The 114,701-nt window shown below is 44.4% G+C and overlaps 3 protein-coding genes across 13 annotated transcripts; 1 reads left to right on the forward strand and 2 right to left on the reverse strand.

Moving 5' to 3' along the window:
• Positions 1-17,101: 17,101 nt before the first annotated feature.
• On the reverse strand, positions 17,102-74,281 carry LOC121544210 (janus kinase and microtubule-interacting protein 1). Of its 10 annotated transcripts, XM_041854134.2 has the most exons (40): positions 73,895-74,281; positions 73,614-73,676; positions 73,338-73,507; positions 73,150-73,230; positions 46,681-46,982; positions 46,179-46,511; positions 45,660-45,821; positions 44,653-44,862; positions 44,297-44,413; positions 43,957-44,103; positions 41,015-41,173; positions 39,579-39,641; positions 37,435-37,563; positions 36,572-36,700; positions 36,247-36,330; positions 35,019-35,081; positions 34,770-34,868; positions 33,690-33,791; positions 33,525-33,578; positions 33,297-33,362; positions 33,115-33,183; positions 32,884-32,961; positions 31,600-31,806; positions 30,155-30,220; positions 29,945-30,014; positions 29,209-29,860; positions 27,888-28,015; positions 24,924-27,566; positions 24,711-24,822; positions 24,260-24,376; positions 24,000-24,120; positions 23,574-23,630; positions 23,103-23,356; positions 22,497-22,727; positions 21,717-22,279; positions 21,536-21,629; positions 20,980-21,033; positions 18,865-18,902; positions 18,511-18,647; positions 17,102-18,316 (listed from the first exon to the last, which is right to left on the reverse strand). In XM_041854134.2, the coding sequence occupies exons 5-25, from the start codon at positions 46,834-46,836 to the stop codon at positions 29,964-29,966; spliced, it is 2,544 nt and encodes an 847-aa protein (XP_041710068.2). In that variant the 5' UTR covers positions 46,837-46,982; positions 73,150-73,230; positions 73,338-73,507; positions 73,614-73,676; positions 73,895-74,281; the 3' UTR covers positions 17,102-18,316; positions 18,511-18,647; positions 18,865-18,902; positions 20,980-21,033; positions 21,536-21,629; positions 21,717-22,279; positions 22,497-22,727; positions 23,103-23,356; positions 23,574-23,630; positions 24,000-24,120; positions 24,260-24,376; positions 24,711-24,822; positions 24,924-27,566; positions 27,888-28,015; positions 29,209-29,860; positions 29,945-29,963. The 10 variants fall into 10 exon arrangements, with proteins under 10 accessions (XP_041710068.2, XP_041710089.2, XP_041710083.2 ...); XM_041854155.2 differs by lacking the exons at positions 73,150-73,230; positions 73,338-73,507; positions 73,614-73,676; positions 73,895-74,281 and adding an exon at positions 56,583-57,080 and having other exon boundaries at positions 24,924-26,805; positions 26,891-27,566; XM_041854149.2 differs by lacking the exons at positions 73,150-73,230; positions 73,338-73,507; positions 73,614-73,676; positions 73,895-74,281 and adding an exon at positions 56,583-57,080 and having other exon boundaries at positions 24,924-25,198; positions 26,695-27,566.
• Positions 74,282-74,513: 232 nt separating this feature from the next.
• LOC121544273 (wolframin) lies at positions 74,514-84,964 on the forward strand. The gene is made up of 10 exons (XM_041854184.2): positions 74,514-74,674; positions 75,538-75,924; positions 78,295-78,371; positions 78,580-78,724; positions 78,971-79,144; positions 79,336-79,416; positions 79,506-79,663; positions 80,798-81,034; positions 81,290-82,165; positions 82,432-84,964. The coding sequence occupies exons 2-10, from the start codon at positions 75,540-75,542 to the stop codon at positions 83,215-83,217; spliced, it is 2,919 nt and encodes a 972-aa protein (XP_041710118.1). The 5' UTR covers positions 74,514-74,674; positions 75,538-75,539; the 3' UTR covers positions 83,218-84,964.
• Positions 84,965-87,007: 2,043 nt separating this feature from the next.
• Positions 87,008-106,256, reverse strand: LOC121544310 (serine/threonine-protein phosphatase 2A 55 kDa regulatory subunit B gamma isoform). Of its 2 annotated transcripts, XM_041854231.2 has the most exons (10): positions 104,947-106,256; positions 102,033-102,193; positions 98,385-98,482; positions 98,036-98,201; positions 97,317-97,429; positions 93,703-93,880; positions 92,753-92,917; positions 89,830-89,999; positions 87,656-87,747; positions 87,008-87,475 (listed from the first exon to the last, which is right to left on the reverse strand). In XM_041854231.2, the coding sequence occupies exons 2-10, from the start codon at positions 102,112-102,114 to the stop codon at positions 87,181-87,183; spliced, it is 1,359 nt and encodes a 452-aa protein (XP_041710165.1). In that variant the 5' UTR covers positions 102,115-102,193; positions 104,947-106,256; the 3' UTR covers positions 87,008-87,180. The 2 variants fall into 2 exon arrangements, with proteins under 2 accessions (XP_041710165.1, XP_041710173.1); XM_041854239.2 differs by lacking the exon at positions 102,033-102,193.
• Between the last annotated feature and the right edge of the window lie 8,445 nt (positions 106,257-114,701).

Consider the following 114,701-nt stretch of genomic DNA (forward strand, 5'->3'; position numbering starts at 1 on the left):
AATAGCATTAACACATGAGAAACTGGGGGAAAGCAGACACACAGGGGCATGAAGGGAAGGAGAAGCGGGTGGAAAGAAAAATAAATACAGAGGAATAGCAAGTTAAAAAGCGAGTGAATATTGAGTGAGAGAAAGAGCTCAGGAGAGTAGAAGCGGTGATGCCGGTGGTGCCGGATAATGTGTCCAATGCGCCATAAACTCCCATAGTTTATACATACTCAGGCTGTGGGGCTCGCCAAGAATACAAGATCGATATCTGCTTATACACAGATCTAGCCCTGAGACTCACCTACACACATAACAAACTAGTTTAGTACCTCTGTGACTGTGACTATCCTGGAAGAGAGGAGAGGAGAGGAGAGGAGAAAGATTAGAAAAGAGAACATTAGGGGGTAGGGAGAGGGAAAGTGTTTGTTTAAGAGGGGTTATGGTCAGACAGATACAACAGAACAAAATAGGAAAGATTGGAACATAAGATGGGGGAGAAAGGAAAGAAAGGAGTGGTGACCATTTAAGGAGAGATCTCAATGTATGAGTTAGAGGAGAGGAGTTGTAGACAAAAAGAGAAAGGTGGGGGAGCAGAAAGTGGATGAGTGGACGAGAATAAATGAGTAGAGTAGAGAAAAGAGGAGAGATTGTTTCCATACAGCTTCTCTGTTTGCGGTTAATAACTGTGGAGATTGTTGAGAGAGGGTGAATTTGCATAAACATGTTATCCTATTAGAGCCTTCATTGTCATACCGCCTTCATTGTTATTCATTAATACGATTAAGGTTATGTTTACACACCGATGCAAGGCTGTAATATGAGCTAATTGCTTGTCTCTTCCCAAATTAGAAGTGTTTTTGTTTTATGTTTGTTTATGCAGAGATTAACTAGTGTTTCCAACTCCTGAGAAAAGAGGAGCTTACCTGATAGGCACCATGCCTAATTAAGATGGAGAAAGAGAGGGAAGAAAGAAATACGGGGATGGAGAGATAAGGGAATGGAAGAGAGATTGGTATTGGTATTGGTATGTATTAGGATCCCCATTAGCCGTTGCAATAGCATCAGCTACTCTTCCTGGGGTCCACATGAACCATGACATAATACAATGTAGAGATAGAGTTTCTTTACTTTTAATGCCAATAAAGCTTCTTGAATTGAATTGAGAGAGAAAGAAAAGAAAGGGGGTGAGGGTGTGGAAGAGAGGGGGGAAATTGGCAAAGGAAGGGGTTGAAGGGGAGGGATAAAAACAAAGGAGAAAATAAAAATGGGGTGGATGGCTAAAATAAAGAGATAGTACATTAAGAGAGAGAGAGAGAGAGAGAGAGAGAGAGAGAGGGGGGGGGGTGAGGAAAGGTGAATAGAGAGGAGGGTGGTGCAAAGGGATAAAGAGAGGAATCGGGTAAGACATATGTGGAGGGAAAGGGGATAGGAGGAAAGAAGGAGAGAGAGGGAGAAGGGATTGCTTTGAATGCAGTTGATCTGTCAGAGCAGAATCACACACACAGCTGTAAGCTCAGATAGCATCCTGCCTCTAAATATAGCTACAGTTAACACCAGAACAAAACAGGGGAGGGGGGGGGGGGAGATGGGGTGGGACAGAGAATACGAAGTTAATGCAAACACATAAACATGCAAAAGAAGCCCATCACCACAGAACAGCTTATTTACGTACTCAGAACACACATAACACACACAGGCATAAGACACAAACACACTGCCCACATAGATATTGGCACTAAAACAAATGATTACTTAAGCAAAATCATCAGAAAACCAATTAGCATTTGATTTTGACCGCCTACATGGAATACAATAACATCAGTAACATGAAACATCATGTTCCTTAATAGTTTCTGTCAGAAAAAGACTCAAAATCCAACTTCCATCCAGTTAGGTGGCCCAGACATGCTGGAGGGGGAAGCCCATTTTGGGAGCTCGATAGTTGGGTGTGAGCCGCGAGTGCCTGGAGGGTTGGAACTGGTGCTCCAGACACCCAGACGCAGGTTGACGTTTATTGTCATGAGTATTGTTCTGGAGGCAGAACTGAGCGATTTCGCCCTTGGATAGGCCAGCTACAAAGTCAAAATTGGCTATATTGTAATGAAAACAAAAATGTGTTTTTTGGTCTTCATTTAAGGTTAGGGTTAGGCATTAGGCATTAGGGTTAGTAGTGTGGGTAAGGTTAGATTTTATGACTTTGTGGCTGTGCCAGCTACTGCCAGCTACCATTCTTCAGAGCTGCCTCCAGAACAAGATTCGTGACGAAAAACACTAACCTGCCACCCAGACACCCAGTCTCCATATCCCCCCTCGGGACGCGTCACTGTGGGTTTGATGGAGTGACAGTGTCCCTGTGGGACATCCACAATTAAAACATCATAGCTAGCATCGCAGCTCTGCCACAAAAATGGAAGAGGCAATTACTCAAAAGAGAAAGGAATTAATTGGTTTGTCTGCCTCAAATGAAAAACCATGCATGTTTAAAATGACTAGTATAAATTGTAAAATGTATACATTTCACCTAAGGTCGAGAGGTTTGACAACTATGCGGCACACAATTCAAGATAGTTGGGAACAGAGTTTTGATGTCCCAATACCATGGAATCGGTTTTATGAACTGATATGCAAAACAACAATTGACGCATCAATCCGTTCTTTTCAATTTAAACTATTATATAAAATTCTTGCCTCAAAAAGAATGCTCAATATATGGGGCATTGAAAAGTCAGCCCTGTGCAGACTCTGCCACGAGGAAACAGAATCAATAAATAATCTACTGTCCTTCGGCGGCTGGCTTTTGAAGTCAGGTCCAGGAGTGGTTGTTAAGTCATAATGTCAGTGTTCAGATGGACGTACAAACAGTACTGTTTGGAGAACTGAAAAACCACGATCAATCAATAAAATATATGATTATACTCTTAGGTAAAGTATTTATTTTTATTGAAGTCTCAGAAGAAATGGTACACATAGAAAAGTTCAAGACCCTCATAAGACATCACAGTAAAATAGAAGGATGTATTGCAAATGGTAATAGTAAAATGGTAGGGAGTCATTGGTTGATTGGGGGGTTGGGCATAATAATAATAATAATAATAATAATAATAATAATAATAATAATAATAATAATAATAATAATAATAATACAATATATGTGTATAGTGCCTTCAGAAAGTATTCATACCCTTTGACTTATTACACATTTTGTTGTGTTACAGCCTGAATTCAAAATGGATTAAAATAATACATAATTATCACCCATCTTCACACAATACCCCATAATGACAAAGTGAAAACATGTTTTTAGAAATGTTTGCAAATGTATTGAAAGTGAAATACAGAAATATCTCATTTACATAAGTATTCACACCCCTGGGTCAATACTTTGTAGAAGCACCTTTGGCAGTGATTACAGCTGTGAGTCTTTCTGGGCAATTCTCTAAGAGCTTTCCACACATGGATTGTGCAACATTTGCCCATTATTTCTTTAGAAATTCTTCAAGTTCTCGGCCTCCCGAGTGATGCAGCGGTCTAAGGAACTGCATTGCAGTGTTTAGGCATCACTACAGCCTGGGGTTCGATCCCAGGCTGTGTCACAACCGGCCGTGACCGGGAGTCCCACAGGCGGCGCACAATTTGCCCAGCGTCGTCCGGGTTAGGGGACGGTTTGGCCGGGGGGGCTTCACTTGGCTCATCACGCTTTAGCGACTCCTTGTGACTCCTTCGGTCGTCAGTTGAACGGTGTTTCCTCCGACACATTGGTGCATCTGGCTTCCGGGTTAAGCGAGCGGGTGTTAAGAAGCAGCGTGGCATGGTGGGTCATGTTTTGGAGGAGGCATTACTCGACCTTCGCCTCTCCCGAACCTGTTGGGGGAGTTGCAGTGATGAGACAAGATCGTAATTGGATATCACAAAATTGGGGAGAAAAAGGGGGTACAATTATAAAAAACTAAAAACATTATTCAAGCTCTGTCAAATTGGTTGTGTATCATTACTAGACAACCATTGTCAGGTCTCGCCATAGATTTTCAAGTAGATTGAAGTCAAAACTTTAACTCAACCACTCATTCACTGTCATCTTGTTGAGTAACTCCAGTGTAGATTTGGCCTTGGGTTTTAGGTTATTGTCCTGCTGAAAGGCAAATTAATCTCCCAGTCTCTGGTGGAAAGCAGACTGATTTTACCTATGCTTAGCTCCATTCAGTTTATTTTTTTATCCGGAAAAACTCCACAGGCCTTAATGTTTACAAGCATACCCATAACATGATGCAACCACCACTATGCTTGAAAATGTGTAGAGTGGTACTCAGTAATGTGTTGTATTGGATTTGCCCCAAACATAACACTTTGTATTCAGGACAAAAAGTTAATTGTTTTGCCACATTTTTTCCAGTGTTACTTTAGTGCCTTGTTGCAAACAAGATGCATGTTTTTGAACATTTTTTCTTCTGTACAGCCTTCCTTCTTTTCACTCTGTCAGTTGGGTTAGTATTGTGGAGTAACTACAATGTTGTTTATCCATCCTCAGTTTTCTCCTATAACAGTCATTAAACTCTGTAACTATTTTAAAGTCACCGTTGGCCTCATGGTGAAATCCCTGAGTGGTTTCCTTCCTCTCCGGCAACTGAGTTAGGAAGGACACCTGTATCTCTGTAGTGACTGGATGTATTGATACACCATCCAAAAAGTGTAATTAATAACTTCAGCATGCTCAAAGGGATATTAAATGTCTGCTTTTTTTATTTTGACACATCTACCAATAGGTGCCCTTCTTTGCGAGGCATTGGAAAACCTCCCTGGTCTTTGTGATTGAATCTGTGTTTGAAATTCACTGCTCGACTGATGGACCTTACAGGTAATTGTATGTGTGGGGTACAGAGATGAGGTAGTCATTCAAAAATCATGTTAAACACTATTATTGCACACAGAGTGAGTCCATGCAACTTATTATGTGACTTGTTAAGCACATTTTTATGCCTAAAATTATTTAGGCTTGCCATAACAAAGGGGTTGAATACTTACAGACTCAAGACATTTCAGCTTTTCATTTTTGATGAATTTGTAAAAATTCCGAAAAACTAATTCAGGCTGTAACAACAAAATGTGGAAAAGTCAATGGGTGTGAATACTTTCTGAAGGCCCTGTATATATATACAATGAGTGAACAAAACAGTAAGAACACCTGCTCTTTCCATGACATAGACTGACCAGGTGAATCCAGGTGAAAGCTATGATCCCTTATTGAAGTCACTTGTTAAATTCACTTCAATCAGTGTAGATGAAGGGGAGGAGACAGGCTAAAGAATCATTTTTAAGCCTTGAGACAATTGAGACATGGAATGTGTATGTGTGCCATTCAGAGGGTGAATGGGCAAAACAAAAGATTCAAGTGCCTTTGAATGGGGTATGGTAGTAGGTGCTGGGTGCACAGGTTTGTATCAAGAACTGCAACACTGCTGGGTGTTTCACGCTCAACAGTTCCCCGTGTGTATCATGGTCCACCACCCAAAGGACATCCAGCCAACTTGATACAACTGTGGGAAGCATTGGCGTGAACATGGGCCTGCATCCCTGTCGAACGCTTTCGGACACCTTGTAGAATCTTATGCCCCAACGAATTACCATACACACACACACACACACACACACACACACTGTTTACTGTAACTGACAAAGATATGCTCTCTCTCATACAAACACACATCCACACGTGCAGATAAACACACAGTGAGGAAAGTTCCAGAGGTGTCTGTCTGCATCATACAGTGTGTTCCAGAATCCGTAGTGGGGCCGGGGCCCAGATGATGCCATCGCAGACAAGTACACATACACACGCGAACACGAACGAACGCACGCACGCGCACACACACATTATTGCTTCAGCGCAAACAACATCAGAAAAACCATTAGCATTTGATTTTGACCCCCTACATGGAAAACAATACATCAATATCATGAAACATCATGTTCATTAACAGGTTCTGTCAGAAAAGACTCAAAATCCAACTTCTCTCCAGCTGGGTGGCCCAGACATGCTGGAGGGGGAAGCCCATTTTTGGAGCTCGACAGTGGGGTGTGAGAAGCGAGCTCTGCCTGAAGGTTTGGAACTGCAACTCTAGACACCCAGTCTCCATATCCCCCCTCGGGACGCGTCACTGTGGGTTTGATGGAGTGACAGTGTCCCTGTGGGACATCCACAATTAGAACACCATAGCTAGCATCGCAGCTCTGCCACAAAAATGGAAGAGGCAATTACTCAAAAGAGAAAGGAATTAATTGGTTTGTCTGACTCCAATAAAAAACCATACATGGCTTCAAATGACTAGTATACAGTAAATTGTAAAATGTATCAGTTTCACTTAAGGTCTAGAGGTCTGAAAACTTTCAGTGCATTCGGAAAGTGTTCAGACCCCTTGACTTTTTCCACATTTTGTTATGTTACAGCCTTATTCTAAAATTGATTCAATCATTTTTTCCCCCTCATCAATCTACACACAATACCCCATAATGACAAAGCAAAAACAGGTTTGTATAAATTTTTTGCAAATGTATTAAAAATAAAAAATTGAAATAATACATTAACATAAGTATTCAGACCCTTTACTCAGTACTTTGTTGAAGCACCTTTGGCAGCGATTACAGCCTAGAGTCTTCTTGGGTATGACGCTACAAGCTTGGCACACCTGTATTTGGAGAGTTTCTCCCATTCTTCCCTGCAGATCCTCACAAGCTCTGTCAGGTTGGATGGGGAGCGTTGCTGCACAGCTATTTTCATGTCTCTCCAGAGATGTTCGATCGGGTTCAAGTCCGGGCTCTGGCTGGGCCACTCAAGGACATTCAGAGACTTGTCCCAAAGCCACTCCTGAGTTGTCTTGGCTGTGTGCTTAGGGTCATTGTCCTGTTGAAAGGTGAACGTTCGCCCCAGTCTGAGGTCCTGAGCGCTCTGGAGCAGGTTTTCATCAATGATCTCTCTGTACTTTGCTCCGTTCATCTTTGCCTCAATCCTGACTAGTCTCCCAGTCCCTGCAGCTGAAAAACATCCCCACAGCATGATGCTGCCACCACCATGCTTCACCGTAGGGATGGTGCCAGGTTTCCTCCAGACGTGACGCTTGGCATTCAGGCCAAAGAGTTCAATCTTGGTTTCATCAGACCAGAGAATCTAGTTTCTCATGGTCTGAGAGTCTTTAGGTGTCTTTTGACAAACTCCAAGCGGGCTGTCATGTGCCTTTTACTGAGGAGTGGCTTCTGTCTGTTGGAGTGCTGCAGAGATGGTTGTCCTTCTGGATGGTTCTCCCATCTCCACAGAGGAACTCTAGAGCGCTGTCAGAGTGACCATCGGGTTCTTGCTCACCTCCCTGACCAAGGCCCTTCTCCCCCGATTGCTCAGTTTGGCCAGGCGGCCAGCTCTAGGAAGATTCTTGGTGGTTCCAAACTTTTTCCATTTAAGAATGATGGAGGCCACTGTGTTCTTGGGGACCTTCAATGCTTCATAACTTTGTTGGTACCCTTCCCCAGATCTGTGCCTCGACACAATCCTGTCTCGGAGCTCTACGGACAAATCCAATCGACCTCATGGCTTGGTGTTTGCTCTGACATGCACTGTCAACTGTGAGACCTCATATAGACAGGTGTGTGCCTTTCCAAATCATGTCCAATCAATTGAATTTACCACAGGTGGACTCTAATCAAGTTGTAGAAACATCTCAAGGATGATCAATGAAAACAGGATGCACCTGAGCTCAATTTCGAGTCTCATAGCAAAGGGTCTGAATACTTGCGTAAATAAGGTACTGTATATCCATTCTTTTTTTATTTTTTTTATTTGCTACAATTTCTAAAAACCTGTTTTCGCTTTGTCATTATGGAGTATTGTGTGTAGATCGGTGAGGATTTGTTTTATTTAATCAATTTTAGAATAAGGCTGCAACATAACAAAATGTGGAAAAAGTCAAGGGGTATGAATACTTTCCGAAGGCACTGTATGCCGCATACAATTCAAGATTCAGATTTTTGATGTCCCAATACCATGGAATCTGTCACGCCTGCTCCCGCTCCCCCTCCCTGGCGCTCGAGGGCGCCAGGCTGCCCATCATCACGCACACCTGTCACCATCGTTACGCACATCAGCGCTCATTGGACTCACCTGGACCCCTTCCCTTTGTTAATTACCTCCCCTATATCTGTCTGTTCCTCTGTTTGATCCCTGTGTCAGCATTAATGTCGTTACGTTTCCCTTGTTCAGACGCTGTCCGTATTATGGTTCATGTCTGTTTACACACTGCCCAAAAAGATAAAGGGAACACTTAAACAACACAATGTACCTCCATGGGTTGATACATTTGTTTTCCATTGATGATTTTTGTGTGATTTTGTTGTCAGCACATTCAACTATGTAAAGAAAAAAGTATTTAATAAGATTGTTTCATTCATTCAGATCTAGGATGTGTTCTTTTAGTGTTCCCTTTATTTTTTTGAGCAGTGTATTAAACGTTCACTCCCTGTACCTGCTTCTCGTCTCCCAGCGTCTGTTGTCACCGAATCGGGTTCATAAACTGATATGTAAAACAACAATTGATGCATCAATCTGTTCTTTTAAATTTTAACTCTTATATACAATTCTCCCCACAAAAAGAATGCTCAATATATGGGGCATTGAACAGTTAGCCATGTGCAGACTCTGCCACGAGGAAACAGAATCAACAGATAATCTCTTTTGTTACTGTCCTTCAGTGGCTCGCTTTTGGAGTGAGGTCCAGGAGTGGTTGTTAAGTCATAATGTCTGTGTTCAGATGGACCTATAAACAGTATTGTTAGAAGATCTGAAAGACCATTATCAATCAATGGGAAATATGATTATACTCAATGGTAAAGTATTTATTTTAAAGGTAATCTCAGTAGAAATTGTAAAAATAGAGAGGTTCAAGACATCACAGAAAAATAGAAGGATGTATTGCAAAGGAAAATGTAAAATGGTAGTGTAGTGGAAAAGATAGGTTAGTCTGTGGACATTGAGGGTTAGAATTAAGATAGAAATGATTGGTTGATTGGCCGATACACTTGAGTCCAGTGCGATTAGGAAAGAAGCTTTATATACAGTATACAGTATTTGTCAATTACATAGTATTAGCTACGATCCCTTATCGATGTCACCTAAATCCACTTCAATCAGTATAGATGAAGGGGATGAGACAGGTTAAATTGAGACATGGATTGTGTAAGTATGCCATTCAGAGGGTGAATGGGCAAGACAAAATATTTAAGTGCCTTTGAACGGGGTATGGTAGTAGGTGCCAGGCGCACCGGTTTGAGTGTGTCAAGAACTGCAATGCTGCTGGGTTTTTCATGCTCAACAGTTTCCCGTGTGTATCAAGAATGGTCTACCACCCAAAGGACATCCAGCCAACTTGACACAACTGTGGAAAGCATTGAAGTCAACATTGGTCAGCATCCCTGTGGAACACTTTAGACACCTTGTAGAGTCCATGCATGACGAATTGAGGCTGTTCTGAGGGCAAAAGGAGGTGCAACTCAATCTTTGGAAGGTGTTCATAATAGTTTGTACACTCCATATATATATTTATTACGACCCTACCCCGTTGTTTTACACCAAGACCTCCAACCAGGGGAGAGTGGGGTATGGGCATAATACAATATATATATATATATATATATATATATATATATATATATATATATATATATATATATATTTAAGGGTTTACAAATTATGCAACTAATGTTATTTGATAAACTCCAATTCTATTCTAATTTCATAGCTGATCTATCCCCTAAAAAAACATAGCTACTCTTCTTCTCTTATACAGTACCTCCCCTCCTCCTCATCCCCCTCTTCTTCCTTCTCCTGCCCTCCTAGGGGCACCCTGCTGACAGCTGTCTGTCTGCACTGCTACACACACACACACACTGTAATTGACAAAGATATGCTCTCTCTCATACAAACACAAATTCGCACATGTGCAGATAAACACACACACACAAACAAACACACACGCTGTGAGGAAAGTTCCAGAGGTGTCTGTCTGCATCATACAGTGTCCCAGAATCCGTAGTGGGGCCGGGGCCCAGATGTTGCCGTCACTGACAAGCAGACACACAGACACACAACGTTTTGCAAGAGTAGCAAAGCATACAATAATCAATTCATCCATATCACCACCAATTTCTCCATTGCAATTTTTCCTCCACATCACATAACTGTCTCTACCTTCCTGTAACTTTATCTCTAGAACAGTCAAGATCAACTGACCTACACGGAGACTGAATAACAAGCATGGCTTCATTAAATCAGCCTAATCTTGATTACAGTAAAAGTGTTTCTTTTAGCAGGACAGGAAAATTGTTAAATTCACGCATTTATCAAGAGAACATCCATGGTCATCCCTACTGCCTCTGATCTGGCGGACTCACTAAACACACATGCTTTGTTTGTAAATAATATCTGAGTGTTGGAGTGTGACTCTGGCTATCTGTAAATACAATTAAAATTAAAACAATGGTGCTGCCTGGTTTGCTTAATGTAAGGAATTTGAAATTATTTATACTTTTACTTTGATACTTAAGTATATTTAAAACCATACTTTTAGACTTTTACTCAAGTATTTTACTGCGCGACTTTCACTTCAATTAAGGTATCTTTACTTTTACTCAAGTATGACAATTTAGTACTTTTTCCACCACTGCTGTCAAACTACTCAAGCTTGCTGATGACACCACCCTGGTCAGCCTCATCTCCAACGGTGATGAGTCCATGTACCGGAGAGAGGTTGACTGGATGATGGCCTGGTACAGTCACAATAGCCTGGGGCTGACTTCAGCAAGCATCCCTGACCACCTCTCCCCCTTGAAATCAATGGCTCAGCTGTAAGAACGACTGAGTCATTCAAATTCCTGGGGACCATCATCTCCCACAACCTCAAGTGGGAGGACAGCATTACAGCAGTAACCAAGAAGACACACTAGCGGATGTATTTCTTGCGCCAGCTGAAGAAATTCAGACTCTCACAGACGATACTGATCCGGTTCCACACAGCCATCATCAAGTCCATCCTCACCTCCTCGATCAAGTCCATCCTCACCTCCTCGATCACTGTTCGGGAATGCGTCTGCATGGTCCAAGGGCAAACTGCAATGGATTGTCCGGTCTGCTGAGAGGATCATCAGCTGTCACCTGCCCTCCATTAAAGTTATGCACGACTCCAGGGCAAGGAAGCGTGCAGGAAAGATCATCGCCTACCCCTTTCACCCCAGTCACCCCCTCTGGCAAACGGTTTATGCCAATCACGACCAAAACCTCCCACCACCTGAACAGCTTTCCCCGCTGTGGACCTTACCAACCGGCCACCAGTTCCAAGATGATCTTCCCACTCATACACGTTGCACTCCGCACTACTCATCCACGGATTATGCACCCTGCATTCTCATCTGCACATTGCTCTTCGCACTGCCTTGCGCTCTGCCACAGACTGACTCCCACATATACCGCATATTTCCTCCATGGCACGTCATCCTGTTAAAGTGTTTCTTTTAAACATGCTTTTATTCATTCATTTCTACCCGTATAGTTATAATGTAGCTTACGGTGTTTATAGTGTAGTCTGTAGTTTTTAGCTTCAGTACCAATTGTATACAGAACATACCAGATGTGGATTGTATAAATTGTCTATCTATATAATTTGTCCGTATTTTCTGTTTGTCTGTCTGTTTATTGTCTGTCTGTAACTCTGTAGCAGCACCATTTCACAGAGTCAAATTCCTGTACATGCAATGTGATTCTGATGTGTCTCCAGGGCCTGTGTTCTCTCTATGGCAAGGGGCAAAGTACGGCCCGCAGGCCGTATCCAGCCCACCGGGCACTTCAATCCGTCCCGCGAGACATTTTTTAAATGTATTAAATATTATTATATTTGTGTTACAATTTATATCAACTTTATACAGGCAAGGGGGCTTAACCATCATCAGTTCATTCAGCTGCTCAATGACACAGAGGCAGAGCACCAGGACTTGTTGTACCATTCAAATGTGCGCCGACTAAGCCTGGAAACATATTTCGCCGTGTGTGGGAACTGAGAGGGGAGATAGGTATGTTCCTTTATAGGATTGGTAAAGCTGACGACTTCTCGGAGTTGAACGACAGACTGTCTGGGCGACTTTGCTTTCGGTGTGGACATGTTGTGGCATCTGAACGATCTAAATGTCAAACTGCAGGGAAATTGTGTTTTTGTGCATGAACTGTATTCCAACGTGAAAGCATCCAAGGCCAAACTTATGTTGTTCCCCAGACAAATGAGCAGCCGGTCTCTCGCTCATTTCCCGACACTGGCCGCACTGAACTGGCCCACATCGCAGTGCTGCACTGAGACATACAGTAGCACTTTGATCGATCTGCATGCTGAGTTTTCCCGCCGCTTCTCAGACTTCACCAAGATTGAGACTGAGCTGGAGCTTGTATCATGCCCCCTTTCTTTCGACAGTGAGAAAGCACCACCAGACACACAATTGGAGCTAATCGACATCCAATGTGACAGTGCTTTGAAGGAGAAGTACAAAACAGCAACAATAGACCAGTTCTATGGCTCACCGAATGAAACAAAGTTTCCAAACATTAAAAAGCACGCCCGTTTTATTCGGGTCCACATATTTGTGTGAACAAATGTTTTCAGTCATGAATTATAACAAATCCTGTCAAATTTAACAAATTACCACTTGTCAGCTGTTCTGAGAATCTCTACATCAAAGATGACACCAGACTTTGATGCCCTTGCCAAGAGAGGTGACCAGACCCATTGTTCACATTAAGACTTGAATAACCGTGACTGTGGTAGGCAAGGATTATGCTTTTTCATGGTGATGGTTATGCAGTGAGAATTATCCAGCAATGCACTTGGATACAAGTAATAACTAATCAGTCAGATTTAGGCTGAGGTGATTGGATAACTGAGAATTGTTCCTTAATATGCTTTCAAAAACAGACCATTCCAAATGAAACGGATGCTCTTACCATATGTTTCACTCAAATTTTAGAATAGTTATTTTTTTACACATCTGCTGTTACATTTTGCATGTCTCCAGTCATATAATTAATATATATATAATTAATATATATATATATATAGTTTGCGTATTGTGACTGTAAGTTTGATTGTAGAAGGATTACTTTTATACTATTCCAGGTATTCCTTAAAGAGGTAGGGTTTCAAGTGTCTCCGGAAGGTGGTCAGTGACTCCGCTGTCCTGGTGTCATGGAGGACAAATTTATATCAATTTTGTGAAAATGTTGTGGAAAATGTGTTCACAAAAAACAAGGGTAGAGATGGTACAAGGGTAGAATTGTTCTGCAGGCATATGTACACCTACAGTACACTTGTAGTTGCGTGTCAATGTGAAAATAAATAAAGGCTTCACATGTTTTGTCACGCATATAGTATGTGGCCCTTCACTTGGTTTCAAAAACTCAGTGTGGCCCTTGAGCCGAAAGGTTTGCCCACCCCTGCTCTATGGGCTGCAGCTCTACAGACAGCTGCACTAGTCTTGAATTAAGCTCATGAGGCATTTATTAGTTATATTCTTCAATAATCAATGGGTATATAGAATACATTTTTAAGTCCAAAAATGTATGTAGCAACCGCAATTTGCCTTGGGCAGGTGCAGCAGGACCTCATATGACTCCTTAGTATGACCAACAAACACCATGACCACATTCACCAAGGTTTCTCTTTTCTATATGTGGTTGTTCGTGCGTGTGTGTGTGTGTGTGTGTGCGACAATGAGGGTACACGTGTTCTTATCTCTTCTCCTCTCTGGTTAGGCACGATTGAGCCCCTCTCCATATCTCCCCCATACACACACGCATACACACACAAGCTCTCTCCCACACACTCACACAAACTCTCTGTCTCTAACACACACACACACACCTTCTTTCTGCTGAGCTGTGTGGTTTTATACTTTCTGAGGAGTTCACACTGCAGCAGACCACAGCAGGTGATTATTAAGCCCCTTTTGCCTCCAATGCTTCTCTCCCTGTGTGTGTGCGTGTGTGTGTGTTCGCTCCTGCACCAGCGTGTTTGTACACACCACACAGTAGCGGTTTTAATTCCAAACACAATGATCTGCATCCCATGCATCTCAACGCCATCTATCACAATAAACCTGCAGTTTATTACACTACTCACTCTGCCCCTACTCAGATGGTAATGGGCCGTCGCAACCTTCGCTCTCTCTCTCCCGCTACTCTCTCCTCTTCCATCCTATCATCTCTTCCCTCTGCTCAATCCTTCTCCCTCCAATGTCCTGATTCTGCCTCCTCAACCCTCCTCTCCTCCCTTTCTGCATCCTTTGACTCTCTATGTCCCCTATCCTCCCGGCCGGCTCGGTCCTCCCCTCCTGCTCCGTGGCTTGACGACTCATTGCGAGCTCACAGAACAGGGCTCCGGGCAGCCGAGCGGAAATGGAGGAAAACTAGACTCCCTGCGGACCTGGCATCTTTTCACTCCCTCCTCTCTACATTTTCTTCATCTGTTTCTGCTGCTAAAGTCAATTTCTACCACTCTAAATTCCAAGCATCTGCCTCTAACCCTAGGAAGCTCTTTGCCACCTTCTCCTCCCTGCTGAATCCTCCTCCCCCCCCCCCTCCCTCTCCCTCTCTGTGGATGACTTCATCAACCATTTTGAAAAGAAGGTTGACGACATGCGATCCTCGTTTGTTAAGTCAAATGACACTGCTGGTCCTGCTCACACTGCCCTACCCTATGCTTTGACTTCTTTCTCCCCTCTCTCTCCAGATGAAATCTTGCGACTTGTGACGGCCGGCTGCCCAACAACCTGCCCACTTGACCCTATCCCCTCCTCTCTTCTCCAGACCATCTCCGGTGACCTTCTCCCTTACCTCACCTCGCTCATCAACTCATCCTTGACCGCTGGCTTTGTCCCTTCCGTCTTCAAGAGAGCGAGAGTTGCACCCCTTCTCAAAAAACCAACACTCGATCCCTCTGATGTCAACAACTACAGACCAGTATCCCTTCTTTCTTTTCTCTCCAAAACTCTTCAGCGTGCCGTCTTTAGCCAACTCTCTTGCTATCTCTCTCAGAATGACCTTCTTGATCCAAACCAGTCAGGTTTCAAGACTGGTCATTCAACTGAGACTGCTCTTCTCTGTGTCACGGAGGCTCTCCGCACTGCTAAAGCTAACTCGCTGTCCTCTGCTCTTGTCCTTCTAGACCCGTCTGCTGCCTTTGATACTGTGAACCATCAGATCCTCCTCTCCACCCTCTCCGAGTTGGGCATCTCCGGCGCGGCTCACTCTTGGATTGCGTCCTACCTGACCGGTCGCTCCTACCAAGTGGTGTGGCGAGAATCTGTCTCCACACCACGTGCTCTCACCACTGGTGTCCCCCAGGGCTCAGTTCTAGGACCTCTCCTATTCTCGCTATACACCAAGTCACTTGGCTCTGTCATATCCTCACATGGCCTCTCCTATCATTGTTACGCAGACGACACACAACTAATCTTCTCCTTTCCCCCTTCTGATAACCAGGTGGCGAATCGCATCTCTGCATGTCTGGCAGACATATCAATGTGGATGACAAATCACCACCTCAAGCTGAACCTCGGCAAGACGGAGCTGCTCTTCCTCCCGGGGAAGGACTGCCCGTTCCATGATCTCGCCATCACGGTTGACAACTCCGTTGTGTCCTCCTCCCAGATTTCGAAGAGCCTTGGCGTGACCCTGGACAACACCCTGTCATTCTCCGGCTAACATCAATGAGGTAACCCGATCCTGTAGGTTCATGCTCTACAACATTCGGAGAGTACGATCCTGCCTTACACAGGAAGCTTTACAGGTCCTAATCCAGGCACTTGTCATCTCCGTCTGGATTACTGCAACTCGCTGTTGGCTGGGCTCCCTGCCTGTGCCATTAAACCCCTACAACTCATCCAGAATGCCGCAGCCCGTCTGGTGTTCAACCTTCCCAAGTTCTCTCACGTCACCCCGCTCCTCCGCACACTCCACTGGCTTCCAGTTGAAGCTTGCATCTGCTACAAGACCATGGTGCTTGCCTACGGAGCTGTGAGGGGAACGGCACCTCCGTACCTTCAGGCTCTGATCAGTCCCTACACCCAAACGAGGGCATTGCGTTCATCCACCTCTGGCCTGCTGGCCCCCCTACCTCTGCGGAAGCACAGTTCCCGCTCAGCCCAGTCAAAACTGTTCGCTGCTCTGGCACCCCAATGGTGGAACAAGCTCCCTCACGACGCCAGGACAGCGGAGTCACTCACCACCTTCCGGAGACTCTTGAAACCCCACCTCTTTAAAGGAATACCTGGGATAGGATAAAGTAATCCTTCTACCCACCCTTACCCCACCCCAAAGAAAGAAAGAAAAAAATACATATTGTAAAGTGGTTATCCCACTGGCTATAAGGTGAATGCACCAATTTGTAAGTCGCTCTGGATAAGAGCGTCTGCTAAATGACGTAAATGTAATGTATATGTTATAATACCTGTCAAAAGCACAGACATAAATAATATCTGGAATTTCTGTGGTGAGTAGTATCCCACTGGGCACACACTGTTTGAGTCAACGTTGTTCCCACGTAATTTCAATGAAATTACATTGAACCAACGTGGAATAGACGTTGAATTGACATCTGTGCGCAGTGGGATGTATTTGTCTATTGAGAGTAACGGGCTGTCAGCGGTGCGATGACTGCCACCTAGTGGTGGAATCAAGGTTGCACATGACAGTAGAATACTCAAAACACAAGACCTACCATTATAAGTGATGTGTCCAATAAACATTTATTCTCTTCATACAGTCTGAATCATTAGGAAATCAAATGACATCATTAACACAGAATGATATAAAAATACATTTCTGGCAGCATGGCCCCAACCATACATCATAATCAGTTAAAGACAAGTATGCAGCAGTCGTGTGTAACACATAATGTGTGTATTTTTCTCCATTTCATTTGAGATGCCTTTAGAGAAGCAGGTCAGAATGTAAAAGTTAACTTCAGTTAGACCTGTAGACAGAGACTGAGGAGATGAAAGGAGATTGATACCCACACAGTCACACATAAAGTACTCAGCATTTGCATACCTCAGGTTATTTAATCATCTCTACAAAATATATCTGTCATAAACTTCTATCCATCTGAATGACATGACTTCATAGATTGAGTCGATTCTACAGTAGAAGAACATCTCAGACAATCAATTTCATGATTTGATTTTGATCCAAAACATTTTTTGTAAATATAACAACGAGGAACAAAAATATCAAAGTCTTTGGAATGGACCTTCTTTTTTTTTATATTTGGCTCGATATCTAAAGATCAAGTAAAATGGCCTTGTGAAAACTACGTTGCTTCATCCTCATGTAACACATTGATATCACCACCATGTTAGAGAGGTTGTCAGACAGACAGGTTGTCACATCATTCAGGCCCACCTTTTTTTTTGACACTTGTCACATACAGAATCATCTCGGAAACCCAGAACTAAAGTCTTGCGTAATTGTGTCAGATGCTCGAGTTCTGCGGGCAGATGTGTTAGAAACAATACTAGAACGAGGAGCGGAAGCAGGCCGGTAGCTCCACTCCCGTTGCAAGTTATGGGAAGTCTATGGTCCAAATGTCCCCTCCTCTTCCGAAATTGAAAAGATGCAAACACCTGCGAAATCATGATTTGTCCAAAATAATCAGTGATGAAAAATCTGTGCACCTGAACAAAGTTCCTCGTTAGTCGTTGCATCCCACAGTCTGCTGACAGAAGCTAGGATACCAGTTATGCTAAGTGCGTCTGTCCACGAGAGATTAGACACAGAACAGTGGGGATTTTGAAGCACAGAGGTGATTTGACATGATCTCAATGAGCAGGATGTAGGCTAAAAGCATCTGTGTATAGAAGCACAATGTCAAACTGGGCTATACACACACACACACACATTTAGGCTAGTGCTTTACTGTAGCCTTCCATTTCAAATGACTTTGGGCAGTGAGCACTTACGAATGTTTGTGTCACGGGCAGGCAGCGTTTGATGATGTCATTAATGTTGGCCACTATAATCTCTCTGTGGGGAAGCATTATTTGATTGGCAGTCACAGTGGCCCATCATCTTGTCCTCTCTCTGATTGGCAGTCACAGTGGCCTATCATCTTGTCTTCTCTCTGATTGGCAGTCACAGTGGCCTATCATCTGTTCCTCTCTCAGGAGGAAATTGGGAAGGGGCGGGGCTTACATGTCTGTCTGGAACAAGAACTTCCTCTACAAAGGCAACAGGAGCCAGACCTCGTCTGCCATTCACCTGAAATACACAGTCACTCAGTACGTTATCTACAGTACACCTGCCCTCACTTGAAACACACAGTTGTAGTCTCAGTTTGATACATGAGACACAGATCCACTCAAAGTATCAACACCTAAAACAGCTGCTGGTCTGATATAAAAAAGGTGCAAGCTACAAGCTGATGCACGGCTGGGTGTGGTTGATTGGCTCACCTCGGCGTCACAGAAGCCGTCGTTGCGGGGGTTGCCTAGCAGCGTGACAGTGTCTCCCTCTCTCAGGGCCAGCTCTCTGCTGGGGTGGAGGTTAGGGCTGTGTCCCTCAGAGGACTGCAGTTGTAGATGGCCACAAACTGAAGGGCACACCATACATACAGTGTACACACACACAAACATGCAAATACCATACACAGAGAGAACACACAGGTCACAAGGAAGCAAGCACAAACACACATTAATACACAAGCCTAGAAGAGACGACTGGTAATGTAGAGAATCACAAATGCATCACATTTCATTATTTCATCATGCAAATTTCAATGAAACACAGTAACTGAAAAAGGCACACACCATTGCCGTTTGAGCTTCTGGACAGTGCGGCTGAAAATCTGCAGTAAAACATTGAAATGGCTGGGTCAGTTTAGGGTTGCTGTACAGAATTACTCCTCCTGGACGTTACAGACATTACAACTTGATTACATGTTGCTTGGTCTCACTCGTTCTAACCCATTCTCACCCTTTCTCTCCACTCATGTGAGAGATCACCAGACCACAGCCCTGGCCAATCGGGTTCTAGCCATGCACCCTCACCCTTGTGCATGCCCTGTGCATGCAGTGCTTCTAGCCTCTGATTGGCCAGCTAGCCCAACCCATGCTCTCACAAGGGTGGTAAAACTGAGTGTATATAACATTAAGTACACCTTCCTAATATTGAGTTGCACCCCTTTTTGCCCTCAGAACAGCCTCAATTCGTTGGGGCATGGACTCTACAAGGTTTCTAAAGCGTTCCACAGGGATACTGGCCCATTCAGATCGTGACACACTCAAACCGGTGCACCTGGCACCTACTATCATACCCAGTTCAATGGCACAAAAATATTTTGTCTTGCACATTCACCCTCCGAATGGCAGATTTGGAAGCGAGGAAGCGGTGGAGCACTATTCTCTCTGACAACACAGTAGCAGCTCCGCCAGCTAAAAGAATGGCATCCATTTCTAGCAGCGTGGAGCCAACAATGACAACATGGGCAAGCCAACAACAAACGATAACATGGAGAAAAAAATTCATTTGTGCACAATAAATGGCAACATTCAGATCAACATTAATAAATAATTGGCGTGTGTTAGTCACTCTAGAAGCGGCGGTAATGCTCGGTTTTTGCATACATTTAATGTAAGCTTGCTAGCTAGCCTGTGGTTATGTTGCATAGCAACCAGTCTAGCAATGACACTTTTGTCAGGACTACTTATTCTGTCGGAATGTATTTAATATGAATCTATTAAGCCACGGGGGTTAGTGGTATATGGCCTATATACCACGGCTAAGGGCTGTATTCAGGCACTCCGCGATGCATAAGAAGAACAACCCATAGCTGTGGTATATAGGCCATATACCACACCCCCTCGGGCATTCATGCTTAATTATACCATGGTATTGTTGAATACTTGTCACTGATTGGCTTGAAGGCCATTCTAGAGTGTGCATTATTTCCCTATACAAGGTATATTTGCACGGTAGAATTCAATGGCTATAGTTCATTTTGACATATTCTATGTTTGAGCTGCTTTTGAAAGCAAAAGTCGAATTGAAAACATTATTGGCATTGTTGAATTCGATTTTCATAATGGCAAGCTAGGACTGATGGTTTGGTTAGCTAAACTAGCAAGTCTGTTTATTTGGTTACCATGGCAATTACCGTCGCTCTATAGAAAACTTGCTAGCTACTCCTGTGGATGCTGAACACATTTCTACCGGCAAATGTGTTAAAATATAGTCATGGTATAAAAGGGATAATCAACTCGAGGCTCTATGAGTTCTCTGGAAAATAATGCAACTCTGTGGAAGGTCAGTTCCACTCCGCTAGCGTCGTGGAACACACCTTCTCATTATTTTACATAGAACGCACAGCCCCTCGTTGATTATCCCTTAAGTAATAGCCTATTATTGACTATACCATACTTTGCTCCTGCTGTTAATGCTATTGCTGTTGTTATTAATTTACTCATAGTATTTCATTTGGTGATACACTTCTCTGCTATTATGTTTATTACACATACAGTCCCAGTCAAAAGTTTGGACACACCTACTCATTCAAGGGTTTTTCTTTATTTTTTTACTAATTTCTACATTGTAGAATAATAGTGAAGACATGCAAAGCTGTCATCAAGGCAAAGGGTGGCTATTTGAAGAATCTCAAATATAAAATATATTTTGATTTGTTTAACACTTTTTTGGTTACTACATGATTCCATGTGTTATTTCATAGTTTTGATGTCTTCACTATTTATTATTCTACAACAGACAGATCCAGATTCAAGAATACACAGAGAGAGGAGAGATACACACTGTCATCCTCAACCATTCAACTCATGATACGTAGAAACTCTGCACAAAGTGATGTTAAGGAAGGAGATAGAAAGAGGAGTAAAGGAGGAACATTTTGTCAAAGTACTGGTTAATTGTACCTTGAGGCATGCAGAGCTCATTACAGACTTGTGGAATTCCCCGTCTACATAGATCTGTGGAGAGAGAGAAAGCGAGAGAGTGTGAGTGAGAGAGAGAGAGAGAAAGGGGGAGGAAGAGAGATAAAGGGGGAGGAAGAGAGAGAGAGAGAGAGAGAGAGAGAGAGAGAGAGAGAGAGAGAGAGAGAGAGAGAGAGAGAGAGAGAGCACGAGAGAGAGAGAGAGAGAGAGAGAGAGAGAGAGAGCACGAGAGAGAGAGAGAGAGAGAGAGAGAGAGAGAGAGAGAGAGAGCACGAGAGAGAGAGAGAGAGAGAGAGAGAGCACAAGAGAGAGAGAGAGAGCGAGAGAGAGAGCACGAGAGAGAGAGAGAGAGAGAGAGAGAGAGAGAGAGAGAGAGAGAGAGAGAGAGAGAGAGAGAGAGAGAGAGAGAGAGAGAGAGAGAGAGAGAGAGAGAGCGCGAGATGAGCACGGCATATGGAGACATTGGAATGTATAGAATGGACAACACCAAAACCCATTTATTTACATTCTACTGTATCCCAGGTGAGAGGCAGCCTACCCTGTATCCATACACAAAGGCTCCCAGCCAATCATGAGGCTGCTCTGTCCCACCATCCTGATGACCTCAACAGAGCCCACCTCAGCTGGAGGTTCTAAAGGGGCAGAACAAAAGACAATCAGACACCCATGCGTTCCATCAAGTGTACAGTAAACAGTGTATGTTGTCTGGGCTACTCTACCCGGCTAAGCTCTGGGTTTGGTTGATTTAGCCTGTTCAGGTTGGCAGTTGAAGACGGGCTTCTTGACACAGTGGTCCTCATCAGGCAGTCGTGGCCTCTCACTGGGGGGCAGAGCAGAGGTGGAGGGGGCAGCTTTAGTGGGGGCTGTAGTTTTAGGGGTAATTGTTGGAGGGGCAGTTTTGGTTTGGGCAGTGTTCAACGAGGCAGTGGTACTTAGTGCTTTAACAGTCTGAGCCATAGCATAGCGGTAGGAGGTGTAGTATTAGAGGTAGCAGCAGTATTAGAACCAGTTTTAGAGAGGGGTTGTTTAGCACGGGTAAGGGCAGTAGTGGTAGTGATGGTGTGGACAGGAGGGTTAGTAGTTGGAGGTTCTCTGTTTAGGGTTTGCTTAGAAGAGGTAGCACCACCACTGGTAGTAGTAGTTGTAGTAGAAGGGGTAGCTGTATGGGGGTATGCTTGGGTCGGTTGGGGGCAGCAAGGTTTGGGTTGGGGTATCCTGGAGAGTTCCCCTGACCTGGAGGGGGACTGGAGTAAACCTGGGGTCTGGTCTTGGAAGGGAGAAGCTGGGGAGAGAAGGGGGAAAAGGGGGTGACATGGTAGTATCTTTAAGTAGACTACATTGGGACTTTGTGAAGAAAAAAATATAAATGTGTGTTTTTACACTGAATGGTACCACAAATGTAGTTTCCCTTGAGAGAAAAATCAAGTTATTCAATATTTCAATAACTCGTGTCCCAGGTAGGTAGCATAGAGGTTGTTCGAGCTGTACTATAGGCCTACCAGGTAGCTGTTGGTCTTCTGCAGCTGCTGGTGAAGGTTGATGATCTTCTCAGGACTGGTAAGCTTCCTACTCAGACTGGCACAGGGGGGAGTCACGATGAGTGGTCTCCCATTCTCCTTTAAGAAGCAGGCAGGAACCAGGGTGTATTCCCCTTTTACCTCTGCTTGGTATAGCCCACGTCTGTCTGGGACTCCAGTAACTTGGACTGATTCACCTGCAAAAAGGGGGAGCTGTAACAGAAATGTGTGGATACTATAAACCTGGTGTATAAGACATGCAACACTAAAGCAACAAGACATCAATTGTTATAATGTTGTTATATGCATCAAAACTAGGCTCTGTGACTGAACACATTATATTTTGAAATCGAAATTAAAGGATGATCCACTGACCGTTGGCAGTAAAGTGTGGGGCATGTTCGGAGAGGGGCAGTAGTCTGCCGTGGCCAGACACAAACCCTTAGTGATGGGCTGGGAAACCCCTTACACAGGTGTGTTATGTTATAAACCCCTTCAGCTGGTGTGAGGTATGTTTTCTGTATTACACTGTACTGAGAGGTGTTAGCAGTTCTGTGCAGTGGTCAGGTGTGTTACTGTGACTCTTACATGTGCTGTGGAGGCTGCAGGAGAGGTATTGGAGCACTCTGTTAGTTCTGTGGGAGAAGGTGGGTGTTCTCCTGCAGAGCAGCGGTGGATACGGGTGTGAAGGTGTAGTCCTGCAGTGCTGTGTCAGTGAGCAGGTCCTCAGCCTCCTGGGTCAGAGTGTAGTCCAGGCAGCCGTACCGACGCAGGGCTCACATCATCTGCACTAGTAGACTGTTCCTCTGCTGGCACTTCACCACCAGAAACGACAGCTTGGTCTACCATTGGACAGATCATCAGTCAATCAAAACCAAATCGTGACAGCGTGGCTTGTCATTGAACAGATCATCAGTCAATCAAAACCAAATCATGACAGCTTGGCCTGTCATTGGACACAACAGCTGTCAGTCAAAACAAGTCCAACAATAAATCCTCTATTAGCTCTAAACAACCATGTATCAAACCAGACACCCACAATTCTCCATTCCCCCTCACCTTTAGAGGAGCTATGTCCAGATCCATCTGGCTCTTCTTTCTCAGAAGAACATTGTACTGGAGAGAAGGAGACAGACAAACAGCCATTAGACTAAATACACTGACTGGAAATAACAAAGACATTAAATAAAAAAATATATTACTGACCACAAATACAGCTCTTTGGAGATTGTAAAAACTCTCTTCTAATAAAAATGTATTCCTCATGTCTTTGAACAAACGTCACTAACACTAAGCAGGGAGCTGTGGTCTTATCAAAGTAGGATGAAGTTGCTCCTTGACATTGGTCAGTTTTGTATTGGTAAGGCTTGGAATTCAGACAGGGTATTAAGCTGATCCTAGATCTGTGCAAAAGGATGACTTCTAACTAAATTGGTAACCTAAAGACACATTTTTAACTATCTTATCTGACAGAGGGTTGTTAACCTTAGATCTGATGTCATCATAGCGCACCCTCAGTGAGGTGAGTGTGTCGCCCCACTCCTCTCTGCTGCCCTGGTCTCTCTTCAGGGAAATGTACTCTGAACTCAGCTCCTTTAGATCAACACTGTAATACACACACACACACACACACACACACACACACACACACACACACACACTAGATCTCAGTGAATGAACAACCACAAATTCAGGTACACAGTACACATATAGAAACACTTAGTTAACACTCTCACAACACACACCTTGGCTTTAAGTTCAGCCTGAAGCAAGTTGAAGTTCTCTTCTATCTGGGTCCTGAGTAAGATGGCATCAGTCTTCTCTCTCTCCAGACCCGCTAGTCTGCTCTTCACCTCTCCCACCTAACAAAAGACACAGCCTGTGGGTTATCATCACATTATATTATTACTGTGGTTAGTGAGAGAGGGATACTTTCTCTATTCGTACATCTGCTCTCAGTGTGTGGTTCTCCCTCTTCGTCTCCTCCACCTCCTTCGTTCCCTCTCTCATCCTCTTCACTTCACTTCGTTGGCTGCCTGTGCTGCCCTCCTCTCACCCTCCTCTCGCCTGACCTCAGACACACCCAGCTCATGGTACCACCTCTGAGCCTGCACACAGATTCTGTCCGGTCATGCCTCTGACCTCTGATCTTTCCTCTGATTGGCCAAGAGGACACAGGAAGTAAACAGAGCTCACCTCTGATTGGGCCTTCTCCAGTTCCTCTTGTGACCTTGTGTTCTGCCCCCAACGACTTGATCTCCTCCATCAGTTCACTCTGCTCCACCTCTGTCACATCTTCCAAGTGTTCCTGGATACAGGGATAAGTTACCATGCTACTACTGACAGAAACTCATCAGTGCCAACATACATAACCGCACAACTCACACAAGTAAAAAGATTCGCTCATACCTGTGCAGACTGCCCCAGACGGATGGTCTTGTATTTGGCGCAGCGACCCTTCTCTCTGTAGCCATGCCCTCTATGTGTGTTGCCATGCCAACGTGGTCTCAGAGTACTGCGGGTTGTGACTCTGCCCCTGTAACAGCAGCTGATTCCGTAAAGCAGCGACGTCCATCTGGTCTCTCTCCGCTGTGAGCTGCTCTCTCTGTTTGCTCAGAACATCCATTTAACTGAACCAACTGCTCTCGATCTTTTTTTAAACTGGTCGACCTGGTCTCTGTCTTCTGTTTGAAAGCAGAGAGATGACAGTTTGTCTCTTTCCTGCTCTAGATGGCTGAGTGTGTGTGTGTTAGCTGGTCTCTCTGTGCCTTTAAACCACACATTGATTGCATCAACTTGTCTCTCTCTTTTTCGAGATCGTGGAGTGACTTGTTTACTTGGTCTCTCATCTTTTTGACTGCAGAGAGACTGCGAGAGCTTGTCTCTCTCCTCCTGGAAACCAGACATTGACTGAACTAGCTTGTCTCTCTCCTCCTGGAAACCAGACATTTACTGAACTAGCTTGTCTCTCTCCTCCTGGAAACCAGACATTGACTGAACTAGCTTGTCTCTCTCCTCCTGGAAACCAGACATTGACTGAACTAGCTTGTCTCTCTCTCCACCTGGAAACCAGACATTTACTGAACTAGCTTGTCTCTCTCCTCCTGGAAACCAGACATTGACTGAACTAGCTTGTCTCTCTCCTCCTGGAAACCAGACATTGACTGAACTAGTTTGTCTCTCTCCTCCTGGAAACCAGACATTGACTGAACTAGCTTGTCTCTCTCTCCTCCTGGAAACCAGACATTGACTGAACTAGCTTGTCTCTCTCCTCCTGGAAACCAGACATTGACTGAACTAGCTGGTCTCTCTCCTCTTTTAAACAACACATTGACCACACCACCTTGTCTCTTTCATCTTTCAGACCACAGAGGAACCTTGTCTAGCTGTTCTTTCTCTTCTTTTAAACCACAGAGTTCCTGATTGACCTGGTCACGTTCTTCTTTCAGAACCCACATGGAGCTGTGTTAGCTGGTGTTTCTCCTCTGTCTGACTGTTGAGTGAGAGGGCAAACTGTTCTCTTTCCTCTTTGAGATCACTGAGAGACCCAATTAACTGATCTCTCTCCTCTCTAAGCTTGCACACTAACTCTGTGGTCAAATGGTCATCCTTTTGACCCCTAACTGACGCGGTCGTGTGGTCACTCTGTAGTTCACCACTATTCATTGACTCTGGCATGTGATCACCTTGTAGACTGGTCACGAACCCTACCGGGGGTTGACCCTGTTGTGCGTACACTGACCCAACCGCATGCTCACCCTTTTGACCGCACTCTGACTCAGAGGTCAAACCATGGTCACCCTGTTGTAGGCCTAGCTGACCGCTCTCAGTCAGTCTCTACTGCGGCTCCATGATAGTGTTGAGGTCATCCTCGGTCTTCCTGGTCAGCTCGGTGATGAGACCTCCCTGCTCCTGGTTCTCCTGCTCCAGCCTGGTACTCTCGCTCTCAAGCATGGAAACCTGCAGCCTGAGATGGACCAGCTTCCTCTCACTATATCCCTCCTGGACCAGCTTCCTCTCACTATCCCCGTCCTCACTATCCCCCTCAGTGCCCAGTTCTCCTGGTTCAAGGCTAGGGCTAGGTCATCCTGGGCTAAGCCATACAGGGATAGGTAATCATTGGGTAATGCTAGGATAGTATCATTCTGGGTTGGAGTTGCGGTGAGCTTTCATCACTCACCGGGTCAGTGTTGTCCACAGGGCAGGGGACTGGTTGAGCCAAGGCAGGGGTGTTGGCAGGGCGGTAGCCAGGCTGGGGCTGGAGTCTGCTGGGCTGGCACCAGAGCTAGTTCTGGCGGTAGAGACAGGGATGGGGCTTGGGTCAGTAGAGCCCGGGCTGTGGTTGATCTGTCTCAGGGTGTGGCTGAGCCTCTTACTCTGTGTCTGGTTCTCCTCCTGCAGCTCCTCCACCTCCTCCGTCAGGGAGCTCTCAGTCAGTTTGAACCTGTCGACCACCGTCCTCATCTACTCCACCTTACACGACAGGAAGTGGCCGTTCTCCTGCGCTTCCTGCAGCTGTTCTATCAGCCCCCTCCGCCAGCCCCCTGAGGTCCTCCTGGAGGCTGAGGATGAAACGTCTCAGTGTGGCCTCACCCCCCGCACTCTCCCCCTCCTCCTCTCTTTCATTCCCTCCCTACTTCTGCTGGAAATGCTGTCCGTAGTGTCTCCACTGTGTATTTTCCTCCTCACCCTCCCCGTCCTCCTCCCCTCCTTCCTCCCTTGGGTGGGCCAGTCTCTCGGACTCTGTCTCTGTCCTCCGTTGGCCTGAGGTTGGTACCGTGACGGGGTTGACATTTGCTGCAGTAACGGAGTTGACGCTAGTTGCGTTGAGAGTGGCTGCAGATCCAGACATCTCCAGAACCTGTCTCTCCAGCTGGTGGACTCTGGCCAGGCCTGCTCCTTGTCTCTGTCCAGGCCTAGCTTGAGCTGCAGCTGGCTCTTAAAGTGCTCAATGTACTAAGACTGGCGACCCATCTCCTCTTCTTTAGCCCTGAGCTGGGCCTGTCAGACCTGTAGCCTCTCCCTCCACACACGATTCCTACGCTCCTGGGACTGGGAAAGACCGGTTAGATAATTCTACTGTTACGATAGAACTATGACACAGTTACACCTCAATTTGAATAATGTCATACACATCTCACATAATGCAACAGAGAGGGAGACTACAGTCACAATAGCACTACAACTGAGAAATGCTAGATTTAAACCACACTTACAATACACTTACAATACACTTACACAATAATTACACATTATTACAACAGGCTTATACTACAATTTACAGTACAGCTTACAGGACTTGGACATTGAAGTACTGCTCACTCTATATGCCTCATTGAAGCTCATGTAAAGCTTAGTACAGTCTCTACTCACCATGGAGCGCATGGAGCCGCTCGTCCAGCCTCTGGCGCTGCTGCATGCTGGGAGAGTGGAGGACTGAGTTGGCTGTGAGGTCCTCCACCTTCTGTAGCAGGCTCTGCTCTGACACCAACTCTCTGATCCTGCACATGATGACGACATGACTCATTAGATCACATGACATTGTCATACCATTACATGATTAGCATAGCATTACACGATTAGCATAGCATTACATGATTAGCATAGCATAGCATTAAACAGAGATGAGACCTTTCAAATTGTTTCTACCAGTCATCTGTCCAAGAGAAAGTAGTAGTGTGCACATATACCTCACCGACAGCAATGTTAGAAATAAACCCCCAACAGTGATATCATGCTAAGAGGTAAGCAACAGTCTGTTACTGTGTCATCATGCTGTCTGGTAAACTGCATGTTAGCACGACAGTGCTGGCCATATGTTGGTGTAGCTGTGTGATACGTGATCCCTGTCTCTCAGTCACCTGCTCCTGTTGTGCAGCAAGCTCTCAGACTCAGTGAAGGAGCTGATGTTGTCTCTCAGGCTGTGCTCTAGAAGCTTTACTCTGTGGGTCAGAACCTGGAGGTCCGGGGTGCCATCGGGACCCGTTACCATGATTACAGACCGGCTCCAGCTTCAATCCCAGCTGTGGTAATCATGTGCCCCTCCATGGTTGTGTTCATGGGTGACCTCCTCTCTAGAACCTGCAAACCAACTGTTTCAGTTCATAAATCTTGCTGATAGTCCCCCCCATTCTCCTTCCCCTCTCTTTCTCAACAACTCCTCCCTCTCTCTAGCACTCTGACCTCCCTCTTCCTCTCCCTTCCCCCTTTTCATCCCTTTTCTGTGGTTTAACACACACAGTCATTTTAGTCATTTAGCAGACGCTCTTATCCAGAGCGACTTACAGGAGCAATTAGGGTTAAGTGCCTTGCTCAAGGGCACAGACAGATTTTTCACCTAGTCGGCTCGGGGATTAGAACCAGCGACCTTTCGGTTACTGGCACAACGCTCTTAACCACTAAGCTACCTGCCGCCCCATTCATGAGACTAGCAGCTCGGCCTTAGACATGCTTCCACCACAACCTCTCCCTAACCACAACAAGCCCCTCCCCCTCATCACCAAGCTCTCCCAGCTAGCCACGTTTTTGCGTAACTCAGATTAACCTAATGAATGAGCACAATGTGGAGCCAATCGATAACTCAGAACTGCACAACAGAGCTGGAAAAGGAAGTATTTGTGTTGGGTTTGTTTTGTTTTGTCAAGGTAACTGAAGTTAGACAAATACAGCGCTGTGATAATATAAAGTAACTTACCTACTGAGGATTTGTTGTTGTGTTCCACAGACCGGTGACTCATTCTGTCCCAGTAGTCCTCTGGTGTCCCCCAACTCCGGAGAAAAGAGCTTTCACTTCTTGCTCGTTGAACTTGGCCATGACAGCCGTTTCCATGGAGACCCTCCTGCACTGAGCTTTCTGGGAATGTCCAGTGCCCAGGACTTGGCTAGTCTGTGTTAGGACATCCTCCAGCTTTCTTCAATCAATTATTTATCCTCCTTCTCCTCCTCTCCGATTGCACTCTTTTGTTGTCTGGCTCTAAATCCATCTGAGGCACTGTCTCCATCTCAGTTTCTCAGTTTCTTCATTGACCTGCTTCAGGTGTTCCAGGCACAATGATCATGCTTTTTAGGACTCACATTAGAGTTTGGCTTCCACATTAATGTTCCACTTCCAGAAATGGTATGGGAGACTACCTTTATAAAAAACACTGATATACCTCTTTACATGTCTCTGATATTTGTTCACTTTTCAAAGTCATGGTTTTGTTTTGCATTCCAGGTAAGGGTCTTCCACAAAAGTGCATGTTTATCAAAAAGGCCATATAAGGTCTGTGAACCATCTAAAAATGCATGAAAAAACAAATATGTTGTGTTTCTCTTCCTCACTCTCCACCTGAGTGCCTTAGCACCTGTGAAAACAGACAAATGGCCATCAAAATCATCATCATGTTATTACACAGTATTATGGCGGTTGTGTAGGTGTGTATCATTACCTGTTGTCAGTCAGTGTCATTAAGGCCAAAGAATAAAAGCTAGAGAGAAAAACAAAAAGAGGAACAAAAACTAAAAAAAGAAAATAATTTTAAAGAATGGTCATAAAAGGAGAGAGGAAGACAAGTGTTAATGTTATCTTTAATAATTCAAACTAAAAAGTCAGACTACATGCTCCCATAACACTCAGAACCTCTACATGACATATATACCTTTTCTTCTATTTCCTTTACTTGTCTCTTTTGCATCTCAATCATGTCTTCCAACTGTCTTATTCTCTGTAACGCAAATAACACAGAACGTATAGTTCAGGAGGTCAACTTCATACTTATGACAGGCAGCATACGATATTTCACATGGGTAATGTGTGGCCTTACTGTCTTTCATTATCCTCAGAGTTGAAGTAGAAAATGAAATGGTTATGGTTGCTAAACAGTTACTAATAAAAGTCTGTTCCCACATATTCCCAAAAAGCTGTGCTACTACCATGTTACCATGGCAGCTGTTGCAGGGTCAAATAAAATCCCACTGCCATGACAACGAGCAAGTGGAACTTTGTTCTGTAAGACCAGGTTCTGATTTGTTGACTGAAAGAAGATTAGAAGTAGAACCTATAACCTTTGGTATTGGCTACACTGGCCCTGCTTCCCTCTGCTCCTTCCCTGTCCTTCAAAGGGGGAATCTGCAGTTTGAACAATAACAGCTGAGGCATGGTGCTGGAGAAATGTAGCCACTCTCAAACTCATGGACAGAGCTATGGATACAGGGACTAAAAGTCTAAAAATTGATGTAGCAACTGCAGATTGCCCCTTTAAACACTACAGGCTAATGAGAAAGAACTGGCATTTGAGACAAACAAACTGTGTGAAATCCGAAACCTTCACTGGAACAATACCAGTCCCAATCCACTGGTAGGTAATCCTGATCATAGAATTAGGAATTAGAATAGTAATTTAATACGATTTCTATGCTCCGGATAGAGTTATGAAACACTGGAACCACACTGATCACATTTGCGTGGCTGACCTGAATGCTAAAAGTGGCTTAGGTCATAACCACAAGACAGCTGAGTCAGCCAGAGAAGAGGCAGGGCCAGGAGAATGCTGTTTTGGGGATGTGATTAGTGTGAGATCCTAAAACTGCACCCAGCATGGCTGGTGGAAGAGACACCACTGAAGAGAACACTCGGAAGACTCACTCAACTGCGGGTCAGTTACAGAGAATGTTTTATTATAATTCATGTCTTTAGTCAACTGTTATGGTGTTATAGATTAGAAAGTTGATGGTTAGTTTCTGAAGCAATGGATCGCATAAGGTTAAGATAAGACGTGTTACGTTGAGGTTATGAGTGGAAGACTTTTAGTTATGAGGTGAGGCATATAAAGACGATTAGAATAAGGATAGGGCTTCTGTGAAATGCTGACGTTTGGAGGGATACACTAAATATAAGGACTCACACACAAAAGCAGGAGGAATACTGCATCTCTATACAAATACACACCGACACTCATACATATACGTAGAGGGAGGGAGGGATACTGCATCTTTATACAAATACACACCGACACTCATACTGACACACATACAGACACGTAGAGAGAGGGAGGGATACTGCATCTTTTCTCTGTGGCGGCTGCAGGTTAAGGCCTTCCCTTACCTGCTGGGCCTGCTGTAGCAGCTCCATGCGCTCCTGTAAGATCTGACTGTCATACTGGCGGCTCTGCCTGAGTATCTGCCTCCGCAGTTTGTCCACGGCTAGCCCCAGCTCCTCCCTCTGCCTGTCCGACAGAGACTCTGCCACCGCGCGCCCACCGGGCTCCTGCTGCAGAGCGTTATACAGCGTAGCCTCCAGCTCCGCGATCCTCTGTCATACAGCCACACACACACACACAGGCATGCCACTGTGATCATGGCAGAGATGGAAAACACTGTTCCACTTTATATCTAGTGTCGCTATAATGATGTTTTGTTCATGGTAATTGCATGGTAACTACAGTGTGGGTACTAAGTACACTTTGTTACATAGTACTAACAGCTATGGCAGTGCTTTTGCTTATCTTCGTGTGCCCTCCACAACCCTAATTGCTCCTGTTCGGGAAGAGCTCTGCTTAATAAAATAAAACGTCTTATTACGCCAGTGTAGTTACCATGTAAATACATGCTTCTATTGACACAGTATAAAGTGGAACTAAAAACACAAATACACACCAAAAAAACACACTGAATACAATGTATAAATGGTAGTGAATGCTACATACTCTTGCTGTTACCCGACTCTCATAATGGTGGCAGTGAGTCTTGAATCAAGTTAGGGATTTGAAGAACATAAAACATATGGGCTGTTTATGCCTTTACTCTGTATTCAGGCATTCACAAATCTATAGCCTACGTTTTTTCCCCCTCGACACACCTTCTCATTAGAATTACACACTCAGGCATTGAGTCTTAAAGTACTAGGGATATGTCTGAACAGTAAAATACAGCCATACTTTTCCAGTCAGTAGGACATGTCTCTTTCTGTCCTGTAGTACCCAGTGCAAACAGGGATTCATTGAGGTAAAAGATGCAGTATCCCGACAACACAAACTCAAACAGGGTTTGGTCTCTGGGTTGGTGATGTTTGATGGGTTTATATCAGCTACAACATGCTTGCACTTTATGAAACTAATGGATTAGAACTGGTGCTTGTTAATAATGACCATTGGGTTTTAATAATATTATAATAATAAATGCCATTCAGCAGATGCTTTTATCCAAAGCGATTTAGTCATGTGTGGATACATTTTTACGTATGGGTGGTCCCAGGAATCGAACCCACAATCCTAACGTAAAAGGCGCCATGTTCTACCAACTGAGCTACAGAGGACAACCACCCATATTCCTATAAGCAGGAGACAGCTCTAGAGTAACCCTGCTGTCCCATCGTGTTGCTGTGTCGTACCATGTAGGCCTGATCCAGGGCCTGCTTCCTGTAGTCCAGCTCCTCCTCCAGGAAGCCCTTCTGCTTACTGAACAGGTCCTGGAACAGCCACAGCACAATAGAGGATATGACATCACAGGATTTGACATCACATGATATCACATCATCATGACAACGGTGTCATGTACTGTATGTGAAAGTTGTAGAAGAACCACTGATGCATGGTCCGATATCTTTGTCTTTTTCGCTCACCTTCTCATTCTCCAGGTCAATCATCTTCTGGGTCAGGGCTGCCTCTGTGCTGTCTATCTGCTTTAACCACTATGGAGAGAGAGAATTAATTCCACAGCAGATAATGGATATGACCAGTAGGTGTCAGTAGAGGCAGGCTGAGTGCTGGTGATGATGATGATGATGATGATGGAGAGACTGACCTTCTCACACATTGAGAGAACCGTCCCCGCCTGGATGACAACAACCTGCTCCTCATTACGCAGGTTCTGGAGAGGAGGAGAGGAAGAGGAGAAAAGAAAGGGATAAAGGATGAGGGAAATAATTAAAGTATTTAAGGTTTTAATTGAGAAGGAAAATCTCAGTGTGAATTTTAGTAAGAGTGTTATATTGAGAGCATTAGGAAGAGTGGAGTGACAATGTAAACTCACTCCATTATCTCCCAAGATATCCAGCTTCTTCATCAGATCTGGAATAACCACGTCCTAAAGAGGGTTTACACATCCAGTTTATATAAGCAGAGAGCGAGAGAGGGGGGAGCGAGACAGACAGAGAGAGAGGGGAAGAGCGAGAGAGGGAGAGAGAAAGAGAGATACCTTAATGCCCTCCTGGTGGCAGTATATCTGCAGAGCACTGTTGGTGTTCTCTGGGAAGGTAGTCATGTGGAAGCCCATGGCTGGAGACCTTCGTTCCCTCTCCTATTGGACAACACAGACAGTTAACCCCGCCCTCACACACACACAATCTACACACAGTCCTCCTCGTCCACTTTATAGACCACAAAGTCAGTCCCCTAAAGAGACAGCACAATCCAACTAACGTTCTGATTGGGTAGGTTGATGAGACGGATAGTGAATGGGTAAGGGTTGGGAACTGAACTGCATGATGTAATGATGTACAGTACTTACATGATGAGGATAGCATGCTCAGAATCTGTCCAAATAAGGTGGGTGGAGAAACATGTTTAAAAAGGTGAAGCAAACCAAAGCAAATGGGTTTTTTAAAACATCAAATGTATGAGTGTTTAAGTGACTGAGGCACTTTGGGTGCATTATGGGTCCACCCATCCTTAGGAGTCTGTGTATTACGAGTTTATTTGATCTCATCTTGAAGTGATAGAGTATATCCTATGATCTCATAATGAAAGACACTGATCCTACATCAGTTGTTGGAGGCAGTGTGATTGAAACAGTAGGTGAAACCTGAAAGGTGGAAAGCTATGCAGTTGATAATCTTCTGTTGTGAGAGAATTTAACAAATCTAGGAAGTGTGACTAACAGTTTGAAAGTCAACTGAAATAAATGTACGTTTTTAATAAAAGTAAATAAAACTTAACTACATGCAGGGAGGAGAGACAAATGAACAAAGATGGGGTGGATGGTGAAATTAAATACATTTTATTCCATACAAATGTATATTCATCTCACTTAAGACAACATTCTTGTACATCTTTCAATTTAAAAAATACAACTTTTCCAGTTCAGTGGGGATGGTAAGGCAGTCACAGAAAGCAAAATGAGAAAATACAGGGTACATACAATGGGTCGAAGCACAGTAGTGTGTGTGTGTGTGTGTGTGTGTGTGTGTGATTCTGGTCACTGTATGTAGGTCCTGCGTCGGGTGTGCAGGCCGGTGTCGCCCCCTGGGGACAGTTTGATGGTGGTACACTCTCTTACTTCCAGCTCTAGGACTCTGAACTCCAGCAGCTCATTCTGGTCCCTCGCATCCTGCACCTCCGCCTGTAGCTTCGACCCAGCCTGCTGTAACACACACATCTACAAACACACACACTTTTGTATTTCCCACCACATTACATCATTTATCTATTAAAGTATACACTCAAATGCGCCATATCCTCATGTCCTTTCCTTCCATATGGCTCACAGGACAGTGTTGAGTGACAGAGGAAGTAGGAGGTGTCTTACCTTGTCGTGGAGTTCCTGATTGGCCCTGATGAGGTACTGCTTCTCCTCCACCCACTTAGAATCCTGGAGAAACATACAGTCACACACATCTCAGAAGAAAACTAAGTATCACAACACAGAATCATAGGGGAGAAAAGAGCACCATGCCACCCATAGGGGATACTGAACATGCATAAGCACCAAAACCCAAACAGATCCAGCCCTACCTGCTCAGTCCTAGCCCAAACTGGCTGGTTTAGAACAGAGTCCCACAAGCCCAAAATAAGTGAAATAATGACTTTGAATAGTGAACAACACACATGCATCCACAAGACAAACACAAAAAGAAACTGGTGTAGCATGGCTTTATTGAACCAAAATTAAACAGAGAGAAAGTCCACCACCAGCATTACAGAGAAAAGTGCTTAGAAGTCTGCATTGGTACAGTGAAAGAGTGAACAACATGCTGAACAGAGAAACAGGTATATTGAGGCCCCAGAGGTGCGAGCAGTGCAACAGAAAGTGCAACAAGGCCACAGTGACACACACAGGTAACATGCAGTAAACCAATGTGATGCATGCAACAGGTAACAGAGAATGATAGAGGTAGCCAGGAGTTCTGACCTTTGTGAAACGCTGCTCGGTCTTAGATCTTTTCAATCTATTGACATCATTCTGAGCCATCAACAATAAGATTGAACAATCTATGTGATCTGCATTTGGTATCCATTGGTTTTGACCTCAAATCCAGATACTCTTCTCTACATTTATTTCACTCTGTACTTTTACAAATGTGATTGCTTAAACATGGAAATAATCAAACTGACATATCTTTACAGAGGAATGTATTTAAGATGATTTCCACATTATGTGATTTAAAAAAAAATCTACCTTGTCTTCAGACTCATGTTTGTAAATGGTATAATTTGGTATGATTGGTGGATTTGTTTGGCATGACGTATCATTCAATCAATTTGATCATGAGTAGATAAATGCTGATTCTCTCTTTTCCAGTAGAAAATAGACTATATAAAAAGGGCTGGAAAAAAATACTGGTAACTACAGTTGGTGGAGCATGCAAACAGGGCAGAGTTGTGACATCAGAGTGACATTACAGGATCCTGTGGCAGATCCGGTCGGCATTGCGCCAGGCCAAAAGCAAAACCCCCAGACAGACAAGCAGCAGGGTCAATGAGAGCGGAGCAGCCAGGGACCTCCCCGTCTTCTCCCCGCCCCTTTTCTCTTTTACCTGCCCCCTCTCGGCCAATGCCTTCTCCAGGTCGGCGATCTTCGCCTGGCAGCCAATCAGATCCGCCTGCAACTGCTCACGGTTCTGCGTGAACAGGAACAGAGGCCAGAGTCAAATTAGTTGAATTGAGTTAGTGCTGGGCTGGAACAAAAGCCTGTACATCCTGCAGCCCTTCAAGACCGAAGGACATTAATCTTGTACTCCTCTTGGCAACCGCTCATGTTTTGAGACAGTGATGGTCACATCAGGAGTTTATGGATGGATTTTAGGGGTAGTTGTGTTAAGGGTTATAAGGGGGTAGGGGTCAAAGGTTAAAGCTACTAACCCTGGCTTCTCTCTCAGCGTCGTGCGACCCCCCAGCCTGTTCCTGTAGGAGGGCGTAGGCCCGCTGGAGAGCCTGGTACTCTCTGGTCAGCTGTCTGAACCTCAGCTCTGCCTCTTCACGAGATACACCCTGGAGAAACAGAGACAGGGTCAAACACACACCTGAACACCTTACACATACACCTGAACACCATTAATTTGCGCAAGCATGTACCCACTTACCGCTGAAAAATGCATTGAAAATAAAGGGAGTGTTACTTTATTCACTTCGAAGGGCCATCACCGTTTACGCACCAATTTTTTTAAACCATTACACCACTACTAAACAGCTAACACACACAGACACCTTTTCTCACTTTTCGCTCCTCCGTGACCTGGAAACCGATAAGTGGATGAGTGGTCAAGGAGTGTCAATTCTTAAGTAGGCTAACGGAAGACGGTCCTCACCTCCTCAATAGCCTCCTTTTCGTGAGGAAGCACGAGTGTATCCTACCAGAGTTTTGAAATCTGCCACACCCCCTTTAAAATCAGCGATTGTTTTCTTGAAGAAGAAAAGCATGCAAACATTTAAAAACGATATGCTACGTATCCTTTTATCTATAAAATGTCTTGCACAACTAGCTAAATTTGTTTATCACTTTATACATTTCTTTTGGGATTCCACCCTGTAAACATTATTTGCCTGATGACGCGCGATTGGAGAGTCTTATTTAATTCAAACGCCTTTCGTCCACTTCCCCTCTCCTCGCCACATCTCTTTGATTCATTTTGATATTTTTCAAAAGGAGGCCAGAGAGGACAGAGGAGAGAGGACGCAGGAGTTGAGCAAATCCAATTGAGTAAAGGCCACAGACACACACTTACGTCCTCCAGGTCCTCCTCGGGCGTAGCGGGGGTGCGGTCTGTGAGGTCGGTGACGTAAGAGGTCAGAGAGGACGTCTCAGAGTCCACAGACTCCTCATCAAATCCAAAATACGTCTCCACAACATGCCTCTGGAGAGATATAGAGCGGGAAGAGAGATAATCTGTAATATATTGATTTGCACACACACAAAAATGTTAGGAGAAAAGACAAAACACACACACAATTTTGTACAGAACACTCACCTACTGCCTAGTGAAAGCCCCTTGCACAGATTTGGCTGCCTTAAAATTAAATCTAAAAAGGGATTACATACTCCATACTTTCAAAGTTAGACATTAAAACAAAAAACTAAATTAAGTTGTATTGATTGCATGTCTTCACACCCAAGAGTTAATATTTGGTGGAAGCACCTTTGGCAGCCATTACAGCTGTGAATAATTTTGAATAAATTATTGGCTTTTCAAGAGGTGTTGAGTGTTCCTGAATGGTCCAATATCAGTCCTGACTTAAATCTCCTGGAACATCAGAGACAAGGTTTGAATATTGCTGTCCATCAATGGTTCCCAACCAAATTTACTGAGCTTGAGCAATTTTGACAAAAATAATTGATATACAGTATGTTTCCCTAAGAGTTGTGTGAGGTTGGTAATTATTCACAGCAGTCAACGGTGCTTCCACCAAATATTAACTCTGGTGTGAAGACATACGCAATCAATAATCTTCATTTTTTATTACATTTGGAAAATGTTCAAAGATTTTTCTTTCACTTTGAAAGTGTGGAGTAGGTTGTGAAGATCAGTAACAAAAAAATGTAAGGCAGCAAAATGTGAACACTGTGCAAGGGGTGTGTAGACTTTCACTAGCGACTGTAGACAGTCCATCAACCTTGGAACAATCACATCAACATTCCTTACCGTCTGATTATGAAACCAAAACTATCCTCACAATATTCTCTAAAAGAAAGGCTAATCTCATCCTTCCCATTGATCTTATAGACTCAACAACATTCTCTAAAAACCACAGTCTCCTTCCCATTGTGTTCAGGTCCAATCCAGTCAGCTCAATGGTTACTATACTACAGTAGAGTCCTTACCATCGTGTTTGTAGGTCATCTCCTGACAACCAGAGAAGTAGAGACAGACCATAGCACAAAGGGCGATAAAGAAGGAGAAGTAGAGGATGAGCTGGAAATACTCGTACATACTGTTAATATACTAGAATATACTAGAACCTCTCAACAAATCTAGTATCCTCCAAGGCAACCTATACTGAACAAGCCAGTCCTCGGGCACTAAGCTCTGACGCACAACTGTGTCTCAGTCACACACTCCGCAGACAAAGATGGAGAGAGAGAGAGAGAGTGAGAGAGTGAGAGGAGTGTTAAATAGCATTCACTCCTCCCCAGGGAAAAAACAGGATATCTTTAAGGCAGTTTCCAGGCCTGCGAGGCAGCAGTAGAACACTTTTCTATTCCAGTCAGACTCTTCCAGTAAGTGTGTTCCGTTCCATTCCCCGTTTGAGTGTGAGAGTTCCAATAAACGTTCCCAGTTTGAGAGTGAGAGTCCCAATTACCGTTTTCAGTTTGAGATTGATAGTCCCAATTACCCTCCCAGCTTGAGTGAGAGTCCCAATTGCCTTTTTCAGTTTGAGATTGGAGAGTTCCAATTGCAGATTTCAGTTTCAGAGTGAGAGTCCCAATAGCCAGCTCCAGTTATAGATGCAGGGAGTCTGTTGAATCTTCCATCTCCTCCTCTCTTAACAACATACATCACTGACTATGCAAACTCTATTGCGAACACAGCCCAACTGCGTTAATCGCGCCTCCTCTCCTCCTCATCAACACCTTATCTACCTATCATTCTGAGCTGAACAACAGGTGTCATTGTTCCCCTATGAGCCCAATTATAAAACACACAGTCACACAATTGCACACACACAAAGACACAATCAACACGCAGTGCCCCATTGAGCCCAATTAGACAGAACCAGTGCATCAGCATCATGGGAAGAAACCGTTGCTTAGTGACAACACCACTGAATCAGCAGTGTGTGACCAGAGACATATAGAACACAACAAAGAAACGCCTAGTGCTATAAAACAAAAAACCCACAGAGAGTAGGGTAAAGGGAGCAGTGGTCTTACCTTAGGTGGTAGCTTGAGGGTTCTTCTTCGGTTATTTTTGCAGAGCATCAGTCTGTCACGTTCCTGTGCAAAAAGGAGCAGAGGACAGCTTAGGATTTACACCCTTTTGAGTCTACACCACATGCATTGTGTACAGTATGTAGGAGAATTCTTGGATTGATGTGGGACTGATCCTTAAAATGACAAACTAATTGTAATAATCTAGGCCATCTATCATCCCCTGTGTGTAGAATACTGGAGACAGAATCTGAATATGGTGTGATTTCTTCCTCAGGAGACTGAAAAGATTTGGCATGGGTCCTCAGATCCTCAAAAAGTTCTACAGCTGCACCATCGAGAGCATCCTGACTGGTTGCATCATCGCCTGGTATGGCAACTGCTCGGCCTCAGCCCAGTACATCACTGGGGCCAAGCTTCCTGCCATCGAGGACCTCTATACCAGGCGGTGTCAGAGGAAGGCCCTAAAAATTGCCAAAGACTCCAGCCACCCTAGTCATAGACTGTTCTCTCTGCTACCGCACGGCAAACGGTACCGGAGCGCGAAGTCTAGGTCCAAAAGGCTTCTTAACAGCTTCTACCCCTAAGCCATAAGACTGCTGAACAGCTAATCAAATTGCTACAGGGACTATTTGCATTGACCCCCTCCCCCCTTTTTTTACGCTGCTGCTACTCTGCTGTTTATTATCTATTATCTATGCATTGTCACTTTACCCCTTCCTACATGTACATATTACCTCAATTACCTCGACTAACCTGTACCCCCGCACATTGACTCGGTACCGGTACACCCCTGTATATAGCCTTGTTATTGTTACTTTATTGTTGCTCTTATTTTTTACTGTAGTTTATTAGTAAATATTGTTGGTTAAGGCGCTTGTAAGTAAGCATTTCACGGTAAGGTCTACACCTGTTGTATTTGGCGCATGTGACAAATAAAAAAATATTTAGGCTTGTCAAAATGCACCCATCGTTAAAAGTGAGACGAAAAGGATTCTTAAGAGCAACAGGGTCAAGAGATTATGACAAAGAGTTGTGTGAACAACACCTTAAATCAGAAGCAAGGAGCCAGCAGAACACCATGCTAATGAGTGAATTATCAGTAGGCTCTGATTAAAGGTGATTAAAAAAAGTTGAGAGAGTGGTGGGTGGGTGGTTGGTTGGTTGGTGAGCGTCTGGAGGGCAGCCCAGGGGTACAAAGGATCAACATGTTACCCAACAGTTCACTGACCCTAACGGCACCCATTTTATCCCACTGTTTCAATGTACTCTGGTAAAATTCAACAAAATGGCCGCCTGTTTGTTTATGAGCTAGTCGGGTGCCATGATTCACTAATCTCACTACAATAATGATCTGTCAATGCCCTGTTGTTTGGAAGTTCAGGTGATTTAAAGATCAGATAAACTGCAGTGTGAATGTCTGTGTCCATCTCCCTAACCTGCGTGAGTTCGTCGATGATGCCTCGTTGCTCGGCAACCTGTAGCTTGAGGAACTCTACTTCCTGTTCCTCGTGGGCATGGCTTAGGTCTGTCAGAGAGGTAGGCCTCTTCAGCTGCTGGGGCTGGGGCTGCTGGGAACGAGAGTGCACCTTCTCCTTCTGGGGGGGAGGGAGAGCGGGAGAAAGAGAAAGGGGAAGAGAGAGAGGGAGGGAGGAGAGACATTCTCAGGGTTAGGCGACTCGAGCAGTGAGGTCAAGAGACAGGATTTCCTGAAACATGACGTAACTAAGTTGTGCAAGGTGACTTTGTAATCAAGGAGAAATGTCACACAGATGCTGCTGCCTAATTATCTTGATGCTTTTTCTCAGATATCCACTGGAGGACTCCCTTTCCCTCCATTTCACAGAGCAATTATACATTTCACATGGTACCTACTGGACAATGTACACAATAGTGAAGACATTAAAACTATGAAATGACACATCATGTAGTAACCAAAAAAGTGTTAAACAAATCAAAATATATTTTATATTTGAGATTCTTCAAATAGCCACCCTTTGCCTTGATGACAGCTTTGCACACTCTTGGCATTCTCTCAACCAGCTTCATGAGGTAGTCACCTGGAATGCATTTCAATTAACAGGTGTGCCTTCTTAAAAAGTTAATTTGTGGAATTTCTTTCCTTCTTAATGCGTTTGAGCCAATCAGTTGTGTTGTGACAAGATAGGGGGGTATACAGAAGATAGCCCTATTTGGTAAAAGAACAAGTCCATATTATGGCAATAACAGCTCAAATAAGCAAAGAGAAACAACAGTCAATCATTACTTTAAGACATGGAAGGTCAGTCAATACGGAACATTTCAAGAACTTTGAAAGTTTCTTCAAGTGCAGTCGCAAAAACCATCAAGCGCTATGATGAAACTGGCTCTCATGATGACCGCCACAGGATTGGAAGACCCAGAGTTACCTCTGCTGCAGAGGATAAGTTAATTAGAGTTACCAGCCTCAGAAATTGCAGCCCAAATAAATGCTTAAAAGAGTTCAAGTAACAGACACATCTCAACATCAACTGTTCAGAGGAGACTGTGTGAATCAGGCCTTCATGGTCGAATTGCTGCAAAGAAACCACTACTAAAGGACAACAATAAGAAGAAGAGACCTGCTTGGTCCAAGAAACACGAGCAATGGACATTAGACTGGTGGAAATGTGTCCTAGTTTGAGATCCAAATTTGAGATTTTTGGTTCCAACCGCCGTGTCTTTGTGAGACGCAGTGTGGGTGAACAGATGATCTCCGCATGTGTAGTTCCCACCGTAAAGCATGGAGGAGGTGGTGTTATGGTGTGGGGGTGCTTTGCTGGTGACACTGTCTGTGATTTATTTAGAATTCAAGGCACACTTAACCAGCATGGCTACCACAGCATTCTGCAGCGATACGCCATCCCATCTGGTTTGGGCTTAGTGGGACTATCATTTTTCAACAGGACAATGACCCAACACACCTCCAGGCTGTGTAAGGGCTATTTTACCAAGATGGAGAGTGATGGAGTGCTGCATCAGATGACCTGACCTCCACAATCCCCCGACCTCAACCAAACTGAGATGGTTTGGGATGAGTCAGACCGCAGAGTGAAGGAAAAGTAGCCAACAAGTGCTCAGCATATGTGGGAACTCCTTCAAGACTGCTGGAAAAGCATTCCAGGTAAAGCTGGTTGAGAGAATGCCAAGAGTGTGCAAAACTGTCATCAAGGAAAAGGGTGGTTATTTGAAGAATCTCAAATATAAAATATATTTTGATTTGTTTAACACTTTTTTGGTTACTACATGATGTGTCATTTCATAGTTTTAATGTCTTCACTATTGTGTACATTGTCCAGTAGGTACCATGTGAAATGTATAATTGCTCTGTGAAATGGAGGGAAAGGGAGTCCTCCAGTGGATATCTGAGAAAAAGCATCAAGATAATTAGGCAGCAGCATCTGTGTGACATTTCTCCTTGATTACAAAGTCACCTTGCACAACTTAAAGTTACGTCATGTTTCAGGAAATCCTGTCTCTTGACCTCACTTTGATTTGTTTAACACTTTTTTGGTTATTACATGATTCTACAATGTAGAAAATAGTAAAAATAAAGAAAAACCCTTGAATGAGTAGGGGTTCTAAAACTTTTGACCGGTAGTGTATACTGACCAAAAATATAAACGCAACATGTAAAGTGTTGGTCCCATGTTTTATGAGCTGAAATAAAAGATCCCAGACATTTTCCATACGCACAAAAAGCTTATTTCTCTCACATTTGTGCACAAATCTGTTTACATCCCTGTTAGTGAGCATTTCTCCTTTGCCAAGATAATCCATCCACCTGACAGGTGTGGCATATCAAGAAGCTGATTAAACAGAATGATCATTACACAGGTGCACCTCGTGCTGGGGACAATAAAAGGCCACCCTAAAATGTGCATTTCTCTACCATAATCAGCCTCCAACATCATTTTAGAGAACTTGGCAGTACGTCCAACTGGCCTCACAACCGCAGACCACATGTAACCACGCCAGCCCAGGACCCTCATAGCCGGCTTCTTCACCTGCGGGATCGTCTGAGACCAGCCACCCGGACAGCTGATGAAACTGAGGAGTATTTATGTCTGTAATAAAGCCCTTTTGTGGGGGAAAACTCATTCTGATTGGCTGGGCCTGGCTCCCCAGTGGGTCTTCCTGTAACTAATTAAAATCTTTGAAATTGTTGCATGTTGCGTTTATATTTTTGTTCAGTATAGTTTCCTCTTAATCCATTGGCTATACTCCTGTTACACTTATCAACAATTTGGTCCAAATACTTTCAAATGGTGTCCTCTTCCCGTCATGAAGGAGACAAGACACGGAAAGGAGACAAGGAAAGACAAGGAAAGTAGACAAAGAAGGATATTTATGGTTCCCTCACCATCTCTGCGTTCTCTCTGCTGAGGTTCTTGAGTTTCTCCTCCATGCGCTGCAGAGTCTGCAGGAGGTCATCGTTCTTCTTCGACATCCTCTTATACTTATCTAACAGGGGCTTCATCTGACTCTCTGCCTCACGCACCCGCTTCAACTGACCAAGATGGAGGGAGAAAACAAGAGAAATAGTGAGGAGATGTGTAGACCTATTTTTATATACCTGCACATTTCCATAATATCCCTTCAATGTTCCCATAACGTTTCCATAAGTCCCCATAACGTCCCTACAATGTTTAGTTATCCACCAAGTGATTTTCTGTAGCTGTGTGTATGTGTGTGTTCCTCACCAGTTCGTTCCTCTCATCAGCCAGCAGCGTGTTCCTGTCCTCCAGCTTCCTGGTAACAGAGTGGAGCTCAGCTATCTTCAGCTGGAACCTCCTTGCATCCCGAAGATCTTCCACCTCCTGAGAAAGACAGAAAGACAGAGACAGAAAGAGAGAGAGAGACAAAGAGAGAGACAAAGAGAGAGAGAGAGAGAGAAAAATTGGGGGAGATGATTAGAGAAAAAGACAATGTGTGAATGCGCTGACCACCAGGTTTTTGGAAAATGCCATGTCAGTAAAATGTGTTTGTGTACATAAGTGTGTGCTTGCGCGTACCTGTGTGTGTGTGTGTGTGTGTATTTTAATGGGGTTGTCCTCACCTGGTTGTTGATATAGTCCTGGGTATCCCCCAGGGTAGGGACCACCTCTCTCTTGGGGCTGCCATGGTGCCTCTCTGCCTCCCTGACTTGGCCCAGCTGCTCGTCCAGAGCCTCCTTTTGCAGCTGGAGCTTCTGGGCGTAACCTGCCTGCACCCCCAGCTCCCTCTCCAACGCAGAAACCACACGGTCCTTCCCCTTCAACTCATCCATCTAGAGGGTGATAGAAAGAGAGATGGGAGGATGAGGAGAGAGGGAGACAAAGATAGATATGAGAGAGAGAGAAAGAAGGGGGAGAGAGAGTGAGAACAAGAGAGAGAAAAGGTAACAAACCTTCACTCTGGAACTCTTTAGCCTTAACCCGACCTGCACGCTCTCTCTACACCATTGCTCTCTTCCTCCAAGAACAGCTCACTCTTTTCCAACCAACAAAGTATGCAACACCAACATTGTTGAGTGTAATTAATTCATGAATCCTAGTTCATTTTCTCTTCCTGTCTTCATCTCACTCCCCTCTCTCACTCTCACTTCCCTTCCCTCTCCTTTTTCCAGTCAAATGATATAGTCAAATGTCCTGGCTGTAAAGCAGGTTAGTGATACATCTTTCATGGCCCTGTGCTATTGTCCTGTGTTCTTCGGTCTATGTGTTATCTGTGCTACCTGGGTCTCTAATAAGCAAAACTACACTGTGTGAAATAGAACTGGAGATCAACATAGGGTACAGTGCATTTCAAGCTATCGATCAGATACAGTGCATACAGGGAAACGCATACAGGGAACTCAGGATCTGAGGAATCAGTCTTTTGTTTGAGGGTAGTTCCAATTTCACTTAGCTATGGTTTATATTGGTTTGGAATTTGGTTAACTTTCAGGTCACTCAGCACCAGACAATCATGTTGTCTCTCACATGGTCTTGTTTGATGTGGGTTAGGATCAATCAGGGGTTATGTGATCGGGGTTATGGTTTGCAGACAGGCACATCGTGTGCGGTCATGTTACGGTCGACTCACCACCCTTCGGATGTCTCGCTCACAGTCTCTCTTGATGCGGTTGATCTCATCCTGGTGCTGCTGGTAGGCTGTTCGGAGGTCGGCTGCTTTGGCCTTGTCTGCCTGCAGTGCGTTAGCCAGGGCCTCCTCAACCTGCTTCCGTGCAGTCTCCTGCTTCAGGGCCTGAGGGGAACACACACACAGACACAGTTAGAGTGTATATACACTTCCAAGTACTGGGACCCTGGAGCAATTAAGATGATTCAGGAGATAGTAATGTCATATGACTCTGCTAGTCCAGAAACAAAGAAAATGCTCTGTGTCTTTAAATAAGAACTTTAAAAACCAGACTAAACAGTCAAACTTCTTATACTGAAAACAAGAGGCATCTACCTGTGAGAGGAGTCTAGCTGGTAGTAGAAGGAATTTGCAGTAGCCTAACCTAAACCAGGCTAGGACTCTGATTGACCATGGGAAAAAACGACTACGCCAATACCACAATGCAAGGTGGATTCAAGTTGATCCCCAAGGTCAACCTACCTCCTGCTGCAGTTTGAGTCTCTCCCCATCGAAGGCCCTCCTGGCCTCCTCCCGGGCCTCTCCTAGCAGGGCGCTCTTCAGTTTGTCAGCCGCCCCGTCCCTCAGAGCGTGGACCAGCCCCTGGAGCCGCTGCACCTCCCCGTCGCGGATCTTAATGGTACGCGATAGCTCCAACTCGTGTTGCCGTGCCAACACCTCGCGAGCGGTGGCCAGCTCGCGGAGCTTCTCCTCGTGCAGTTTGGCGCGGAGGTCGGTGAGGACCACCGTGTGTTTGTGTTGTTCCAGTTCCCTGGCCTGCCTCTGCTCCTGGAGACGCTCTCTCAGCTTAGAGACCTACCCAGGGGAGGGAGAGGAGGGTGGGATAGAGGAGGAGAAGGAGAAGTTTGCAGGGGAAATAGGAAAAAGAGAGAGTGATAATGATTTCTTAATAGTATCATTAAACAGTAGATCATTGTATAGCCATTAGATAATCATATCATCATGTCAGAGGGGGCGGGCCTACCTTGCCCTTCTCCTGCTGCAGTTCTATCTGGATATCCATCAGCTTGCTCCTCAGCTCCTCATTGGCTGTCTGCGGCGAGTCACCCATGCCCTCCGTCCTCTCCTTCCCACGCGTCTTCTTGGAAGGCGGGGCTGAGGTGGGTGTGGTCGATGACATCGTGCTCCGGCCGCCCAATTAGAGGGCACGGCTCAGAGTGGATGAGGAAGTGCAGGAGAATCAGGCGTTGCTCTTCAACCCCACACAGCCTTCCATATGTAACTTCATCATCCTCATCTACATCACTGGCTGGATATTCGTCTGTCCTGCAGAGGGATAAGAACAACAGGTTAGTAATGAAAATAGCCTGAGGAAAACATTATATTTTGAGACGTAGAAACACCCACACACACACACGCTCACACACATGCTCACACAGACAGACACACACGTACGCACACACTTTAAACATCCACAGAGAGCACACTGGCAGCTCTCTGGCCATTTATCATAATCCAATTCCTCTCCCTGGGATCCGCTTAGAGGCTCCATTGTGCATGAAAATCTGTCTGGCCAGGACAGTCTGGGCTACTACAGTCAAGAAAACCCTCTACTACAACAGCCAAGAGAACCCTATAGCCAAGAGAACCCTCTAGTACTACAGCCAAGATAACCCTCTAGTACTACAGCCAAGAGAACCCTCTAGTACTACAGCCAAGAGAACCCTACAGCCAAGAGAACCCTCTACTACTAAAACCAAGAGAACCCTATAGCCAAGAGAACCCTCTAGTACTACAGCCAAGAGAACCCTCTAGTACTACAGCCAAGAGAACCCTCTAGTACTACAGCCAAGAGAACCCTACAGCCAAGAGAACCCTACAGCCAAGAGAACCCTCTACTACGACTGCCAAGAGAACCCTACAGCCAAGAGAACCCTCTACTACTACTGCCAAGAGAACCATACAGCCAAGAGAACCCTCTACTACTACAGCCAAGAGAACCCTACAGCCAAGAGAACCCTCTAGTACTACAGCCAAGATAACCCTCTAGTACTACAGCCAAGAGAACCCTCTAGTACTACAGCCAAGAGAACCCTACAGCCAAGAGAACCCTCTACTACTAAAACCAAGAGAACCCTATAGCCAAGAGAACCCTCTAGTACTACAGCCAAGAGAACCCTCTAGTACTACAGCCAAGAGAACCCTCTAGTACTACAGCCAAGAGAACCCTACAGCCAAGAGAACCCTACAGCCAAGAGAACCCTCTACTACGACTGCCAAGAGAACCCTACAGCCAAGAGAACCCTCTACTACTACTGCCAAGAGAACCATACAGCCAAGAGAACCCTCTACTACTACAGCCAAGAGAACCCTACAGCCAAGAGAACCCTCTAGTACTACAGCCAAGAGAACCCTCTAGTACTACAGCCAAGAGAACCCTCTAGTACTACAGCCAAGAGAACCCTACAGCCAATAGAACCCTCTAGTACTACAGCCAAGAGAACCCTCTAGTACTACAGGCAAGAGAACCCTACAGCTAAGAGAACCCTCTACTACTACTGCCAAGAGAACCCTCTACTACTACAGCCAAGAGAACCCTACAGCCAAGAGAACCCTATAGTACTAAAGTCAAGAGAACCCTACAGCCAAGAGAACCCTCTAGTACTACAGCCAAGAGAACCCTCTAGTACTACAGCCAAGAGAACCCTACAGCCAAGAGAACCCTCTACTACTACAGCCAAGAGAACCCTACAGCCAAGAGAACCCTCTGGTACTACAGCCAAGAGAACCCTACAGCCAAGAGAACCCTCTAGTACTACAGCCAAGAGAACCCTACAGCCAAGATAACCCTCTACTACTACAGCCAAGAGAACCCTACTGCCAAGAGAACCCTCTACTACTACAGCCAAGAGAACCCTACTGCCAAGAGAACCCTACAGCCAAGAGAACCCTCTAGTACTATACTACAGTCAAGAGAACCCTACAGCCAAGAGAACTTTCTAGTACTATAGCCAAGAGAACCCTACAGCCAAGAGAACCCTCTACTACTACAGCCAAGAGAACCCTACTGCCAAGAGAACACTCTACTACTACAACCAAGAGAACCCTACGGCCAAGAGAACCCTACAGCCAAGAGAACCCTCTAGTTCTACAGTCAAGAGAACCCTACAGCCAAGAGAACCTTACAGCCAAGAGAACCCTATAGTACTACAGCCAAGAGAACCCTACAGCCAAGAGAACCCTCTAGTACTACAGCCAAGAGAACCCTATTGTACTACAGCCAATAGAACCCTACAACCAAGAGAACCCTCTAGTACTACAGCCAAGAGTACCCTACAACCAAGAGAACCTTACAGCCAAGAGAACCCTCTGGTACTACAGCCAAGAGAACCCTCTGGTACTACAGCCAAGAGAACCCTACAGCCAAGAGAACCCTATAGTACTACAGCCAAGAGAACCCTCTACTACTACAGCCAAGAGAACCCTACTGCCAAGAGAACTCTCTAGTACTACAGCCAAGATAACCCTATTGTACTACAGCCAAGAGAACCCTACAACCAAGAGAACCTTACAGCCAAGAGAACCCTATAGTACTACAGCCAAGAGAACCCTCTAGTACTACAGCCAAGAGAACCCTATAGTACTACAGCCAAGAGAACCTTACAGCCAAGAGAACCCTACAGCCAAGAGAACCCTCTACTATTGGACAGTCTGGGACTACTACACATTATTCAGTCTCTCCTCTCCCCAAGCCCTCTTCAGCCATCAGAGGGAGTCCACATCCACTCCTCAGACCCCTGCTGGCATCTTCCCTCTCCTCATCTAAAACCTCCCACCCTTCTGTCAGTCCTTCTCAGATCCATCCCCACTCCGTAGATACCTTCTGCCCTCCTCTTTGCAGTTATAGTGCAGTTGGTAGCCATGTTGTGCTGCAGATGTGAGAAGTTATTTTATGAGACAGTATGACAGAATATATAAACAGTACCCTCATTGAGAATGGACTTTGTCTCTTTCTAGATTCATAAGGCTAAGGAAGCATTCCAGTGTAACCCAGTAACCTTCCCATTCTGCTGAGTAATAAATAAATCATTCAAAATGAAGGAGATGAAGCATTAAGACCAGAGGCTGCTCCATCCTTTCCCGCCCGCCCGCACGCACACCACTCACACAGATGGCAGCAATTGTTACCAAGGCAACCTGTGCTCTTAAACTTCACTCCTCCCACATTAAAGGGCCCTGTGAAGGAGGAAAGAGCCTCCCAGAGGATTTCAGACCTCTCGACCGACACACACACACACAGACTACATTATTTCTTTATCTAGAGACCATCTCTCTCAGACGAGGTTGACAGAGTCAGAAATGCATTGCTGAGCGGCAGGGGAGCTCTCTACCACACACCGATAGACAGAATGAACAGGCAAACACTGAGTGGAAACAGGAAGAGATGGAGAGAGAGAGGTGGAGGGGCAATCACACTGAAGGGGCCATAAGGGGGCAATCACACCAAACCCCCTCTGCCTCCTCCCCCCACTCTGTCCTACTTTCCCACCTCCATCCTCTCCGTTGCTATGATGATGTCACGGAGCAGAGTGGAGAGGACAGCAGTTCTCATTCTCACACAGAGAGACAGAGAGACAGAGAGAGAGAGAGAGAGAGAGAGACAGAGACAGAGACAGAGAGACAGAGAGACAGAGAGACAGAGAGACAGAGAGACAGAGAGAGAGAGAGAGAGAGAGAGAGAGGACATTGCACACAGCCACATACACAAAGAACAACACATTTGTATTCTTACTAACATCTATGTACACAAACACACACAGACTCATTCATTCCAGAGTCAGTCAACAAGCTATGCTCAAAGGTTGTGTTTCGAGCGATCAGCGAAGGGGTATCCCATGTTTGGTGAAAAATAAAATTGTGCAATCAATACCAACAGGATGAGAAGCATGGCTCATCTTGTAGCTCAATATGTGTTTGTGGGTGTAGTTTTAATTAGCACCCAATTGCAGGGTGAATTTGTCAATATGAACATTTTGCAATCTATGTTTTGGAATGTGAATGGCATGGCTCCAGTCGTGACTGTGTCTCTGTGGCGATGAGTTTATTGATCCCCTCATCTAACCCCCCCATGTTCTGTCATAAACGCATGACAACAGAGAGGCAAATGAGTCCTATGGACTGCGGGTTGATTCAACATTGGGCAAAATAGAGAAGATGCCATATTATACTTAAACATCGTCCTAGTAATCTACTATACTGCTTTCATCGATGCAGTCATTTCAGTAACTCGGCTAAGGCATCAAAGGAAAAGGGCATTCAGGACAGATCCGTTTTCATAATAGAATCCAGCCCAAGTTTAGACAGAACAGAAACACACTGACATGGGGTCTAGTCTTCCAGCCCAGTAACGCATCAAACACAACCACCTCACATCTACCATCCCTGGAACAGATGTGGGGAAGTTTATGGTCCAGGGAAAAGCAGGAACGTAATAACGGGAAGCTATGTTGTTTTATGAGGGTAAAGGAGAAAATAACAAGCGTATGGAGTTAAATGTTAGCATCTCTCAAATTAAAAACATATTTATTAAGAGAGAATACCAGTTCTTAACAACATACTACCATTACCCTCACTCATATATATTTAACATGACTATCACTATAACGCTAGTCTACACAACCAATTCATACACTGACTGAAGTGTATACACTCTCTATATGGAAATATTGCTCAAAGTTCCATGTTTGACCAGTCAAGTCGTATGAAAGGGAAACAGAGCGAAGGACAAACCCGCTCCTCAGAGGCCTAGCTAGTCAAATGTGGCACTGAGACAATCTGCTTAACAAACACAACAAAGAGCTTAATTACAGAGCAGGAGAATGGGACATGGTGACGAAATACCAACCAACTAAGAGAGAGGCAGACTTCCACTTTAAACTCCCCTAAAGATTCACACAGTAGCAATACCCCTAACACTAGGAACTGACAGAACCAATACCCAATGCTACCAACCAGCAGAATCGCTATCCAAACACTGCCTCTCACCAACAACCAAAGCACTGACACTCACCACCATACAGTACAATATATTAGCAGCCTAAGGTGATGTTGAAAAAAATCCCTTCAGAACAGCCAAATGACCAACCTGAACCTAAGCCAAACAATGTAGTATTATTACCAACACATCTTCCTTCCGGAGCTTCCTGTCCCTGAGGCCTTTACTGTGGTTCACACACTACATTGTACTGAGGGTGCTTTTGTTGTGGTACCATATAATGTACCATCATGATTGACATAGTGTACTGTACTGTGTTGTAGTAAAGGTGTCATTGCCAGAGTACAGATATGGCAGCAGTACCAGCTTAACAGTGCAATAGTAGCGTGGCAATAAAGGCAGATGACTTTAGACTCGTCCAGAGCTCATTAGCCAATCACAGATGGACCACCTCGAGGCCAGTCTGCACAACAGAGCCCACACACATACATGGCTGGGTTAAATATGAACATAGCCAAAGTGAATGAAGTGAGACAGAACACACATACTCTTGTACACAAATACTCCACTACACACTGACTGGGTTGAAAATGTACCTATAAAAAGGGAGCAGTGGTGTAAAGTAATTAGGTAAAAATACTTGAAAGTACTACTTAAGTAGTTTTCTGGGATATCTGTACTTTACTATTTATATTTTTGACTACTTTTACTTCACTACATTCCTAAAGAAAATGATGTACTCCATACATTTTCCCTGACACCCAAAAGTACTCGTTACATTTTAATGCTTAGCAGGACAGGAAAATTGTCTAATTCACACACTTCAAGAGAACATCCCTGGTCATCCCTACTGCCTCTGATCCGGTGGACTCACTAAACACATGCTTCATTTGTAAATTATGTCTGAGTGTTGGAGCGTGCCCCTGGCTATCTGTTCATTTAAAACACAAGAAAATGGTGCCGTCTGGTTTGCTTAATATAAGGAATTTGAAATGGTTTATACTTTTACTTTTGATACTTAAATATGTTTTAGTATTTACATGTACTTTTGATACTTAAGTATATTTAAAACCAAATACTTTTACTCAAGTAGAATTTTACTGGGTGACTCACTTTTACTTGAGTCATTTTCTATTAAGGTATCTTTACCTTTACTCAAGTATGACAATTGGGTACTTTTTACAACACTGCAAGGGAGGGAGGAAGGGAAGGATGGGAGACAGACAGACACACACACACACACACACACAGAGAGAGAGAGGCACACTCTACACATACTGTACATTCATTCACTACAGGATTCTCACACACACACACACACACACACCACACGGATTCAGCAGGCTGTGCTGTGATAAAAGCTGCAGCAGAGAGGGAGGGAGAGAGAGCAGACTGTGGACTTACAGAACAGGTCTGGCCAGCCTCCAGGCCCAGGATTGGGCCAGGCTTAGACTGACTGACTGACTTGTGACTATGCGTGACGGAGGATCATCGGACATGTGTCAATGTCTTCCATATGGGGAGAAGAGGGCAAGTGACCTGGCAGAGGATGCTGAAACCCTTCTAATGGTAAGACAATGTGACAAATATACTAGGACTATAATAATAATGTTTTTGACATATCTTTTCACTCTTGGACATTAACCACATTTCCATCCACAATTTTTATGCGAGTAAAGTTATACCGTATAAACTAAAATCACGACAGCTGTGATGGAAACAGGAAGTTTCGGAACAATTTTATAAATGCTGACAGAATTTGTTCGTTCGACATGGTGGGATCTTTTTGTGTCGGTAAAATTAATTATGCGAGAAATGGCAGTAGAAACACCTTTAAGTCGCAAATATTGATATAATAACCATCATATCGAAGTAAACTTTGAGTCACGCAATGACATGTTGTGTGGTGCTCCCACTATGACTCAGGAAACCATGCAGTTATTAGGCTACAGATGAAATACGTTATGATGAACTTCACAGGGTGGTGAAAGTGCAAGGTGATGAGCTTGATGCTCTTTCCCAATAAATGTTGAGGGTCTTATTCTGATGACATGATGATCAATGCTTGACAAAAATATTCTCGCTCTTATCCACAATAATCTCATCATGTAGACTAACCCACTCGCACTGTATCTGCAAGATGTTGGCTAGAGTGCATGTGCCAACACCAAGCTAGGCACATTTACTAATTCAAGATTTTGTTGTTGTTTTCCCCTAAGGTAGTTCCTGGCATGCTGCCTCCATGGTCATACAAACTGGATGGGCAAATGATACGCCCCTAATACAACCTGTACACATACTGTAATATGAACATTTCTACTGTCAGTACAGCACAGAAATGCTTCCCTTTTCAAGATGGTGTGCCAAGAGCATTTCTAACGTTTAGACCTGCTAAACGTTATTTGTTGTTACTTTCAAGGTTGGACTCAACAAGCAGTAGCCTATCTCCGGAAGGTAGAGCCAAGAACCATTTGTCCGTCAGCTCGGGGACAAGCTACACTGCTCACAGCCCTGTGTAATGTTCAATGTAATTGCATATAGTGGACACTTGCTGGACCTTTTGAAACTCAGTGTATTTGTCTTGTTAGGGATAGGGAGCAGTGGTGGACAAAGTCCTCAGTTGTCATACTTGAGAAAGGTAAAGATACCTTAATAGAAATTGACTCAAGTAAAAGTCACCCAGTAAAATACTACTTGAGTAAAAGTCTAGAAGTATCTGTTTTTAAATGCACTTATTTATAGTGGTGGAAAAAGTACTCAATTGTCATACTTGAGCAAAAGTAAAAGCAAACGCTATACATCAAACCAGACGGCACAATTTCCTCTTTTTTTATTTACGGACAGTTAGGGTCACACTCCAACACATTTTACAAACACATTATTTGTGTTTAGTGAGTCCGCCAGATTAGAGGCAGTAGGGATGACAACGCATTATATTGATAGGTGCATGAATGGGACCAATATTGCTGTCCTGCCTGAGCATTTGAAATGTAATGAGTACTTTTGGGTGTCAGGGAAAACGTATGTGAGTAAAAAGTACATATTTTCTTTAGGAATGTAGTGGAATAAAAGTTGTCAAAAATATAAATAGTAAAGTACAGAAGAAAAAAACGACTTAAGTAGTATTTCAAAGTATTTTTACTTAGTTACTTTACGCCACTGATAGGGAGGGTGATGAGTGGAAAGAAAAGGTAAAGGGGGATACCTAGTCAGTTGCACAATTGAATGCATTCAACCGAAATGTGTCCTCCACATTTAACCCAAACCCTCTGAGTCAGGGGTGGGCATCCACATCATCAGCGCCCGGGGAGCAGTTGTTGTTGGGGGTTAACTGCCTTAGGGTATCAATGTGAACGTGTTTAAAATATAAAGTTATTAAATACTACAATTGAGCATGAATAATCACATTGGGGGTTGATTAGATAACACAATGCGCTGTGTTAAAAAAAATCTACTCAATGCATTGGGTTAAAATAACCCAACGTGAGGTAGGTGCTATAATGAACCATGGTTGGGTTATTTTTAACCCATTTGTTTTTAGTGAGTATAAACAACTCTATATTCACAACAGTCCAAGTCATGATGGGAGCTGCTGTGTTGGGTAAAGAGAGGGGATGGAGGGCTCAACAGTATAATATTGCAGTCTATTAAAAGGACTGCCGGCTACTTACTCTATGTGATGATGGTACTATGCTGAATTTGATAGAGCAATGTGTGGGATTTAAATAGGTGTGTGTGTGTGTGTGTGTGTGTGTGTGTGTGTTTTAGGGCCGGGACGATACCAGCATGTCAATATTTTTTCCATGGCAAAAATAAAAACACGACGCAGACCACTCTCTTTGGTCCTTTAAAAACCTGCTGTATGTAAAATGTTTTGTGCTTTATCTTGGAAAATAAATAAATGTGACTCTGGATGACAACATTATGATGTTTGTTTCCAACATTAGGGCTGTTTTCCTAAAGATAAATCTGCTTCATGTTTTGTTTCCTTGCCACGCTACTAACGAGTATCGCGATACCGGTACTGTCCTGGCCCTAGTGTGTGTGTGTAGCTGCAGAAGCGCTGGCAGTAAGTAGCAGCCTCTCCTCATCCCCTTACACACAGATGATAGTAAATTCAGTAACCTCATTAAACCTGCCTCCCTCTCTCCTTATACAGATCCAGCATTGAAAGCAAGGAGAAAGAGAACAGCTTTAAAATGTGAGGAAGGCAAGGCGGAGTGGGACATGCATTAGACTCAATACCAAATGTATTAGAAGACCAGGGATAAAAGAGGAGGCGGTAGGGTCAGGAGTTTGGGGATTAGAGGAGAGGCGGTGAAGAGGAGCGATCAAATCGTCCAGGCAGCTGTTGCCCTAAAGATCCAATTAGCAAAGAGTCAATTTGATGCTAAATCTGGGTTTAGGTGCCCAAAGCACCTCCGGATCATCCCTTCTAATCACCATAATTAGTGATGTTAGCGCACAGGACGTGAGCAGAACACATATGTTGTGTCCACTTTGAGAAATTATGGCCATGAGTCCAGTTGTTAAAGGCAATATTACAGTACTGTAGGCTAGAGGAGATGGACATGTCAGATGGACATGTAATATTGGAGATGGACATGTAACTAGCACATCAGCAATTTAACCACCACCAAATTTCGCCTAGGGCCCACCAAAAGTCTAGGGCCAGCCCTGCCGCAGACCACAACATCCATTTGCATAGCCAAGACGGCTCTAAAAAGCTTCAGATCAACAATCTATTATGGCCATGTTGTAACATCAGCAGGCTAGACACTGAATGGTACAATGTTACATGGACTCTGTGTGATACAATGTAAAGACGGATGTATAGAGCGAGAATCCACAGCCTGCCTGTCAGTTTGCGCACGTAGCACAAATTAGCTTGCAGAGCTATCGGGCTGGCCAACTGACCAACATAAACTTACTTAAATGGTGTCAGTCATCAAGTGAGAGGTATCCTTGTCGGTCTGGTTAAATGTTGCTGGTTCTCATCCACTATGGCAGCGGTGCCTCGGCGTCGGTTTACAGAGAGCACTCACACCTCGATTTGAGATGCTGTGCTGGGCGTTCTCTTTTTTTCCATCGAGCAGGCGAGTTACAAACGTATCCTCTCAAATAGCCCGCTATAAATTAATCCCTCTATAATTAGCAGCGGATGGTAAAGTTCGGCAAAATGTAGACTAAATTCCACTAAAACGTGGTGTCCAGACTAGATTCACGGTTCTGCGGTGAGTTTCTCTCTGCACGCTGGCTCACACCACGCCTACACACGACGTCAGTTTTCTCTCAAAACATTTCATCCAGCAGCTCAGCTCTCCCGGTAATAAAAAGGGAGAGAAAAAACCAATGCTACGTGGATGTGGGAACATCATGGACGCCGCCGGTAACGCAAAAGACACGCGACACCTGACTGCGTATTCAGGAATGACACCGCACGGGAAGAGCGTGCACGGTCAGAGCAGGACGACTGGTGGTTTGGCAATAACCTATGCAATTACGCATATATGATGCTACCCACCCACCCACTCTCTTTATGATGTGCCTAATAATCCACAAAACCAGTCCTCTATCCTAATAATAGGCTATTGAATAATGATGACACCCAATTAACCTCCGACCCTTTGAAGTGGACTGAACGTGAGAGAAACACATTTTTATACCTTAGGCACTGTTCCACTTCCTTCCCTAGTCCATTCTTTGCTACTACATCTGGTGAATACTCGTTATACTGTTCATCAGGAGTGGGCAGTCTACCTCTCCCACAGAATAACCGGGCTGACTATGGGTATGTTTGAATAGGAGGAGCGTTTGCGTTAGTGAACATCACCCAGCAGTATAAGTATCTAACATTGAGAGTAAATAAGAGTGTCTGCCTGAAGTCCCACAGTAGTGTGACTGTGACCCAGATTCCCTGGGCCTGGATGGATGCATTACTCACGCCCAGCTGCCTGTCTCTCTCTCTGCCTACTGCTGTGGTCTGTCAGAGTGGTGTTCAACACACACGCACGCACAGACACACACTAACAGAAACCACTGCACACTTTAGTGGCAGCATATGTAGTCCTTCGCTGCAGGGACATAGGATGTTGGGAGGGTGAGTGTGGTTGGTAGGCCTAATGCTGAGGACAGCACAATGAGGCTGCGTTTACACAGGCAGACCAATTCTGATCTTTTTTCCCCCCACTAATTGTTCTTTTGACTAGTCACATCAGATCTTTTCACATCAGATCTTTTTCAGAGTTGATCTGATTGGTCAAAAGACCAATTAATGAAACAAATCTGAATTGGGCTGCCTGGGTGAATGCAGCCTAACAGACTGATAAGGAAGGGGAGGGGCTATGGATGGATGGATGGATGTAGTGTGATGGTTTGAATGTGGGGCAGGCAGAGAGACTGACTAATAGTGAAAGTGTTCCTTTTCATAATTGTATAAATGTGTCTCAATTTTTTTAAAACTTTATTTGTGTGTTGTGGAAAGGGATGTGCGTTTGAGGCCATATTCAGTGTAGGAATAGTGGTGATGAACGCTATAGCTGTTCTATTTCTATGGCTGGACTAAAAGGAGCTGAGTGTAGAAACAAGCCTCTGTCTTAACTTTACATAACCAGCTTAAGAATTCATGAGTGTGTGACATTATGAGCTTAAACATATTCATGAGCATTAACAGTTTAAACTAATTATAAACCAGCTTCTTTAGTGACAGTCTGAAGGGCTCAGATGGGACCTGCGAGAGATGAAGTTAGATGGAGATTTAGATAATCAAATGAAGCTTCTGATTGTGATCCTCCTTTCCCACCACTCTCTCACACTCTCTCTCTCGCCCTTTCCTACACACACGTCACAATCATCCCTTGGACCCCTCTCTCTCCCCCAAGTCCATGTTCCCAGGCAGTACAGTCCAGGTTCTGAAATGTCCCCTTTTCCCAATGTTGATCCTAGTCCCACCCTGTCACAGCCTGCCAGTAGTGATGTAATGCTTCATATGTAGTTAATTAGACTTCGTAGGCATGACTCGCCCTCTATTACACAGACTACATGAGTCTGATTCTGATATTCCACATCCTTACCCAAAGAAGCATCCAAAACACACACAGAACAGAACTCAAACACACTGCACAGACTACATATTGATAGAGTTAGTTATTTATTTGTTCCTGTCCATTGAAAGACCGAACGGAATGTAAACATATACTGTATGTCTGTGAGGATTGGTGTATGAGAACAGAACCATGGAAACAGAACCGTTCCATTACACATTCCAGTACTGTGCTTTACTTTACAAATACACCTTTCTCACCCAGCGTCATAACACAGACTTAGAATATTTAGATGAAAAGCTGCTGTGTGGCCAGTGCAAGGAACAACACGTGGGCTCAGGGTGGAATGGGTATATTTGCTTCAGTGGCTGGAAAGTAAACAAACTTTGTAGTGCGTTTATTAGCATGCTAGGCAAACATGTAACAAAGCCTGTACATGCTACTATGTAAACTATACACTGAGTGAACAAAACATTAAGAACACCGTCCTAATATTGAGTTGCTTTCTTGAGTAAGGCAGCTCCAAAATGCAGATGTTTCAACCTAGCTCAGTGCTTTCTGTGGTGGTGGGGCAGCCAGCGGAAAATACGGAGCGTAGGGGTTGGTAATGTTCACTAGTTGCGCCGTGATTGGCTCAGTGTTCTGACACTCATGGGGACACTACGGTACCGTAAAATCTACGGGGAGAGCTTGAAAATTCAAGCCCCTTGGGTGCTGCCATAGATTTACATTAGAAGTGCCCATCCAAGAAGGCTCAAGGTCCTTGGCCACAGATAAAATGACGTCAAATCACGTTATATCTACCGTAGCTTTGATTGGACTGATCATGTCAACATCATACTTTCAAAATATTAGCTAGCAAGCTAGACAAGCAGTCATCATCATGAATCAAGTCGACAATATACTGGCAAATCCTTTTCAATCCTTGTCATATGAAGATAAATTATAGATAAAACGTATCGGTGCTCATCGGCCATTGGATATAAACATTACACAACAAGTTGGAAATCGCAAATTCAACAATGAGTGGTTTGGAAGGAATCAGTGGCTAACTGTAAGCATTGCAAAGCGATCACTAGCCTGCTATTCAGTGGAGAGGGTGTGTGGTCCAAGTCTGGGTTTAAGGGTCTCTTTTCCAAGTTTAAAAGGATAAACATTCACTTGCAACACAACATTGGCCAGAAAAGGTTGAAAACATTGGCCATGCTGTCAATCCAGCATGACTTCTACCGCATTCAAAACAACTGGAAACTCAGAACAGGGAAATCTCAGACTTCAATGAGTTCAAGACAACTGGAAACTCAGAAAAAAACTAGCTCAGACTAGGAAAATACGTTTTGAACGGTCATCCAACTCGGAATTCCAAGTCAGGAACTCAGGCCTCTTTCTAGAGCTCCGACCTGAAGATCACTGACGTCATGATTCAACCTTGTTTTTTTCAGAGTTCCCAGGTGTCTTGAAAGCAGCATAAATCGAGAGATTGCCTGACTTTGATGACAAAGTTTGATTACAAAATTTGCCCGCAAGGACCTTCCTGTTCAAGTGAGCACAGCACAACAAGGTGAGTCCAACAATTTATTGTATGCTGCTGCATAAATTGTGTAATATGCCAGGGAGATATGTATACTGTAGCTAAGAAAGTAATACTAAGTGTATGTTGTGTAGTACGCTGTTAGTACCCATGTGCCTCACCCTAATAATTTGGTCCCTTTCCTCTTCATAACTTAGCCTACTGTTCTGACTCGGTGGTGCACATGTAGCCTATAGCCTGTTTTAGAGAAATGTAATCATCAAATATTGTAAGAGCTATCGTTGTCTGCTTTTATGCCCCCTTAATTTATCCTATGGTTCTGACTTGGTGTACAGGGAGAATATTGTAAGAACGGCCCATGTTCTGAATTCTGTCGCTGTATATTTCAAAAGTGCTGAACAAATAGTTATATTGACTACGTCCATCCTAGCTCGCTCATTAATGTCTTAATCGACTACGGATTGCCTCTTATCCGCTCGTCATTCCCTTATGCCATAGTTTGTACATCTCAATTGTCTGTAGAAACCACATTTGTTTATGCAAGTCAGCCATATCAGCTATGTTTTTTTTTTAATGCAGTAAATGAGGCTGAATTAACTGTTTCGCTGCAAGACAAGGCTCTGCTGATAGCCAGGTGTAGTGGTGGTAAGGATTCACTCCATGGTGATGAAAATAGAGTTTTATCCCTAACAGTGTGTGGGCACTGTTTGTCACCGTTATAGTGCAATTCATGTATTGTTTAGTGTTGTGGCTTTGCTGGCATGCATCTAAAAAACATTTTGGGAGTTTGCCCCACCAAGATTTACATGCTAAAATCACCACTGACTCCAATGCTTCCCACAGTTGTGCCAAGTTGGCTGGATGTCCTTTGGGTGGTGGACCATTCTTGATACACACAGGAAACTGTTGGGCGTGAAAAACCCAGCAGAGTTGCAGTTCCTGGCACCTACCAGTGGTGGAAAAAGTACCCAATTGTCATACTTGAGTAAAAGTAAAGATACCTTAATAGAAAATGACTCAAGTGAAAGTGACCCAGTAAAATACTACTTGAGTAAAAGTCTAAAAGTATTTGCTTTTAAATATACTTAAGTATCAAGTAAAAGTATATATATATATATATATATATATATATATATATATATATATATATATATATATATATAAAAGTATTATATTAAGTAAACCAGACAGCCTCCTTCTCTTGTTTCTTTTATTTTTATATATTTATTTTTATATGCCATTTAGCAGACACTTTTATCCAAAGCGACTTACAGTCATGCGTGCATACATTTTTGTGTATGGGTGGTCCCGGGGATCGAACCCACTACCCTGGCGCTACAAGCGCCGTGCTCTACCAGCTGAGCTACAGAGGACCACTTTTATTTACGGATAGCCAGGGGCACGCTCCAACACTAAAATATCATTTACAAACAAAACATGTTCTTAGTGAGTCCGCCAGATCAGAGGCAGTAGGGATGACCAGAGATGTTCTCTTGAAAAGTGTGTGAATTAGACCATTTTCCTGTCCTGCTAAGCATTGAAAAGTACATTTGGGTGTCAGGGAAAATGTATGGAGTAAAAAGTACATCATTTTCTTTAGGAATGTAGTGAAGTAAAAGTAAAAGTAGTCAAACATATAAATATTAAAGTACAGATACCCCAAAAAACTACTTAAGTAGTACTTTCAAGTATTTTTACTTAAGTACTTTACACTACTGGCACCTACTACCATACCCCGTTCAAAGGCACATCAATATTTTGTCTTGTCCATTTACCCTCGGAATGGCACACATACACAATCCATGTCTCAATTTGTGTCAAGGCTTAAAAACCCTTCTTTAACCTATCTCCTCCCCTTCATCTACACTGATTGAAGTGGATTTAACAAGTGAAATCAATAACGGATCATAGCTTTCACCTGGAATCACCTGGTCAGTCTATGTCATGGAAAGAATGTTTTGTCAACTCAGTGTTCATACACATTGCTCCAGTGCTGTAGTGCAGAGTCCAATAGCAAAGCTGCTAACGAAGCAACACTCTAAAGCACACACTCACTAGCAACAAACATAGCTTGTGCGTAGCAACAGTTTACAAAAGACCCCTGGCTGCGAGAACTGACTCATCGTTCAAAACAAACAAAACTGTCCCAGAACCAAAGAAACACTCAAATCCACAAACAGAACAAAAAACAGACGTGTAAAGCTACCAACCGACGGCCCCTTGGGGTCCTTGTTTAAAGTGTGGCCCTTCTGTCTCCCTGGCTTCATCCTTTATTCTCATCTTCATCCTCATCCTCACATCTCCCAGAGCCTAAGAATAGAAGCAGATCAATATGGAGAAGGGAGCCTGCTCGCCGCATCGGCGATCTAACAGCAAGCTACATCACACATTAGCGCACTGGCTCAGCTGGGTGTCCTGTTACAATATAAAGCTCTCTGAGCACTTGGAAAAGGACTATGTACAGTGAGGGAAAAAAGTATTTGATCCCCTGCTGATTTTGAACGTTTGCCCACTGACAAAGAAATGATCAGTCTATAATTTTAATGGTAGGTTTATTTGAACAGTGAGAGACAGAAAAACAAAACAAAAATCCAGAAAAACGCATGTCAAAAATTTTATAAATTGATTTGCATTTTAAATGAGGGAAATAAGTATTTGACCCCCTCTCAATCAGAAAGATTTCTGGCTCCCAGGTGTCTTTTATACAGGTAACGAGCTGAGATTAGGAGCACACTCTTAAAGGGAGTGCTCCTAATCTCAGTTTGTTACCTGTATAAAAGACACCTGTCCACAGAAGCAATCAATCAATCAGATTCCAAACTCTCCACCATGGCCAAGACCAAAGAGCTCTCCAAGGATGTCAGGGACAAGATTGTAGACCTACACAAGGCTGGAATGGGCTACAAGACCATCGCCAAGCAGCTTGGTGAGAAGGTGACAACAGTCGGTGCGATTATTCGCAAATGGAAGAAACACAAAAGAACTGTCAATCTCCCTCGGCCTGGGGCTCCATGCAAGAGCTCACCTTGTGGAGTTGCAATGATCATGAGAACGGTGAGGAATCAGCCCAGAACTACACAGGAGGATCTTGTCAATGATCTCAAGGCAGCTGGGACCATAGTCACCAAGAAAACAATTGGTAACACACTACGCTGTGAAGGACTGAAATCCTGCAGCGCCCACAAGGTCCCCCTGCTCAAGAAAGCACATATACAGGCCAGTCTGAAGTTTGCCAATGAACATCTGAATGATTCAGAGGAGAACTGGGTGAAAGTGTTGTGGTCAGATGAGACCAAAATCGAGCTCTTTGGCATCAACTCAACTCGCCGTGTTTGGAGGAGGAGGAATGCTGCCTATGACCCCAAGAACACCATCCCCACCGTCAAACATGGAGGTGGAAACATTATGCTTTGGGGGTGTTTTTCTGCTAAGGGGACAGGACAACTTCACAGCATCAAAGGGACAATGGACGGCACCATGTACCGTCAAACCTTGGGTGAGAACCTCCTTCCCTCAGCCAGGGCATTGAAAATGGGTCCCTCCTGAGATGTGTGCAAACCTGGTGGCCAACTACAAGAAACGTCTGACCTCTGTGATTGCCAACAAGGGTTTTGCCACCAAGTACTAAGTCATGTTTTGCAGAGGGGTCAAATACTTATTTCCCTCATTAAAATACAAATCAATTTATAATATTTTTGACATGCGTTTTCCTGGATTTTGTTGTTGTTATTCTGTCTCTCACTGTTCAAATAAACCTACCATTAAAATTATAGACTGATCATGTCTTTGTCAGTTGGCAAACGTACAAAATCAGCAGGGGATCAAATACTTTTTTCCCTCACTGTATATATATATACATACACACACGTACACTACCGTTCAAAAGTTTGGGGTCACTTAGAAATGTCCTTGTTTTTGAAAAAAAAGCAATTTTTTTGTCTATTAAAATAACATAAAATGTATCTGAAATAAAGTGTAGACATTGTTAATGTAGTAAATGGCTATTGTAGCTGGAAACGGCTGATTTTTTTATGGAATATCTACATATATGCTTACAGAGGCCCATTATCAGCAACCATCAGCCCTGTGTTCCAATGGCACGTTGTGTTTGCTAATCCAAGTTTATCATTTGAAAAGGCTAATTGATCATTAGAAAACCCTTTTTCAATTATGTTAGCACAGCTGAAAACTGTTGTGCTGATTAAAGAAGCAATAAAACTGGCCTTCTTGAGACTAGTTGAGTATCTGGAGCATCAGCAATTGTGGGTTTGATTACAGGCTCAAAATGGCCAGAAACAAATAACTTTCTTCTGAAGTCTATTCTTGTTCTGAGAATTGAAGGCTATTCCATTTGAGAAATTGCCAAGAAACTGAAGATCTCGTACAACGCTGTGTACTACTCCCTTCACAGAACAGCGCAAACTGGCTCTAACCAGAATAGAAAGAGGAGTGGGAGGCCCCGGTGAACAACTGAGCAAGAGGACAAATACATTAGAGTGTCTAGTTTGAGAAACAGACGCCTCACAGTTCCTCAACTGGCAGCTTCATTAAATAGTACCCGCAAAACACCAGTCTCAAAGTCAACAGCGAAGAGGCGACTCTGGGATGCTGACCTTCTAGGCAGAGTTGCAAAGAAAAAGCCATATCTCAGACTGGCCAATAAAAAGAAAAGATTAAGATGGGCAGTCTGAGATATGGCTTTTTCTTTGCAACTCTGCCTAGAAGGTCAGCTGTCCTGGTGGCTGGTCTCAGACGATCCCGCAGGTGAAGAAGCCGGATATGAGGGTCCTGGGCTGGCGTGGTTACATGTGGTCTGCGGTTGTGAGGCCGGTTGGACGTATTGCCAAATTCTCTAAAATGACGTTGGAGGCGGATTATGGTAGAGAAATGCACATTTTAGGGTGGCCTTTTATTGTCCCCGGCACGAGGTGCACCTGTGTAATGATCATTCTGTTTAATCAGCTTCTTGAAATGCCACACCTGCCAGGTGGATGGATTATCTTGGCAAAGGAGAAATGTTCACTAACAGGGATGTAAACAAATTTGTGCACAAATTTGAGAGAAGTAAGCTTTTTGTGCGTATGTAAAATGTCTGGGATCTTTTATTTCAACTCATGAAACATGGGACCAACACTTTACATGTTGCGTTTATATTTTTGTTCAGTCACTACTGGTCAAAAGTTTTAGAACCCCTACTCACTCAAGGGTTTTTCTTTATTTTTACTATTTTCTACATTGTAGAATATTAGTGAAAACATCAAAACTATGAAATAACACATATGGAATCATGTAGTAACCAAAAAAGTGTTCAACAAATCAAAATATATTTTATATTTGAGATTCTTCACAAAAAAAAAAAAATATTTTACCTTTATTTAACTAGGTAAGTCAGTTAAGAACAAATTATTATTTACAATGTAGGCCTACACCGGCCAAACCCGGATGACGCTGGGCCAATTGTGCGCCGCCCTATGGGACTCCCAATCACGGCCGGTTGTGATACAGCCTGGAATCGAACCAGGGGGTCTGTAGTGACGCCTCAAGCACTGAGATGCAGTGCCTTAGACCGCTGCGCCACTCAGGAGCCCAAATAGCCACCCTTTGCCTTGATGACAGCTATGCACACTCTTGCCATTCTCTCAACCAGCTTCATGAGGTAGTCACCTGGAATGCATTTCAATTAACAGGTGTGCCTTCTTAAAAGTTAATTTGTGGAATTTCTTTCCTTCTTAATGCATTTGAGACAACCACAGCATTTTGCAGCGATACACCATCCCATCTGGTTTGGGCTCAGTGGGACTATCATTTGTTTTTCAACAGGACAATGGGCTCTTTTACCAAGAAGGAGAGTGATGGAGTGCTGCATCAGATGACCTGGCCTCCACAATCCCCCAACCTCAACCCAATTGAGATGGTTTGGGATGAGTCGGACGGCAGAGTGAAGGAAAAGCAGCCTACAAGGGCTCAGCATATGTGGGAACTCCTTCAAGACTGTTGGAAAATCATTCCAGGTGAAGCTGGTTGAGAGAATGCCAAGAGTGTGCAAAGCTGTCGTCAAGGCAAAGGGTGGATATTTGAAGAATCTCAAATATAACATATTTTGATTTGTTTAACAATTTTCTGGTTACTACATGATTCCATATGTGTTATTTCATAGTTCACTATTATTTTACAATTTAAAAAATAGTAAAACTAAAGAAGAACCCTGAAATGAGTAGGTGTCCAAACTTTTGACTGGTACTGTATACATATATAAAATAGGTTATATTTCTGTTATCATAGTCTTATCTTTTTCTTCATCTCCAGTCCTCCCTGACCACTAAACTTCATTTACTGTATAATAGGTGACATCAATACGGTGATTGCCTAACATGAGGCTTGATCCTGTACTATCGTTTTAAATCAGTCACCACCTGACAGGGATAAGAAAAGGATGATAGCGCTCATAGGAGGGTAAGAGAGTCTATTGTCTGGACTAAAACACTACTGTGATCTCTACCATGAGCTAACTTGACGCCAACTCCAGCACTTCTGTCCCCCAAATGTAACCCTCCCTAGCCTGGCTGGGTGTTGACCTAACACCCTGATGGAGATTAGCACAATGAAAGGGATTGGACTCATAACAAGCAAATTATTCTAAACCTCGGGCTTGAGATTATTACCCAATTCATGGGAAAATGTGTTGTGTGATTGTGGGGATGTTTGTGTAACAGAGTTTGAATGGAAAGTGCCACAGCAGTAAATACCCTCATCCCCTCCAACTGGATTGCACTAATCTAGTAAATTAGGTTTACTACCTCAATAGAAGTGCTGTTAAGAAATGAATCCCCCGTCTCTCGATCTTCCCTCTCACTCCCTCTTTCCATCTCTCTCATTCACCCTCACTCATTCTTTCTCTCCCCCTCTCTGTCATCCATGTCTCCCTCTATCATCCCTTCCCTCTCGCGCCCTTTCCCCTCTCTCTTTAAATGTACACATCATCCTCTCTTTCGCTCTCCTTCCTCTCTCCATCCCTCTGTCACCTCTGGCTGTGTGCAAAAGTAATGGTTCCATGGTGAGGGTGAGGAGCTGACAGTCCAGGCTCTCCCTGGAGGCCCTGAGAACCTGCAGCTCAGACTCCAAACACTCCTACAGATGGCGAGGGAGAGAGAGAGAGCAGGAAAGTAATTTAAAAAAAGAGAGAGCCAACCTAAGACAATATTCATATTTTGAACACTGTCTTTTGAGCATAAGGCTTCTACAATGGGGCACAGTACAGTCGTGGTCAAAAGTTGAGAATGACACAAATACTCATTTTCACAAAGTCTGCTGCCTCAGTTTTGATGATGGCAATTTGCATATACTCCAGAATGTCATGAAGAGTGATCAGATGAATTGCAATTAATTGCAAAGTCCCTCTTTGCCATGAAAATGAACTTAATCCCCAAAAAACAGTTCCACTGCATTTCAGCCCTGCCACAAAAGGACCAGCTGCCATCATGTCAGTGATTCTCTCGTTAACACAGGTAGAGAGTGTTGACGAGGACAAGGCTGGAGATCACTCTGTCATGCTGATTGAGTTAGAATAACAGACTGGAAGCTTTAAAAGGAGGGTGGTGCTTGAAATCATTGTTCTTCCTCTGTTAACTATGGTTACCTGCAAGGAAACACATGCCGTCATCATTGCTTTGCACAAAAAGGGCTTCACAGGCAAGGATATTGTTGCTAGTAAGATTGCACCTAAATCAACCATTTATCGGATCATCAAGAACTTCAAGGAGAGAGATTGAATTGTTGTAAAGAAGGCGTCAAGAAAGTCCAGCATGCGCCAGGACCGTCTCCTAAAGTTGATTCAGCTGCGGGATCGGGGCACCACCAGTGCAGAGCTTGCTCAGGAATGGCAGCAGGCAGGTGTGAGTGCATTTGCACGCACAGTGAGGCGAAGACTTTTGGAGGATGGCCTGGTGTCATGAAGGGCAGCAAAGAAGCCACTTCTCTCCAGGAAAAACATCAGGGACAGACTGATATTCTGCAAAAGGTACAGGGATTGGACTGCTGAGGACTGGGGTAAAGTCATTTTCTCTGATGAATCCGCTTTCCGATTGTTTGGGGCATCCGGAAAACACCTTGTCTGGAGAAGACAAGGTGAGCGCTACCATCAGTCCTGTGTCATGCCAACAGTAAAGCATCCTGAGACCATTCATATGTGGGGCTGCTTCTCAGCCAAGGGAGTGGGCTCACTCACAATTTTGCCTAAGAACACAGCCATGAATAAAGAATGGTACCAACACATCCTTCGAGAGCAACTTCTCCCAACCATCCAACCACCAACAGTTTGGTGACGACCAATGCCTTTTCCAGCATGATGGAGCACCTTGCCATAAGGTAAAAGTGATAACTAAGTGGCTCGGGGAACAAAACAGACATTTTGGGTCCATGGCCAGGAAACTCCCCAGACCTTAATCCCATTGAGAACTTGTGGTCGATCCTCAAGAGGCGGGTGGACAAACAAAAACCCACAAATTCTGACAAACTCCAAGCATTGATTATGCAAGAATGGGCTGCCATCAGTCAGGTGTGGCCCAGAAGTTAATTGACAGCATGCCAGGGTGGATTGCAGAGGTCTTGAAAAAGAAGGGTCAACACTGCAAATATTGACTCTTTGCATAAACTTAATGTAATTGTCAATAAAAGCCTTTGACACTTATGGAATGCTTGTAATTATACTTCAGTATACCATAGTAACATCTGACAAAAATATCTCATAACACTGAAGTAGCGAACTTTGTGAAGACCAATACTTGTGTCATTCTCAAAACTTTTGACCACGACTGTACACAGTCACACTTTAATTCACTATCGTTTGAGTGGTGAGGTTACTATGGGGTCATGGGAAAGCTGGTCCTTGACCTGAACATGACCCCAGCTGCAGGTTGTTTAGCTCCGCCCTCAGCTGATCCTGTCTCCGCCTCTCCTGGGCCAGAAACACTCCCAAGAGCTGCAGCTCAAAGTCCCTCACTGAGAGAGAGAGAGAGAGAGAGCGAGAGCGAGAGCGAGAGCGAGAGCGAGAGCGAGAGCGAGAGCGAGAGCGAGAGCGAGAGCGAGAGCGAGAGAGAGAGAGAGAGTGGTGTAGAAATAAAGACAGTGTGGTTTTTAGTGGCTGCGGATACAACATTCCTGGACCCCTCTTCAAAATCAAATCAAATCAAATGTATGTCAAATACGCCGAGTACAACAAGTGTAGACCTTACAGTGAAATGCTTACTTAGAAGCCCTTAACCAATAATGCGGTTTTATGAAAAATAAGTGTTAAGTAAAAAATAGATAAGTAAAACATTAAAATAACAAATAATTAAAGAGCAGCAGTAAAATAACAATAGCGAGGCTATATACAGGGGGTACTGGTACAGAGTCAATGTGTGGGAAGCTGTTAAGAAGCCTTTTGGACCTAGACTTGGCGCTTCGGTACCGCTTGCCGTGCGGTAGCAGAGAGAACAGTCTATGAGTAGGGTGGCTGGAGTCTTTGCCAATTTTTAGGGCCTTCCTCTGACACTGCCTGGTATAGAGATCCTGGATGCCAGGAAGCTTGGCCCCAGTGATGTACTGGGCTGTATGCACTACCCTCTGTAGTGCCTTGCGGTCGGAGGCCGAGCAGTTGCCATACCAGGCAGTGATGCAACCAGTTAGGATGCTCTCAATGGTGCAGCTGTAGAACTTTCTGAGGATCTGAGGACCCATGCCAAATATTTTCAGTCTCCTGAGGGAGAATAGGCTTTGTCGTGCCCTCTTCACGACTGTCTTGGTGTGTTTGAACCATGATAGTTTGTTGGTGATGTGGACACCAAGAAACTTGAAGCTCTCAACCTGCTCCACTACAGCCCTGTCGATGAGAATGGGGGCGTGCTCGGTCCTCTTCTTTTTCCTGTAGTCCACAATCATCTCCTTTGTCTTGATCACGTTGAGGGAGAGGTTGTTATCCTGGCACCACACGGCCAGGTCTCTGACCTCCTCCCTATAGGCTGTCTCATCATTGTCGTTGATCAGGCCTACCACTGTTGTGTCGTCGGCAAACTTAATAATAATATAATAATAATAATAATATGCCATTTAGCAGACGCTTTTATCCAAAGCGACTTACAGTCATGCGTGCATACATTTTTGTGTATGGGTGGTCCCGGGGACCACCCATACACAAATGATGGTGTTGGAGTCGTGCCTGGCCATGCAGTCATGGGTGAACAGGGAGTACAGTACGGGACTGAGCACGCACCCCTGAGGGGCCCCCGTGTTGAGGATCAGCGTGGCAGATGTGTTGTTACCTACCCTTACCACATGGGGGCGGCCCATCAGGAAGTCAAGGATCTAGTTGCAGAGGGAGGTGTTTAGTCCCAGGGTCCTTACCTTAGTGATGAGCTTTGAGGGCACTATGGTGTTGAACGCTGAGCTGTAGTCAATGAATAGCATTCTCACATAGGTGTTCCTTTTGTCCAGGTGGGAAAGGGCAGTGTGGAGTGCAATAGTGATTGCATTATCGGTGGATCTGTTGGGGTGGTATGCAAATTGTAGTGGGTCTAGGGTTTCTGGGATAATGGTGTTGATGTGAGTCAAAGCTCTCAACAAAATATAGAACACAGTAAGCATCCTCAACAATACTTTGAAAAGAGAACCCAACTGCCCTATACAGCCACTTACTGGTGAAACACTGCTATTGCATCAGCTTATACAGTTGAAGTCGGAAGTTTACATACACCTTAGCCAATTACATTTAAACTCAGTTTTTCACAATTCCTGACATTTAATACTAGTAAATATTCCCTGTCTTAGGTCAGTTAGGATCACCACTTTATTTTAAGAATGTGAAATGTCAGAATAATAGTAGAGAGAATGATTTATTTCAGATTTTATTTCTTTCATCACATTCCCAGTGGGTCAGAATTTTACATACACTCAATTAGTATTTGGTAGCATTGCCTTTAAATTGTTTAACTTGGGTCAAATGTTTCGGGTAGCCTTCCACAAGCTTCCCACAATAAGTTGGGTGAATTTTGGCCCATTCCTCCTGACAGAGCTGGTGTAACTGAGTCAGGTTTGTAGGCCTCCTTGCTCGCACATGCTTTTTCAGTTCTGCCCACAAATGTTCTATAGGATTGAGGTCAGGGCTTTGTGATGGCTACTCAAATACCTTGACTTTGTTGTCCTTAAGCCATTTTGCCACAACTTTGGAAGTATGCTTGGGGTCATTGTCCATTTGGAAGACCCATTTGCGACCAAGCTTTAACTTCCTGACTGATGTCTTGAGATGTTGCTTCAATATATCCACATAATTTTCCTTCCTCATGATGCCATCTATTTTGTGAAGTGCACCAGTCCCTCCTGCAGTAAAGCATCCCCACAGCGTGATGCTGCCACCCCCGTGCTTCACAGTTGGGATGGTGTTCTTTGGCTTGCAAGCATCCCCCTTTTTCCTCCAAACATAACAATGGTCATTATGGCCAAACAGTTCTATTTTTGTTTCATCAGACCAGAGGACATTTCTCCAAAAAGTACGATCTTTGTCCCCATGTGCAGTTGCAAACCGTAGTCTGGCTTTTTTATGGCGGTTTTGGTTTACCTGTACCTGTTTCCTCCAGCATCTTCACAAGGTCCTTTGCTGTTGTTCCGGGATTGATTTGCACTTTTCGCACCAAAGTACATTCATCTCTAGGAGACAAAACGCGTTTCCTTCCTGAGCGATATGACGGCTGCGTGGTCCCATGGTGTTTATACTTGCGTACTATTGTTTGTACAGATGAACGTGGTACCTTCAGGCATTTGGAAATTACTCCCAAGGATGAACCAACATTTTTTGGCTGATTACTTTTGATTTTCCCATGATGATAAGCAAAGAGGCACTGAGTTTGAAGGTAGGCCTTGAAATACATCCACAGGTACAACTCCAATTGACTCAAATGATGTCAATTAGCCTATCAGAAGCTGCTAAAGCCCTGACATATTTTCTGGAATTTTCCATGCTGTTTAAAGGCACAGTCAATTGTTGGAAAAATTCCTTGTGTCATGCACAAAGTAGATGTCCTAACCGACTTGCCAAAACTATAGTTTGTTAACAAAAAATTTGTGGAGTGGTTGAAAAACTAGTTTTAATGACTCCAACCTAAGTGTATGTAAACTTCTGACTTCAACTGTAAATAAACACTTGCAGAGAATGAAATTGCATGTGTACCTTGCACGCACATGTGTGCACACACAGGCACATATGCATACACGCGCAGACACACACACACATACACACACACAGACCTGTGAGGGCCTGCAGGTGTTGTTTGCCCAGTAGGTGTTAATTCTTGTTGTGCAGAGAAATTAAGTACTGATTACAGGTAGGACAAAACAGATTACTACACTCATCCCCCTGAGAAAGAGAGAAAGAGAGAGAGAGACAGAGAGAGAGAATAAGTAATAACTTTAAATTAATAAATAATAAGCCATTATAAAGGCTTAGAAATGCTTTATAAATTATTATAAATTATCATAACACTGAATGTTTATTATGCTATTATCAGAGCTATGGTTAAATGGTTTGAGTAGACAAAGGAGCGACAACTCACATCTATTGGATTTAGAGCCACGGTCTCCTCCTCCATCTCAGTGTCAACTGCCAAGAGTCCTCATGACAACAACAACAACAGCAATCAACATAGAGCACATCTAATTACATAACTACTACACCCTAGAGTCTAGACACTATGCAACACACTACACGGACATTACACACACACACACACACACACACACACACACACACACACACACACACACACACACACACACACACACACACACACACACCACAGAGCTCTGGGGGCTTCACAATGAGAGTAACATCTCCTCTGCCAATAAATGAGTTTGAGAGCATGTGTATGTGCAGGTGTGTGTGTATGCATCTCTCACCCTGTTGTTGGAGCTCTGGGTGCTGTTAACTATCTCTGAGGTTTCCTCTTCTTTTCCTTCGGCCACCCACCCTTTACGTTTCTATGGCAAAAAAACACCATCCATCAAAAATGTTGTTAATTGCACCAGCTTTTGTGAGTATGATTTGCCTGTGTGTATGGAGAATAGTGTTATTGCTTTCACTCCACCTTTGGCTCTGTCAGTGTATGAGACTCCAGTGGTTCCTGGTCTTCCTCCAGTAGCAGACAGGGGGGCAGGGGCAGCCTCAGGCCCCTGGGAGGGAGGGGAGACAGGGGAGCGCCACACTGGTATGGAGGGATGACATGTCATTCTCCAGCAGAAGGGGACTGTGGAGGTTCTGTTGTGAATATGCAGACACACACACAAAATATTCTTATCATCATTATCATCAATATGATCATGTGACACAGGTTTGAAGTTGTTTCTACATGGGTTGCTCTTACCATCTGACTGCAGTTCAATCCCTGCCTCTGAGGTCAACTCGCCCAGGTAGGACACATACAATTCTGAGAAGCAAAAGAAAATAACATGTAGTGCATTAAATGGTTTTCAGAACTGACACAACAAAGCTCCGTGTGCTGACTGTCAACACATGCAGAACGAAACTGCAAAAGTAAATAACATCAACATTCGAATGCCTTATGCTGTGTTAAAACGTGTATTGCAGTGACTGAGGTCCACAAGTGATCCAAAAAAAAAGGTTGGCACTCACTCCCCGACCCACCTCTGCTGACTGTCCACATTCTGAACGGACAAGGTGGCCCATTGATGAAGGCGACAGGTGGAGGTGTTGTCCCGTTCCCGGAATCACCTGCGAGCCCAGCGCCAGGTGCAATGTCGTGGCCGCCGAGCTCAGCGTCAGCTCAAGGCTCTGACATTGGAAATTCCCTACAAACAAGGAGACAATCACATGATGATGTAGCCAGGAAGAGCAATCGAGCACGGAGCTATGCAAACTTGGAACGTTTACATAGGGAGAAACTCTCGACATTTCTTTACAATGTAATTCTAATGGCATGGTGTGACTAACGCATTCACATTTAAATGTTAAGCGTAAATGAACGTATGATGTATAGTTCTTATCGATGCGTGTAGGCTATGGGACATAAATCATTTCATGAAAAGATATAAAGAGGTCATCCAATCAATCTATTCTCTGCACGACAGCATTTCGACCGTATACTGGTGACGCCTGAAAGAGAACGCTCGGGAAATGTCGACTTCCCGTATCAGTAGCCAATCATATTAAGAGAAGACGAAGGCGTCACTAACAACGTCCAATCCTAAGCACACGGAATAGAAAGTGGGCGTTTATTATGTCTGTGACAGTTGAATGACTTCTCTCCTCGCTATAAGTGGAGTTTGATCACAGATGCGCTTGTGGCACCGAACTGCCAAAAGTGGAAGGGATGAATGAGAGGAGACTCTGAACAACTTCATCGGAACATTTCTAATAGCTTCTTATCGACTAGATGAAACACAGATTGAGTCTTTGACTGCAAAGGTGAGAGAATAACGCTGACATGTTTATTTTGGACATGCTGTACTCTACGTAGGAAGAACTGCCAGCTCACTGTCATATCACAATTTAGCGTTGATTGAAGAATAGCTAGTCATTTTTAAAACTACAGGCACGTGTTTCGCATTATATTTTAAACTGGTCACCAACCTTTTTTAATGTGGTCTAAAACAGTGTGTCATTTGCTTATTATCATGTTATTGAATGACTTTCGACCGGTCAAATCAAAGTCAAAGTCTTGGGGAAATACCCTGCACTGCAGCAGAACACTTCATGGTCCCTCAAGCTCTTGCATACCAACCTAAGATTGTCACACTCTTCATAATAGTGGTAGTAGCCTTTTATTTTGATATGAGCTTCATGCTGTCTAAAGTCGAATTGGTTTAGGCTCTTCATTGTTTAGTTTGGGATAGACCATATGGCAATTTAGGGGGGGTCAAGAAAAGCTCTGATAGTGACACAGAGGCATGTTGTTGGGTCGAGAGACACATTTTAACACTTTGTCCAGAAGGGAATATATGAGCTCCCTTTGGCAGTGAGAGTGAGAGTTGAATGATTGGAGCAGAAGAGGAGTGTGCCATGCAGCTGTTGTGTCACTGTACCAGGTGTCCTCCTCACACTGACAATGCCTCCACTCTCTCTCTCCCTTGGCTGCACTCTGCTTCAGCTGTGTCAACAGACACGTGCTTCCACGCAGCTGGCGCCCCCCCCCCCTCATGCACAGCTATCTCTTCTGTGATTGAGTACTGCCATGATTTTTTAAATGATTCTGAAAAGCTCTGTCTATAAAGGTTGAAACTCATTTAACCAGACAGCGTTAAACTGTTTTATCTTCCTCTGTCTTTCAGGCATGGAACCATCACCCCCCAGCACCCCAAACACCCCGAAACCTGCCCCTTCCTCCCCGCCACCCTCCTCTCTTTCCCCACCTACCCCTAAATCTACCCCGGGCACTAGACCCACTGTGACCCTGCCTAAATTGCCCCCGACCTCTCCGGTCTCACCTTCCAGCCCTTTTTGTCCTGGCCCCCCTCTCTCTCCCCCCGCTTCCTCCCTCTCCACCCCTCCTGCCTCCCCCCTGCGGCAGCCCATCAGACCTGTCTCCCAGGCGGGACGATCCCAGCTCAATGCAGCCAGCAGGGCTACGGATGAGAGGAGGGGGGCTGGTGCTGCTGGAGATACCCCGGGCAGGCCCCCTACTACCCCTCTACAACAGGCTTCAATAGCTGAGCCAGGTGAGTACAGTCAAAGACACACACACACACACATTCACCACAGAGCTCTGGTCCCCTGGTAAGGGCTTTGTAACACATCCCAACACAATCACTCCAACCCTAATACTAAGTACAATCAAGGACATCCCCCTTCGCGCACAAAAGCTCACTCAACAATAAAAAAACATACCACATCCCTAATCTAACCTATTTTATTGACCTATTTATATATCGCTTACCCTTATATTTAAAAACAGAACAGAAACACGAATGCCTGGCCAACCATGCTTCTCTGCCAAGCCAACCAATCAAAGCACTATGCAGTGGATAGAAAAGAGCAGGCACTCTGTGCTATCCCATCAAGACCAAGCTACTATTACTATCTAACCTAACCCCTTTGCTTTGTCTGTTTGCCTATTATGTTAAGGCTTTTGGGGTAGGGCACACAGCTCTTAACGGTGACTCTGTATTTCACTTCCTGCCTCATCCTCTCTGCCCCTACCCTTACCCTCCAATCGGAACCTCTCCCTCTGTGGCACGTGACCTATCTCCATGACAACAGCAGACGTTGACCAGAGCATGTAAAGTAGTCAGTCAGGGATTGCTGTGTAAGGCAGAAAAACAGCCCTCTCTCCTACCCCTATCCTCCTATCCATCTACTTCTCTCCAAGCTATTCTAGTACGACTGGGAAAAGCCTTAATGGAAAGCTAATTCCTTTCTCAATGCTTGGTATGGCTGATTCAGGTGTATTGTATCTATGACACTGCACATAAGGTACAGAATTTACGAAGCAGTGTAGACCAAGTTTGAAATGTTTATCACGTGCAGAAGTACAGTGAAATGCCTTTCTTGCAAGCTCTAAACCTAACAATGCAGTAATCAATTTAGTACTAAAAATAACATAAGGTAGTACAAAAACACACAATAAATAAAAATAAGAAGTAAGAAGAATACGAGAAAGTAAGAAGCTATATACAGGGTCAGATCCAATACCATATTTACAATGTACAGGGATACTGGAGGCATCAGGATGTATGATAAACATAGTAGCAGCAGCGTAAATGAAGATTGTGTTTCTTGGAGTGTCAGTGTGTGTTAATGTGTAGAGTCCTGTGAGTGTGCATAGAGACAGTGCAAAGGGTCAACAATGCATTTTGTTAGCTATTTAGAAGTCTTATGGCTTGGGGATAGAAGCTGTTCAGGAGCCTGTTGGTGTCAGACTTTATACACCGGTACCGCATGCCGTGCGGAAGCAGAGAGAACATTCTATGGCTTGGGTGGCTGGACCCTTTAACGATTTTCCAGGCCTTCCTTTCACACCACCTGATATAGATGTGCTAGATTTTTTTTTTTACATTTACGTCATTTAGCAGACGCTCTTATCCAGAGCGACTTACATGAGCAATTAGGGTTAAATGCCTTGCTCAAGGGCACATTGACAGATTTTTCACCTAGATGGCAGGGAGCTCGGCCCCAGTGATGTACTGAGCTGTCTGCACCACCCTCTGTAGCGCCGTGCGATCCAGGGCGGTGCTGTTGCCATACCAAGCAGTGATGCAGCCAGTCAAGATGCTCTCAATGGTGCAGCTGTAGAACTTTTTGAGGATTTGAGGGCCCATGCCAAACTTGTTCAACCTCCTGAGGAGATAGAATTTTCCACACTATTCTCTATCTCAAAAAGAAAAGACACAGATGTCTTTCCGATAAACATGTTAGAGTCGTGTCAGGGCCAGGGGGTGAGGAGTAGCTGTTGAGTGAGCTAAATAAACGTATTTTAGGGCTGAGGCGCAGGGCTGTGCTATGTCCACCATGCTGGCAGGAGTCACTGGCATGCAAGGAAAGAAACTGGATACATAAAGCATCAGCACAGCACATACGGACAGTTCCCTCTGCTCCTTAGTGACACAACACAGATTTATCACCTCTGCCAGTCACTACATCAAGAGCACTACCTCACTTACACAGTATACTAAGGGCTCTACCAATTACAAATCACAGTAAAGGTTATTACATAGGTGTTACAGATGTACAGATATACCACTTATAGCTTTTGTATACAGATAGTGGTCCACATGGGGGACAGGTGGGGGTCAGAAAGAAAGACCGTTGGTCTGCGTGCTGAAGTGGTCCCTCGGTTTGGGTCTGAGGGAAGTGGGGGGGGCAGGGGGGACATGGACAGTTGTTGTGAGATGTTACCACCTGTCTGCAGGGAGGAACATCCTGTTCATAATGAATAACACTACAGTTCATTAGTAGTATGCTTGTTCCCAAATGCTATGCGGCACATGTTACTGTGTGTATCAATGCTGCCAGTCACCATGTAATATCCCCTTTGGCAGTAACCTTGAATGAATGAATACATCAATTAGATGACTGTTGTCTCTGTGTAGAGGAGCCAGAGGAGGAGCTGAGTGTGGAGGAGCTGGAGGAGAGAGCCAAGTCTGGAGATGCCAAAGCCCAGTCTATGGTGAGTACTAACCCCCCCCCCCCCAGCCATCTCCCATGGTCCACCCTGGATAGACCACCATAGCAAACTTGAAAAGTCCTACCATAGAATTAAATACTAGAACTCAGAATTTAATTGGATCTCTAATATGAACTACAATGGGTCTTCATGTGTCTGACAAAATGAGCACATATTTGACATGATATACTGTATGTGTATCTGTGTGTAGGTGGGCCGGTACTACTTGGCCCTGGCCGAGGAGAGAGATGAGGAGCTGAACAACTGTACAGCAGTGAGCTGGCTGGTGCAGGCCACCAAACAGGGCCGCAAGGACGCCGTCAAGATGCTACAGCGCTGCCTAGCAACCAGGAAAGGTGAGGGGGCGCAGCCTTACCCACTAAACAGGAAGTATATATATGGAGAGATCCAGAGCAATTCAATCGAATATTTTTTGAATTGGGACTGAAAAGGTACAGCAATTAAATGGAGTATGCCGTTAAATGATATGCACTTATCAGGAGTCAACTGTCATTGGGATTGTGGAACCAGTTGAACTGATTGGTTGTCTCAGTGCATGGTGTTCATTATGAGGCATTATGGTTGTTTTTGTCACCATTAAGGCATCACGTCGGAGAACTTTGAGGAGGTAAAGAAGCTGTGTACGGAGACAAGGTTTGAGAGAGGAGTGAGGAGGGCTGCCCTGGTCATGTACTGGAAGCTCAACCCAGATAAGAAGAGAAGAATGGCTGTGTCTGAGCTGCTGGAGAACGTGGAACATGTCAACACAGAACCAGGTAGAGGGAACAGTCACACACGCACACACACACATACACTCATACATTACATATATGGTCCCACATATACACAACAGTCACACCATAATGTAATATTAAATGTTCATGAACACCCAAGAGAGCTGAGAGGCCTAGTTGTTATTTAGCTAGTTTCTAAACTGTGCGTTCCTCTGTAATTCCTCCACCCCAAGGTGACGCTGCCTCCCAGGGCCCCATATCTAGTTCCATGCAGAAACAGAGGAGAGTTCTGGAGAGTCTCGTCACCAGCAAAGGTCAGTGTATGTTTATGTAATATAGAATCAAATGGAAAGGCAATGTAACAGTGAGTTAAGACTACCTCTCTCTGTCTGTGTCTTTGCAGTCAGTTGCTATGACATGGGTCTGGATGACTTTGTGGAGATCACTAAGACGTACGCTCAGGGCATCCCGCCTAGTCCCACTATGGCTGGGGCCGGAGGTGACGATGACGATGATGACGAAGTTGTGAAGAACCCAGACGACTTGCCCCTTCATCAGAAGGTGTCAACCTTTTTTTCTCTCTGGGAATGCATGTGTTCATAACATCTTCACACACGTTCACAATTTTACATTTGTTATTATCTTGCGCATGGATTTACCCTCTCTCTCTCTCTCTCTCTCTCTCTCTCTCTCTCTCTCTCTCTCTCTCTCTCTCTCTCTCTCTATCGCTCTCAAATTCAAATTGCTTTATTGGCATGACAAACATTGAGTAAATATTGCCAAACCATCAATGTAACAACTGCATTTAGTCATATACACTCAGTGGCCAGTTTATTAGGCCATCTAGTACCGTGTCGGACCCCCCTTTGCCTCCAGAACAGCCTGAATTCTTCAGGGCATGGATTATACTAAGTGTTGGTATCAAGGGACCTTACACCACCGCCACCAGCCTGTACCGTTGACACCAGGCAGGATGAGGCCATGGACTCATACTGCTTATGCCAAATCCTGACTCTGCCATCAGCATGACGCAACAGAAACCGGGATTCTTCGGACCAGGCAATGTTTTTCCACTCCTCAATTGTCCAGTGTTGGTGATCGTGTGCCAACTGGAGCCGATTCTTCTTGTTTTTAGCTAATAGGAGTGGAACCCGGTGTGGTCGTCTGCTGCAATAGCCCATCCGTGACAAGAACCAACGAGTTGTCCATTCCGAGATGCAGTTCTGCACACCACTGTTGTACTGTGCCGTTGTCTGCTGGTTTGTGGCCCGCCTGTTTTTTTGCACGATTCTGCCATTTTCTTTCGACCCCTCTCATCAACGAGCTGTTTTCCCCACAGGACTGCCGCTGACTGGATGTTTTTGTTTGTCCCACCATTCTCTGTAAACTCTAGACACTGTCGTGCATGAAAAGCCCAGGAGGACGGCCGTTTCTGAGATACTAGAACCGGCCGCCTAGGACCGACGATCATACCACGCTCAAAGTCGCTTAGGTCACTAGTTTTGCCCATTCAAACGTTCAATCAAACAGTAACTGAATGCCTCGATGCCTGTCTGCCTGCTTTATATAGCAAGCCACGGCCACGTGACTCACTTGTCTGTAGGAGCGAACCATTTTTGTGAACGGGGTGGTGTACATTGAAATAATGCGTAATCTCTCTCGCACCCTTTCTCTCCCCCTCCTCTCCTCCCCTAGGTGTTGAAGTTCCCCCTACACGCCCTGTTGGAGATCAAGGAGCACCTGATAGACTGGGCGTCCCGGGCGGGCATGCAGTGGCTCAGCGCCCTCATCCCCACTCACCACGTCAATGCCCTCATCTTCTTCTTCATCATCAGCAACCTCACCATCGACTTCTTCATCTTCCTCATCCCCCTGCTCGTCTTCTACCTCTCCTTGTTCTCCATGGTCATCTGCACGCTGCGTGTCTTCCAGGTAGGATACACACGGCTCTGGCCTTATACCAGAGGAACTGAAAGAGGAAAAGCTATGCCATTATCCTGTAATAAACTAGCAAGAACACTCATTTAGGGAGTACTTACCACCTAACCTTTGGTATTTTCTTGGTAAAACGAATTTAAATGGTTAGTACTATGTAACTATAGTACTTTGTGCAAGTTATTCCATGACGGTTAGCTATAGAATAATGTGTGTACAGTATGTAAAGAGCTGTTGGTGTTGTTCTTCCAGAACTCCAAGGCGTGGGAGAACTTCCGGGCTCTGACAGACCTGCTGTCTCGCTTCGAACCGGGCCTGGACCTGGAGCAAGCTGAGACTAACTTTGGCTGGACCCACCTGGAGCCCTACCTCTACTTCCTGCTGTCGGTGGTCTTCGTGGTCTTCTCCTTCCCCGTGGCTGACAAGGCCTGGATCCCCTGCTCCGAGCTGGCCACCGTGGCCCTGTTCTTCACCATCACCTCCTTCCTCAGCCTCCATGCCTCCGCTGAGCTCTTCGCCCGCCGCGCCCTGCTCACAGAGGTGTTATCGGGGGTCTGTGCCCTTACACAACTATTACCGGATAGTCTCTGGTTCCTGCGGGTGTTAGGCACAACGTTTGTGACGGTGCCGCTAGGGGAGATGGTGGCTCTGAACGTGGGCGTGCCATGTCTTCTCTATGGGCACCTGTTCTACCTGCTGTTCCGCATGGCCCAGCTGAGGGGCTTCAGGGGCACCTACCTCTGCCTGGTACCCTACATGGTCTGCTTCGTCTGGTGTGAGCTGTGCCTGGCCCTGCTCCACTCCTCCTCGACCATAGGTCTGATTCGGACCTGTGCGGGCTACCTCCTCTTCCTGTTCGCCCTGCCTGTCCTCACCTTGGGCTTGGCGGCCATGTTGCTCATCCAGGTCCTCCAGTGGTTCATGGCTCTGGAGATCACCAAGATGCTGGTGACTCTGACCGTGTGTGCGGTCCCGGTGGTGTTGCGGTTGTGGACGCGGTTCAGCCTGAACCCGCTGGTGGTGGCGCGGTCCCTGTCGCGGAGCAGCATGGTCAAGCTCATCCTGGTGTGGTTGAGTGCTGTGGTGCTGTTCTGCTGGATGTACGTCTACCGCTCCGAGGGCATGAAGGTAATCACAATAACTAGTTCGCTACATTATGCTACATTATACCCAACGCACTAATTAAAACAAAATACAGGTACTAACATATTAACATAATAAAAAAATTACCGAATGACAGAACAAGATCAAATTGCAGTCAGCAGAGTACTATTTACAGTATTAAAATGTAACTAAATAAATGATTCACTAAATGTATGAAAAGTGTTCAATGGAATACATGAACTGTATAATAAACAACATCAAAATCAAGTTTAACCAAGTGTCTTGAACAGGTGTATAACTCCACCCTCACGTGGCCGGAGTACAGTAACCTGTGTGGGCCGAAGGCCTGGAAGGAATACAACATGGCCCAAACCCAGATCCTGTGTTCTCACCTGGAGGGCCACCGGGTCACCTGGACAGGACGCTTCAAATACGTTCGCATCACCGACATCGAGAACGGAGCCCAGTCTGTCATCGGCCTACTTCCTGTGTTCGTAGGGAACTGGATGAGATGTCTCTACGGTGAGGCCTATCCACTCTGTGAAAACACCACTGACCCCTCCACCCCCACTGCCCCTCCACAGCCCCTACCCATACCCCAGCCCCCTCCAGAAGACCCCTTATGCAAACTGAAAAGGCTGGCGAAGCACGAGTGCCACGTGAAGCGCTTCGACCGCTACAAGTTTGAGGTGACCTTGGGCATGCCCCTGGAGAGGAAGAGTAAGAATGGGACCATCATAGAGGACGAAGACGCCACCAAGGACATCGTCCTGAGGGCCAGTAATGAGTTTGGCCCCGTGCTGCTGCACCTGAGCGCTGGGAGCCTGGTAGAGTTCAGTACGGTTCTAGAAGGACGCCTGGGCTCCAAGTGGCCTGTGTTTGAACTGAAGGCCATTCACTGTCTGACGTGTGCAGATGCCCGCGTGCCCAGCGGCAGGCAGTATAAGATAGAACACGACTGGAGGCGCTCGGCCCAGGGGGCACTGCAGTTTGCGTTCGACTTCTTCTTTAACCCCTTCCTCACCGCACGGCTGGAGCAGGACGCTGAGACACAGACCATGCAGGGCGGAGGGTAGTGGTGGATGAGTGTATCTGAAGAGCAATGGAGTAATTAGGAGTGACTGAGTGTACACTGGGGAGTGAATAAGTACTCTGGGAGAACTGAATGTACACACAATCAAATAAAGACTTCACTAAGGTTTGTCAGTCAGACATGCATTATGTCTACCTACAGTAAGGGCTCGATTTAGTCCGCATCGAGGAAGTTCAGCTTTACAGCGTGATTGAAATGTAAAGGTAATCTGTCTGCATTCACGGTAAACGCTGCGTATGTCGACTCAATCGGAAATGACCTTTTAAAATGCTATCATGGAATGAATAGAGCCCAAATCTATGGTTCTGCATGATGTTTTCCACTATAATGTAGTTCCACTACTGCGGTTCAACTGTTTGTAGTGATGTGTGTGGCTGTGTGCTCTATACACCGTACAGTAGTAAAACCAGCTTAGACACATAGCAGTATTGTGTGTATTGCTAAACTAGGAGGAAGTGTGTGTGTTTGTAGTGTGTGAGGGTTTTCATAGCTGCTGAGACAACGTGTGAGAGGATAATATCATGGAGAATCTTAACTAAACCCCTTAATTACAAAGGAGGGAGACAGTTTCCACAAACTTTACACTTTCATACATGCAACCACACACACAAATACACACACCGCCTCAACCTCCTAATTCATAGACAAGTGTTTTTAGTCCGTCAGCATTTCAGAAGAAGTGTGTGGGACAATGCCGATCAATAAGCTTATTAACATTTTGCATGCTATTCAACCATATAGGCCTACCATTTGCACCCTCACATATTGTAGATAAGGGGTCTCCATTTACATTCAGCCATGGGACGATTATTTCTTTAGTGGATAGTCGGGGGGTCGGAGCATAGTTATAAATAATTTATAGTCTGCAAATTGACTGCAAGAAGCTCAAACAGATATAGTATTTGACAAAAACTGAATCATTTCAAACCTTGATTACATTGGGATACATTAACATATGCCTCTATATTTATGCATGGAAATACTTGGGAACAGATTTCCTAAATTTAAATCACTTTGAAATGATTTCCTGGTGATTTGAGTCTTATGTCCAACAACTAAATTATATTTTTTTAAATCCAAATTAATCACGGACCACGTATTGGGGAACCCTGTTGTAGATGTTATCTGTTGGTTGACTTATCAGGTTTGTTTGCATATTAAGTAATAGGACTTTTTAACTACAGCGTGGTTTAAAATACTCAATGGTGTTTGTTTTTTTACACGACTTGCGATTTCAAAATGTAATTTTTGTTGTTTTTACAGTTTAAGGTCTTAATTCAGTTTAATTCTTTAGCTACTTGTATTTTACAGTTATTGAATTGTTGTTCGTTTTCTTTTAACAATTTTCATCATAGGATCATGACAGAGAAACAAATGGACTTAAACTGTTCCAGTTGTCTCCTTAAATATTATGCTTTAATCATTATGTTGTCATTTTCATACCCTTGTTGTGACGCCATACACCATTAGTTCACTTGTATCAAACCCCACCTGGATCAAAGTGTACTTGTGTCCAAATTGATCTTTGCCCCTCTTTTACTTGTCTGCCTTGTTGTCCCTCCCTCCCCTCTCCCTCCCTCCTTCTCCCCCTCCCTGCTGTGCAGGGGTTTGGATCTGTTCTGATCCCACAGTTCCAGTCTGCAGGCCTCTAATGATGTCACTGTTGTAGGTTGTGATGTCACTACTGTAACCCTCTACACTACTGTGACCAATAAACTAATCATGGAAATGGAAAACTCTGCTTCCTGAAGGGTTATTTCAATCTCACGCGCGCACACACACACACAGAGTCCGTATACCTTAATGAGCATGATCTTGTCGTTAGTCTGGATCTCTACTCTCTCCAGGGCTATGGTGAGCTTGTCCTGCAGAAGAGGTCACACACACACACAAGGTGCTGATTCCGCTTCATTGTTGTATGTAATGACAGTGTATTAACACTAGGTGGTTCCCCAGACTGCAGCACAGAGATTGTTTTAGTGATATCATGTAATCCTTAGTGATGGATTTCAAATCTATTGAGCCATATGAAGACTGTTGCATCTACGAATCTACAATGTACACAAACAGCAATTAATACTTTAAGGATGAATGAAAACTGATTGAATAGTGATCATATTAGAATTGAACTAGCTACAGTGACAAGTTTTATAGACACCACAGCCTTACCCATAGGATGCAATTTTGTTGAAATCTTTATTCAGAAAAAAAAACATATTAACATATTTATAATTGTTCATTTGACTTTTTTTCTTCTTGAAAATACATTAACAAAAACAGATGTGAATCAATGCCAGGGCAGCAGGACATGGAATCAAACAAGTGACAGATGTTTCAAAAATATATAAATAAATGAAATTGCTGGAGAGAGTGCAATAACCATGGACACCATCATCATTACAGATGATCGGCTCTGCAATCTATTGATAATTGACAAGAAACAATAAACCCATCAGCCCCTTTGAAGGTTTAGATAACAAAGCTGATAAAACATTCCCCATTCCTCTGGTTCAGTTTCTTCATTTTAACCGATTTATTTGGGCTTCATTTCAAATGTACATCGTAAAACCGAACACTGTTAAACATGCTTTTTGTGTCCTGTAAACACAAACAGAAGGAGAGCTCGTTGTTGTCGTCTAGGGTAACTAGTGCTGTGTAGAGGCAGAGCTCCAGAAGCCTTTTTACAGCCTGTTTATGCTTAGAAAGGCAGCCAGTAAATGTATATAAACACATCATTTTTGTTCATCATGCAGCATATTTTTGCTTGATTGTTGGACTTTGTTTTTGCTTTATTCATTGTGTTTCATTGCAAAGTAGCGCACGACACAGCCAAGATCCCCAGCCGTGTCCACAATCAACAGAAATGTAAGGAGTAAATGTCACCAAGCTGTGACAGACACCTAGTGGAACCCAAGTCCCAACTGTGACACGTCACTGTTATACCTATAACTGTCATTGTCATCGTCATCAATATTACCATCAACATCATCATTAACGAGAATTTACAAAAAAATATGGGAATTGGTCATTTTAACTGAAAAAAACTATAATAAGACTTGAAACATCCAGCTAACATTACGCAAACGTTCTGTTTCCACGATAGTCACCACCAGGAACCGCAACGTTTTTTATACACCAACGTCAAGGATCAAATCAGTCCGTCAGACTGTACACTCTTAGAAGAAAAGGTGCTATCTAGAACCTAAACGGGTTCTTTGGCTGTCCCCATACAAGAACCCTTTGAGTAACCCTTTTTTGGTTCCAGGTATAACCATTTTGGGTTACATGCAGAACCCTTTCCACAGAGGGTTCTACATGGAACCCAAAAGGGTTCTACCTGGAACCAAAAAGGATTCTACCCTGAACCAAAAAGGGTTCTCCTATGGGCACAGCCGAATAATCATTTTGGAACCCTTTTTTCTAAAAGTATAGGAGAGGGACTGGGGGGTTGGATTGAGCACAGACATGTACAGAAACAGAGGGAGAGAAGAGGAGAAGGAAGAAGAAGGGGATGGGGCAGATGAACAGAAAAAGACAGACATGTAAAAGCTCCTCCTGCCAAGAGGTCAATCCCTCTGAATGCAAAAACTACCAATAGCAAAATAAACACAATCAGATCAGCCACAATCCAGAGGTCGACAGTCAACAAACACACATCCATGATTTAGAATTTGAGAAACCATAAACCAGCATCATTCTCATTGGGTAATTCAGCTCCCCCTGTCTGGCCCTTGGGCGGGGTGGGTCCATCCAGTATTTTTTTTGGGGGGGCTGGGGGGTGGGGGGTGGGGGGTAGACTTCATAGACTACATTGGTTGGAAGGGCGGGAGGCAGGGAGTGAGCACTCTGGAGTGTGTGTCTCCACAGTATCGCCCTGTCGTCTGGAGGGAGTGTGTGTGTGTGTATCTATGTGTGTGTGTGTCTCCAGCCTCCTGCGCTCTCCCTCTCAGCCATGCATCTCCTGGTTGAGTTTGTCCTGGAAGATGTACAGGTTGTTGGTGGCAGCGATGGCGATGATGTTCTCCGTAGGGTGCCAGGCCGTGTGCAGGATCTTCTTGGTGAAGTCCAGGCTGTCCACGCTGATGTCATCCTTGCGGCGTTTCCCACCCTGGCAGACGCGGCGAGGCTTGAGAACTGCCCGGGGCTTACTGCTCTCCCTGGACGCCTCCAGGGTCACGTCACGCTTGGTGTTCCGGTCAAACATCCGGAAGAAGTTGTTGTAGGCCCCCGTCATGATCACACTGGGAGAGGGGGATGGAGGGAGAGAGAGAGAGAGAGAGAGAGAGAAAAGAGTCTTGAAGATGTCCAATTCTGCACTCACGCACTCTGAACACAAAGTGCACACACATTCACTCCCTGTACAATTTAAAGGGGGAGTAAGAACAGCAAGGGCAAAACACACACACACACATTTCGTCTACCTGTCTGAGCCGTTCCAGGCACACTCAAACTTGTCGAAGATGCAGTCGTTCTCATAGAGGGAGCACAGCTTGCTGCGGAGGTAATCATGCACCTGCAGGAACACACACCAAGATTTAATCAACACACCATTCACAGCCAACACACACACACATACACACACACACACACACACACACACACGTCTCTCTGCATGGTGATGCAAGGGGCTGAAATGTACAATGATAGCTTTATTCATAATAAGCTTAATACACTCTCTGCATAGGGGCAGCGGTCAATCCATGGTCAATCCCTCTACGGTCAAACGGTGGTCACAGTTTGGTTGTAAATCAAACCATATGGACGTGTTTGTTTCCATACCGTTCTCGCTGACCAATGAAAATGTGTTGTGTTAAAGTAAACATTGCCTATTCTCTCCCCTGACAACACACCCCTCCCCTCTCCACTCCCTCACTTTTCCTTTTTGACCTTTTCGTATGTTTCTGTTACCCTTTTCTCCCCCTCATCCTCTCTCTCTTCCCTCCCCTCCTCAATTCATTTCAATGAAGGGAATACATGAGTAAATACAGCCAAATTACTAAATACAGAGTTTTAGAGTCCCTCATTCTCCCCCATCTCCCACCCCTCTCCCTCCTCCCACCTCTCTGTCTCCTTGCTGCATTGCAGATATGGGTAGGTCTCAGTAAGGTATCCCCCCCCTCCTCTCCCAGTGCAGTTTATGAGTGGAGCTCCCGGCTATATATAGCACCAGCGCGTCTCAACCACCCACTCCTGACTGCACAGCAGAGCACGCCACATGCGTACGCACACGCACCCACACACACTACACGAGCACACATCCTATATACACACTACACACTTATCATGTGCACTCATTATGGCCTTACGCATGCTAAACACACATTGAACATACAGGAACACGTGTATCATACACAACATATACAGATGTTACATACACAGTGCATTTACATTTGAGTCATTTAGCAGACGCTCTTATCCAGACTGACTTACAGCTAGTGCCTTCATCTTAAGGCGAGACAACCACATATCACAGCCATAGTACGTACAACTTTTCCTCAATGAAGCCGCTATCAGCAAAGTGAGTGCTAGTAGACCCTATATATGTATAAAGGCATTGACATTCAAGCCGAGAGGTTCAACATGTGTAACACATGCTACACACACATGCTACACACTTATATATGAGAGCCCAGCAACTTGAGCTCCGCACGCATCAATTCCATTTTCAAACAAATCTCCCACTGACATCAATGCATGGCTTATGCGACAGTTCCGCAATCTAATAAATCCTAATAATATGTAAATACATATTTGACCCAGGTCTGTTTCGCACAATGCACGCACGCTCGCATAGCCTACTGTATATGCTAATAGTAACATTACACACACTGTCTATGTCTCCGTAGCCTCTGGAAAGAGAGCCTGTGACGTGACTTTCGCTTTGGACATTAACATGGTGACACTCCATCTTAACTCCTCCTCCACATTTACTGGATTGGTTGAAGAGTGCAGAAGAGAACCGCCCCCCGGGTCCCCCGCCAGTTTCTTTTCTTTTCACCAAGACCAGTATGTAGAGGATCTAGTTTCAGGCGTTTCTTTTACACCTGCTACGTTAGGTTAATGTCTCTGTGCTGATAGTAATAGTATTCTGTCTATGTCTCTGTGATAGTAACAGTATACTGTCTATGTCTCTGTGATAGTAATAGCATACTGTCTATGTCTCTGTGATAGTAATAGCATACTGTCTATGTCTCTGTGATGGTAATAGTATTCTGTCTATGTCTCTGTGATAGTAATAGCATACTGTCTATGTCTCTGTGATAGTAATAGCATACTGTCTATGTCTCTGTGATAGTAATAGCATACTGTCTATGTCTCTGTGATGGTAATAGCATACTGTCTATGTCTCTGTGATAGTAATAGCATACTGTCTATGTCTCTGTGATAGTAATAGCATACTGTCTATGTCTCTGTGATATTAATAGCATACTGTCTATGTCTCTGTGATAGTAATAGCATACTGTCTATGTCTCTGTGATGGTAATAGCATACTGTCTATGTCTCTGTGATAGTAATAGCATACTGTCTATGTCTCTGTGATAGTAATAGCATACTGTCTATGTCTCTGTGCTGATAGTGAAGTTGGGCTCCTCACCTGGTATATCTCCAGGGGCTTGTTCTCCATGTTGAGGTCCCACACCTTGGCGGTGAGGTAGTCTCTGGTCAGCAGGTAGCGCCCGCTGTGGCTGAACTTGACATCCGACACAGACGAGATGATTTCCGAGAAGAAGGAGCGGTTACTGGGGTCCTCCGGCTCCTCAAACACTAGAGGAGGAGAGGAGAGGGGGGTGAGTGTTTGGGGGTAGTAAGTGTGTGTGTGTGTGTGTGTGTGTATGTGCGTGTGTGTGGCCTCCAGATTGCGGGTCTGCCAAAAGCTAAGGCGAAGCAGTTGGCTAGGTACTGCTCTGTTTCAGCTGTTTGGAGAACAGTATGCTTTCTTAGTATGCTTTCTGTACCCTTGAGTGTCATGCATACAGGGACCTTTGAAATGTTTGGATCCTTTTTTAATGTACATTTGATTGGTGGATTCAAATAAAGTATTCAAAGTGTGTGTGTGTGTGTGTGTGTGTGTGTGTGTGTGTGTGTGTGTGTGTATATGATGTACGGCATATGTCTGTAATGTAAGTGTGTGTGTGTGTGTGTGTATATGATGTACGGCATATGTCTGTAATGTAAGTGTGTGTGTGTGTGTGTGTGTGTATATGATGTACGGCATATGTCTGTAATGTAAGTGTGTGTGTGTGTGTGTGTGTGTATGATGTACGGCATATGTATGTAATGTAAGTGTGTGTGTGTGTGTGTGGGTTGGTTCTTCTATCCTTGTGGGGACTTAAAATCCCCCAAAGTCCCTACAAGGATAGTAAAACAAGGAAAATCCTCCCTAGTGGGGACATTTCCCACATTCCCATGAGGACAAAGTCTATTTTAAGCTTAGGGGTTAGGTTTAGGGTTAGAATTAGGGTAATGGGTTAGTGGCTAGGATTAGGGCTAGGAGTTAGGTTTAGGGTTACGGGCTAGCGTTAAGGTTAGGGAAAATAGGATTTTGAATAGAAATCAATTTTAGGTCCCCACTAGGATAGAAGAACAAAATGTGTGTGTATGTGTGTGTGTTTCTGATGGTAGGCTATGTATGTCTGTATGTCTATGTCTGTGTGTGTGTTTCTGATGGTAGGCTATGTCTGTCTGTATGTCTATGTCTGTGTGTGTGTTTCTGATGGTAGGCTATGTCTGTCTGTATGTCTATGTCTGTGTGTGTGTTTCTGATGGTAGGCTATGTCTGTCTGTATGTCTATGTCTGTGTGTGTGTTTCTGATGGTAGGCTATGTCTGTCTGTATGTCTATGTTTCTGATGGTAGGCTATGTCTGTCCGTATGTCTATGTCTGTGTTTCTTATGGTAGGCTATGTCTGTCTGTACGTCTATGTCTGTGTGTGTGTTTCTGATGGTAGGCTATGTCTGTCTGTATGTCTATGTCTGTGTGTGTGTTTCTGATGGTAGGCTATGTCTGTCTGTATGTCTATGTCTGTGTGTGTGTTTCTGATGGTAGGCTATGTCTGTCTATGTCTGTGTGTGTGTTTCTGATGGTAGGCTATGTCTGTCTGTATGTCTATGTCTGTGTGTGTGTTTCTGATGGTAGGCTATGTCTGTCTCTATGTCTATGTCTGTGTGTGTGTTTCTGATGGTAGGCTATGTCTGTCTGTATGTCTATGTCTGTGTGTGTGTTTCTGATGGTAGGCTATGTCTGTCTGTATGTCTATGTCTGTGTGTGTGTTTCTGATGGTAGGCTATGTCTGTATGTCTATGTCTGTGTTTCTGATGGTAGGCTATGTCTGTCTGTATGTCTATGTCTGTGTGTGTGTTTCTGATGGTAGGCTATGTCTGTCTGTATGTCTATGTCTGTGTGTGTGTTTCTGATGGTAGGCTATGTCTGTCTGTATGTCTATGTTTCTGATGGTAGGCTATGTCTGTCCGTATGTCTATGTCTGTGTTTCTTATGGTAGGCTATGTCTGTCTGTACGTCTATGTCTGTTTCTGATGATAGGCTATGTCTGTCTGTATGTCTATGTCTGTGTGTGTGTTTCTGATGGTAGGCTATGTCTGTCTGTATGTCTATGTCTGTGTGTGTGTTTCTGATGGTAGGCTATGTCTGTCTATGTCTGTGTGTGTGTTTCTGATGGTAGGCTATGTCTGTCTGTATGTCTATGTCTGTGTGTGTGTTTCTGATGGTAGGCTATGTCTGTCTCTATGTCTATGTCTGTGTGTGTGTTTCTGATGGTAGGCTATGTCTGTCTGTATGTCTATGTCTGTGTGTGTGTTTCTGATGGTAGGCTATGTCTGTCTGTATGTCTATGTCTGTGTGTGTGTTTCTGATGGTAGGCTATGTCTGTATGTCTATGTCTGTGTGTGTGTTTCTGATGGTAGGCTATGTCTGTCTGTATGTCTATGTCTGTGTGTGTGTTTCTGATGGTAGGCTATGTCTGTGTGTATGTCTATGTCTGTGTGTGTGTTTCTGATGGTAGGCTATGTCTGTCTGTATGTCTATGTCTGTGTGTGTGTTTCTGATGGTAGGCTATGTCTGTCTGTATGTCTATGTCTGTGTGTGTGTTTCTGATGGTAGGCTATGTCTGTCTGTATGTCTATGTTTCTGATGGTAGGCTATGTCTGTCCGTATGTCTATGTCTGTGTTTCTGATGGTAGGCTATGTCTGTCTGTATGTCTATGTCTGTGTGTGTGTTTCTGATGGTAGGCTATGTCTGTCTGTATGTCTATGTCTGTGTGTGTGTTTCTGATGGTAGGCTATGTCTGTCTGTATGTCTATGTCTGTGTGTGTGTTTCTGATGGTAGGCTATGTCTGTGTGTATGTCTATGTCTGTGTGTGTGTTTCTGATGGTAGGCTATGTCTGTGTGTATGTCTATGTCTGTGTGTGTGTTTCTGATGGTAGGCTATGTCTGTCTGTATGTCTATGTCTGTGTGTGTGTTTCTGATGGTAGGCTATGTCTGTGTGTGTGAGTACTCACGTTTGGAGTGTTTGTCACACAGTGCGGCCTCTCTCATGTCACAGAGCCGTAGAGTTCCCTTACTGCTGCTGTAGACCAACAGGTTACAGTGGTGAGGGTGGAACTCTGCTGCTGTTATCACCTCTGTCAGATCCTCCATGTTCACTGGCTTGATGTCCACGATGTCTGGGGCACAGGGGTTCAAGACTACAGCAGAGAGTACTGTATACACATAAATTATGATAATAATTAAACAATTAAGAAATAAGGCACGAAGGGGTGTGGTATTTGGCAAATATACCACGGCTAAGGGCTGTTCTTATGCATGACGCAATGCGGCGTGCCTGGATACAGCCCTTAGCCGTGGTATATTGGCCATATACCACAAACCCCGAGGCGCCTTATTGCTATTATAAACTGGCTACCAACTTAATTAGAGCAGTAAAAATACATGTTTTGTCATACCCGTGGTATACGGTCTGATATACCACGGCTGTCAGCCAATCAGCATTCAGGGCTCGAAACACCCAGTTTATAATGTATAATATAAAAATAGCATACATACTAATTTGATTGTGTGTATGTTTCATTAAAAACATAGTACACATACATGCAGTACATATTCAAAATTATACGCGAAAACACACTGATATCAATGCATATACTATTATACACACACCTCTAGGGGTAGCGGGAGGGTAATTCCAAATGAATTTGAATTGTAACAATGCAAATCCTTTCCGGGGCGAGGAGTGTGTGTGTTTTATTCAGCCGCATTATAATCCAGAAAAGGAGTGAAATATTTATGGAACAGTTTTAATAATTCATTAAGCTGCATTTTAACTCCTCGGGAATTATTCCCCTCCCCCACATCACTGTGTGTGTTCGGTTGGAGTCTGTGTCTATATGTGAGTAGGTTCATTTGTGCGTGTGTGTGTGTGTATTGACCAATTGTCTGATCTAAAGGATACTGAAGCTGCGGTCGGTGATGCCCAGGTGCCAGAGGTTGATCCTCAGGTCGTCAGCTGACATGTAGGTCTCGTGGTCGGAGTTGACGGAGATGGAGTTGACGTGGTAGGTGTGGGCGTTGGCAAACACACGCCGAGGGCTCACTTCCACCATCAGATCCATGGGCTTCAACACCGGCACCTAGACAGAGTACAGCAGATACAGTCAGAAAACACAAGACAGAAGATACAGTCAGAAAACACAAGACAGAAGATACAGTCAGAAAACACAAGACAGAAGACACAGTCAGAAAACACAAGACAGAAGATACAGTCAGAAAACACAAGACAGAAGACACAGTCAGAAAACACAAGACAGTAGACACAGTCAGAAAACACAAGACAGAAGACACAGTCAGAAAACACAAGACAGAAGATACAGTCAGAAAACACAAGACAGAAGACACAGTCAGAAAACACAAGACAGAAGATACAGTCAGAAAACACAAGACAGAAGACACAGTCAGAAAACACAAGACAGAAGATACAGTCAGAAAACACAAGACAGAAGACGCAGTCAGAAAACACAAGACAGAAGATACAGTCAGAACACACAAGACAGAAGATACAGTCAGAAAACACAAGACAGAAGATACAGTCAGAAAACACAAGACAGAAGATAGTCAGAAAACACAAGACAGAAGATACAGTCAGGAAACACAAGACAGAAGATACAGTCAGAAAACACAGAGATATGTACTATGTGGTGAGTAGACTCAAAACGCTGAGATCAAATAAGGTTTTACATTCGTAGAATCAAGATTATAGAAAATACATCAGTTTAGTCCATTTGTTCAAAATTACAGAGAGCACATGGAAAACCACGGAGATATAACCATTAGGAATACCTGTAATAATTTGATATTATCGCTTGTGGAAATTAAGGCAGAGAAAACTGGGTTTCTCACTAATTGCTTTGTTCAGTATCTATTGGTTTTATTTTATTTATTTCACCTTTATTTAACCAGGTAAACCAGTTGAGAACAAGTTCTCATTTACAACTGCGACCTGGCCAAGATAAAGCATAGCAGTGCGATAAAAACAACAACACAGAGTTACATATGGGGTAAAACAAAACAAAAATCAAAAAAATACAACAGAAATACAATTAATATACAGTGTGCAAATTTAGCAAGTTATGGAGGTAAGGCAATAAAATAGGCTATAGTGCAAAATAATTACAATTTAGTATTAACACTGGAATGATGTGCAAGAGATGATGTGCAAATAGAGATACTGGGGTACAGATGAGCAAAATAAATAACAATATAGGGATGAGGTAGTTGGGCGGGCTAATTTCAGATGGGCTGTGTACAGGTGCAGTGATCGGTAAGGTGCTCTGACAACTGATGCCTAAAGTTAGTGAGGGAGATAAGCGTCTCCAGCTTCAGAGATTTTTGCAGTTTGTTCCAGTCATTGGCAGCAGAGAACTGGAAGGAATTGCGGCCAAAGGAGGTGTTGGCTTTGGGGATGACCAGTGAGATATACCCGCTGGAGCGCAGACTACGGGTGGGTGTTGCTATGGTGACCAATGAGCTAAGATAAGGCGGGATTTGCCTAGCAGTGATTTATAGATGGCCTGGAGCCAGTGGGTTTGGCGACGAATATGTAGTGAGGACCAGCCAACAAGAGCGTACAGGTCACAGTGGTGGGTATTATATGGGGCTTTGGAGACAAAACGGATGGCACTGTGATAGACAACATCCAATTTGCTGAGTAGAGTGTTGGACCAGAGAAAATTGGTCATGTGACATGGTTCAAATTCTTCCACCGTCTATGCTTTTAGGAACGGGATGATGATATGAGAATGCAACAAAGAATGTGAAACAGTATAGAGGCGTATTGGTGTGTTTTCACCAACACAGACACAACAATAGTCTGTTCCACCCCCCCCAAAAAAAATTATTTTCTCTGGTCATAACAGCTGGCATTATTTACTGTCGCCAAGCAGACAAGCATACACACACACAAACGCACGCAAACGCGCACACACACACCTTGTGCCAATGACCCACTTTTGTAAACTCACCACTGACCTACTTATGCTGTCCGATCTAGAACGTGCGTGTGTGATGTGTGAGTGTGTGTGTGTGTGCATGTGTGTGTGCATGTAACACACACATAACATAGATACAGAACATAGATACAAAGGGAAGATAAAGAAAGAAAGAAAGAAAGTCCAGGGTGACCTGATAACGATAAGAGAGAGATAGAGAGATAGAGAGAGATAGAGAGATAGAGCAGGTAGAGAGATAGAGAGAGAGATAGAGAGATAGAGCAGATAGAGAGATAGATAGAGAGAGAGAGAGAGAGAGAGAGAGATAGAGAGATAGAGCAGATAGAGAGATAGAGAGAGAGATAGATAGAGAGATAGAGAGATAGAGAGATAGAGAGAGAGATAGAGAGATAGAGAGATAGAGAGATAGAGCAGATAGAGAGAGAGAGATAGATAGAGAGAGAGAGATAGAGATAGAGAGAGAGTGATAGAGAGATAGAGAGATAGATAGAGAGATAGAGAGATAGATAGAGAGATAGAGCAGATAGAGAGATAGAGCAGATAGAGATAGAGTGATAGAGTGATAGAGAGATAGAGCAGATAGAGATAGAGTGATAGAGAGATAGAGAGATAGAGCAGATAGAGATAGAGAGATATAGCAGATAGAGAGATAGAGCAGATAGAGAGATAGAGCAGATAGAGAGATAGAGAGATAGAGATAGAGTGATAGAGTGATAGAGAGATAGAGCAGATAGAGATAGAGAGATAGAGATAGAGTGATAGAGTGATAGAGAGTGATAGAGAGATAGAGAGATAGATAGAGAGATAGATAGAGAGATAGAGAGATAGATAGAGAGATAGAGAGATAGAGCAGATAGAGATAGAGTGATAGAGAGATAGAGAGATAGAGCAGATAGAGATAGAGAGATATAGCAGATAGAGAGATAGAGCAGATAGAGAGAGAGCAGATAGAGAGATAGAGAGATAGAGATAGAGTGATAGAGTGATAGAGAGATAGAGAGATAGAGCAGATAGAGATAGAGAGATAGAGAGTGATAGAGAGATAGAGAGATAGAGCAGATAGAGAGATAGAGCAGATAGAGATAGAGAGATAGAGATAGAGTGATAGAGTGATAGAGAGATAGAGTGATAGAGAGATAGAGAGATAGAGCAGATAGAGAGATAGAGCAGATAGAGATAGAGAGATAGAGATAGAGTGATAGAGTGATAGAGAGATAGAGTGATAGAGAGATAGAGAGATAGAGCAGATAGAGAGATAGAGAGATAGAGATAGAGTGATAGAGTGATAGAGAGATAGAGTGATAGAGAGATAGAGCAGATAGAGAGATAGAGCAGATAGAGATAGAGAGATAGAGATAGAGTGATAGAGTGATAGAGAGATAGAGAGATAGAGCAGATAGAGATAGAGAGATAGAGCAGATAGAGAGATAGAGCAGATAGAGATAGAGAGATAGAGCAGATAGAGAGATAGAGCAGATAGAGAGATAGAGATAGATAGAGAAGATAGATAGAAAAAGAAGGAGAGGAGGAGAAAGAAGCCTGAGGAAGAGGAGGTGTGTACCTGTAGTGAGGTGACGGTGGAGAGGTCCTTTATCCTGCCCTCTTCATCCTTCAGGTTGTAGCCTTCAGGCCTCTTGTCCCGCTCACTCACCTTCCACAGCTTAATGGTCTTATCTGATAGACAGCACAATACACCAATCATACAACTTCAATAGCCTTATCTAAGAGACAGACAGGGCAATCAAGCCAATCATATGCCCCAGACGTCTTATCTGAGAGACCGATAGCACAATCAACCAAGCATATGCCTCAAACAGCCTTGTCTGACAGACAGGATTATTCACCAATCATATACCTCAAACCGTCTCATCTGAGAGACAGACACGGCAATCAACCAATCATCTGTTTCAAATCATCTCATCTGTGGTCAGTTAAAAAGCTAGAGGGATAGGTAGAGGTCCCGTGTAGCTCAGTTGGTAGAGCATGGCGCTTGCAACGCCAGGGTTGTGGGTTCGTTTCCCACGGGGGGCCAGTATGAAAATGTATACACTCACTAACTGTAAGTCGCTCTGGATAAGAGCGTCTGCTAAATTACTAAAATGTCAATGTAAAATGTAGATTCAATGTAGACCATGAGTGGTGCATCTACCAGTGTATGAAGCAGGTCATATGGGAATTACATTGACAATGTATGGATGATAGTGTAATAACATGGTAATATGGTAATATCATTTACAAACATTGTAATAGCATCCTGGTGCTAAGGCAGAGGTCCCTCACCATTGGTGGAAAGGAGGAAGTGGGCGGCGTTCTGCTGAGGCAGCCATCGTATCTTGTTGATCTTCTCCTCGATCTCCAGACTCTTCAGGTAGTCAAACTCCGGCTCATGGCTCTGGAACGTGCTGTAGACATTGTACTCTCCCTGGGAGTACGGCTCTGTCTTACACTGCAGCCAGATAGAGAGAGAAAGAGACAGTTACATCCAACACAGTGTAGTGCTGGAGTCAATTCAACCTCAATTGCAGTTATTTCACAAAGTTGCTTAAAATTGACCCTTATCCCGAACATCTATATAATGAACACACACAGTGCCAGGTCTGTGTGGGTGTTTGTATGTGTGTGTACCTACCTCAGGTTCCCTCTGGAAGATGACCACTCGCCCCCCCTTATCCCCTGTGGCCAGGAGCTCTCCAGTGTGGTTGAACTCTACAGTGGAGATGATATCAGCTGCAGACAGGAAAGAGAGAGGGAGAGAGAAAGAGATAGAGAGAGATGGGAGGGAGAGAGAATGGAGAATGGAGAGAGAAGGGAGAGAGAGAGTAGCTATAAGCGAACAGCGCGAAGATAAACATTCAGCATAATGAATTGTTCATTATCAGATGGCACTGTAAACAGCATCACCCAACAATGCAGCAAGTAAACACATAAATGAATGAATAAAAATGAACATTTAACCAAACCCACTGTTAGGTTCTGACAAACAGAGTGAAAAACCAACAAACAATTAGTCAAAGCTCACACACATATATACACACACACACACACACACACACACACACACACACATCAAATCTCACATCAGACACAGGTGCTATTATCTAAGCCTGCTTCTGACATACTGCGACCACACTGATGCACAGACTGAACAGTGAACAGCGGTGAGTGAATAGTGAATGTTGCTATGTGAACGCTCCTAACCCTCCTACCTCTACTAACCGTCCCAGTGTCTTTCTGAGACACTACGGGCCAGTCTGAGGAGGAGAAGGCCTGTGTTAGCAGCCAGGGACCTTCCTGTCAAAAAGCATCTCTTACTTACCGCTGACTGATTCAATCTTACATTAGATTACAGTGGTATTCACAGTCAATGAATGGCCTGACAAGAAGAAGAAAAAACTGCCGGGAGAGGTTCTCTTCTACACTGTTCAACCAATCCAGTAAATGTGGAGGAGGAGTTAAGATGGAGTGTCGCCTTTTTAACGCCCAAAAGCGGAAGTCGCGTCACAGGCTCGCTTTCCATTTCCCCTAAAAACCAGATGCATCCGGTTGTATCCGACCCCACTAAGCCTAACTGGTTCTATTGATAATAGGTATTTGTTTTATTAAAGGTCTGCCTATAAACTGTGTTTAAACCATGATCAAATAGGTTATTAACCATTAGTAAAGTGTCTATAAATCATGGTACTGATAATAATAACAGAACTGCTGTTATGAATAGAATTCTCTCTCTCTCTCTGTATGTCAGGCAATGTGTGTGTGTTTGCGTGTACAGGGCAGTGGGGGACTGGGGGGGGGGTATTGTTCGTGCAGGGGGTTGCCATGGCAACAGGCTGAAGTGGTCTGGCTCTAGCAGCAGCAGCCCGGTAGGAGAGGAAGGCAGTAGCAAGAGAAGCAGGAATCATCAATCTGGGGGACATAATGGGCCTGCCCTGCCTAGTCCACAAACAGCCCAAATTCAATCTGGAGCGGCGTCGCAGCAACTCACTGCACGGACCGCCGCCACACACACACACAAAACACACAGGACACCCAGACCTCACAGTACATACGCAGTTACACACACACCCATATATCTCAGAGCACACACACATCAAGGCACACACGGCACATACAGTTTCTCCAAGCACACACACAGAGCATATATACCAGTGGAGGCTGGTGGGAGGAGCTATAGGAGGACAGGGTAATTGTAATGGCTGGAATGGAATGATTGGAACAGAGTCAAACATGTGGTATAGCTCCTCCCACCAGCCTCCTCTGATACATACAAATGTACACGCTCACTTTAGCATGAAAATGTCCTTCACAAAACTAAGACATAAACACACGTGTCCTTCACACACTAATCTCAGCACCCAAATCATAAGATACTTTTCACACTCCAACACATAAGCACAAATACACACATTGTGACACAGACACAAAGTGCTGAAGGGTCGATAAGGAGGAGAATGAGGGGAGGATGATGTCCTACTGTTCCAATTACAGTAATCTCTGGTCTGGGTAAACATTACTACCAATACCTCTCTCTTAACAGCATGGTCAAACCAACACCCAGAAGGGGACGTGTGTGGGTGGGGTTGTGTGTTTGTACGTGTCTGTGCACATTTGTAAAAATTTTTTTTTTACCTTTATTTAACTAGGCAAGTCAGTTAAGAACAAATTCTTATTTACAATGACGGCCTACACCAGCCAAACCCAGATGACGCTGGGCCAATTGTGCGCCGCCCTATGGGACTCCCAATCACGGCCGGTTGTGATACAGCCTGGAATCGAACCAGGGGGTCTGTAGTGACGCCTCAAGCACTGAGATGCAGTGACTTAGACCGCTGCGCCACTCGGGAGCCCACATACACTCAATTACCCTCCACAATAAAGATTTTTTTTTAATTTAGAGCCCTGCACACACACACACCACACAGTTATTGAATAGGGATGACTATAGTTCTGTTAATTGTTCATCACTAGCCAATGTAATGAGTAACATCAGGAGAAGAATGGAGAGGGGGTGGAGGAATAGAGGAGAGAGGGTTAGATAGGAGGAAGACGGGGGAAGTGGAGAGATAAGAGTCGGGGTGGATGAGGAGGGGATGATGCTGAAGCATATTGTATACCAGTACATACAACATCCTAATCCTCCTGGGACTATGGGATCTGTTTATTCCTGTGTTTCTACACTCCAAAGATACTAAAATGCCATAGTATATATTGTATAAAACAGGGAGGGAGATGCTTGGTTATGGAAACAATCTGAGAGAGAGAGAGAGAGAGAGAGAGAGAGAGAGAGAGAGAGAGAGAGAGAGAGAGAGAGAGAGAGAGAGAGAGAGAGAGAGGAGAGAGAGAGAGAGAGAGAGAGGAGAGAGAGAGAGAGAGAGAAGAGAGAGAGAGAGAGAGAGAGAAAAAAAAAAAAAAAAAAGAGAGAGAGAGAGAGAGAGAGAGAGAGAGAGAGAGAGAGAGAGAGAGAGAGAGAGAGAGAGAGAGAGAGGAGAGAGAGAGAGAGAGAGAGAGAGAGAGAGAGAGAGAGAGGAGAGAGAGAGAAAAAAAAAAAAAAAAGAGAAAAAAAAAAAGAGAGAGAGAGAGAGAGAGAGAGAGAGAGAGAGAGAGAGAGAGAGAGAGAGAGAGAGAGAGAGAGAGAGAGAGAGAGAGAGAGAGAGAGAGAGAGAGAGAGAGAGAGAGAGAGAGAGAGAGAGAGAGAGAGAGAGAGAGAGAGAGAGAGAGAGAGAGAGAGAGAGAGAGAGAGCTACAGTAAATACTCATATAACCCCTATACATGTCAGGGATTAGCTTCTATGTAAAATCTATACCGGATCTATGCCCAATCCATATTATCCATAGCTACGCATCTCATATACTATCTATTGTCTAATATCCCCATGAAGAATGGATGGATATGTGTGTGCAGGGATAGTCCTCTTCCCCACAGCACTGACTCCAGTATTAATGAGTGTAGGAAAAGATACGTCCTCTGTGAGACTGGAGTTCGTCTGGTCAAACTCTATTTCAGGACATCAATGACACACACGCTGAGATACATACACTCACAGAGACAGATGCACACAGAGACAGACAGACACAAACAGTCTCACACAAATAGTCCCACATATATTCACACAGATGAAAATAGACAGTCCCTCGTACACACACACGCACTCACACAAAGACACACAGACAGACATATGCACACGCACGCACACGTGCACACACAGTGCTCTGGGTCTCGATAGATCTGAATAGGTGATTCATTGGTCATTAATTTATACGGTATACAGTATAAACACACCTTCAGTGTAAGAGGCAAACGGCTCGGGCTCCAGAGAGAGGGAAGTGATGTCGGAGGACAGGACCTGGATGGGGTTCAACATCCTGGGGGAGGAGTCCGGGAGAGGGGAGGAGGCAGGGCCTGGCGGGGCGGGGCTCTTCAGGCAAAAGCCACGAGCAGCCCTGCAAGAGGGGGGCAGCAGGGTCTCAGTTACACTGCATCACAACCATCCACAGGGATTAAACAGGGAGGGAGGGAGGGAGGGTGGGTGGGAGGGAGGGAGGGAGGGAGGGAGGGGGCGTGGGTCATCTCAAATGTCTAAAGTGTCCACTTTCCTTCATCTGCACTACTATGAAATTAATGGATACATTGTTAGTACTGTAGTGACTGATTCAAACAAATCATGCATGTTGTCATGGTTTTGTGATCATTGGTGATATTATTATCATTAACATCTCTGTTTCACCATCCTACCACCACTGTCCTGGCACCCACAGCCAAAGGACAGGAGAGGAGAGAGTGCTGTACAGGGAGAGAGAAGGACTCTATAGGGCAGGAGCGGGGAGAGAGGGGGAGCGGGACGGGGGGAAAGGGTGAGGGGGTTAAATATCCTCCCCTCTTTGAGCCTAGGGCAGAAAACCCCTGGAGACTGGAGAGGCCTCGATCCTGACATTGCTACAGACACACTGCTGTGTGTGCACACGTACACACACACATACAACGAACACACACACTGACAGAGAGACAGACACACAAACACATACTGTATATACAGTAACAGACAGAAAAACACACAAACACCAGTACCACAAATAAAAAATGTTAATTTAGAGCCCTGCACACACACACACACAGTTATTGAATAGGGATGACTATAGTTCTGTTAATTGTTCATCACTAGCCAGTGTAATGAGTAACATCAGGAGAAGAATGGAGAGGGGGTGGAGGAATAGAGGAGAGAGGGTTAGATAGGAGGAAGAGGAGAGATAGAGTCGGGGTGGATGAGGAGGGGATGATGCTGAAGCATATTGTATACCAGTACATACAACATCCTAATCCTCCTGGGACTATGGGATCTGTTTATTCCTGTGTTTCTACACTCCAAAGATACTAAAACGCCATAGTATATATTGTATAAAACTCTCTTCTCTTTAAGATTTTCAGAGACATACTGTATGGAAATACTATGATGTATGCTTGAGGACTAGGTGAACGGTCCCTCTAATACATTACACCTCTTTGTCTGGACAGGAGTCACGTAGGTCTGTATTTCTGCTCATCAGCGATTCTCTGTGAATAATCAGTGACTGGCTGTGAATTGATTCATTAATATGGCTATTATTAGAGGGCGGGGCTAGCCTGTCAATCACCCAAGGCCACTCCGAACCCACCGTGTTTATCTTCCTGTTCAGTTTCCATGGTGAGGGATGGATGATGTATGGAAGACTGAGTGCATTCAATGGAAAACACGTTCCACACACACCCTCGTTAAAAACAAGGTACGGTTTTCAGTATCCATTCACACACAGAGAAAGAAGTATTTCAGAGGCAGTAGTATCACACGCACGCACACACACACACTCCTGTATGAGACATTGTTCATTCATACACACACACACACACACAGTTCTGTGTAAGTGAAATTATATAAGCAACAGAAAGAAACACAGGATGTAATGGGATTATCTAGATAGGGACATGCAAGGCTCACGACACCTTAACATTCGGGAATTATAATCTCTGCCTCTCAGTCATGCTGCTGAACAATGTTGCTGTGTGAAAGCAACCCAGTGTTCCCGCCAGATTAGCAGTGTATAGTTCAGATTAACAGGAGTACAGAGGGATATTAAGAGATTAATCCTGAACTCTGATACCGTGATGAAACACAGACAACTTCCTCCTCTGTTCTGACGCACGTCACTCGACGGTCAGGTGCCCGCCCGCCCGCCCGCCCACGCACACTCAACAATAACCAGCGAGAGAGAGAGAGAGAGAGAGAGAGAGAGAGAGAGAGAGAGAGAGAGAGAGAGAGAGAGAGAGAGAGAGAGAGAGAGAGAGAGAGAGAGAGAGAGAGAGAGAGAGAGAGAGAGAGAGAGAGAGAGAGAGAGAGAGAGAGAGAGAGTGTGAGGGCATGGGGGTTTAGAGCTAAACATGCACCGGTATTAAATGTGTTATTAGTGTATATGATGAATACTATCATCTCATCCTATAAATGTACCATGTCAGAGGGGACTTGGATTAATGTAACACAATAATGTTAGATTTCAGTAAACATTTCTGGTGTGCTTTAATTTCAGACCCAAAAATAAATGAGTCATTTGCATATATGCATGCACTGTATGTACAATACAGAGAGACAAACAGTCACAAACCTGCACAAACAAACATACTGTACACACACACACACATATACACAGACTCAGACACAGAGCTCAGACACAGTGCTCTGACGGTAAAGGAGTGGCCTTGAACAGTATCACACATTGACACAACCACAGAGGGACGAGAGAGAGAGAGAGAGAGAGAGAGAGAGAGAGAGAGAGAGAGAGAGAGAGAGGAGAGAGAGAAATAAAGGAGAGATCAGAGCTAAAGGATGGAGAGGGATGACAGAAGAGCGGGAGGAGAGAATAGAGGGAAAAACGGTATTTAAAAGAGATTAGTACAAAAGAAAAGAGCAGAGAGGAGGGCGAGAAGTGCTCCAGGCCCTGTTTAGGTCTACTATACTAACTGTAAGTGACTTTAACTTGTGTGAAAGATTATAGATCCTCTTATAAAAGATTATAGATCCATCCTATATTAACAAAAAAGAAATCATTCTCTCACACATAAACTTACATAAAGAGTCGTAGAACACACACACACACACACACACACAAAACATACAATATATAGATCACACGCATACACACACATGGAACCCTTCCCCTTCTCTTACCTTCAGTCACATAGTTGTGGTCTCGGAGGAAGCCGTGGTTGAGTGTTCGGGTGGTGTCAGTGTCCTCGCCCATCAGCAGGGGTGCGGTGTGCGCCCGTCCCGGGGGGGCAGCTTAGATCCGTGGGGGGGGTCCCGGCCAGCGCAGCGCCCATACTGCCCAACGCCGCCTCAGCACAGGGGCGCAGAGCGAAGCATTCTGGGACAGGGAGAGGGCCGACGACACGGATACGCTGGCAGAGCAGTGAATGACACACCAGCTCTGCTCTTACACAAACACCCACGTTCACTGACACACACACAGAGGTTGAGAGCGATGGATCTTCTTTTCCACGTCGATGCTCCAAGGGGGGGAGGGGAGGATGAGGCGTTGAGCCAAGCCCCAGATTCAGTCAGCATCTGCAGTGCTGCTGCTCCTGCTGCGGTGCTCACACAAACGGACCCGACACACTAACACACAAAGCCTGTTGCGTCTGGTCAGGTACTCCTCGACAGAGCATCCATGAAGACGGTCCTTCTCTCTCACAGCCGATGGAGTCCCTCTCTGACGCTACGCTACAGCCGGGGAGAAATCCTGCCGGCCTGTTTTTCTGCTGCAGTGTCAGCTCTGGCGTATGTGTGTGTGTGAGAGCGTGTGTGTGTGAGGAGAGAGAGAGGTAGAGAGAGACAGAGAGAGAGGGAGGGAGGGAGGGAGGGAGAGAGGGAGGTTCTATCCTGCTGTTGTGGTACGTGTGACACATCAGAATAGACTCCTCCCAGCTCAGCCAATCAGAGATGAGCTGCGATATGCATGTCTGACTGCAGGTGATTAGAGAGAGAGAGACAGAGAGAGGATGAAAAAGAGAAAGCGGGGGATGGATGGATGGGAGAAAGAGAGAGGTGGTAGAGAGATAGTGGGGGATGGAGGAAGAGAGAGGAGAAAAGAGGAAGGAATGCTGTACCAGTTCAGCAGTGAATGAAATACAGCAGAAGTGAAGCATGACAGTGACTGGAGGATTTACCTGGAGCCCTGACTACACTATTTTCCATTAACACACACAGACAATATTACAAACTATAGCACACATAAATGTTATCATTTTTCCATTGGGGTGTGAGAGACAGAAATGGGGATCGAGGAGAGAGGGAGTGAGATGGGGATGGAGGGTGAAAGACAAGAGGAGGAGGGGTTAGAGAGCATGAAAGTACCAGTGACAGTTGGTGTCATCTCTGCTTCTGGACGATTGCCATTAGGTTTTAACCCCCAGCGGAGAATATAAGGCCTGTTAATCAGCTCTAACCCCCAATCATCAGCTTTCACCCCCATAAACACAGCTACAACCCCCACAACCAATACAGCCCCCAACCCCCTAAAAATCCCATGAAACTATTATCTTACGTTAACCCACTACCATATACAGTCTTGCCATCCCACTTAAACCTCCTCAACATATCCCCCAAAAAAATATATCATCTCAAACACACACATACATATACACACAAACACACCTTTTTACATCCTACCCACACACCACAGTCCAGCTCCATCATCATCCACTCCAGCGCAGTATGTCCTTCATGGGCTGCCATCCCTGACCCTGGCCCTGCATGTGTGCAGATGAGAGGGACAGACCCTGGGCTCGTATCCCGCGGTGCCGCCGCCACTCAGCCGTGAAGGCTTGGCCACAGACTGAGCCTGTTGCCTTGGCGATGCTGGAACGCAGAGCCACTAGGTTGGACCCAAGGCACCGGGCGCATCTCAATAGTCTTAATGTGGCTTCCTCTCCACGCCTCCTCTCCCCTTCATCTGCACTGATCTATAAAAGCAGAGAAGGTGACAGCAACACTGTGGGACTATACCTACTGGGAATTCACTTCCACCTGTCCAGTTCGTTCATGTCAGTACAGATTAGGGGAAGGAGACAAGGAGAGGCAGCCATTTTAGACTATTGAGATGCAGCCATGGTGTCCCAAACTACGGGGCACATCCTCCCTAAGGGAAGGACTGGGAGGCAGGAGGGATTAGAGGAAGAGTCAGTGAACAGACTGACGTTGGAGCCAGTCCAGAGAGCACTGTCAGAGTTCAAACATCAACTGACAGACATAAACCTCAACATGAATCCCCTGTTCTAACGAAAGGAATAGAAGATATGATGGGATGATTTGACGGTAAACTGTTGTTTCATGAATCACTGATGATTCATTAGAATCTCACATGACAAAAAACATTTATTCATAGACACTTAGTCTACAGATTCTGATAAACCCAACCATGGATTATTTACAGAGCTTGCTAGACAAATTAACTTTCTCACGTAAAGCATACACCATGATAATGCACTAGCACTATTATCATGAGCACCAAATGATCCAATCAGAGAGCCTGATGCTTGTGAGTGACTGTCTGTTCCTAGTGACCCGGTGCTCTTCCTTTTCCCCTCCTCCAACCCCCACTCCGGAACACTCTGCTCCGCTCTGCCACAGAGTTGCCTAGCGACCAACAGAGCGAGGAGCCACTCGGAATACATAGGAACTCTGGAGCACCGGGATAATGAACTCCCACTCCATCCCGGCATCCCTCTTCCCAAACAGAAATCGGAAGCACATTCACTGTAATTCCATCCATGTTTTTCCCAAAGGGGGAATACACTACACACCAACCTAGTCAATCCGGTCTCACCCCTTTCATACACACTGGGTTGATGTGAGATCTAAATGGTTATAAATCCCATAGACATCCTATAATTTATTCTATATGCAATTCTATGATAAATCCACAGTTGTTTGCGGGTAGTGCTAGAATGCTCAAGATATTTAGATTATAGATCTAGGGTAACACTTTATTTGGATAGGTCATCTGTAGAATATCTACAAACTATCAGTTACATTTCAACTAACTATCTACTAACCCTAACCTTAACCCATATCATAACCCTAAACTTACCCTTTACCCTAACCTTAAACCTTATTCTAAACCTAACCCTAACCTTAACCTTAGCAAGCAGTTACTTATCAACATAGTTTGTTGCTAGTATGACCATTTGTAGAGCATCTACAGTGAGGGGAAAAAGTATTTGATCCCCTGCTGATTTTGTACGTTTGACCACTGACAAAGAAATGATCAGTCTATAATTTTAATGGTAGGTTTATTTGAACAGTGAAAGACAGAATAACAACAACAAAATCCAGAAAAACACATGTCAAAAATTGTATAAATTGATTTGTATTTTAATGAGGGAAATAAGTATTTGACCCCCTCTCAATCAGAAAGATTTCTGGCTCCCAGGTGTCTTTTATACAGGTAACGAGCTGAGATTAGGAGCACACACTTAAAGGAGTGCTCCTAATCTCAGTTTGTTACCTGTATAAAAGACACCTGTCCACAGAAGCAATCAATCAATCAGATTCCAAACTCTCCACCATGGCCAAGACCAAAGAGCTCTCCAAGGATGTCAGGGACAAGATTGTAGACCTACACAAGGCTGGAATGGGCTACAAGACCATCGCCAAGCAGCTTGGTGAGAAGGTGACAACAGTTGGTGCGATTATTCGCAAATGGAAGAAACACAAAATAACTGTCAATCTCCCTCGGCCTGGGGCTCCATGCAAGATCTCACCTCGTGGAGTTGCAATGATCATGAGAACGGTGAGGAATCAGCCCAGAACTACACGGGAGGATCTTGTCAATGATCTCAAGGCAGCTGGGACCATAGTCACCAAGAAAACAATTGGTAACACACTACGCCGTGAAGGACTGAAATCCTGCAGCGCCCACAAGGTCCCCCTGCTCAAGAAAGCACATATACAGGCCCGTCTGAAGTTTGCCAATGAACATCTGAATGATTCAGAGGAGAACTGGGTGAAAGTGTTGTGGTCAAATGAGACCAAAATCGAGCTCTTTGGCATCAACTCAACTCGTCGTGTTTGGAGGAGGAGGAATGCTGCCTATGACCCCAAGAACACCATCCCCACCGTCAAACATGGAGGTGGAAACATTATGCTTCGGGGGTGTTTTTCTGCTAAGGGGACAGGACAACTTCACCGCATCAAAGGGACGATGGACGGCGCCATGTACCGTCAAATCTTGGGTGAGAACCTCCTTCCCTCAGCTAGGGCATTGAAAATAGGTCGTGGATGGGTATTCCAGCATGACAATGACCCAAAACACACGGCCAAGGCAACAAAGGAGTGGCTCAAAAAGAAGCACATTAAGGTCCTGGAGTGGCCTAGCCACTCTCCAGACCTTAATCCCATAGAAAATCTGTGGAGGGAGCTGAAGGTTCGAGTTGCCAAACGTCAGCGTCGAAACCTTAATGACTTGGAGAAGAGTGGGACAAAATCCCTCCTGAGATGTGTGCAAACCTGGTGGCCAACTACAAGAAATGTCTGACCTCTGTGATTGCCAACAAGGGTTTTGCCACCAAGTACTAAGTCATGTTTTGCAGAGGGGTCAAATACTTATTTCCCTCATTAAAATGCAAATCAATTTTTGACATGCGTTTTTCTGGATTTTTTTGTTGTTATTCTGTCTCTCACTGTTCAAATTATAGACTGATCATGTCTTTGTCAGTGGGCAAACGTACAAAATCAGCAGGGGATCAAATAATTTTTTCCCTCACTGTATAGTGGACTGTCCAGACTAACCAAATAAAGTGTGACCAGATCTAGAATGCTCTATTTACAATGCTGTGATAGTAAATGATATCCAATGGTTCGGATTCACAACAGTGTCAAAATCCAAATTTCCACAGACACAAAAGGGCTTACGAGATAGACGCCAGAGATGAACGTTTTAAACTAGCATCCGCTAACACTATTAGCACATAAATATGAATTCGGAGGACAGAACTTATTAAATATTAAAGCATTAGACCTATCACTAAAAGCTTCAGTCATACAAAAGTTATACTTAAATCCGAACTGGTTCTTAAGCAAATTAGTAAGATTGTCTCACCCAATGTTCAAGAAAGGCCTTTTTCCCTTTATTCAGATTACAACCTCTCACTTTCAGTTATTTGAAAAGGAAATAATCTCCCAAATATCACTATTTCTAAAACAAGCCATAGAAAGTTGGTTGCAATTTCAATTTAATCCTCCAGAAACAACAGAACAAATAATGCAACAAATATTGTGGTTAAATTCAAATATACTAATTGACAAAAAACCTTTATTTTTTGACAGAATGTTTAAAAAAGGTATAATCTTCGTAAATGATATCATCGGTAGGACTGGTGGAGTTGTCGCACATGCAGCTAACAAAAACATATGGAAATGTCTGCTCTACCCAAAATTACAACCAAATAATTGCAGCCTTACCGCAAAAGTGGAAGAGGAAAGTGGAAGGGGGAGAAAGTAAGGAAATTGTCTGTCGGCCTTGCATTAAAGAACATAATTGGTTAAGGAAAACTGTGATAAATAAAAAAGTATATCAGTTTCACTTAAGGACCAAAGGATTGACAGCCGTCCCATATAGATTGCAAAATAGTTGGGAAGAGATCTTTGACGTACCGATCCCATGGCATAGTGTTTATGAACTGACACGCAAAACGACACCGGATTCAAAAATTTGAATCTTTCAATTTAAATTATTATATAAAATTCTTGCTACCAATAGAATGTTATTTATATGGGGGATACAATCTTCCCAGCTCTGCAGATTTTGCTGTGAAGAGACAGAATCATTAGATCATTTGTTTTGGTTCTGTCCATTTGTAGCTTGTTTTTGGACACAGGTCCAGGAATGGCTAAAGGATTGCAATATTTACCTGGAGCTAACCTTGCAGATAGCATTACTGGGTGATCTGAAAAGTCATAGTCAATCAATCAATAATATAATACTTTTAGCAAAAATGTTTATTTTTAATTCACAATCTGTAGAAGCAATGAGAATAGAAAGGTTCAGAACTTTTGTAAAACATCACAGTACGGTTGAAATATATATGGCAAATAGAAATCCTATATGGATGGTGTTAAGAGATAGATGGGAGGTATTGAATAGAGTTGAAGGATGGGACTAATAACATAACAACAAATAATAACAAAGATAGCTAATAATGTATGCATACTGTGTCCATAATAAGTATATAGGTTGTATGTTGGGAGCTTTTGGGAAAGAGCACAGTTAGAAAGATATGGCATATAGAAGCAAACCGGATGGACATCATGAAAATGATCGGAGAGGTTGAGAGTAGAAGTAGTTCAGGAGCAAAAAAATTAATAAATGTATATATATATATAATATAATTATTGTAAAATTAACTCTGTCCATAAGGTGTAGATAGTAAGTATAGACCGGAAGTAGAGGCCTGGGCATTGTTGTTCACTAATTTACTCCAAGTAGGGAAAGGATGGTGGGGTTGAAAAGTAATAAAGGGGAGTATATATATATATTTTTTAAACATGAGGGATTGGAAGTGATGCAGACAATTACATTGATAGAAGATACAATCTATCTGCAATATTAAGCTGATCCATTCAAAAAACAAAAAAAACACTATTAGCACATCAAGTGAATGCTTGAGTACAGTCTGGTAGATGGAAAGACACGCTGCCTTCAGCTACAGACAGAACTGTAATCCCCTAAAGCAGGATCCAGTACAGTCAGTAATGGCAACGTAAATGAAAATATGGCCCCTGGGGACCAGACGATAGAGTAGATTATGAGCAGCCTTAGGCGACACTAAACCCCTAACCCCCACTGTTAAGTCACACACACACACACACACACGTACAATTACCCACACACACACACACACAGGGACGTTTGTACGGTATACACACACCAAACACACATACATCAGAGGGGCGATAATTCGATTGACTCCATAACCCCCCACCGTACCGGAATAGTTTTCTGGAAAATGTTACAAGCAGCCTGAGGAAGAGAAGACATAGGCCTAAAGTGAAATGCAACATCAATGAAAACATAGCATTATAGTTAGATCCCTAGTCGAAATACAGCAATAACAGAAATGGACAGAAATGGCACAGGCCATTACATTTACAATTAAGGACATTCCCACATTCTGAAGTTCATTGCCACTGAAAGCCACCCCATTTAGGTCATACAAATGTCTGATAATATTTGGGTGATGTCATTCCCAACACACACACAACCACAGCATCTGTCTGATTAAATGTTCATTTGTTTCCTCTCCCTGGGTGCAAAGCTGCTTATGCTCACAGGGGCTGAAAGGGGATTACATACACCAAAATATATAAACAGAATACACAGCAAAGCCTTTGTGACCATCCCCTTAACCCATACACTCATATGTACACAAATATCCAACACCCACTGATAGTGTTCCATTGATACACCATTGATAGTGCTCCCTGTACATGTCCCCTCTCTCTTTCTCTCTATTTGGGGGCTGAGACACTATAACACAAAAGCCCTGAGTCAGTGGTCTTTAATGGAACACATTGCAGTGGGTCTGAGGTCTGTAATGGAAAAGTCGGGGGGGCAGTACCATTGAGGCTCCATTTTAAACTAGTCAATTTTCTTCTAATATTTGTATGAGTTGGCAAACAAACTGAAAGGGTGCATACTTCCACCTGAAGTGTGTTGTTTGAACAGGTATAAAGCCAATGTTGGCGATTTACTGCCATCTACAGTTATGGAATGTTTGCTGACAAGTATAATTCATTGGCTGATCCCTCCTGGTGACCTGGATAGAATTATGTGATCCTCCCTAGCTCATAGGAAGTCCCACCTAGTTGACTACTTAAAAATGGTGAAAGTGCTCAATGGCGCTGCCCATGCTAAACCGGGCTTTTGGGCACTAGAGTCCTCGAGCTCTATGCAATGAACAAATCAAGGCCTCAGCAGCCAAGGGAATACGCCCACCCAGGAGAACGCTACTCTGTATTCAGGTGTGTCAATGTGTGTGTGTGAGAGAGAGAGACAGACAAAGAGTGAGAGAGCAAGAAAGACAGAGATGTACTAATCAAAAGTTCATGTTTACAGTATACTTAAAGGAACTGGGGAAAGGGACTTCTCTCTGTAAAAAGCCAAGAATGTGACTTGCTAAGCTGACAGCAGGCCCATTAGGCTTCACACACACTAGATGTAAAACATGCTAATGTGGCAGACATCTTCAACCAGCCCACTATATACACATTACTGGCATGTCTTCTATGGCATCCGATGGCATTGAAGAGTATACCACATCAGTCACCAGCTTCATCAATAAGTGCATCGACGACGTCATCCCCACAGTGACCGTACGTACATATCACAACCAGAGGCCATGGATTACAGGCAACATCCGCACTGAGCTAAAGGCTAGAGCTGCCGCTTTCAAGGAGCTGGACACTAATCTAGACGCTTATTAAAAAATCCTGCTACGCCCTCCGCCGAACCATCAAATAGGCAAAGCGTCAATACAGGACTAAGATCGAATCCTACTACACCGGCTCTGATGCTCGTTGGATGTGGCAGGGCTTGCAAACTATCACGGACTAATATCGAAAACCCAGCCGCGAGCTCCCCAGTGACGCGAACCTACCAGACGAGCTAAATGCTCTATGCTCGCTTCGAGGCAAGCAACACTGAACCATGCATGAGAGCACCAGCTGTTCCGGACGACTGTGTGATCACACTCTCCTCAGGGCCAGACGGATTACCAGCAAGTGTCTTCACTGATATTTTCAACCTCTCTCTAACCCAGTCTGTAATACCTACATGTTTCAAGCAGATCCCCATAGTCCCTGTGCCCAAGAATGCCAAGGTAACCTGCCTGCCTAAATGACTACCACCCCGTAGCACTCACATCTGTAGCCATGAACTGCTTTGAAAGGCTGGTCATGGCTCAAATCAACACAATCATCCCAGAAACCCTGGACCCACTCCAATTTGCATACCGCCCCAACAGATCTACAGACGACGCAATCTCTATTGCACTCCACACTGCCCTTTCCCACCTGGACAAAAGGAACACCTACGTGAGAATGCTGTTCATTGACTACAGCTCAGCGTTCAACACCATAGTGCCCTCCAAGCTCATCACTAAGCTAAGGACCCTGGGACTGAACACCTCCTTCTGCAACTGGATCCTGGACTTCCTGACTGGCCACCCCCCAGGTGGTGAGGGTAGGCAACAACACATTTGCCACACTGACTCTCAACACAGGGGCCCCTCAGGAGTGCGTGCTTAGTTCCCTCTTATACTCCCTGTTCACCCACGATTCCAATATCATCATTAAGTTTGCCGACGATCACCGACGACGATGAGACAGCCAATAGGGAGGACAACAACCTCTCACTCACCGTGAGCAAGACAAAGGAGCTGATAGTGGACTACAGGAAAAGTAGGGCCGAGCACGCCCCCATTCACATCGACGGGACTGTAGTTGAGCAGGTCGAGAACTTCAAGTTCCTTGGTGTCCACATCACGGTCCAAACGCACCAACAAAGTCTCGAAGAGGGCACAGCAATGCCTATTCCCCCTCAGGAGGCAGAAAAATGTATCATGGGACCTCAGACCCTCAAAAGGTTCCACAGCTGCACCATCGAGAGCATCCTGACTGGTTGCATCACCGCTTGGTATGGTAACTTCTCGGCAACCGACCGCAAGGCACTACAGAGCATAGTGTGTACGGCCCAGTACATCACTGGGGCCGAGCTTCCCGCCATCCAGGACCTGTATAGCAGGCAGTGTCAGAGGAAGGCCTTAAAAACTGTCAAAGACTCCAGCCACCCAAGTCATAGACAGTTCTCTCTGCTACCGCACGGCAAGCGGTACCGGAGAACCAAGTCTGGGACCAAAAGGCTCCTT

Source organism: Coregonus clupeaformis, chromosome 3 (genome assembly GCF_020615455.1).
Source record: "Coregonus clupeaformis isolate EN_2021a chromosome 3, ASM2061545v1, whole genome shotgun sequence".
In the NCBI taxonomy this organism is placed as follows: domain Eukaryota; kingdom Metazoa; phylum Chordata; class Actinopteri; order Salmoniformes; family Salmonidae; genus Coregonus; species Coregonus clupeaformis.

Coding starts and splice junctions, on each gene's coding strand:
- LOC121544310 (XM_041854231.2), bottom strand. CDS start 102,114: ATGTTGAACCCCATCCAGGTCCTGTCCTCCGACATCACTTCCCTCTCT. Junction 93,881..97,316: donor CCACCGTCACCTCACTACAG/GTACACACCTCC, acceptor TACTCTGTCTAG/GTGCCGGTGTTGAAGCCCAT. Junction 90,000..92,752: donor GTGTGACAAACACTCCAAAC/GTGAGTACTCAC, acceptor CTCCTCCTCTAG/TGTTTGAGGAGCCGGAGGAC.
- LOC121544210 (XM_041854134.2), bottom strand. CDS start 46,836: ATGTCATCGACCACACCCACCTCAGCCCCGCCTTCCAAGAAGACGCGT. Junction 39,642..41,014: donor TCATCGACGAACTCACGCAG/GTTAGGGAGATG, acceptor CTTTTTGCACAG/GAACGTGACAGACTGATGCT. Junction 33,579..33,689: donor GCCACCAGGAGGGCATTAAG/GTATCTCTCTTT, acceptor AACCCTCTTTAG/GACGTGGTTATTCCAGATCT.
- LOC121544273 (XM_041854184.2), top strand. CDS start 75,540: ATGGAACCATCACCCCCCAGCACCCCAAACACCCCGAAACCTGCCCCT. Junction 79,145..79,335: donor ACATGTCAACACAGAACCAG/GTAGAGGGAACA, acceptor CTCCACCCCAAG/GTGACGCTGCCTCCCAGGGC. Junction 79,664..80,797: donor ACTTGCCCCTTCATCAGAAG/GTGTCAACCTTT, acceptor CTCCTCCCCTAG/GTGTTGAAGTTCCCCCTACA.